At 40.8% G+C, this 144,179-nt stretch overlaps 1 long non-coding RNA gene and 1 other non-coding gene across 2 annotated transcripts; both read left to right on the top strand.

Annotated features, from left to right (window-relative positions):
- Positions 1-29,670: 29,670 nt before the first annotated feature.
- LOC113897152 lies at positions 29,671-111,845 on the top strand. The gene is made up of 3 exons (XR_003512278.1): positions 29,671-29,870; positions 30,052-30,137; positions 111,742-111,845. It is a non-coding gene; the product is annotated as an uncharacterized LOC113897152 (long non-coding RNA).
- On the top strand, positions 60,596-60,731 carry LOC113897958. The gene has a single exon (XR_003512471.1). It is a non-coding gene; the product is annotated as a small nucleolar RNA SNORA2/SNORA34 family (small nucleolar RNA).
- Positions 111,846-144,179: the final 32,334 nt, after the last annotated feature.

Genomic DNA, 144,179 nt, shown 5'->3' with positions numbered 1-144,179 from the left:
GAGGGTTCAGGATGGGGAACACATGTATGCCTGTGGCGGATTCATTTGATATTGGCAAAACTAATACAATTATGTAAAGTTTAAAAATAAAATAAAATTAAAAAAAAAAAAAAGAAAATAACACTGTTGAAATAAGGGTTTAAGATCAAAAGTTAACACGCATCTGCATATATAATTCCCGTAAGGTTTGTTAAAAGGGAAAACAAAAGCTACCTCGGTCCTTGTTTAAATATTGCTCTCTGCCAAGAACCAGGTGGGTCCGACCCCGAGGAAGCAAGGAGGAGGTGGGTGACGAGGATGAGGCGGCGGCTCTGGCTGCCCCTGGGACCTGGTGAGCCCCAGCAGGCCTGATAGGACTTCCAGGCATGCTTCAGGGGCGAGGGCAAGTTCAGAGTCTGAATTTGGGGAGAAAGTTATACTTGCTTGAATCTGGGCCCTGAAAAGGGCACTCTGTAGTTAGAGTGTAGTTACACAGCGTTTGGAGATTCTTCCCTGACTTGCTTTAGGAGACCCAGCTTCTCAGCGACTTGGTTATGTCACCTTCTACTCTAGGCCTCTAGGCTGCACCTGAGGGTCAGTCCTGTGGCCCCGCTGTTAGCCAGTTTGGCATTCTGTAGTAGTTTTTGTATTTGTTGTTTTCCTGCTGGTGTGTAGAGAACAAGACATTATCGTGCATTTATATGCTAGACACAGATATTCATCGATACCTATTTTACAAGTTCATTCATCTAATTTTCATAATTAGATGGGGTCATACACTTATTTTATTTCTGATCGATGAAGAATTTTAGACCTAAAAATGTTAAGGGACTTGTCCAGTTAATAAAAGAGCATTTGATCCTCAGATGTTGTAAACCAAAAAGCTCTCACTTTTAAACCAAAAATAAAATGATAAAATCGTGAAAAATAGACACTCTACTCCTGTGGCTCCTACAGAAATAACGTAACATCAAGTTACTTGAGGGACATATAGTCAGGTTTTATTGAGATTAATTTGTATCTGTCTCTGCCTGGAGTCATGGTAGGTCTTGAGCTATTTTCACTTCTTCCTCAGGAGCTACAAACATGTTAATACTAGAAAATGTTTTTCTGCTCTCTGGATTCCTGTTGATATTTTATGGATCTCTGGCTGCCGTTGTTAGGAAGATCTGAAAGGTATGATTTTGGTTGACAGTTCCTGTATTTGAGGCATAAGACTTAGCAAAAGAAATAGCTGCAGAAGGCAGCAGTGGCCTGGCTCACCATTCGCAGCTTAGACCTGAGGGCTGCTGCTGCTAAGTCGCTTCAGTCGTGTCCAACTCTGTGCAACCCCAGAGATGGCAGCCCACCAGGCTCCCCCGTCCCTGGGATTCTCCAGGCAAGAACACTGGAGTGGGTTGCCATTTCCTTCTCCAATGCATGAAAGGGAAAAGTGAAAGTGAAGTCGCTCAGTCGTGTCCAACTCTTAGCGACCCCATGGACTGTAGCCCACCAGGCTCCTCCATCCATGGGGTTTTCCAGGCAAGAGTACTGGAGTGGGGTGCCATTGCCTTCTCCGGACCTGAGGGCTGGGGGTCCTCAATTCCCCCTCTGCCCAGCTTCTCCCTCCAGTTTGGAAGGTTTGGAGTATACTGGGCGTGGAAGGTGACTCATTGCAGTATAAGATGGCTTGTGTAGACAATGTGTATGTGTGTGATACCCATCTTTTCTATTATTTACAAATGAGTGAAAATGCAGTGCTTTCACCAGGGAAGTAGAAAAATTTAAATTTTGCTATAAGTCATATACTTTGAATCATCTTTCATCTGTAACTTGGTTTGGGTCCAGCTGGCTGAAAAAGGTAACAATATTAGGAATAAGGAGAGGTGAGCCCACACCATATTTTATACATACACACACTGAATTACTTTTCAGAGTTGTCAAGTCTCAGTAGGAAATATTTGACACAACTTTCAAATGATCAAAATAACCTTCTTAAGGTCATTGTTAAACCAGGACTTAATATCATTGGTGACATTATTATTATCACAATGCTCTTCCAACTCTTCATAAGTTATTAAATTTAACGTCACCAGTGTCATTTGGTAGACTTGTGTCCTAAGCCCTATGACTATTTTCTGTGAGATTAACAAGCACAACATTTGCCTTACTGTACTTGTTCAAGTAAAGAAGAACTGAACTGAATTGCTTCATCTGATTGTTTACTTGGCAGCCATTAGCTGCTTGGGTAAATTGGGTTGCTTCTATTCCATGTTCTCATACAGCTGTTCACCTTCCCTTCCTCCCATTCAAATGTGATTAAAAAAAAGAAAAACTTTTGTCATTGACTGTTATTGCCATTATTTCAGCCAAATTATTCTGCACACATTAGAGTGCCGGTTTTGTGCCAGGCACTGTCTTACACACTGTCCTAGGTCCCTATGAGACAAAGAGGGAGAGGATATGTAGTTTTGTTACCAAAAAAGGGGTCTGGCTGCTTGCTGTTTAAAAGCCAATAAAGAGGCCAGGTTGGTGGAAAGTTTGCTTTATTTCAGATGCTGACAATGGGTGTGGGGGGTTGGACATCTGTCCAAAGGCCGAGTCCCGCTGCACCCCCCCACCCCCTTTCCAGAAGCAGAGGTAAGAGCTTTCATAGACAGAGGGAGGGGCACCATGCAAAAAAAGTCATCTCTCACAATTGTCTTCATATTGGTCATCAGTGGTCTGACCAGTGTCGTCTTGGTTGTTTTAGGTACAGTTAATCTTCAATACCAGGGTCAATTTCTTTCCATTTCTTTGAGGCCAAATTTCAGAATTGTGGCAGCTTATTTCATGGCTACAGTCTGTTTATCAGGTAGTTAATTTCTTCCACCTGGTGGGGGTTTCGGTCTCTACAAGACAGCTCACAGGATATGGCTCAGAGTATTATCTATAGTCCTTGAGAAGGAACTAAAGGCCATTGACTTTGCTTAATGAGTACATTATTATTTGGTCTCCTTGGACTGTTTTAATTTCTGCAAGTTTTCATTTCTCTGATTAAACTTATTCTTTGACTAAAGCTTTTCCAAAGATAAAAGAGGCATTCAGGGGCAAGGACCATAGCGTCCTGCTCCATTTTGATTTGTGCTCTCAAGAATTTCATAGTGTGAGTGAAAAATTTCTCACAAATTTCCTTGAAGAGCTTGTAAAGGCAGGAGAGTTATTTGCAGGAAGCTCCTTATATTGTGGGCATAGCCTGACCAACAGACTGAGAACAGGAACTTTCTTTGAAGCCTTCTTGAGTTCTTATCTTAAAAAAATCATGTACTGTATTTGTTCATTTTACTCTATATTGGGGCTTGTTTTAACTTAAAATGTTATATTTTCTTCCAAGGGGAAAATTGTCTCTCTGGGAAGGTGTGCCATTTCATCTGGTGGCTTAGTTTCCACCTGGCATTCCATCTCCCCCCAGGTCACCCTGTCTCATGCCTATCCTGGGAGGTGTTCATGTACACTTTGAGGAGAATATGAGAATGTTTGGTTCCTGTAGAGGCAAAATGTAGTGGTGATTTCCATTTCAAAGATAAATACAAGCTCTTAGATCAAAATATTAAGCAAATGTGGGTTAAATTCCTCAGTCATCAATAATGGTGATAATTAGAAAATAATATTGCATTGGAAAAGGATAAAAATGGTCTCTGGAATGTTGTTAATACATTCTTAAGTTCATTTCCTCTTAGAAAACTGAGGGACTCTTTTCCTTAAAGGCCAAGGAGGGGAGTGTCTTGAGCAGCCATGTAATCTATTGACCTGGGCTGGGCCAGTGTAAATGGTTAAGAGTGTCAGCCTAGGCTGTCACCATTTCCTAGTAAGCTGGAACAAGGTCAACCGACAGGTGAAACCAGAATGGGCAAGGCAATGTAGTTATGTAAGAGAACTCTGGAAGGAGGATTGTATTAGGCCAAAAAAGCATATGAAGTGGTTGGAGAATGTCTGGGGAGAAACAGAGAGCTGCTGCTGCTGCTAAGTCACTACAGTCGTGTCCGACTCTGTGCGACCCCATAGACGGAAGCCCACCAGGCTTCCCCGTCCCTGGGATTCTCCAGGCAAGAACACTGGAGTGGGTTGCCATTTCCCTCTCCAACGTGTGAAAGTGAAAAGTGAAAGCGAAGTCGCTCAGTCATGTCCGACTCTTAGCAACCCCATGGACTGCAGCCTACCAGGCTCCTCTGTCCATGGGATTTTCCAGGCAAGAATACTGGAGTGGGGTGCCATTGCCTTCTCCGAAACAGAGCAGACCTGTAATAACCTGGCCTAGCCAGTTTCTGGTGCCAGGGGCATTATCTTGGTGAAAGTGGGGTTTGTACCTAGTAGGTACTTAGTAAATGTACTCAGTATTTGCTGAATGAATCAAATAAACCTGTGTTCTTTGATTCCTTGCTTCATATACTGAGACTGCAGCTCATGCTGCCTGCTTTCTCTTCATTTCTTTTGTTGGTTCCATGTATTTTCTTTTTTTTCTAATTTTATTTTGTTGGTTCCCTCTCTATACTTTGGGAAAAGGAAATGGCAACCCACTCCAGCATTCTTGCCTGGGAAATCCCATGGTCAGAGGAGCCTGGAGGGCTACAGTCCAGAGGGTTGCAAAGAGTCAGACACAACTGAGCAATGAAGCATGCATCCCTGTACTTTCCAGTTCCTAGTGAGAGCTGGTATGTTCTGAGATTGGCAAGGAGAGGATATAGGGTGTGTGTGCGCGTGCATATGGGTGCATGTGTGTGCACTTACACACACGTGCATATTGAGCATTTGACTGAGGCAGGTGCATGGCAGGAATTCATCTCTCAGAGTCAGAGCCAACACTTTCCAGACTTTTCTCCTTTACATTTGTAGTGATAATGTCATTTGTGGACTGATTCACATCAATAAATTAAGTTAGAATCTCACATCCTCAGAAGCAGAAACACAGGGTTCCAGCAGCACTGGAACCTCAGTGCATTTGTGAATGGGCACTGATTTTTTCCCCCATAACCAGACCACACTCAGAGTGGGTGCTTCCAGTGTAATAGCAGTTAGTGTGATTTGGTCACCTGCCAGACAGGGCTAGGGTGGGATTTGTTCAGGCACTAAAATTGAACCTGTGTGGTCAGCTGTTTCACATGATTTGTATCCTTTCTGCATGTACAGTGTTGAAGAGTCTTCTGAATAATTTAGAATCAAGAAATTTAGTTGGGAAGAACCGAAACTACCCATGTGCGACCCGAATATGGGTTGTCAAATGTTTTATTTCAGCCTGACAAATAACTATAAAGATGATGACTAAAATAGAGAGGAAAAGAGCAACAGGTTCCACAGGGCCAGACCCACTTCACTAGGAGATTTTAAAAACACACACACAGCTACAAGTGGGCAGAGGCATAGTTTCAGCACTGGTCATGGTTTCCTTTACATTTCCCTTTCTTGGGTTCCACGTTAGGGCTTTCCCCACTTCGCCTACATGATATGGTGCTTTGCAAGATGGGAAAGGGAGAGAAGAGAGGTGGATGCCAAGAGAAACAAACACAGAGAGAGGGTTGGAGACATGGAGTGAGGCCTCAGTTTCCCCTCTTTTCCTGCTCAATGAGGTTATGGCCCTGAGGCAGCTTTTGATGTGAGAGTTAAATCGGCTCTTCTCTGGTTGATCTCAGCTCTTGAGTATCTTCCAAATGTGAGCATCTGGGTGCTTTGGAGTGTGTTTATAGTGTATGAAGATAAAAACCCATTTCTTTTACTCATATGGCCAGTAGTGTCTGATGCTCATCCAAGGAGATAAAAGATTTGTTCCAGCCTTGAGACATAATGGTGGGTTGACCCTCAGTCCTGGAAGAAGTTCAGGGGTGTTTTTGACTGTGTGTGATGCTTTCCTTTGGCACTGGCTTTGGACCCCATCAGTGTTCTAGCCATGAGTTTTCCAGTTAGTCTCTGCCTTTTATGCATTCAGAACTGGAGGTATATAGAGATAGATATATAGGTAAATGAATACCTTTATCTCTATATCTTTATCTGTATATCTCTCTATGTATCTTTATTTTCTAACGGTTGCTGGTATGTTGCTTTTTGTTTTCTCTCTTCAGTATATCCTCTATCACAATTACTATATTACCCTACTCCTGAGTGGGAGAAACCTGTCTGTTAAGACAACAGCTCTATCTTGAAGCTTTCAAACCTTGCTCCTGGATCCAGCAGGAGTCTGTGTGTGGCTTAGTTTTTATGAGCTCTGCTTGCTGATGGTGACCCTTTCAGGTTCTAATATTTGAGTTACATCTCAAGATAGTAATTTCTTTTTGGCCTCTTGGCCCCAGAAAGGTATGCTGGCTTTCCCATCCTTAGAGGACTGTCAATGTTGGCCGTTGGGACAATGGCTGGCTCTGATGCTCAGACCTCACTGATTTTTCCGAGTTTGCTGTCAGGTTTTGATGAGAGACTGTTTACTCTGCCTTACGGTGTGGGCAAAAAGAGAAATGCTTAAAATGGGGTGTCACTGGAAGACTGTGTTCCAAGAACCACAGACTCTTTTCTGACTTGTTTTTTAGCCTGAAGTTTTCATTTACTCCTATCTTGAATCACTGTTCAAATTTATAGTCATACTACTCCTGTCACTTTGAGCACATAAACATCTTTTCCTGTTTCTCCATTTCTTCCCAGATTACATGATCTTATTTCATTTGTAAAATGGAAGTAGCTGAATCAGGCTAATCTGCTTTGAATGGAAGCGTGGTGGCTGATGGCGGAGAGACCTTTTAGATGCTAGGAGAGGTTAAGTTGCTGTAGTGATTCAAATGTCTACTTTTTTCTCCTGAGAGAGTATATACAATATACTTTCTTGCTTCATGTGTAGCTTGTTAAAGCTTAGGTGGCATCTGACTGTGGTATGTCGTTGGAAGGAAGAAATGGGAAGAGATTATTTATCATGGTATTCAGGCTGCTTCCATCTGGCTGTATTAGTCTTATGCCACATTGTGAGATGGGAAGTAAGCACTGTTTTAGCTGAGGAAAGTTGTAATGGTGGAATAACACGTATGGTTTCTTTGAAATCAGTTCCTCAAAAGGACAGTTTCATTGCTTTAGCTGGTGAATATTTGGGGTCTTCCAAATTTGTAATTGCTTTTGTCAAATTACAAAAAGCAAAAAGTGAATTTTAAATCTTAAGACCTTAGTCTGTATTTCTTAATATAAAGATGTATAGATACAGTAGCTCAAGCATCTTTCTATAATTATTTCTCTAACTCCCTCAGTATTCATGTGCCTGCTGATGTCCCAGGCACTAGAATGACACTGACCTTTCAGAAACTTATTGTCTCATCTTTTTAAATAACTAGGAGTTTCGGACACTTGAAGGACCTAGGATGCTATATAATAAATGGAAAAATACCTCTGGGCACATCCTCGGACTATGTCAACAATGCTTCTAAGTCAGGGGTCCTTCGGGTCTTTACTTGTATGCATGGGAGTCTTAGAAGATTAAATATTTTTGTTTTCATTTTCAGTTCAGTTCAGTGGCTCAGTCATGTATGACTCTTTGCGACCCCATGAATCGCAGCATGCCAGGCCTCCCTGTCCATCACCAACTCCTGGAGTTCACTCAGACTCACATCCATCGAGTCAGTGATGTGCCATCCAGCCATCTCATCCTCTGTCATCCCCTTCTCCTCCGGCCCCCAATCCCTCCCAGCATCAGAGTCTTTTCCAATGAGTCAACTCTTCCCATGAGGTGGCCAAAGTACTGGAGTTTCAGCTTTAGCATCATTCCTTCCAAAGAAATCCCAGGGCTGATCTCCTTCAGAATGGACTGGTTGGATCTTCTTGCAGTCCAAGGGACTCTCAAGAGTCTTCTCCAACACCACAGTTCAAAAGCATCAATTCTTCAGCGCTCAGCTTTCTTCACAGTCCAACTCTCACATCCATACATGACCACTGGAAAAACCATAGCCTTGACTAGATGGACCTTTGTTGGCAAAGTAATGTCTCTGCTTTTCAATATGCTGTCTAGGTTGGTCATAACTTTCCTTCCAAAGAGTAAGCGTCTTTTAATTTCATGGCTGCAGTCACCATCTGGAGTGATTTTGGAGCCCAGAAATATAAAGTCTGACACTGTTTCCACTGTTTCCGCATCTATTTCCCATGAAATGATGGGACCAGATGCCATGATCTTCGTTTTCTGAATGTTGAGTTTTAAGCCAACTTTTTCACTCTCCTCTTTCACTTTCATCGAGGCTTTTTAGTTCCTCTTCACTCTCTGCCATAAGAGTGGTGTCATCTGCATATCTGAGGTTATTGATATTTCTCCCAGCAATCTTGATTCCAGCTTGTGCTTCTTCCAGCCCAGCTTTTCTCATGATGTACTCTGCATAGAAGTTAAATAAGCAGGGGGACAATATACAGCCTTGATGTACTCCTTTTCCTATTTGGAACCAGTCTGTTGTTCTATGTCCAGTTCTAACTGTTGCTTCCTGACCTGCATGTAGGTTTCTCAAGAGGCAGATCAGGTGGTCTGGTATTCTCATCTCTTTCAGAATTTTCTGAAAGGGGATCTTCCCAAACCAGGGATCGAACCCAGGTCTCCCTCATTGCAGGTGGATTCTTTACCAGCTGAGCCACAAGGGAAGCCCGTAAAGAGCTTACATCTGGCTTATGTTTGTTCATAGTTAAGTAGCATGATACAAACAATGTTTACATCATTTATAGAGTCCCTGGGAAATATTTTCTTTAATAAGGTCTGTATGTTACTGAAGTGTGAAAAATACTGTTCTAAAGGAACTTGAACTCCTTGAGAACTGTAAAAGATTGAAATCATTATTTTCTCCATTTTTCCTGCTTATTGATCTTGTCTGTCATTTAAATTGAGGGCATGATATTGTTAAAGAAGTTCATCTTAAAGTGGTCCTAGTCTTAAGGATCATCTTTGTCTTTTGCCCACAGAAGAAACTCCTCTTGCCTTTTCCCTCTGTCATTCATGTTCGATCCCTGGTTTGGGAAGATCCCCTAGAGCATGGAAAGGCTACCCCACTCCAGTATTCTGGCCTGGAGAATTCCATGGACTGTATAGTTATATATGTATATAATATGTAATAGTTTTTTTTTTTTTAAAGGGCTTCCTTCAATTCCTTCATCTAAAAAACGTTGTTTTGTTTTTTTTTTTAATCTACTTGTGCCTAGGGCTGCACTAAGAATTGTGTGCTTTAAATTGTATCCAGTCAAAAATCAAAGTTTCTTGGTCAGTTACTCTCTTTCCAGAGGTGATGGCACCATTGAGTGTAATGAATGGGAATCACAAGGTAGATAGTCTGGGTTGAGCTCTCACTAGAAGTCAGAAATCAAGCAGACCAACTAAATTCAGGGGGTTTCTTCCTCTCTTCAGTAGGGAAATTATCTTCATTTATCTTGTGTGGTGGTGTTATAGTTTAGTAAGAGAGACTCTAGGCCCTGGTCGGATTATCTCCTGGTACCGCCCCCCGCCCATCTTCACCATCTCGTGGGTTGTGTGATGTCACGAAGTGGGGGACTCAAAACCTCTGGGTCATTCAGGAAACATTGACTTGTTAGAGTGGAGTTGGGGCACAGTGCCAATCTCTGCTTTATCTGCTGGGGGCAGGGACAGATGCTGCCATGCAGGATGTATGCCCAGTGTTGCCAGCAATGTCAACTTATGAAGCATGGTGAAATATCCAACCTTTCCATATAAATTTCCAATTTTGCATATTTTGTGAGGTGGAAAAGATACTGTTTCCAGTTTGAAGTCCCTGTTTCCTACATGTGAACATGCCCTGGTAAATTCAAGTGTCAGTTGTGAACTTGCTTTGAAGACCTGTGGTTCAGTGGTGCCCTAACTTAGAAATAGATGGGGGAAACAGTGGAAACAGTGTCAGACTGTATTTTCCTGGGCTCCAAAATCACTGTAGATGGTGATTGCAGCCATGAAATTAAAAGACGCTTACTCCTTGGAAGGAAAGTTACCACCAACCTAGAGAGCATATTCAAAAGCAGAGACATTACTTTGCCAACAAAGGTCCATCTAGTCAAAGCTATGGTTTTTCCTGTGGTCATGTATGGATGTGAGAGTTGGACTGTGAAGAAAGCTGAGCACCGAAGAATTGATGCTTTTGAACTGTGGTGCTGGAGAAGACTCTTGCATGTCCCTTGGACTGCAAGGAGATCCAACCAGTCCATTCTAAAGGAGATCAGTCCTGGGTGTTCTTTGGAAGGAATGATGCTAAAGCTGAAGCTCCAGTATTTTGGCCACCTCATGGGAAGAGTTGACTCATTGGAAAAGACTGATGCTGGGAGGGATTGGGGACAGGAGGAAAAGGGCACAACAGAGGATGAGATGGCTGGATGGCATCACTGACTCGATGGACATGAGTCTGAGTGAACTCCGGGAGTTGGTGATGGACAGGGAGGCCTGGCGTGCTGCGATTCATGGGGTCGCAAAGAGTCGGACACGACAGAGAGACTGAACTAGAACTAGAACTTAGAACTTTAATCATGTTACTTGTTCCCCTTCCAATTTTGTGGGATAGTATTTTGACCCAAAGGTAGTCTGTCTTTACTCTCTTTTTCACTCTTGGATGTTCTTGTACTTTTTAGATTTACCTTGTTCAGGCTCAACATGTGTTGCTGTACAGTATTTTCTGCCTCCAGATTATGCTGCTCTATTAGGTGTATTCTTGTGGGAGGAAGGCCGAGCTCTGAAAGCTTTGAGATGACCAGAACACCTTATACCCCACTGTCTTTCCTTATCTTTATTTAAAGCTAAAAGTACTTATCTGTCACATTTTTAAACATGTTAAAAAATCAATTGGAATGGCATTATTTCTGATTAAAAATAAGGAAATTTAGTGATGAGAGTTATGTTTTGTGGTACCACAGTGGTATTTCCTTTCATTGTTGGGATATTTTGTCCTTCAGGTGAAAAAAAAAAAAACTTTTAGGGGATGAAAAGATGCTCAACATCACTAGTCATCAGAGAAGTACAGCTCAAATTGCAGTGAAATATAATTTCATATCTGCCATGATGGCTGTTGCCAAAACACAGAAAGTAGTAAGTGCTAGTGAGAATGTCAAGAAATTGGGACCTTTGTACACTGTTGCTGGGAATGAAAAGTGTGGGCACTATGGAAAACAATATGGAGATTCCTCAGAAAAATTAGAAATAGAACTACCATATGATTCAGCAATCTCACTTCTGCATGCATAGAGCTAAAGGATTGAAATCAGCATCTTGAAGAGACATCTGTATACCTGTGGTATTTGCAGCACTAGTTACAGTAGCCAAGAGGTGGAAACATTTCAAGCGTTCATTGACAGACGAATGAAGAAAGAAAATGGGATGTACACATACAATAGAATATCACTCAGTATGTGACAATATGGGTGAACCTTGAGAACATTATACTAAGTGAAATAAACCAGTCACAGGAAGGCCAATCATGTGTAATTCCACTTATATGACGTATCTAAAGTAGCCAGCTCTTAGAAAGTATAATGATGGTTGCCAGAGGCAAGGGGATTGGGAAATGAAGAGTTGCTGTTCAGCAGTTTATAGTTTCAGTTGTTTAACATGAACAAGCTCTAGAGGTTTGCCATGTGATATGGTGCACGTGACAATACCTTATACCTGCAAGTTTGTTAAGAAGGTAGGTATCACATTATATGTTTCTGTATATTTGCAAGTTTGTTAAGAAGGTAGGTATCACATTATATATTTCTTAAACACAAGAAAAGCAAACATTATGGAAATATGAAATTTCTTTTTTATAGAGATAAGAAATTTGGATAGCCACAAAAGATCTGTGTCTTGTATCTTTTTGGGTCAGTACCAAATACAGGCTCCACCAAGGGTTGCCCCTTTGTTTTCTCAGGTCTCACTGTGTAGCGTGTGGGGTCTTAGTTCCCTGACCAGGGATTGAACCTGGGCCCCCCAGATTGGAAGCACAGTCTTAACTACTGAACCACCAGAGAAGTCCCAAGGGTTGCCCTTCAAAGATACTCACACCTGTGTGTGTGTGTGTGTGTGTGTGTTTTCCTTTGAGGCATGGGCACCCCAGTTGGTGCAGTGGTAAAGAATCTACATGCCAAGGCAGGAGATGCAAGAGACACAGGTTTGATCCCTGGGTTGGGGACATCACCTGGAGAAGGAGATGACACTCCTTTCAGTATTCTTGCCTGGAAAATTTTGTGGGCAGAGGAGCCTGGTGGCCTACAGTCCATGGGGCTGCAAAGAGTTGGACGTGACTGAGTGGCTTAGCACATACATACATATGAGCCATGGTACCTGCTTGTCATCATTTATAACTACACAGTTATGGAGTCTACCTAAGTGGCCTTTTTATCATAATGGTATCTCTGACCTAGAGTATTATGTCTGACCAGAAAACAAAAAAGTGCAAGTGAGTTATTTATTCTGAAACCTGAATGCAGTGGTAGAAGTCTCCCCTGCCAGCAGCCTCCTTGATCCCCAGGTGGAGGGTCCCCAGGTGGAGGGTCAGGAGGTTGTGGCAGCATGGGCTGGCTTGTTGCCAGTCCCTTAGGTGTGGCGGCTGTACAGTTCATCCCTTCATGTGACAGTCACCTCATAATTCTCGTTCCTGTAAAATAGAGTTACAGTCTACTCTGGCTGAGGTATAAGAATTTGTGAGGAGTCAACTAACATTTGCTTAGAAAAATCCATGTTTTAGGATGTTCATAGGTCATGTTTTCAGACAAACATGCCATAAACTAGTGTTAGCCTTTGTGATGCAAACAGTTTTTCTTTTCCTTCCTGGGATCTGTTGGCATAGCATGTACTTCAGTTTGGCAGATATGGTTAGCTTGGGGATGTTAATGAATGTATTACAGTACATGAATTTCTGCTCTAACATAGTATATGCATTCCAGAAAAACCTAATATTCTGCAAACACACATAGGACAAATGGGGGAAAAAAGTAGGAATGGGGCCAGTCTCTCCATATCTGTATAGCTTTGCAACCAGAATACTCAAAAAATAGTAACCATCCTAATAAGATGTTAGCACAATAAAAAGTCCCATGTTACATTCTTAATAGAGACATAAAACAATCCAGAATACCAGTGCAGAATAAACTGTTGATTTTAAAAAAAATTTTTTTTAATTGAAGGATAATTGCTTTACAGAATTTTGTTGTTTTCTGTCAAACCTCAACATGAATCAGCCATAGGTATACATATATCTGCTCCCTTTTGAAACTCCCTCTCATCTCCCTCCCCATCCCACCCCTCTAGGTTGATACAGAGCCCCTGTTTGAGTTTGCTGAGCCATATAGCAAATTCCCATTGGCTATCTATTTTACATATGGTAATGTAAGTTTGCATGTTACTCTTTCTATACATCTCACCCTCTCCTCCCCTCTCCTCATGAGCATAAGTCTATTCTGTATGTCTGTTTCTCCACTGTTGCCCTGCAAATAAATTCTTCAGTACCATTTTTCTAGATCTGTATATATGCATTCAGATCAGATCAGATCAGATCAGTTCAGTCGCTCAGTCGTGTCCGACTCTTTGCGACCCCATGAATCGCAGCATGCCAGGCCTCCCTGTCCATTACCAACTCCTGGAGTTCACTGAGACTCACGTCCATTGAGTCAGCGATGCCATCCAGCCATCTCATCCTCTGTCGTCCCCTTCTCCTCCTACCCTCAATCCCTCCCAGCATCAGAGTCTTTTCCAATGAGTCAACTCTTCGCATGAGGTGGCCAAAGTACTGGAGTTTCAGCTTCAGCACCATTCCTTCCAAAGAAATCCCAGGGCTGATCTTCAGAATGGACTGGTTGGATCTCCTTGCAGTCCAAGGGACTCTCAAGAGTCTTCTCCAACACCACAGTTCAAAAGCATCAATTCTTCCGCGCTCAGCCTTCTTCACTGAGCTTCACTCAGTCCAACTCTCACATCCATACATGACCACAGGAAAAACCATAGCCTTGACTAGACGAACCTTTGTTGGCAATGTCTCTGCTTTTGAATATGCTATCTAGGTTGGTCATAACTTTCCTTCCAAGGACTAAGTGTCTTTAAATTTCATGGCTGCAGTCACCATCTGTAGTGATTTTGGAGCCCAGAAAAATAAAGTCTGACACTGTTTCCACTGTTTCCCCATCTATTTCCCATGAAGTGGTGGGACCGGATGCCATGATCTTCGTTTTCTGAAGGTTGAGCTTTAATCCAACTTTTTCACTCTCCTCTTTCACTTTCATCAAGAGGCGTTTTAGTTCCTCTTCACTTTCTGCCATAAGGGTGGTGTCATTTGCATATCTGAGGTTATTGATATTTCTCCCAGCAATCTTGATTCCAGTTTGTGTTTCTTCCAGTCCAGCGTTTCTCATGATGTACTCTGCATATAAGTTAAATAAACAGGGTGACAATATACAGCCTTGACGTACTCCTTTTTCTATTTGGAACCAGTCTGTTGTTCCATGTCCAGTTCTAACTGTTGCTTCCTGACCTGCATACAAATTTCTCAAGAGGCAGATCAGGTGGTCTGGTATTCCCATCTCTTTCAGAATTTTCCACAGTTTATTGTGATCCACACAGTCAAAGGCTTTGGCATAGTCAATAAAGCAGAAATAGATGTTTTTCTGGAACTCTCTTGCTTTTTCCATGATCCAGCAGATGTTGGCACTTTGATCTCTGGTTCTTCTGCCTTTTCTAAAACCAGCTTGAACATCAGGAAGTTCACGGTTCACATATTGCTGAAGCCTGGCTTGGAGAATTTTGAGCATTACTTTACTAGCATGTGAGATGAGTGCAATTGTGTGGTAGTTTGAGCATTCTTTGGCATTGCCTTTCTTTGGGATTGGAATGAAAACTGACCTTTTCCAGTCCTGTGGCCACTGCTGAGTTTTCCAAATTTGCTGGCATATTGAGTGCAACACTTTCACAGCATCATCTTTCAGGATTTGGAATAGTTCAACTGGAATTCCATCACCTCCACTAGCTTTGTTTGTAGTGATGCTTTCTAAGGCCCACTTGACTTCACATTCCAGGATGTCTGGCTTTAGGTGAGTGATCACACCATTGTGATTATCTGGGTCATGAAGATCTTTTTTGTACAGTTCTTCTGTGTATTCTTGCCACCTCTTCTTAATATCTTCTGCTTCTGTTAGGTCCATACCATTTCTGTCCTTTATCGAGCTCATCTTTGCATGAAATGTTTCTTTGGTATCTCTGATTTTCTTGAAGAGATCCCTAGTCTTTCCCATTCTGTTGTTTTCCTCTATTTGTTTGCATTGATCACTGAAGAAGGCTTTCTTATCTCTTCTTGTTATTCTTTGGAACTCTGCATTCAGATGTTTATATCTTTCCTTTTCTCCTTTGCTTTTCGCTTCTCTTCTTTTCACAGCTATTTGTAAGGCCTCCCCAGACAGCCATTTTGCTTTCTTGCATTTCTATTCCATGGGAATGGTCTTGATCCATTAGAATACGATATTTATCTCTTTCTGACTTACTTCACTCTATGTAATAGGTTCTAGGTTCATCCACCTCATTAGAACTCACCCAAATGCATTTCTTTTTATGGCTGAGTAATATTCCATTGTGTATATGTACCATAACTTCTTTATCCATTCATCTGTTGATGGACATCTAGGTTGCTTCCATGTTCTAGCTATTGTAAATAGTGCTGCAATGAACAATGGGATACATGTGTATTTTTCAATTTTGGTTTCCCTAGGGTATATGCCTAGGAGTGGGATTGCTGGGTCATATGATGATTTTATTCCTAGATTTTTAAGGAATCTCCATACTGTCTTCCATAGTGGCTGTATCCATTTATATTCCCACCAACAGTGCAATAGTGTTCCCTTTTCTGCACACCCTACCAGCATTTATTGTAGACTTTTTGATGAGGGCCATTCTGACTGGTGTGAGGTGACGTGCCATTGTAATTTTGATTTGCATTTTCTAATGATGAGTGATATTGAGCATCTTTTCATGTGTTTGTTAGATATTTGTATGTCTTCTTTGGAGAAATGTCTGTTTAGGTCTTTTTCCCAGTTCTTGATTGGTTATTATTATTATTATTTTTTTTTCTGGTATTGAGTTGTACGAGCTGCTTGTATATTTTGGAAATTAACCCTTTGTTAGTTGTTTGATTTGCTATTATTTTCTTCCATTCTGACAGTTGCCTTTTCACCTTGCTTGTAGTTCCCTTGCTGTGAAAAAGCCTTTTAAGTTCAATCAGGTCCCCCTTGTTTACTTTTGTTTTTATTCCCATTACTCTAGGAGGTGGGTCATAGAGGATCTTGCTTTGATTTATGTCATCGAGTGTTCTGCCTATGTTTTCCTCTAAGAGTTTTATAGTTTCTGGTCTTACATTTAGGTCTTTAATCCATTTTGAATTTATCTTTGTGTATGGTGTTAGGAAGTGTTCTAATTTCATTCTTTTACATGTAGCTGTCCAGTTTTCCCAGCACCATTTATTGAAGAGGCTGTCTTTGTCCCATTGTATATTCTTGCCTCCTTTGTCAAAAATAAGGGCCCTGTAGGTGCGTGGGTTTATTTCTGGGCTTTCTATCTTGTTCCATTGGTATATATTTCTGTTTTTGTGTCAGTACTGTACTGTCTTGATGACTGTAGCTTTGTAGTATAATATGAAGTCAGGAAGGTTAATTCCTCCAGCTCCATTCTTCTTTCTCAAGACTGCTTTGGCTATTCAGGGTATTTTGTGTTTCCATATGAACTGTGAAATTTTTTGTTCTAGTTCTGTGAAAAATGCCATTGGTAATTTGATAGGGATCGCATTGAATCAGTAGATTGGTAGTACAGTCATTTTCACAGTATTGATTCTTTCTACCCAGGAACATGGAATATCTCTCTATCTGTTTATGTCATCTTTGATTTCTTTCATTAGTATCTTATAATTTTCTGTGTGCAGTTCTTTTGCCTCCTTAGGTAAGTTTATTCTTAGATGTTTAATTCTTTTTGTTGCAGTGGTGAATGGGATTGCTTCCTTAATTTCTCATTCTGATTTTTCATTATTAGTATATAGAAATGAAATTGATTTCTGTGTATTGCTTTAGTATCCTGCAACTTTGCTAAATTTACTGATTAGCTCTAGTAATTTTCTGATACCATCTTTAGGGTTTTCTATGTACAGTATCATGTCATCTGCAAACAGTGAGAGCTTAACTTTTTCTTTTCCAATCCTTTTATTTCTTTTCCTTTTTCTTCTCTGATTGCTGTAGCTAGAACCAGAACTATGTTGAATAATAGTGGTGAAAGTGGACCCCCTTGTCTTGTTCCTGATCTTAGGGGGAATGCTTTCAGTTTTTCACCATTGAGAATAATGTTTGCTATAGACTTATCATATATGGCCTTTAGTATGTTGAGGTAGGTTTCTTCTATGCCCATTTTTGGAAAAGTTTTAACCGTAAATGGGTGCTGAATTTTGTCAAAGGCTTTTTCTGCATCTATTGAGATTTTCGTATGGTTTTTGTCTTTCAATTTGTTAATATGGTGTATCACATTGATTGATTTGTGTATATTGAAGAATCTTTGAAACCCTGGAATAAATCCAACTTGATCATGGTGTATGAGCTTTTTGATGTGTTGCTGAATTCTGTTAGCTAAAATTTTGTTGAGGACTTTTGCATCTATGTTCATCAGTGATATTGGTGTGTAGTTTTCTTTTTTTGTGTTGTCTTTGTCTGGTTTTGGTATCAGGGTAATGGTGAGCTTGTAGAATGAGTTTGGAAGTGTTCCTTCCTCTGCAATTTTTTGAAAGAGTTTTAGAAGGATAGGCATTAGCTCTACTCTAAATGTTTGATAGAATTCTCCTGTGAAGCCATGTGGTCCTGGGCTTTTGTTTTTTTGGGAGATTCTTGAGCACAGCTTCAATCTCAGTGCTTGTAATTGGGTGTTCCTAATTTCTATTTCTTCCTAGTTCAGTCTTGGAAGACTGAACTTTTCTAAGAATCTGTCCATTTCTTCCAGGTTATCTATTTTATTGCCATATAGTTTTTCATAATTGTCTCTTATAATACTTTGTATTTCTGCATTGTCTGTTGTAAACTCTCCTTTTTAATTTCTAATTTTGTTGATTTGATTTTTCTCTTTTGTTTACTTGATGAGTTTGGTAAAGTTTTATCAATTTTGTTTATCTTCTCAAAGAACCAGCTTTTATTTTATGAATGTTTACTATTGTTTCTTTCATTTCATTTTCCTTTATTTCTGCTCAGATCTTTATGATTTATTTCTATTAATTTTTATTTGTTGTTGTTGTTCTTTTTCCAGTTGTTTTAGGTGTAAAGTTAAGTTGTCTTTTCGATGTTTTTCTTGTTTCTTGAGGTAGGATTGTATTGCTATAAACTTCCCTCTTAGAAATGCTTTTGCTGTAGCTCATAGGTTTTGAGTTGTCATGTTTTCATTTTCATTTGTTTCTGGATACTTTTTGATTTCCCTTCTGATTTCTTCAGTAACCTGTTGGTTATTCAGAAATGTGTTGTTTAGTCTCCATGTGTTTAAGTTTCTTACAGTTTTTTTCTTGTAATTGATATCTAGCCTCATAGCATTGTGGTCAAAGAAGATGCTTGATATGATTTCAATTTTCTTAAATTTACTGAGGTTTGATTTGTGACCCAAGATGTGGTCTATCCTGGAGAATGTTCCATGTGCACCTGAGAAGGTGTGTTCTGCATTTGGATGGAATGTCCTAAAGATACAATGAGATCCATCTCATCTAATGTATCATTTATGACTTGTGTTTCCTAATTAATTTTCTGTCTTGATGATCTCTCCATTGGTGTGATTGAGGTGTTCAAGTCTCCTACTATTATTGTGTTACTGTCAATTTCTCCTTTTATGTCTATTAGTGTTTGTGTTATGTATTGAGGTGCTCCTATGTTGGGTGCATAGATCTTTACAATTGTGTTCTTCCTCTTGGATTGATCCCTTGATTGTTATGTAGTGTCCTTCCTTATCTCTTGGAATCTTCTTTATTTTAAGGTCTATTTTGTCTGATATGAGGATTGCTACTCCAGATTTCTTTTGCTTCCCATTTGCATGGAATATATTTTTCCATCCTCTCGCTTTCAGTCATATGTGTCTTTAGGTCTGAAGTGGGTTTCTTGTAGACAGCAAATATATGGGTCTTGTTTTTGTATCCATTCAATCAGTCTGTGTCTTTTGGTTGGAGCATTTAATCCATTTACATTTAAAGTAATTATTGATATATATTTTCCTATTGCCATTTTCTTAATTGTTTGGGGTTGATTTTGTAGATCTTTTTTCTTCTGTTTTATTTCTTGACCATATGAGTTCCTTTAACATTTGTTGTAAAGCTGGTTTGGTGGTACTGAATTCTCTTGAGTTTTGCTTGTTTGAAAAGCTTTTTATTCTTGCATCAGTTTTGAATGAGATCCTTGCTGGGTACAGTAATCTTAGCTGTAGATTTTTCCCTTTCAATACTTTAAATATATCCTGCCATTCCCTTCTGGCCTGCAGAGTTTCTGCTGAAAGATCAGCTGTTAAGCATATGTGGTTTCCCTTGTATGTTACTTGTTGCTTCTCCCTTGCTGCTTTTAATATTCTTTCTTTGTGTTTAGTCTTTGTTAGTTTGATTAGTGTGTGTCTTGGCATGTTTCTCCTTGGGTGTATCCTGTATTGGACTCTTTGTGCATCTTGTACTTGATTGACTATTTCCTTTTCCATGTTGAGGAAATTTTCAGCTCTAATCTCTTCAAAAATTTTCTCATATCCTTTCTTTTTCTCTACTTCTTCTGGGACCCCTATAATTCAAATGTTGGTGTGTTTGATATTGTGCCAGATTCTCTGAGACTTTCCTCAATTCTTTTCATTCTTCTTACTTTATTCTGCTCTGCAGAAGTTATTTCCGCCATTTTATCTTCCAGCTCACTGGTTTGTTCTTCTGTTTCAGATAGTCTGCTATTGATTCCTTCTAGAGCATTTTTAATTTCAGTAATTGTGTTGTCTCTGTATGTTTATTCTTTAATTCTTCTAGGTCTTTGTTAATTGATTCTTACATTTTCTCCATTTTGTTGTCAAGGTTTTTGATCATCTATACTATCATTATTCTTCATTCTTCTTCAGGGAGCTTGCCTATTTCCTCTTCATTTATTTGGACTTCTGTGTTTCTAGTTTGTTCCTTCATTTACGTAGTATTTCTCTGCCTTTCCTTATTTTTTTTTAAAGAAGTTATTGTGTTTGAGGTCTCCTTTTCCCAGGCTTCAGGGAAAGGTGAATTCTTTCCTTAAAGGAGGTTGAATTCTTTCTTCCTTTTGGTTTCTGCCCTCCTAAGGTTCGTCCTTGGTGGCTCAGAGGTTAAAGCGTCTGCCTCCAATGTGGGAGACCCAGGTTCAATCCCTGGGTCGGGAAGATCCCCTGGAGAAGGAAATGGTAACCCACTCCAGTATTCTTGCCTGGAGAATCCCATGGATGGAGAAGCCTGGTAGGCTACAGTCCATGGGGTTGCAAAGAGTTGGACACGACTGAGAGACTTTTTTGTTTTTGTTTTTTTGTAAGGTTGATCCAGTGGTTTGTGTAAGCTTCATATAGGTTTTTGTTTGTTTGTTTGTTTTTCCTCTGATGGGAAAGGCTAAGTGAGGTGGTAATCCTGTCTGTTGATGATTTGGTTTGTATTTTTGTTGTTTAGATGAGGCATCCTGCACAGGGTGCTACTGGTGGTTGGGTGATGCAGGGTCTTGCATTCCAGTGGTTTCTTTTGTGTGAGTTCTCACTATTTGATACTCCCTAGGGTTAGTTCTCTGGTAGTCTAGGATCTTGGAGTCAGTGCTCCCACTCCAAAGGCCTAGGGCTTGATCTCTGGTCAGGAATGAAGATTCCACAAGTGGTTTGTTATGGCATTAAGTGAGATTAAAACAGATATCCAAAATCAAGATACCAAAGATGAAACCCAGACAAATGGCAATTACAATATCAGATGAATAATTATTAAAATAATGGAATATACATATATACTTACACATCCATGAACGAAGTCAAAATAGTCCAACAAAAATAAAGTACAGTAGATTGACCCAGCAAACTAATGAAATAAAAAATTATATTTATGAGTTAAGAACAAAACTAAGTTAAGCACAAACTGGAAAATAAAACTAAAGCAAGGCGCCAGATGGGGAATAAAGAAATGGAATAAAAACTAACAAATATGTTGAGAGGGAAGGAAAGAAAGAAAAGAAAGAATAGATATGTGAAGTTAAATAAAAGATGAAAAAGATTTATATACATTAAAGATTAACTGCAAGGGGAAAAGAACAGTAGGAAAGGCAAACAAAGGAATAAATGTAGAAAAAATATAATAGGTTTTAAAAAATTTAAAAAGTTAAAATTATAAAAAAGAAAGAGAGGAAAAAAAAACAACAGAAGAAGAAAGAAAAAAGGAAAAGAAAAGGAAAACTCCACAGAATTGCAATAGCCCAACGTAGAGACAGAGGAAACAATAAAAAGTGTGACTGAATATACACATATACATATACACCCATAATCAAAATCAAAATAGTGCAACAAAAATAAAGTACAATCGATTGACCTGGCAAACAAAGGAAACCAAAAATTATATCTACCAGAGCAAAACTAATTAAAGCAGAAACAGGAAAGCAAAACTAAAGCAAAGTGCCAGTTGGGGAATAAAGCAATGAAAATAAAACTAACAAATATTTTGAGGTGAAGGAGAGAAAGAAAAGAAAGAATAGATATGCAAAGTTAAATAGAGGTAGATAAAGAAGATATATATGTTAAAGATTAATTGCAAGGGGATAAGAACAGTAGGAAAACTAACAGAAATACATGTAGATAAAATAATAATAGATAAATTAAAAATTAAAATTAAAAAAAGAGAAAAGAAAATAAAAAAGGAAAACTCCACAGAACTGCCAATGCCCAGCACAGGGGCAGAGGTTTATAACAATAATAAAAAATGTGACTGTGAAAAAAAAACCAAAACAACTCAAAGGCTTAATTGGATTTTATAGTCCTAAAAAATGGAGAACGACAACAGAGTGGGGAAAAAAGGGAAAATCCAAAAGAATCTATAGAACAGTCAAAAAATAAGAGTAATAAAAGTTTTTCTTGAGTCACTGCTGTCAGAGTCCTTTCCCTCACTGGGAGTCACAGTCCACCTTACTTCCCTAGGGTGCCCTCTAACACTGTGCTATCTCTGGACCTGCTGTGGGGGCAACTCAGATTCTAATCTCATCCTATTCCTATGCGTTCTTGCCTCCAATGTCCACAGCTATCTAAACTACTGTGTTTTCTTTCGTGGGAGCTCTCAATGACCTTTTATATCTTCCATAGACACAGAGTCTGCCTAGTTGATTGTGTGGATTTAATCTGCAGCTAATACAGCTGGTGGGAAGGTTTTGCATTTTCTTCCTTAGCTATACTTCCCCTGAGTTTCAACTGTGGTTTTATTTCCACCACTACATGTGGTTTTTCCACTGGGGTTTGCTCCTGAGGCTGCCCTGCAGGACTTGGATTTGCCCCTGTGAGGGCCAGGTGTGGAGGTGGTGCAGCTTCTTGGGTCACAGGGGTTCTGGAAGCACCAGGTACTCAGGGGAGTTGGTGGCTAGAGCAGCAGGATATATAGTGCTCTAGAAGAGTATAGCAACCAGTATTGGCCAATACGCTCCAGTGTTCTTGCCTGGAGAACTCCCTTCCCTGACAGAGAAACCTGGCAGGCCACAGTCTACTGGGTTGCAAAGAGTTGGACATGACTGAAGCAACCTTGTGCACATAGATGCAAGACTTTTTTTGCCTGTGCAGCTCTGCCCCAGTGAGAGTTGAGCATGAAGGTGGCACAGCTGCTTGGTTTGTGGGGACCCTGGCAGCACCAAGTGTGCAGGGACATGGACTGCTACTGCAGGAGTTATGGCCCTATCAGAGTATTTTTTCGAGCCTCTTGTAGCTGGCTATCAGAAGGCCTCTTTGGCTAGTCTTTTTCCGTAGCTCCTCCCATTCAGGCATTTAGCGGGCTCCCTCGCCTGGGGTCCTTCTGTTGTTTGGCGTGTCAGGTACCTAGATGGGGGCCCCTGGGGTGGCGCATCAATCTCCTAAAGGAGCACCTTGGGTGGGGTCCTACTCTGTAGTTCAGTGCATCCGGCATTTGATGGGCCAGCCTCTCTATTGTTCAGCTGCTGATGTTGGTGTGTGGGGGGAGTGAGAGGCTATGGTGATGGCTGTATCCCCTATGCATGACTCAGCGGTATCGCCTTGCTTCCATGGCTGCCTGATTTCCTCCACTGGCATTTCCCACCAGGATCTCCTCCCTCGCATCCCCTCAGTTTGTCTCTCCACAGTCAACAGCAGCGCTCGCCCTGGGATTGCTCCACAATCCCTAAACTCCAGCTCCCAGCTGTTGCGCCTTCCAGGAGACTAGCATTCCTGTCTGGCGAATATATGGCTGCAGCAAGGACTGTCTGATTCTCATTCCATTTAAGCTTCCACAGATCAGCTGTTTCACTCTCAGCCTTGAATGTTTCTCCTCTGACTCAGACAATTGCCCCAATGTGGGGATCAGACCCCTGCTTCAGTTTCCCCCAGCCTCCCAGGGAAGGTCCAGTCCTACTAACACTCCTGTTTTCCCCCCAGTTCCTTTGTCCTACCAAGTTTTGTGTGGTTCTGTATATTCTTTTCCGCTGCTCAGGTACTCTGGTCTGCTCTCAGCTGGTGTTCTGCCTGCATTTCTATATCTGAAGGTGTGTTCCTGATGTATCCTTGGAGAGAGATGTATTTGTCTACCTACCCCTCAGCCATCTTGTTCGAGCCTCAACTGTTGATGTTTTAAACAGCAAAAATATAGGATTTTGTGGGTTCTTTTTTAAAGTGAAGGTAATTTGATGGATGGAGGTATATGGACTGTGACCACCGAGTCATTGGGAAAAGGACAGCATGCCCAAAGACAAAGCTTGTGGACAGTCTGTGCCAGGAGGAAGTGCCCAGGGAGTGGGCATTGAGCTCAGCACTGTGTGTTCACTTTCAGCTGACTGCATTCAGCTGTAGTAATGGGCTTGTATTGGGTGGCTGTTACTTGGGCCCAGAGCATTGAAATGCTGCGAAATGCAACTTCCATTCCTGCATCATTCACCTGTTGACCTAGGGGACAAGCTAATTGATGCTGTAGGAACATGCACTGTGTCTGAGCAGTCCTAGTCTTCAGTCCAAATTCACGGGAGGCTAAAGCATGGCATCAAGCCAGAAATGAGAGTTAGATTAATTCTGTGTGTACAGATCTGGAGGATTTATATTGGTCTGAATAGATAGTGCATTGCCTCTCTCCTAAAAGATTACAGAGAATAAGCTGTCTTCAGGCTAATAAAACCTGTCCACAAAAGTCTTTATAGCTATTAGACAGGCTGTTACAATCCTAATGAACCCTGGCAAGAATTAAAATGTTATGTTATAGGTGAGCATTTGGGCCCTTAAAAAGTGACCTATTCTGTTGAATGATATTTAAAATTAAAATTCTTATTCAGCAGCCAAGTAAGAATTCAGTTCTTACTGAATTCAACTTATTCAACTGTAAGTAAGCTGAATAATCTTACTCAACTCTTTTAAGCAGTGCTAACATATATTCACTGTGAAGCTGGTACATTTGTTTATGTAATTAACTCCAGTGAAAGTACAATGATATATAACTAATTATATTAGTTAGGGTTATCCAGAGAAACAACTAAGAAGATGTGAGTGGGTGTGAGTATATAGAGGCGGGGGCTGGATTTATTTTAAGAAATTGACTCACATGATTGTGGAGGCTGGCAAGTTTGAAATCTGCAGGGTGGGTCGGCAGACTGGAGACCCTGGGAAGAGTTGATAATAGCAGTTTGAGTCCAAAGGCAGTGGACTGGCAGAATTCCTGCTGTTGTGGGTGGTCAGTCTTCATTTAAAGGTCTTCCACTCGTTGGAAGAGGCCTACCCACATTATGGAGGGTAATCTACTTTACTCAAAATCTATAAATTTCATGTACAATCTATTAGTCTCATGCACCATCTAGACATGGATGACCAAATATTTTAAGCATTGCAGCCTAGCTAAAGTGACACATAAAATTAACCCTTGCAGCTGCTAAAAAATGTTTTTCAGATACTCTGTTTTTAAGATTTCCTATGTTATAGGAATCAGTTTTGGAGAGATCAGAGAGCATTTTTTAAAAAATTGCTTCCATCTGATAAAATATGCACCAGAAAATTTTCAAATATTTATTTGAATCTGGGAAAAATCCCTGTATATATGTTATATTCCCCTGGCACCCCTTCCAAATGCCTAAACACTTCAGAACCACATACCAAGTTTCTGGGGTGGTTGTAAAGTTATTAACATTTTTCTATCTGTCAAGAAAAGTCTTGGCCTACCTGTGTTCATGACTTTGAGGTGCCACCCTGGGAAAAGAGGGCTTACTCATCTTGGTGTCTACCCCTCCATTCTCACTCTACAATCTCACTTATCACATATCCTTAACTTCAAACTGAGCCCCCTCACAGGAGAGACATCTTGGATTTAAGAAGCCTCAGCCATCTGGCAAGTCATGCCAGCACTTTTCTTTGCTGCACTTTCCCAGGCAGACTAACTGCTTGCTTGCTCATTTCTTTTCCCTCCTTCTCCATCCTTCCTTCTGCAAATACTGTGGAAAAGACACTATCTAACAAGTCCAAAGGTGACGTTTTAATGAGAAATAGTACAAAACTCCCTCCAGAAGGAACTAGTTCTTACTTTACTGTCCCCAACTGCTCGTTTTTGTCCTTGAGTTGGTGGATGCTGACAGGGATGCAGGGGTCAAGAAGCAACAGTTAGAACCAGACATGGAAAAATGGACTGGTTCTAAATTGGGAAAGGAGTACGACAAGGTTGTATATTGTCACCCTGCTTATTTAACTTATATGCAGAGTACATCATGTGAAATGCCAGGCTGGATGAAGCACAAGCTGGAATTCAGATTACTGGGAGTAATATCAATAACCTCAGATATGCAGATGACACCACCCTTATGGCAGAAAGTGAAGAGGAACTAAAGAGCCTCTTGATGAAAGTGAAAGAGGAGAGTGAAAAAGCTGGCTTAAAATCAACATTCAGAAAACTTAAGCTCGTGGCAGCTGGTCCCATAACTTCATGGCAAATAGATGGGGAAACAGTGAGAAACTTTATTTTCTTGGTCTCCAAAATCACTGCAGATGGTGACTGCAGCCATGGAATTAAAAGACGCTTGCTCCTTGGAAAAGTTATGACCAACCTGGATAGCATATTAAAAAGCAGAGACATTATCTTGCCAACAAAGGTTCTCGTCAAAGCTGTGGTTTTTCCAGCGGTCATGTATGGATGTGAGAGTTGGACCATAAAGAAAGTTGAGTGCTGAAGAATTGATGCTTTTGAAGTGTGGTGTTGGAGAAGATTCTTGAGAGTCCCTTGGACAGCAAGGAGATCAAACCAGTACATCCTAAAGGAAATCAGTCCTGAAGATTCATTGGAAGGACTAATGTTGAAGCTGAAACTCCCATACTTTGGCCATCTGATGTGAAGAACTGACTCATTGGAAAAGACCCTGATGCTGGGAAGGATTGAAGGCAGGAGTAGGGGATGACAGAAGATGAGATGGTTGGGTGGCATCACCCACTCTATTGACTGAGTTTGAGCTAGCTCCAGGAGATGGTTGAAGGACAGGGAAGCCTGGTGTGCTGCAGTCCATGGGGTCGCAAAGAGTTGGACATGACTGAGCAGCTGAAGTGAACTGACTGAACAGGGATGCAGTTAGAGAGGCATAGGGATGCCCAGAATGTTGTAACAGATATGAGTCCTAAAGTGTCTATGCTCAGATTCCTGGGATGGGGCATTCCTCAGGTCCCAGGAGCTTGGCAGACACTGGTTTTAAGTTGCATCTTTTGTCAGGCTCTGAAGACCAGTAGTATTAGCCACCCCTGGGAGCTTTTCTGGGAGAAGGCAATGGCAACCCACTCTAGAACTCTTGCCTGGAAAATCCCATGGACGGAGGAGCCTGGTAGGCTGCAGTTCATGGGGTCGCTAAGAGTCGGACACGACTGAGCAACTTCACTTTCACTTTTCACTTTCATGCATGGAGAAGGAAATGGCAACCCACTCCAGTGTTCTTGCCTGGAGCATCCCAGGGATGGGGGAGCCCAGTGGGCTGCTGTCTATGGGGTCGCACAGAGTCGGACACGACTGAAGCGACTTAGCAGCAGCAGCAGCAGCAGCAGCAACAGCAGGGAGCTTTTCTAGGCATGCAGGCTTTAGGTCCTGCCACAGACCTACTGAAGCATCTTTGGAGATTTGTGTGTTAAACTCTCCTGAGGAAATGAGAAATGAGGGTGTGGTGTGTGACCACACTTGGTTGGGAGTTGCTTTTCAAAAAGTAGAAGAGCCCTAGAAAGAGAATGTGGAACTGAGGTAGGAAAGATAAATCATGCACTTCAGATTTTGCAGAGGGTTGCCTCTGGTTACTTGAAATCTGTATTCATGATTGGATTTACCATGAAGATAAGAAATTTATATTTCCAAGTATATTGTGTAATATTTTGTGAATGTGTTCTTCAGAGACAAATGCACATAGAGAAAAGGACAGAGAGTTGGGGTACAGCTTGCCTAGTCTTTCCAGATGGAAAGATTTGCATACTTGCATACTCAGCACCCAGATCAGGAAACAGCATGTTACTAGAAGCCCCCATGCTCCCTTCCCATCACTATAGCCCTTCTCTGTCCCCGTGCACAAGCTCTTGCCTGTTCTTTTTCTTACTACATGGGTTTGGCTTCTAGCATTCAAAACTGTTGCTTGTGAACTTTTGTAGATCTTTCATTTCCATTGCTATAGATATTCATTGGGTGAAGATACCACAATTCATTTATCCATTTTACTGTTCATGGCCATTTGGGTACTTGGTACTTTGTGGTTGTTGCATATAGTGCTGCCATGGGCAGTCCATCATACATCTTTTGGTAAACATATGGAGTCACTCGATGCCTTGCTTTTAATAACTGTTAAAATAACTTCAGCTTTCCTTGTATACTTAGGGTCATCATTATGAAGCTGAGTTTCATCCTGGGCTGTGGTATAGTGATATCCCCAGGATTTGTGGGGATGGTAGTTCAGCTTGGCTTTTTGAGTTCTTGTGTGCATTTTCATTTGTGTTCTTGCTGTCAGGCTACTGTGTTACAATTTATGATGGTCAATCCTTCTTTCCTTCCTGGGTACCTGAAAACTCAGAAAGCAAAATGATCAGGTATACTAGAATTGTATTTTAATCCCTGTTATTCCTGTGCCAAGGAGGGATATCTCACAGGCTGCTGTTCATTCTTTCTTGATTTTCAGTCTGCTTTTGGATTCTTCATGGTACCAAATACATGAATTTCAGATGACTGGAGTACTGCTGTCATTTTGAAATCATTATTATTATTTTTAACCATTTTATTCCTTTTCCATTTTGATGTATATTTTAACTCCTTTCCCTCTTTTGTTCATTTTGAAAGTTCGCCAAAGTAGACACTGTAGTTCTAAATTACCTTTATAGAAATCATGCCATTTCAAAAGGTCAACACGAAACATGGATTTATAGTATCACTAATACATGTGAGAAGTAGTTGTCTGGCCAGAGTGGGCATAGTATTATGCTGATATGAAGCCACAAGAGTCTGGCAAGATTCGGGCTTGCTTCTGTGTCTTGGGCCCTCAGTGCAATGGTTGGTCACTGAAATTATTTTTAATGCTTTTTTTTTTTTTTTCTGAGTCTTGAGAAAATGCTACAGAAACTGTACGTGGAGGGAAACAGATACTACCACTTTGTGGGTTCTCCTTGTCCATTCAAGATTACTGTACTAACTTTATTACAGCTTCTTCTTTAGCACCACTTGCTTTTAAAGAAACCACTCTGCATTTATTTCTGTTTTGATTAGTAGCTTTTAAACCAGTTGTACTGCCCCAGAAGGATGTTATCCACACAGGTGAGAGAGGGCAACTCATACCTCAGGGACCCAGAACTGGAAACCACGGAAGAATAAAGGATTGGGATGAAAAATGTAAACTGAGATAAATGTAAATACACAGTTGATTGAAATTGCCTTTTCCTTATCTGATGAACCAGTGAATTAAGTGATGAATCAATTAAGACTGACTTAAAAAAATAATTTCATTAATCAATAGCTGGGTCTTCATTGCTGTGCAGGCTTTTCTCTAGTTGCGGAGAGGGGGGGCTACTCTTTGTTGCAACGCACAGGCTTCTCATTGTGGTGGCTTCTTTTGTTGAGGAGCTTGGGCTCTAGGGTGTGGCACGTGGGTTCAGTGGTTGTGGCTCCCAGGCTCTAGAGCACATGGGTGCGTGGGCTTAGTTGCTCCACAGCATGTGGGATCTTCCTGGACCAGGGAGCAAACCAATGTCTCCTGCATCAGCAGGTGGATTTTTCTTTTTACCACTGAGCCACCTGGGAAGCCCAAGACTGACTTTTCTTTTCTTAGCTTTCCTGAGGTTTGAGGTCAGATTACTTCAGGACATAGTGTTTGCAAATCTGAAGATTGTGTGCTGTTTTAGTGAGGTGTAGCTCTGGGAGCTTAAAAGTGGACTAGTTTTCAGGGCAACTGATCCTGGTATAATGTGAAAAAGTCAGGTCTTAATAGGATTTTTGGCTACTTTCTTTTTAAAATAACATTTCAGAAAATCACCCTTCGGTTCTTCAGAAAATCAAATGAAAAAGTAATTAAACTTTCCTGCAGGTTTATGGGGAAGCAGTGAAGTGCAAAGTTGATGAGCAGTGAAGTGTAACTCAGGAAACTTCTACCTTGTGGAAAATATTAATACACCCCAGGCATCACTGAATGAGACCAAGACACTCTCAAAGGGTTTTAACCATTGAAATGTCAAAATTGAAGATATCAACAGCATTTTGTTTTAAAGAAGAAATGTGTTCAAGAAAACTGTAAGAAAATTTCTTTTTTTTTAATTTTAGTTTGATATTTTTTTGGTCTCTCTTTGCATTAAACAGAAAGACTGGAAAACTATCTCTGTAGGAGACTTGGCATCAGCCTTAGTTTGACACAATATGTTTCTCACCTACATAGTTTTGAAGAATTTATTTAAAAAAAATCTTTTTCTTTCAGGAAAAATGCAAAGCTGAGGAAGCCCTCAGTGACCTGTATAAAACAGAACTGACATATCTACAGTGATGATAAAGAAACTCAAAAAGGTAGGTACAGGGCAGCTGGACTCTGAGGATATTTCAGTGTGTATGAATTATTAGCAACCTAAAACATATGTAATCATATTGAAGCAGTGGATGGATCAGATTTCAGAATCAAATTGGACTCCCTGGCAAGAAAAAAAATTTAAAGGCCTCTAATTTCTTTTTCTGTTTCTAAGGGAAGACTACCATTTAAAAAAAAGTATTTATTTTTAATTGAAGGATGATTGCTTTATAATATTGTGTTGGTTTCTGTCATACATCAACATGAATCAGCCATAGGCAAACATATATCCCCTCCCTCTTGAACCTCCCTCCCACCCTATCTCACCCTTCTAGGTTGTCACAGAGCCCCAGTTTGAGTTCCCCGACTCATACAGCAAATTCTCAATGGCTATCTATTTTATATATGGTAATGTATATATTTCCATGATACTCTCCATTTGTCCCACTCTCTCCTTCTGCACCATGTCTACGAGTCTGTTCTCTATGTCTGCATCTCCATTGCTGCCCTGCAAATAGGTTCATCAGTATCATCTTTCTAGATTTCATGCATATGTGTTAATATACAATATTTATTTTTCACTTTCTGACTTACTTCACTCTGTATAATAGGTTCTAGATTCATCCACCTCATTAGCACTGACTCAAATTCATTCCTTTTTATGGCTGAGTAATAATCCGTTTTATATACACACACACACACACACACACACACACACATGCCATGGCTTATATATGCATCTGTTGATGGACATCTAGGTTGCTTCCATGTCCTAGCTATTATAGATAGTGCTGCAATGAACATTGGGGTACCAGCCTACCTTTTGCATAGGTGTGATAGAAACCTATATGCAGGTCAGGAAGCAACAGTTAGAACTGGACATGGAACAACAGACTGGTTCCAAATAGGAAAAGGAGTACGTCAAGGCTGTATATTGTCACCCTGCTTATTTAACTTCTATGCAGAGTACATCACGACAAACGCTGGGCTGGAAGAAGCACAAGCTGGAATAAAGATTGCTGGGAGAAATATCAATAACCTCAGATATGCAGATGACACCACCCTTATGGCAGAAAGTGAAGAGGAACTAAAACGCCTCTTGATGAAAGTGAAAGAGGAGAGTGAAAAAGTAGGCTTAAAGCTCAACATTCAGAAAACTAAGATCATGGCATCTGGTCCCATCACTTCATGGGAAATAGATGGGGAAACAGTGGAAACAGTGTCAGACTTTATTTTTTGGGCTCCAAAATCACTGCAGATGGTGATTGCATCCATGAAATTAAAAGATTCTTACTCCTTGGAAGGAAAGTTATGACCAACCTAGAGAGCATATTGAAAAGCAGAGACATTACTTTGCCAACAAGGGTCCGTCTAGTCAAGGCTATGGTTTTTCCAGTAGTCATGTATGGATGTGAGAGTTGGACTGTGAAGAAAGCTGAGTGCCGAAGAACTGATACTTTTGAACTGTGGTGCTGGAGAAGACTCTTGAGAGTCCCTTGGACTGCAAGGAGATCCAACCAGTCCATTCTAAAGGAGATCAGTCCTGGGTATTCTTTGGAAGGAATGATGCTAAAGCTGAAACCCCAATACTCTGGCCACCTCATGCGAAAAATTGACTCATTGGAAAAGACTCTGATGCTGGGAGGGATTGGGGACAGGAGGAGAAGGGGATGCTAGAGGATGAGATGGCTGGATGGCATCTCTGACTCGATGGACGTGAGTTTGAATGAACTCCAGGAGATGGTGATGGACAGGGAGGCCTGGCTTGCTGCGATTCATGGGGTCGCAAAGAGTCGGACACGACTGAGCGACTGAACTGAACTGAACTGAATTGAATAGATATTTCTGAACCCTTGAACAGTTGTCCATCAGACCTCAGTTTTCTTTTATTGTCTTTACCAACCAACTACCCTTAGGCCCTAGGTGTCCAGTGGACTGTCTGCTCATGACAGCAGGGACACCGTCTTTCCTAGTCATGTAGCCCTACACCCAGCTTACTGCGAGGTACATGTATTCAGTGAATATTTATTAAATGAAAAGAATATTTCTTTTCCCTGTGAAAGTTCCAGATCTAGAGGATCCCTGATCAGCAAGAAGTGGGAGAGAACCTGTTGAAGTGAAAGCAAAAGCGTGATTGGTTTTGGCCTTTGCTCTGTTTGGTTTCTCATGAGTAGGTTGGTTTCATTCTGCTGTGCTGGTAGATGTTTACCAACAGGCTCTGCAGAGAGGGAGAAAGGAAGGAGGAATTTGTAGTATTTGACAATTTCCATGGAATAATTACTCCACCATTTCTGATTTCAAGCTACCAAGCTGACATCACTGAATGTAGAGTTGGGGAAGAGATGCTTAAAATAAATAGGCTGTCACTTGCTGGTACACATTGGCTCTGGCACAGAACTGGATTCACTTTCTGCATGTGGATTTTCTCTATAACTAATGGAAATATCTCAGCTAAAATGAAAATGGGTGCTTAAAAAATAATCATCCCTGAAAGTGGCATTGTAAAATTTGGGTACCTCACTTTGCTTTCCCAGTTGTTCATAATATAATCTTTAGTGCTCTTTCCAGTGTTCATACTGAATGAGTTTTGACAATTAAGTACATTTCGTGGGCTATTGCCATCTAAACCTCTGGAATTTTTAAAAATTCTTCCCAGTATCCTCCTTGGAAAATTATAAATGTCAACCTTATATCTGATTTCCAGAGGTCATTAGACTATACATACTATGCTTTTATTACAGAATTTGAACCAATTCTTTGCTTTATGCTAGAGTCACTGGTGCTCCTAGACACTTTTTACTTATTTCAACATCATCCCAAATCTTTAGACTAAGAGAATGTTTGCAAGAGAACACAGAATTTCTTGCCTTGATACAGCATATGATGAAGACCATATAGGCACTTAACAGTAAGAGTCAGGGGTGACAAGACCAGAGTCCTTATTAAGACTATGCTAATTTTTGCCTGTAACATGTGAGACAGTTGTTTTCATCATTCTGTTTGTTAATGTCTCATCTGTAAAAAGGGATTAATAATAAACTGTCCTATCTTACCATAATTGACATTTTATTGACTGTAGTTAATTATGCTGTTTTTCATAATTAAAAAAATAAAATTCTCAAACTTTCCCTGAGGAAGGTACAAATTTTCCTCTTTTATAGCTGAAGACAGAGTTACATGTTTAATAACTTGTTCAAAGTCCCTCAGCTAATGAGCAATGGGTTGTCTTTCTCTTTACACAATTAGTGCTTTCTTGCTTGTTCCTGACTTCCTGCCTGCCTGATAGGTTGTGCGAGAGTCAAAGATGATTCATGTGAGAGCCTCTTATTGGCTGTAAAGTACTATACAGATTCCTGTCTAACTAGGCAAATAGATCTGTTTAGCTCAAGGTGTCTCCTTGAAAGATCATCTTCCTCAGAGCTCTGTGCGTGAAGCTGTGACCTTGATTACTAGGCGCATGGGGCATAGATGTTCAAAGAGAAGCCTTAGCTTTCCTTTGGGGAATCATTCAGTTATTTTTTAAAAAGACAAACAATGTTTTGCTGCTTTTGAAATCAGTCAGTTCAGTCACTCAGTCATGTCTGACTCTTTGTGACCTCATGGACTGCAGCATGCCAGGCTTCCCTGTGTGCCACCAACTCCCAGTGCTTGCTCAAACTCATGCCCATTGAGTCGGTGATGCCATCCAACCATCTCATCCTCTGTTGGCCCCTTCTTCTCCTGCCTTCAGTCTTCTCAAACTCATGTCCATTGAGTCGGTGATGCCATCCAACCATCTCATTCTCTGTCGGCCCCTTCTTCTCCTGCCTTCAATCTTTCCCAGCATCAGGGTCTTTTCTAATGAGTCAGTTCTTCACATCAGGTGGCCAAAGTATTGGAGCTTCAGCTTCAGTACTTCCAATGAATATTCAGGACTGATTTCCTTTAGGATTGACTGGTTTGATCTCCTTGCAGTTCAAGGGACTCTCAAGAATCTTCTCCCAACACCACATTTTAAAAGCATCAATTCTTGTGGAATCAGCTCTGGCTTATCTGCTCTTCTATAGAGTAAGAGCAGGTATGGGCTGGAGAGGCAGTGTGCCTTACTATACAATTTGAGTCTCTATTTTCAACACTCCTTCTCACTTTCTGGGGTTCTACATGACCATTTGTTTCTTCTTTGCTCTACAGCAGAATCTTCCACACACATCTTTTGGATCTCCTTTTCCCCAACCCTCCTCCCTTTGTTAGCACATTGCCATCCAGTTTCCTTTTTCTAGCAATGTGTTAGGTCACTTGACTGCTGATGGACTCCTCTCCCATTCTTTTAAATTTTATTGGTTTATTTCCTTTGGAATTCCATATTAATGATCTCACAAGGGAAAGAAGACAAATTCATGTGTTCTATCCACCACACTGAACTGGAAGCCTCCAATGATTTCTTCTTCCTTTTTAAAGAAACAAACTTAAAAGCTTTTGAATAGCAAAGGAAACCACACACAAAACAAAAAGGCAACCTACTGAATGAGAGAAAATATTTGGAAATGGTATAACTTATAAGGGGTGGCTCTAGTGGTAAAGAACCCACCTGCCAATTCAGGAGATGTAAGAGATGTGGGTTCAGTCCCTGGGTTGAAAAGATTCCCTGTAGAAGGGCATGGCAACCCACTCCAGTATTCTTGCCTAGAGAATCCCATGGACAGAGGAGCCTAGCAGGCTATAGTCCATAGGGTTGCAGAGAGTTAGGCACCACTGGAGTGACTTAGCATGTGTAAGGGGTTAATATTCAATGTATATAAACAGCTCATTTAACTCAACATCAAAAAAACAAACAACCTGATAAAAAATGGGTAAAGAACTGAATAGACATTTTTACAAAGAATAAATGTAGATGGCCATTCGGCACATGAAAAGGTACTCAACATTACTAATCATCAGGGAAATGCAAGTCAAAACCACAGTGAGCTATCTCCTCACACCTGTCAGAATGGCTGTCATCAAAAATACCACAAATAAAAAATGTTAGGATCTAGAGAAAAGGGACCCCTGATATACTATTGGTGGGAATGTAAATATATATAGAATGGAAAATTACTCAGCCATAAAAAGAATGAAATTTTGCCATTTGCAGTAACATGGATGGACTTGGAGGACATTATGCTAAGTGAAATAAGTCAGACAGAGAAAGACAAAATCTATATGATATCACTTATATGTGAAATCCAAAAAATACAAGAAACTAGTGGACGTAACAAAAAAGAAGCAGACTCACTGATATAGAGAACAAACTAGTGGCTACCCATGGGGAGAGGGGAGGGAGGAGGGGCAATATAGGGGCAGGATTAAAAGGTGCAAACTGCTGGTTATAAAATAAGCTACAAGGATATATTGTACAACATGGAGAATATAGCCAATATTTACAATAACTGTAAATGGAAAGTGAACGTCACTCAGTTGTGTCCAACTCTTTGCAGCTGTATAGTCCACGGAATTCTCCAGGCCAGAATACTGGAGTGGGTAGCCTTTCCCTTCTCCAGGGGATCTTCCCAACCCAGGGATCGAACCCAGGTCTCCTGCATTGCAGGCAGATTCTTTACCAACTGAGCTATGAAGGAAGCCACTATAAATGAAGTATAACCTTTAAAAATTGTGAGTCATTATATTGTATACCTATCATTTATATAATATATATCAGTTCAGTTCAGTTCAGTCACTCAGTCATGTCCAACTCTTTGTGACCCCATGAATCACAGCACTCCAGGCCTCCCTGTCCATCACCAACTCCCAGAGTTCACTCAGACTCACGTCCATCGAGTCAGTGATGCCATCCAGCCATCTCATCCTCTGTCGTCCCCTTCTCCTCCTGCCCCCAATCCCTCCCAGCATCAGAGTCTTTTCCAATGAGTCAACTCTTCGCATGAGGTGGCCAAAGTACTGGAGTTTCAGCTTTAGCATCATTCCTTCCAAAGAAATCCCAGGGCTGATCTCCTTCAGAATGGACTGGTTGGATCTCCTTGCAGTCCAAGGGACTCTCAAGAGTCTTTTCCAACACCACAGTTCAAAGCATCAATTCTTCAGCGCTCAGCCTTCTTCACAGTCCAACTCTCACATCCATACATGACCACAGGAAAAACCATAGCCTTGACTAGACGGACCTTTGTTGGCAAAGTAATGTCTCTGCTTTTGAATATGCTATCTAGGTTGGTCATAACTTTCCTTCCAAGGAGTAAGCGTCTTTTAATTTCATGGCTGCAATCACCATCTGCGGTGATTTTGGAGCCCCCCCCAAAAATAAAGTCTGACACTGTTTCCACTGCTACAATAAAATTTTAAAAAACTTAAAAGCATCTTGTAAGTTTAATTTTATTTCTTTTGTGGACTTACTGGGTTTTAACTTGTATGTTTGTTTTAGTTTTGTGCTTTTTCTAAGAACGCTAGCAAAAATATAACTTATTTTATGTTTTTATGTATTTAATTATAATGAAAGTACTCTTTGGGCAGATAAGAATAGTTTACTTTTAAAAGGGTATTTATATAATTTGAGTTTGAGAAAATCTGATCTATAGCTATATTATTAATTTAGATTCTATATATTAATAGAGTTGATTTTTCAATTCAGGATTTTTTCTCCTTCATTCCCTATCAAAAATATGAATAGATTAAAAAAAATAAAATTCTGACTAGTAATGACATGGAGCTGAATTTGTACTATATTGTAGTAGAATGACTTCCTTAGGTTTCTTACAGATTGATCTAAAATCAGTTTCAGAAAGAGAGTTTCATAAATGATGAGACTAACAGAAAAAATGTACAGAAACTTGCACACATGGAGTTAGCTAGGTAGATTGAGAGATGATATGAAATTCCTGTTCCGGGATGAAGACTTTAAAATTGAGCAGTATATTTAGAGAGAGTTTGGTGGTTACATTACCCTTTTAGTTAATTTTAAACATTAGCTAATGGCACCAAAATACTTTTGACTTAGATTTATACGGCTTATATTTAAGATTACCCTCTTTTATTTTTTAGCTTATTTTTACTTTATTACTTTGTAAAAAATGTATTTTATGTTGGAATATAGTTGATTGACAATGTTGTGTTAGTTTCAGGTGTACAGCACAGGGATTCAGTTATACATATATGGGTACCTGTTCTTTTTCAAATTCTTTTCCCATTTAGGTTATTACAGAATATTAAGCAGAGTTCTCTGTGCTGTACAGTAGGTCCTTTTTGTATATCTGTTTTTTTCCTTTGACTCTGAATTTAATAAGTATAAAAATAATCCATGGGAAGAATAACTGAAATGAAACAAAATATCAAAACATTGTTTCCAGAGCTTCCTGAAGTAAAATATTTCCTTTTTTTAATATAAATTTATTTATTTTAATAGGAGGCTAATTACTTTACAATATTGCATTCGTTTTGTCATACATCAACATGAATCCGCCACGGGTGTACACATGTTCCCCATCCTAAACCCCCTCCCACCTCCCTCCCCATACCATCCCTCTGGGTCATCCCAGTGCACCAGCCCCAAGCATCCTGTATCATGCATCGAACCTGGACTGTATATCTGTTTTAAATGCAGCAGTATATACATACCAATCCGAAACTCCCAGTCTATCCCTCCCCTCCATCCTTACCCCTCCCTGGTAGCCATAAATTCATTCCCTAAGTCAATGAGTCTGGAGATTATCGTGTCAAGTGAAGGAAGTCACACAGAGAAAGACAAATATCATTTGATACCACTTATGTATGGATTCTAAAAGAAAAGATACCAATGAACTAATTTACCCTCTCTTCTCTAATAACACCCATGTCTTACTATTATATCTGGAGACCTGTGTACCCCGCCTCTTTCTGATGACGTCATGTATGCCAGCTGATTAGGATGGTGCCCAGTGTGTACTGGGGACTAAATAAGTTGTAGCCATTGTTTTTATTTCAATATAAACTTAATTATGGGAATCAAATGGAAAAGCAAAAGTAAATTTAAAAAATGCAGTTTCTTTGATTCTTTTATTCTCCTCTTTGATATTAACTTCTCTCTCACTTATAAAATGTTAGAATTTCCCAACTCTAGAAGTTAGGAGTTCCAGCCTCTGTGTGAGGCACCTCCCTGTTAAGTCTCTCCCTTAGGAGTCTTCCACACACGTCACCACTTAGTGGCAGAAAACTCATCTCAGATGTCAAACCATTCCAGAGCTGCATTTCTAATTGCCTGCTGTTCTTACCATGTTGATTAGAGATGTGACTCCAGAAAGGTTCAGTTGACCCTTATTTTGTCTTGTGCAGCCTGAGGCAGTGTATTCTTTCTGTGTCAGCTCTTCAGGTATTTGGAGAGAGAAACCATTACAATTTAAACTCAGTGCACTGACCTGAGGGCTTTAAGTGTCATGTCATCAGTTGAGTTTCTTATCCAGGTTCTCGGCATCCCTTTTCAGTAGAAATAATATCCAGAAATGGATAGCTGTTCAGAATATGGTCTGATCACATTAGAGGAGAAAGGTTCATATGTTCTGTGTGCCTTTTTCTTACACAATTTGAGATTGCATTTATGTCCTGGACATTCTAATTCTTTTTGTATCAGGAAATAAAGAAGGTAATTAAAAAAATAGTTTATTTTATTAATTGCTTGATTTAAATGTCTTTATCTTAATTGATTGTTGCATAGAATGAACTGATATTGCTCTGAGCATTTTATTTCCCCTGATGCTTAATCATGGAATACACTGTGGCTCTTGGCAAGAATGAAAACGTCAGTCTTCTTGATTCCCTTGCTGTCTGATTTCACTGCTGTGTTGTCTTCAACATTGCCAGCCTTCAGGTACAAAAGTCCTCTCCTTTGTCACCAGGTCATTCTGTCTCCCTGCATGGGTGAGGACTGTGGCTCTCTGGCCCTCTGGGATCCCATGCAGAGGATGAATTGTGACATTGACACCCTGCCCAAAAACTGCTTTGACAGTAGGCTGTCTACCCTGAGAGACTACAATGAGTAGGACTCAGAGGTGGAGTACCAGCACCAGAGGGGATTCCAGAGATCACAGGGTTTGCAGGAGAGTTTTGAAGGTGATTTTGAGACACAGACATAAGCCCTTAAATCACTGCTCACCTAGGTTCCATCTTCAGTAGAAAAGCATGTATCATCCTGTTTGACCTTTATCTGTCATGGGCATTGTTTTAAAGGTTATACATATGAAACACAGGAGTGTGTTTTTCTCTACCAAGTTAGGCAAAACTCACAGGTTTCCTTTTGGGGCCATTTTGTTCCATAACATCATTGACTGTAGATTCAGGTACATATATTTCTTCTTTTTACTTTGTGATATATATGTGTAATGAAAGACTGTTTTATAATAGCTGACTAAAAATTAAAAAAAAAAAAAGCTTCCTGAATATAAGGGATGAAGAGATGTATGGATCAGAAGGTGCAGCTTCCATCCTGGGTTGGAAGCCCTGGGATCTGCCAGTGAAGACAGCGCTGTTAGCTCTTCAAGAAAGCTCATCTTAGCTCTTTCATCACAGGTAGTTGGTTTTGCAGGCACTTGTATTCATGAACACTTAATTTTTGAGCCACATAACTTACTAGGAAGAAAGCTGACACTACCTTTGTCATCCATGGTGGCTTTCTTTCCCTAAACGGATGGTGGATGATAACCACAAATGCTGTGGTTCACAGAAGCCTCACAAGATTGTGCTGGCTGGGGCTGCTGCAGTGGGGAAGCCAAGTTTCCTCATGAGACTTTGCAAGGATGACTTTGAGGAAATACAGGTGCCACCCTGGGTATGGTTCCTTTTTCAGTGAATAATGGGAAGAAGACCTTCTTTAGCTTGATTCTATTTTCTATAGGGATTATATACACACATACACAGGTCTTGCTCTTTCTTTCTGTATGATACATGGGCTTCCCAGGTGGCTTAGGTGGTAAAGAATCCACCTGCAATGCAGGAGACCTGGGTTCGACCCCTGGGTTGGGAAGATCCCCTGGAGGAGGGCATGGCAACCCACTCCAGTACTCTTGCCTGGAGAATCCCACGGACAGAGGAGCCTGGCGGACTACAGTCCATGGGGTCACAAAGAGTTGTACATGACTGAGGGACTAAGCACAGCATGCATGCATACACAGGTCTTGCTTTTTCTCTTGGTATGATACATGTGTATATAAGTAGGGGCGTGTGTATAGAATAGTCCTCCTCTGTTCTGGCTAAGGCCTAAATTGGGGAAAGGAAGACTGACAAATAACTTAGATATATATTTACCCAGTGAGATCAACCAAACCAAATTTAGAGCCCGAGATGACAGATTCGCTTATGCAGCAGCACTTCCTGAGTCTTCCTGTGAGTCATGTGCTGTTGTAGGACTGTGGATGCACAATAAACAAAGTTGGCTAAATCCTAGGCTGAAAGGAACTTACATCCCAAAGGAGGGAATTGGATGAAAAGCAAATTAAAAAAATAAAGTTTGGGAGAGGTATAGTTCTACACAGGGTGCGTAAGGAAAGACTTTGTGATCAGGTGTCATCTTTTCTTGGTAACGTGATCTTACTGATGCCCAGTTTGCCATTATGGTCAAAACTGTAGCTGCATGTATGTTCCTTCCACTTCTTCACAATGGGGTATATGAGTAATACCTCTCAGAACCAGGAAAAAGTACTGTCTTGACTTCCAAAATTTGCATAATCTGAAAAAGGCATTGAAAATATGCAAATTATCATTTATTTTTTCTCATCTAAAGAGTTCTTATTTTGATAACCAGAAATGTTAGAACAGATTGATTACCCTCTTCACAATGGGTATTTTTGTAAATTTGTGGTTCCCTGTTATATCCTTCAAGATACCAAAGTTGAAAGTTCATTTCAATTTAATTCATGAAAAGATACTGGTTCAGTTGCTAGAGAGCATGGCATATATACGTATCATATACATGTACATATATACATAGAATATTCTTGCATATATACATTTATATGTATACACATAGACATGTTTATGTGCATGTACACACACAGATATAACTGAGTCCATCTAATAACATGGACAAATAGAACATGGATTTTCCTTTTATCTGTAGATTAACTCCTTCCCTAGGTCAGCCAGCCTGCAGATGTGTGTCTGTGTGCACATGTGTGATCTGACATATAGTTTGTGAAGGTCACTCTTCTTGAAAGCCAGGTTCATTCCTCTCTACTTCACTGAACTTTGACTTATTGGCCCTTGTCTAATCCAAAGAGAGCTTGAAAGTGAAAACCAATGGAATAGTTTTTTAGAAACTGATTTCCAAATGAAAACTCTTATTATAGAAGAACCATATTGCAATGCTGGGATACCACTGTGCAGGATAGGCAAGATGCTTTGAGTTCTGTTGAGACAGATGAACCATTTAAAAAATGTATGTGGTTGACCATGAACCTATGGGCATCTTATCTTTGACAAAGGCAGCAAGAACACATTATGGAGAAAAAACAGTCTCTTCAATGAGTGGTGCTGGAAAAACTGGACAGCTACGTGTTAAAGATTGAAATTAGGATGCTTCCTAACACCATACACACAAAAAACTCAAAATGGATTAAATACCCAATGTAAGGCCAGAAACTATAAAACTCTTAGAGGAAAGCATAGGCAGAACACTCTTTGACATGAATTTCAGCAAGATCCTTTTTCACCTACCTCCTAGAATAATGAAAATAAAAATAAAGACATGGGACCTAACTGAACTTAAAAGCTTTTGCACAGCAAAGGAAACTAAACAAGATAAAAAAGAACTCTCAGAATGGAAGAAAAGAATTTCAAATGAAGCAAGTGATAAAGGATTAATCTCCAAAATATATAAGCAGCTCATGCAGCTCAATATCAGAAAAACTAACAACCCAATTAAAAATTGGGCAGAAGACCTAACAGACAATTCTTTAAAGAAATAATACAGATGGCCAATAAACACATGAAAAGATGCTCAACATCGCTCATTATTAGAGACATGCAAATCAGAATTGTAATGAGGTATCACCTCACCACCGGTCAGAATGGCTATCATCAAAAAATCCACAAACAATAAATGCTGGAGTGGATGCTGGAGAGGGTGTGGAAAAAAGGGACCTCTTGTACTATTGGCGGGAATAGGTAATTGATGCAGCCATGATGGAGAACAATATGGAGATTCCTTAAAAACTCTAGGAACAAAACCACCATGTGACCCAGCTGTCCCATTACTGGCATATACCCTGAGAAAACCGCAATTCTAAAAGACACATGTACCCCAATGTTCACTGTAGCACTATTTACAATAGCTAGGACATGGAAGCCACCTAGATATTCATCAACAGATGAATGGATAAAGAAATCATGGTACACATATACACAATGGACTATTACTTAGCCATGGACAGGAACGAATTGGAGTCAGTTTTAGTGAGGTGGATGAACCTAGTGCCTATCATACAGAGTAAAATAAGTCAGAGAAAAACTAATATTGTGTATTAACACATATATATGGGATCTAGAAAAGTGGCACTGATGAATCAATGTGCAGGGCAGTAATAGAGATGCAGACATAGAGCAAAGACTTGTGGACACAGTGGGGGAAGGAAAGGGTAGGACAAACTGAGAAAGTAGCATTGAAACATAAACATTACCATATGTAAAACAGATAGCCAGTGGAAATTTGCTATATGATGCAGGAAGCTTAATGTCATGCTCTGTGACAACCTAGAGGGGTGGGATGATGGGGTGGGAGGGAGGTTCGAAAGGGAGGGGACACACACACACACACACACACACACGCTTGTGGCTGGTTCACATTGTTGTATGACAGAAACCAACACAACATTCTAAAGCAATTATCCTCCAATTAAAAAAAATACATGTGGTTGACATGGCCCTGTTTAAGATCCTGTGACGTGCTGCACTAGGTTTAGAGTTAGGAAATTTGGGTGGAGGTATGTCCTTCCTCTGGTGACGCCCCCCGCCCCGTCCCATACTCTGTGCATGTGCCCTGTGATTTTCCACATGGTTAGTTCTTTCTCTGTGTCCCACATATGGGATCTGGTAGCCTGCTGCTGCTGCTAAGTCGCTTCAGTCGTCTCTGACTCTGTGCGACCCTATAGACGGAAGCCCACCAGGCTCCTCTGTCCATGGAATTCTCCAGGCAAGAACACTGGAGTGGGTTGCCATTTCCTTCTCCAATGCATGAAAGTGAAAAGTGAAAGTGAAGTCGCTCAGTCATGTCCGACTCTTAGCGACCCCATGGACTGTAGCCTACCAGGCTTCTCCGTCCATGGGATTTTTCCAGGCAAGAGTACTGGAGTGGGGTGCCATTGCCTTCTCCAGCTTGTTGCTGAGGCTGAAAGTTTTTTAAAAATTGTGCTTTCAGCCTTGTTCTAGTTATGCTTTGGGGTTTGTATATATTCTTGGAATTATTTGGTGGAGAGAATGATGGCTCTTCTAAATCAGTAGCCCAGATTCTTATCCTGTTCCCTTTCACCAGGTTACTCTAGGCCTTGGGGATGGCTGTTTCACAATAATAGGCTGCCATTAGATTCTTCTCAATCAGGGCTTATTTTAGAAGATGAGGAAAAAAAAGTGAGCATAAAAGAGATGAAGAATGAGGCAGCACCAAACTGATTGATTAGAACTGTTACATAATGAGATTTTCTGTTTTCCAGATTCATAAGTATTGCCAAGTCTTACTTCAGAAGTGCAGATGGTGTTTTGCTGGTGTATGATGTTATGTGTGAGAAAATCTCTCTTAATGTACAAGAATGGGTAGATATGATTGAGGTGAGAAATCAAACAGAGAAGCAAAAAAGTTACACTGGAGAGTTACAGGCTGTCCTGGAGAATGCTATTTTTTTCCTTTGTCAAAATGAACTTGATTCCAAGCCACTGATCCAGACTATCAAAAAGAATTGGGTGTGAGAAGCAGGGTTCCCAGGGGCATCTGGCCATATTGACCTCTGCCTTAGTAGCTGGGGAAGTTCCCACAGAGCCAAGGACGCTACTAAAGTGAGCTTCTGGGGGAAAAAAAATAACTTCTTCATTTTCTTACAGATAAAATCAGAATCCCATTGGCAGTAAGCAAAAATTCAGGCAGCCCAAGAAGGAGCAGCACCTCTCACAAACAAGGGAGCAGTGAGGCTGAGTGTGGAGTGTGATTGGAGGTGTAATAGGGGCTTCCACATGTGCTGGAAGCATAGATGAAACGCTCCCTGGGTGTGAGCTTGTGCCAGGTCCAGATTCCATAACAGCCATGTTTTCAATTTTATTCTTTGAGGTAGTGATTTGGGTGATTTACACATCCCAAGGTACCACTGAAATACCTTTGGTATTTTAAGGATATGTGGGTGACTATCTGTGCTTTCTTTTGCTCTGGTAAGATGGTGTCTTTCATCTGAGAGGCTTTCATATCCTTTGGTTTCATGGTAAATATTTTTTTTAAAGTAGGAAATGATTTTGACCACAGTTAGTGTGCTACCAACAGTCATTAATCACTATAAAACTAGAGTTCAAGCCATGGTTCATCATACTCTCTTGGGAAAAAAACCAAAACCCGTGGCTAATACAATTTTTCAAGTAAGTCTTTTGTCTGTAATTTTTTAACAGGCATTAAGTGAAGAGGTGGCTGAACGGAGAACTGATTGCTATCTGATCTCAAGTTAGCCTCTAGATTCTTCAGTTGGTCCTGTTTCATACCCTGTGAAACACTGGAATGAGTATTCTTTTTAACTAAAGAAGTAAGAAATGACTGGTTCAGGGACTTACCTGGCAGTCTAGTGGTTAAGACTGTGCTTCCACTGCAGGGGGCGCTGGTTCAATCCCTGGTCAGGGAACTAAGATCCCAAATGCTGAGATATGGCCAATTAAAAAAAAAAAAAAAAGGAAAGCAAAGACTGGTTGAAATGAATGATAAGATTCAGGCAGTAATAATGCATGTTGTTCAACTGAAATATGACTTAAAATGATTGTAAATACAATGAAAGTGTGTTGACTTTTATATTGTATTTTATTTCACATAATTTTCCCCATGTTGTGTTCATCTCTGTAACTTGTATGAGAAAGAAAGTAAGAAATATAATGCTATTCTCACTTTTTATGAGAAACCTGAGGCATAGAAAGTGTATGACACTTGTTTTTGGTTATTGAAAGGTTAGGGGTGGAAGGGGGAATTTGACCTCCTGATTCAATACTGGTTGCTCCTTTGATTAAACATGAATATGCAGAAGATTAAGAAAAAAACAGATTTTGCTATCAAGAAAGGATCTCCAAGGTCGTTAGTGTGTAGCTGAGAGGGATCTGCCCGAGGGGATAGAAGACCTTCCTGGGATAGACGAGTGAGTTCAGAGAACCCAGTGAGAATGGATAACTCTTGCTCACTCATACCCACAGATATATAAGCTTTATAGCAAAACCTTTTATTGCTGAAACTGTTGGTTCATTTTAAGACTTTAGATTATATTCAAGGCAAGGAGGCACAGAAGACAGAGTCAGCCCCTGGGTTGAAATAGCCCTGAGTGACCAGCTGTCATGGCCTGTACCAGGAGCCCCACTGCCATAATTTGCTAAATAAGCATCTACATGTGATGTGACCTTTTTAGCTATTTGTATTACCTTTCATATGGTCTGAAAAGGAAGAAAACTGTATTCAAAATGAATTCTTGAATTTGTTATGGAGAAAAAATTAGATGCCACTTGGCATTTGACTTTCACTAATCACGATGAAACTTTGCCATGGCTTAAATTTTTCTGATTTGAGGCAGTTGTACTGGGATGATTTGTACGGTCACTATAAGTGGGTAGAAACTCATGGTGAGATCATTGGGATAGGCCAGAGGATTGAGAAGCTGTCGAATGTTAGTGGTGAATGGACCCTCTGAATTAATAATTAATACACTTTGATCGAAAACAACCAAGTTATAAAATCTTACAATAAAATTAAGGCCATTTACTTACCTGTCATGAATAATTTATTGTTTGAATATTTATGTGAGATATCTTTCTGACTTTTACATCTTTAAAAATATTTTTGGGATACCTGTTTTGTGCATGTACTGGGCTAGTGCTCACAGTATATCCACTAACAAAGCAAGGAGCCCTACCCTTATGGAGCTTATGCTCCAGTGTGGGAGACATAACACAGGGCAAACATAAGTAAAATACATAGAATGATAGAAAGTGATCAATGTTATAGAAACAAAAAGAGGGAAAGGTGACAGGCCTCATAGTGAGGCAGTGGGCTAAAGACAGTGTGGTCAGGGTAGCCGCATCAGAAGGTGACATTTGAGTCAGGACCTGGAGGAGGTGCCAGGATTTATTTTACCTGTATGCCTGTGGGAAGTCATTTAGACGCACAGACTTTTGGCTCACTTAAGTGAATGTTCGACTCATGGCTTCCATGTGATGCCCCCTTGGATCTTGAGTGGTTCCCCACCAAATGCAATTACTTAAAACATTAATGGGTAGGGGATCTAGTTTTGGGGGAGGCCATTCATTTCCTTCTCCCCTTTGCTTTTACTTCACTCTGGTGCCTTCCATTGGAGGAAAATGGTCTGAAGAGAAAGGAAGTCGAATATAGTTTCATTGCTTTTGAGGCTTATTTTTTGATGCTGTCTCAGGTGTGGCACCAGAGTAGATGAGCACTTGGATGCCTTTTGGCACCACAAAGAGTCATTCCCCACATCTCAGTCAGGGCTGCTGCCTCTCTTGTTCAGACACCAGAAACCTATTTTTCTAGTCAGGTTGTCCTCTGTTCTCATCCCGCTTGCTGAGCGGAGAATGTGCCCTTACTGACGCCTTAATTTTACACATAGGGAAATGGAGGCAGAAACAGGAAGACCCCTGCCTGATTTCACACAGCCAGTGAGCCGCGAGGTGGTGGGAGGGGCGGGGTCTCCAGCTTAACTCCGCCTCTCACATCTTCCCGCTGTGCTGCCCGCTCCTCTGTGCATGCCAGGGCTGAGGGACGGAGTGCAGTGCTGATTTGGGAGCATTATCCTGAGAATCTGTAGCTTTGAATGATTGCTCATTGACTCCTCACAAGGGGAAAGTTGACCTTTAGGGCCTTTGTATTTTGCTTTTGTTATAAACCAGATAACAGCAAATGTGGAACTTTCAAACTCCAATTTTGCCCCATCATAGGGAATTCTTGTGTGTTTTGTATCTGGAATAATGAAGTTGACTCATAATCACCACTATTTGGAGTGAAAATTGTTCAAAATTATGTGGGTGCTGCAGCCAAATAAAATTTTGTGGGCACGCCTCTTGAGTTTGTATTGTTTGTGCAGTGGCAGGGGTGATAGAGTCAGTTTAGACCCTGGTCCTGGCCTTACAAGGTCTTATTTAACTCACCTGGCAGTGGGAAAAAGTTTGGCTCCCTTTACAGATAGTTTGAGGTTTGAAGATATTGTCTATAAATCAAGTGGCACATAAAGGGCTTTTGGAAATGGTAGCTGTTGTCATCATCATCCTGGTAACTTATGAAATGTTCGACATGTGCACAGTTTTTTTCTTCTCTTTGAGGTAAGATGTAGCCCATGAGAGCATTCCTCTGTGTTGGCATGAAACAAGGCTGATCTTCATGATGCTGCTGAAGCAGAGGGACAAAAATGTGTCCCAGTATACCTTGGAGAAAAACTGGCTGTGATAAGAGAGAGAGTGGGTCCAAACTGGAAGGGGTCTTTCACTGTTGTCTAACTTTACTGAAGAGGTTGTTTGACAAACCTCCACTCTGTTTGTTGGGTCTTTTGTCCTTATACAGGCAGTACTCCCAGTGGCCCCCTTCTGCCCCATGAAGGTAAGTAATTGCACCAAGAATTAAATCCCTTGTAGAGATAAAACCATCACACGATCTTTTCCCCCTGCTGAGTATCAATGACAAAGAAGAGGCAAAATTAACCCATCTTCCTCCTCGCTCTTCCCGTTTCTGAAATTCTTTTCTTGCTCTGGAATCCAGGTAAAGGAAAAATAATGGGTATCCTATCTGGAAAAGATGGGTTTGATTCTGGAAGATCTCTGTGCCAGGGGGCAGTAGATGGTGCAGTGTATCATCTTGGTGAAGAGGTGAAGAGAGTTGGAAAACTTGTTCTTTTCTCCAGGATTCGTACTCAGTTGGAACAGTATACAATTATTTTTGGTTATGTGTTTGTATTGAAGTTGAATACCATTTCTGTCCCCATTATTACTGTGAGCAGTGTTTATTCTCTTGTTATTATTATGTCACTGTGTCAGAATGCTACGTGGGTCTCTTATGACTTGTCCTACCTGAACAAGGTACGTATAGTCAAAGCTATAAACCATAGTAGTCATGTACAGATGTGAGAGCTGGACCATAAAGAAGACTGAGTGCTAAAGAATTGAGGCTTTCAAATTATGGTGCTGGAGAAGACTCTTGAGAGTCTCTTGGATAGCAAGGAGATCAAACCAGTCAATCCTAAAAGAAATCAACCCTCAATATTGATTGGAAAGACTGATGCTGAAGCTCCAATACTTTGGCCACCTGATTGAAGAGCTGACTCATTGGAAAAGACTCTGTTGCTGGGAAAGATTGAAGGCAGGAGGAGAAGGGGACAACAGAGGATGAGATGGTTGGATGGTATTGCTGACTCAGTGGACATGAGTTTGAGCAAACTCTGGGAGATGGTGAAGGACAGGGAAGCCTGGTGTGCTGCAGCCCATGGGGTCACAAAAAGTTGGACACGACTGAGCAACTGAACAACAACCCAAACAAGGAACCAGATGGGTCAAATAAGAAGTTCATAATATAGCATCTGACCTGATGTGATCACTGATGTCTGTCCTCACCACCATGAAAAGACCACTTTGTAGTATATACACATGAACTTTAAAAGGAAGTTCTGAGTTCACTATTTTAAGTTGGACTTATTCCTTGTTTTAAGCTTTAGAACTGTGAACCTGATATAATAAGAATCAAAAACTAGGCAATGAAATACAGAACAGATTCATTCAGCACATATTTAATTGTATCCACCACATGAAAAGCACTTCAGTGTGAGCTGAGCAGAGGGTAAAGAATAAAGCAGACTGTCCTTGCCCTCACATGGTTTGCTCTCAGGGGCAGACAGATATTAAACTCATATAATGCACATGTCCCCCTAGAGATCTTGTAATTCCTGGCTACATGCCAGTTTTATTCCCTAACCACAATTTTTCAGATTTGGTTATTATGCATCTCTCGACCTCCACCCTCTTGCATCTTCAAAGGGGTCTCTATTTTACCCCATAGCATATTGATTGTGAAACTTAGCAGCACTACCCATTCTACTAGAAATACATTCGTTTCAGTTTTTTAAGGTTCTCTATGGATTTGGGGGCTCATGGGTAGAGGTTTCATAGTAGTCTGTCCCTGTTACCTGGTTCTTCCCTCTTTCCCTGCTCCAGAGCACCTACCACACCCTCCCCGTCTCCCACACTGGACTGTGTAGCCACACCCGGCCCTACAACACACCCAGTTCTCCTTTCCTAAGGGAAATTGTCTCCAGCTGATTCAACAAAAACACACATAAATAACTTTGTCAGTTTCAGTTGTGCTGGGAAAATACATAAGTCAAGAGGTTTAATAATAGGAAAACCTAATATCAGCTTTTCAGAGTTAGAAAACACTGAACTTCAAGAGAGGATTACCTAAAAATCTAGAAGGTAGGTAAAAGCCTGGTAAAGGGGGTTATGGGGGCAGGGAATAACCTAGATAGTGGGGACAGCAGGTACAAAGGTCCTGAGGTGGCAGGGAATTTGGAGCACTGGGGAGATAGGGGGACAGCCAGGGTAACTTGAGCCTTGTGAGTGAGGGGGAGAGGTGGCAGATAAAACTGGAAGGTTGGCTGGGGCCACATACAAGTGAGGCCTTATCAGCTGGGTAAGCATTTCAACATTACTTGAGCGGGATGGGGGAAGCATTAAAGGGTTTGAAGCAGGAGAACAGTATGATGGATGATCATGTGCATAACCCCTGGGGGAGGTTGAAATATGGTGGACCGGACAGCAGTGACATAGGCTGCTGAATCTTGATAGAAAACGATGATAGGGATGATAGGGTGAAGGGGGAAGTGTGTTAGCTTCTGGCCACGAGAAGATGTACTTTTGAAGGACATTTAATTCCTGAGTGCTTACCTTAAGCTATCATTTTTCTCTCTCTCAAATTATTGGTAGAGAACACTTGGTAGCCTGGGTGACTCTTAGAAGTAAGAAGCTTAAATCACGAAATTTTGTACTGTAGGGTCTTTTTTTTTTTTGGATACAAATAAAAATCTAGTTAGGAGTTGTTCCTGGAATAACTAGGCTCAAACCTTTTTTTTTTTTTTTTATTAAGTAAAAAATTGAATCCGATTTCTTAAGTATTTGTTTTACCAAACTCAACAGGAGAATATTTTTATTTTCTTTTATTAGTTTTAAAAGCTAACATTCCAGGAAACCTAATCAAAGCCTTCACTTAATGGTGTGTGTGTGTATGTGTATTTATAGATCTGTGGGGCATTATTTTGTAAAACAGCCTAAAAGATGGTTTGAATATAGTGGGAGTTTGGTAAAGTTTTGCCTTGTATTTAGAAAACTGGACGCAAGATAGAATTTTCACTTAGCTGTTGCATGTGCCAAGATTCTTGACCCTAACATGAGTCTGCACCAGAAAACACTATCTAGTCTTTCAGTAGTAGTTGGAGAAACAATTAAATGTAGTTTTTATAAAAACTGGTAGTGCTGATTGTTCACTGTGGACTCTGGCAAAATATAATACCTTTGCTGCCAAACAAAGCAGGTGCATCTGAGAAATCGTTGACATTTCTGCAAATGTCATCACAAAGCTAATAGTTGACATGTATGAATCAATTCCAGGAGCTAGATTTTAAACACAAGAGACTATTATGAATATAACTGTCTATTATGACATTTTCCAAGATAAAGGGAGAAAAAAACTCAATAAAGCAAATTGTATATCATGCCAGTTGGAAGCACTTTGTTTAAATTATTACTCAGGTAATTATTAAGCTAAGGCAATGGTGTTAATAATAAATAACATTTTAGGATGTGGATTAGAATGAAAATTGCATCATTGAGGAATTTGGATTTAACTATACTTTAATCCTTGCAGTATTCTTAAGAAAGAACAGTGTTGTTGTTTTTTTAATAGCAGTGTTTTATGTTGGATTTATTTCTTCTGTACAGTTTTCTGTCACAAATGAAAAGATGAGTCTTTGCTGGTCTAAAAGAATTAAATATAAAAAAAATGTGCATTAACAAAATCTAGGCTAACGATCTTTTTGTTTTTGTTCGGTTGCTAAGTTGTGTCCGACTCTTTGTGACCTCATGGACTGCAGCACTCCGGGCTCCTCTGTCCTTCACTATCTCCCAGAGTTTGCTCAAATTCATGTCCATTGAGTCAGTGGTACTATCTAACCATCTCATCCTCTTCCAGCCCCTTCTCCTCCTGCCCTCAATCTTTCCCAGCATCAGGGTCTTTTCCAGTGAGTCAGCTCTTCCTATCAGGAGGCCAAAGTATTGGAACTTGAGAATCAGTCCTTCCATCAAATATTCAGGGTTGATTTCCTTTAGGATTGACTGGTTTGATCTCCTTGCAGTCCAAGGGACTCTCAAGAGTCTTATCCAGCACTACAATTTGACAGCATTGATTCTTTGTCACTCAGCCTTATTTACGGTCCAACTCTCACATCCGTGCATAATGATCTTTAGTTGCTGACAAAGCAAAAATGTAACTTTCGGCATGTAGTTCTTCCCCTGATTATTTCTGAGATTCTGGTTTCATCAGAATCTTAACTTTAGTAGAATAAGGGGCTCAGTGCTACCTTGGCCTCAAGCTGGGGTTGCTGAATTGCTGCCCCTACTGAGCAGGAACGGATGCTGCAGGTCAGGCCCTATGGGTGGCTCTTGGCTTCTGCCCAGCATGTTGGAGGAGTGTGGTGTCAGGAGGTTCAAAGTCCAGTCTAAAGTCTACCCTGAACACCTGTGCAATTTTGACTAAGTCTCATAGTCTTTTTTCAGTTCAGTTCAGTTCAGTCGCTCAGTCGTGTCCGACTCTGTGACCCCATGAATCGCAGCACGCCAGGCCTCCCTGTCCATCACCAACTCCCGGAGTTCACCCAGACTCACGTCCATTGAGTCAGTGATGCCATCCAGCCATCTCATCCTCTGTTGTCCCCTTCTCCTCTTGCCCCCAATCCCTCCCAGCATCAGAGTCTTTTCCAATGAGTCAACTCTTCACATGAGGTGGCCAAAGTACTGGAGTTTCAGCTTTAGCATCATTCCTTCGGTATCTCTGAACTTTGGCCACCTCATGCGAAGAGTTGACTCACTGGAAAAGGCTCTGATGCTTGGAGGGATTGGGGGCAGGAGGAAAAGGGGATGACAGAGGATGAGATGGCTGGATGGCATCACTGACTCAATGGACATGAGTTTGAGTGAACTCCAGGAGTTGGCGATGGACAGGGAGGCCTGGCGTGCTGCAATTCATGGGGTTGCAAAGAGTCGGACACGACTGAACGACTGAACTGAACTGAACTGAATCTGTACAGTGAGGGAAGGGGCTGAAGAAGATGGTGCCTAAGGCCCTTTCTAGTTCTGATGGTGTATGCTTCTGTATGTTTAACAGCCTGGACTCCACTGAATAACATAATCGCTATTTAACGCTGAGTTGTCTTGTGGAATCATATTACAGTTAAATGACTCCAGATTGCCATTGTCATACCCAGAGTGCAGGATCAATCCTCTTTATTATATCATAAAGATAGGAGAGCTGGAGGCTGTCTATGCCCTTCCCTCACCTGCTCCTGTGGGTGAATTGGGTTAGCTCGGCAGCCATGCTGTTTACAGTGTAGCTTCCACCCAGGCTTACGTTTCTTTACCTAAAACACCTTATGCAGAAGTGTTTTGGTAACATAAGCACTTCCTGTGAACCATTTATCCAGGAGTTTTAAAAATTGTTGTTGTGGTATTATGGCCTGACTTGAGGCCTCTAAGTTATGTTAACAATGTGTTAAATATGAAAATTAAAAATAAATAGTCATGTAAAGATTTTAATTTGCTTTATTATTGTGGCATCAGATTTACTTGCAAAGTACCCAAATTTTCTTAAATGAAAACAATATAGTTTCCACAGGTAACTTTACCATTTAAAAGTTTTACAGCCTTTAGAACTTTATGTATAATGGAAAACATGTTAATTTCTTGATTTAGATCTCATAAGATACTTCCTACCATGTCATGTCATAAAGAACTTGAACTAAAAGAGTTGAAGATTTTCACTGTCTGAAACAGAATTCATTTTGGAAGGAAAGTCATACATGTTTGCTTAACAACCTGAACACTGCTTTTTCCTGGAAAACCTCTCAATCCCAGGGAAAGTTTCTCCTTGAAATGCAGTTTCCTGTATGGCTAATAGGACATTTATCCTAACCACTGTAAGTACATATGCTGTCACTGGAGCCACAAATGTTCAATATTTTGCAGTAAATTCAAGTTCAACAGGCATTAAATTGATCAATGACCTGAAATTTGAAAAAAAGAAAAAAAATCTGGAGGAGGTATCAGTGGAGCTCCATTGTTGACCCCACTGGGTGTAAATCTGTCTGTAAGAGTGAGTCTTTTAAAATGCAATTGTTAAGCATATGGTATTTTTTGGTGAGGTAATTTAATTTTCCCAGCCTTAACCTGCTTTAGATGTTTAGAACTGTGTCTTCCTGATTTTCTTAAAATGGAATGTGCTCGCATTTTTGGTGGATTAAAGAAACTGAAGGCCAGGTGAACAATATGGGTACTTTTCTCTCTTATGTTTGCATTCAGGTTCAGTAATGTCTCCATTGTTATGAGTATGTGGCATGAAAGCCCTGTATATCGGGGTATATAAGATAGACCATGTAATTTAACATTAGAGAAAAAAGAAACTATATGACCAGGCAATCATACGATATGTAGCTGATAGAGGCCTAAGGGAGAGATGTGAGTTGTCTTGTGAGGATGCTGTGATTATTATACCCACTGTACATAAGAAAATGGGAAATTAGACTGCTTAATCAGCTTGCTCAAACTGACATGGCTGTTAGGTTTGTACAAAAGTAACTGTGGTTACTTTTGGACCATGAATTTTAAATCATTATAACTAGGTTCAAACACATCTTTATTAATCAAAATAAGAACCATTACAATCAACACAGTTTTTGCCGACGAGAAATGTTTGTTTATTCCTGTAGTTTGGGTTTCCCAGGTGGTGCAATGGTAAAGAATCCACCTGACAAAGAAGGGGCACAAGAGATGCAGGTTCGATCCCTGGGTCAGGAAGATCCCCTGGAGGAGGAAGACTACTCCACTATTCTTGCCTGGAAAACCCCATGGACAGAGAAGTCTGGTGGGCTACAGTCCATGGGGTCACTAAGGGTCAGGACACAACTGAGTGACTGAACACACACGCATTCCTGTAGTGTAAAAATCCTGCTTCAGGATTCACTGAACTCTTGGAAGGCATTTTCTGCTTCCTGCTGGTTGTGGAAGTGTTTTTCCTGCAAAAAGTTGTTGAGATGCTTGAAGAAGTGGTGGTTGGTTAGTGAGAGGTCAGGTGAATATGGTGAATGAGGTAAAACTTCATAGCCCAATTCGTTCAATTTTTGAAGTGTTGGTTGTGTGACATGTGGTTGAATGTTGTCATGGGAAAGAATTGGGCCCATTCTGTTGACCAATGCTGGGTGCAGGCATTGCAGTTTTTCAGTGCATTTTATCAATTTACTGAGCATATTTCTCAGATGTAGTGGTTTCGCCAGGATTCAGAAAGCTGTTGTCGATCAGACAGGCAGCAGAATACCAATAGTGACCTTGACCTTTTTTGGGTGCAAATTTGGCTTTGGGAAGTGCTTTGGAGTTTCTTCTTGGTCCAACCACTGAGCTGGTTGTCACCGGTTGTCATTATAAAATCCACTTTTTGTTGCATGTCATAATCCGATTGAGAAATGGTTTTGTTATTGTTGCATAGGATAAGAGAAGATGACACTTCAAAATGATTTTTTTTAAATTTTCGGTCAGTTTATGAGGCACCCAATTATCGAGCTTTTTCACATTTCCAATTTGCTTCAGGTGCCAGACAACTGTAGAATGGTTGACATTGAGTTCTTTGGCAACTTCTCGTGCAATTGTAAGAGGATCAGCTTAGATGATCTCAATTTGTTGTCAGCTTCCGACGGCTAGCCACTGGGCTCCTCATCTTCGAGGCTCTCCACTCCTTTGCAAAACTTCTTGAACCACCACTGCACTGTATGCTAGTTAGCAGTTAATGCACTGTTAATGTTGCAAGTTGTCTCCACTGCTTTATGACACATTTTGAACTCGAATAAGAAAATCACTTGAATTTGCTTTTTGTCTAACATAATTTCTATAGTCTAAAATAAATATAAAATAAACAGCAAGTAATAAGTGGTTAGTAAAAAACATAAAGCGAGAAATGCACATTAAAATGATGTATAACAGAGCTGCATTTATTTAAGAATGTATCCAATATCAAAACAGCAAAGTTCAACATTGAAAAACCACAATTACTTTTGCAGCAACCTAATACTAAGTGGCAAAATTGGGACTTTTTGCTACTCTGAACCTCTGGCTTGTCTTTAATGTTGGTAATCTGAAGATTCTGTTCTCTCTTCCTCTTTACTCTCTCTCTCTCTGACTGTTTTGTACCCTCATGGTTTCTAGAATTTTGTCTAGCTGATGACTTCCAGTTTCTGTATTTTAATCTCCATCTTTTAAAAAATTCCATGATCACATTCCCACCCACCAACAGATGGAAATTCCATAGGCATGACTGCCCCCAACATATCTAAAATCTAATGTGTTCATTTTTCTCTACAATTATTCCTCAGTCTACATTCCCTTTCTCAGGAACTACCAGCATTATCACTAAAACATAGTCACCCAGAGTCAGTCTTGACTCCTTCCTGGCTTCCTCCATCACCTACCTTTAGTGGGCTCTGGGTCCCTATTGACTTAGTGACCTCTCTGTAATCTTTCTTGAATTTGTCCATGTTTTTTCTCTCTCTCTGTTCTTCTTTAGGCCTGAGAATTTCCTACCCCAGTTAGTTCAGGAGGCACCTAAGTTTCTGCCTCAGAGTTTCTCCAACATTAGTTCATTCTTTACCCTGTAATCAGGGTAATCTTTATAAGTGAAAATCCAGTTCATACTTTTTTTTCTCGCACCCCGACATTGGTGTTCTACCTACAACAGAGAGTGCAAGTTCCCTAGCAAGTGGCAAATAGTCCCTCAGAGCCCAGCATCACCTACCTTTGTTTGAATCTCTTATCTTGCTTCCCAAATGACTGATAATCTATAGACACAGCAAACTTTGCTTCCTGTCATGGCCACGTTCTTTTATACCTCTTTGCCTCATGCGTGCTGTTTCCTACACCTAGGATCTCCCTCATTAAATGGAGGTGAATTCCTATGCCATCAAGAGGTTGCTCCACTGGCAAAGTCTCCATGAAACTGCATCTCCACAAAGCCTGCCTTCCCGTCACCCCAGCATGGCTGTAGTGCACCCTTTGTGTCCCTACAAAAGCTGTGCTTTTGTGTTAGCAACTTTCTTTCAGGCACATGCTAATGATTTATTTAGAAGACAGCTGTCTCTCTCTCTTTCAAAGCTCACTGGTTGAGGGTCCCAGAGCTTGGCATAAATCAGACATTTGTTTAATGACCAAATGGTTGCTATTTTGCATTGGAAAGTTGGGTGAATTTTCTGTTGTCACTGTAACAAATCCCCATTGGCCTAGTGGTTTAAACAATAAAAATGTATTATCATACACTTCTGGAGGTTAAAATTCTGAACTGAGTCTGATATGGTTTATGGGTTGAACTGTGAAGAAGGTTCAACTCTCTCTTTTCCTGAGTCTTTGTTTCCTCATCTGTGAAGTAAGTAGACTGATGCTCATCTGTTACCCATCAGGATTTTGTGGGTGTGCTTTGCATGTATTAAATAAGGAATATGTGAAAATAGTAGCATAGTGTTTATGAACACTAAAGAGTAAGAACAAGCTTTTCCTTTTTCCCCTACTCACAGGGCAGTGGTTTTCAAAGATTAGCACATATCAGCTCCTTCTTGGGCTATGCTGACCAGTTTAGTAGCCATTGGCTGCCTGACGTGTGGCTGATCCAAGCTGAGATGTGCTGAATGTATTAAATAAATACTGGCTTTTGAAGATGGTATAAACATTGTAAAATACCTCATTGATATTTTTATTGGTAACATGATGAAATGATAATATCTTTGCAATACTGAGTTAAAATATATTAATAAAATTAATTTCACCTATTTCTCTTTACATTTTGGATGTGGCTGCTAAAACATTGTAATGACATTTGTGGATTACAGTCTATTCCTCTTCAATAGTGTCACTGTCCTAGGAATCAGCATCTACTGCTCTGTAACAAACCGCCCAAACTGTAGTTGCCTAGAGCACCACTTTTTAGTTTTTATAATTATTGGAGTTGACTGGATCTCACTAGAGTGCCCACAGTTCCTCTCCCTCGTGTGTTTGCAGTCAGATGAACAGGGACTTAGATGTGGTTTGCCTGTCTGCTGCCAGGATACGCCCCCCTGTGCATCTCAGCCCTCGGGACCTCTCTGCTGGCTTCTCTCCAGTGAAGATCCCTGGGCTGCTTTTATCGCAGCTCAGAGTAGCCAGACCTCTTTTTAAAAAACATGTATTTATTTATTTGGCTACGCCAAGTCTTAGTTGTGGTAAGCAGGATCTAGTTCCCTGACCAGGGATCAAACCTAGGCCCCCTGCACTGGGAGCACAGAGTCTTGGCCACTGGTCACCAGGGAGGTCTCTAGACCTTACTAATGCCTGGGTTGAAAGTGTCAGCACAGCCTTTCCTCGCTTTTCTACTGGTCTGAGCAGTCACAGAGCAGGTAGGTACTGGCCATGGGGGAGCGGCACAAGCTTCACCACTTCGTGGGAAGTGCCAGACACTGCAGGGAGGTGAAAACTCTTGGGGACGAGCTGTCACATTCTCCTCACCCAGAGACTGTGGTTCAGCTTGTCTGAGGGTGTATTTCCCATGCATCCCCAGAGGTAGGAGACTTCTTTTTCTTAAGATTGTGGATATTTTTGGTCCAATATTGCCTCTAGAAGTTAATTCTGCAAGAAATTTAGGAAGAGGCAAGAGGAAGACCTTTCCCCCTGAATTTTAACCATCTGTTATCTCCATGATCATAAATGGTAATAAAGCAATGACTTTTATCATAAGCATTAGCTGGGAATGGGAGCCATGTTCCAGGGTCCTAAGGAGTGAGCTGTGTGTGGCAGACTATATATAAATCATGTGAAACCACAAGAGAGGGCAGGAGTAGCCTGTGTGTGCATGTGAGTGTGTACACATGTATGTATGCATTTGGGTGTGTGTGTGTGCATGCATGCATGAGTGTGTGGTCTGGTGCTCAGAATGCAGGCACTGGAATCCACCTGCATGGTTGGAATCCCAGCCCTGCCACTTCTCCAGCTTTATGACCCAAGGGAAATTTCTTCACTTTTTTTTCTTTCATTTCCTCACATATAATGTGGGTCACAACAAAATTGCATAGTTGTTGCAAGGAATAAGTCAGGACCTACAAAGGATTTAGAATGCTGTCTGGGTAGCACATAGTAAGTGCTCAGCAGTGCTATTTTATTTCTCTGTTTATGGTTCAGTTTTATACCTCAGTAATCTTTCTCTCTCTTTTTCTCTCTCCAGAGAAGTAAAAAAAAAAAAAAAAAAAGATGAAAATGAGGATGACAATTACCAATCTGAGTGGGACCGGTTCCAAAAAGTCAACCCAGATAAGAATCGTTGCAGTGGTTAAATCCCAAACATCCTTAGCCCGTGAAGACTTTGTTCTCAGAGAACTGAATGTATGTGGCTTGTTTGCTTCTTATGTAGAGTGGTGCAATCCTGTGGACACTGTCGTGTGGAGAGTTACCATGCGTGGAATCTGAGCAGTGCTCTGGGGTCCCTCCAGAACCTTGGCTCTTTTTGTGTGTTTTTTTTTTTTTTTTTTGCTGTGTTTCAATGAATGATTTGGACCCTCTGGTTAAATATACCTGTCTTGTCATTACAAAATCTTACCAGATGGCATGTAAATGTTTTTAAAGTGGTTAAAAAAAAATCATATGCTCAGATCAAAGCTATAGAAGATTGCTGACTTTGTAGATAACCTATAACATTTACTTCCAACATTCAATACTGGAAAACTAGGAAATGGGGTTTACCAGCCTAGCTGCACTGTTAACTAGTCTTGTGGTCACCAGCCCACATAGATCCGTTTTCCTCCTCTGTAAGCAGGCAGCATGGCCTTTCAGACCTGGACCCTCTCAGCTCATAGCAGCAGGAAGGACAGCATGATGGCCACAGTTAATAAGGACTCTTGTCCTTCATGCTTTTTAAATATTGGAGCATTTATTCTTCTCACTTTTTATACAAGAACAGAATTTAATTGAGAGGAAAAATAGTAATGTTTTAAACTTCAGTGGAGACAGAAAAATCTATTTTTTATGTATAAAGAATGAAAATATTTTTGCAAGAGAAAAAGTTTGTGTATAGAAGAGGGTATTTTTAAATCTCAGAATACTTATAAAGTTCATGGTTTGAATTCTGTGTTAAAAGTTCTGATGAGAACATATAAAGCAACACACTACTGAAAGCATGATGTGCAGGAAAGTTGTCACATTTCACTTAAAAAGCACACACCAGCAAGTGACTGCCAGGGGCTGGTGAAGGAGAAACAGAGTGACTACTAATGGGTATAGTTTCTTTGGGGGATGATGAAAATGTTCTAGAATTGTACAACTTTGTGAATATACTAAAACCCACTAAATTGTGTATTTGAAATGGTGAATATTATGGTATGTGAATTATATCTCATTAATGCCAAAGCCTTTGACTGTGTAGATCACAATAAACTGTGGAAAATTCTGAAAGAGATGGGAATACCAGACCACTTGACCTACCTCTTGAGAAATCTGTATGCAGGTCAGGAAGCAACAGTTAGAACTGGACATGGAACAACAGACTGGTTCCAAATAGGAAAAGGCTGTATATTGTCACCCTGCTTATTTAACTGATATGCAGAGTACATCATGAGAAATGCTGGGCTGGAAGAAGCACAAGCTGAAATCAAGATTTCTGGGAGAAATATCAATAACCTCAGATATGCAGATGACACCACCCTTATGGCAGAAAGTGAAGAAGAACTAAAGAGCCTCTTGATGAAAGTGAAAGAGGAGAGTGAAAAAGTTGGCTTAAAGCTCAGCATTCAGAAAACAAAGATCATGGCATCTGGTCCGATCACTTCATGGCAAATAGATGGAGAAACAGTGGAAAGAGTGGCAGACTTTATTTTTTTGGGCTCCAAAATCACTGCAGATGGTGACTGCAGCCATGAAATTAAAAGACACTTACTCCTTGGGAGAAAAGTTATGACCAACCTAGACAGCATATTAAAAAGCAGAGACATTGGCCCTGAATCAAGGCCAGCAGTTTGCTGAAGCTGTTGGTTTCGAACAGGAGCCTAAAGAAGTCTCTTTCTATGGTCTGTTGGCCATTTCAGATCTTGGAAATGTAATGGTCAATTCATTAGAAAGAAACATCTCAGTCATTAGTGATAGGGGCTAATACTTATTTGTAGTTGATTAATACTAGGATTCCAAAATTTAGAGATCCCTGGTTTAACTTTTTATTAAAATTAAAATAATGTTAAAAAAAAAAAAAAGCAGAGACTTACTTTGCCAACAAAGCTCCATCTAGTCAAGACTGTGGTTTTTCCAGGGATCATATATGGATATGAGAGTTGGACTATAAAGAAAGCTGAGCACAGAAGAATTGATGCTTTTGAACTGTGGTGTTGGAGAAGACTCTTGAGAGTCCCTTGGATCCCTTGTAGATCCAACTAGTCCATCCTAAGGGAAATCAGTCCTGAACATTCATTGGAAGGACTGATGCTGAAGCTGAAACTCCAATACTTTGGCCACCTGATGTGAAGAGCTGACTCATTGGAAAAGACCCTGATGCTGGGAAAGATTGAAGGCAAGAGGAGAAGGGGATGACAGAGGATGAGGTAGTTGGATGGCATCACTGACTCAATGGATATGAGTTTGAGTAAACTCTTGGAGTTGGTGATGGACAGGGAGGCCTGGCATGCTGGAGTCCATGGGGTCGCAAAGAGTTGGACACGATTGAGCAACTGAACTGAACTGACTGAAAAAAAAATACACTAGTACTTAGAATGATTTAACATCTTGCCAAATGAAAGTATGCATGCTTGAATCTCTCCATGGTTTAGAAGCATAATCTCCAATATAATGCAAATTTCCTAACTCTCCCTGCATTCTATTTCTTAAATAATGAACAGTGAATAAAATGTTCTGTGTGGTTTTAGAAAGTCATCTCTTTTGAAGGGGTATTGTGGTTAAGGGACAGGCAAGTTGGAGTCTTTTGTCTGAGGTGACTGATGACTTACTCTTGCACACAGCCTGGTGGGTCCTGCTTGCTGGAAGCTATGTTGCCTCCCAGACTTCCCCACCAAAATGTCTTTAAGAGCTGAAAGAGTCAACGCCTGACCCCAGGCTGGCTCACTGAGGCCTGGTATTCAGGTTTTGGTTTTCAGTGACCTGAACCAATCAAGTTATTCCCAGACAGAGACTTGAATTTACCTTGGTTCATAGGGCCAGGCCAAGTAGCTTGCTGAGAAAAACAGAAATAATAGTTCTTACTTATTGTACTAAGTAATCTAAGAACATCCCTTTTTGTTGAATTAAAACAGTTCCATGTAGCAAAGTGTCAATATTTGTCTTACAATTTATATATAAGACTGTACCTTTGATATAGAAGAATCATCTTGTTCTTTGCTTCTGGGTTTTACCACCAGCTTACCCAAACTGATTAGATTACAACGGTACCTCTGATAGACAAAGCCATCTTCTTTAGCTATTTGAACCTGGATAAATATTTTTGCAACAAAATCCAAATTAGAGACTTAAAGTTCCAGTTAGCAATCTTGTTTAAACAAAAGCTCTTTCTGTTGCCTTGCAATGGAATCAAGATTATTACCAACATTTGATTTCATGAAGGTGTTCACAAGTTTCAATAATGTTTTTGGTAAGAACAAAAGTATCTAATGTTTTTAACTTAGACTAAATTCAATACATTTGCATAGTTCTGTGCAAGTAACTCATCTTGGCTCAATTTTTCCTTTGAGAGCTTTTAAAATCACAATTATGCTACACTCTTTTATGTATTCTGATACACTGGATAATATTTTAGTTTCATCATGGAAAAGAACATTGAATATGGAGACATTTTTCACTGTTAACTTTTAGCCTCATACATTTTCATAATTTATTTTTTTCCACTTGCTGCTTTATATGACATATGTGACATTTGATTATTTAATACTAAATGTGATTTGCATAAAGCCAAACCACACAACCCTCTTGCTGAAGATAAAACTGAGGTTAAAGATAAAGATTTATCTTCATATTTGTATAGTGAATGACTTTAGAGTGATGGTTTTTGTGGGCTTTTATTGCATATGTGTGTAAGAATTTCATATGTATATATTAAGTAGGCCTCTGAGTATTGAATAATTGTTTTATGATTTTGATTTACATGGTTTACATTTTCATAGTATCAGCTATATTTCGTTTGTACTGTTTATGTCTCTTCAAACCATTAATAATTATCCCATAAAGTATAATTTTTATAGCAATGCAAATGTCCAAGGAACTACAAATGTTTTCTGCATTATAAATTCAGTACAGCATGCTTACTTGGGCCTTCTGGGTGTTCCCTTTCAGCATGGCTGCAGGCATCCCTGAAGCAGTTTTAGTTCTAGGATGTGCCTTCAGGAAACCGTGCCTTAAAGCACTGTTGTTTTCTGGCCTGGGTGAGAAGAGGATGAACGTATGGTCTGCAGTGCTGTGGCATAGCCTTGTCATCTCAGCCAGCTGACCAGCTTGGAGTGTGATGGCTAGGAATAGTGAGGCTGTCATAGAAAATTTTCAGGATGTGCTCTGGTCATCCTCACGATCTCAGGGGTTAGTCCCTTTCTCTGACCCACCTCCCCCGCCTCCACTGCCTGCCCCGTGTCCCCCAGATAGCTTTTATTCATCCTTTTGTATTAGTATTTTTTTTTAATGTTTATTTTTTTATTTGGCTGAGCCAGGTCTTGGCTGCAGCCTGTGAGCTCTTAGTTGCAGCATGTGAGATCTAGTTCCCTGACCAGGGATCGAACCTGAGCCCTCTGCACTGGGAGCACAGATTCTTAGCCACTGGAGCACTGGGGAAGTCCCCTTTTGCTTTAGCGTAAACATCACTTCCTTCAGGAAGTTTACCCTCTTGACCCCAAACCAGGATGATGCCGCCTGCTATCTTTGTGTAGCACCCTTTCCAACTGGTCAACGTCCTCACTGTTCTTATATTTGTTCAGCTAGACATATGCCCTGAGCTTTATCCCTGCTTGCTGCTGCTTCCACTCTGCTTTACACAGTCCTTCAAAAATGAACTGTTTAAGGCAGGATTTGCAGAGTTTTTGCAGGCACATACACAGAGACACTCATACACAGTGGACAAGAACAGTATAAATAAGAGACAGCATATGTAGTGGCCATGGGTATGAACTCTGCAGCCAGCCTGCATGGTTTGAACTTGACCCCATGTACTTACCGGTAGGTAACTATGAGCAAGGGGCATAACCTCTGTGTATCCCAGCTTCTTCATTGGTAAAATAGGGGTGATGACAATAGCTTTCTCAAAGAGTTGTTATGAAGACTAAATGAGTTAATGTGTGAAAAGGGCTTGGAACAGTACCTGGCACTGTGATCAGTCAATTAAAAAAGAAAAATTTGAAGCACAATTGATTGCATTTGTCTTGTTCAGGACCCTGGGTACTACCATAAGTACATGACAACTCCTGAAATTTACTGTGTTACCTGGGGGATGGGGCATTGGAGAGGATTCATTGTGACATAAGTTCATTCACCTCTCACATATATTCTTGGTGTTTCGATGGACACAAAGTTGGTGTATCATACAGGATAGGATATTGTGTAGAGTGGATTAAAAGAGAAGGAAATCACAAAGAAAAATGAGGCCCATGGAGTTAGAATGTAAAGTTGTGAATGGAGTACTTATAAGTATGGAATTTCTAGTTATTAAGGGCTGATTAGATGAAGTAGTTGAAGGGATTAAGAATATATGATTTCTGACCAAGATTTTGAATCTAAATGACAGTAAATGGTGGTGGTGATTTCTAACTACATGGAAGTTAACCTTTATGTTAATAATAGGATGTAGCCTGTCAACAGGGATCTCCAGTGGATATACCCAAAACACCACAAAATGAGAATACATCCCTAGCAAAGCATATTGTTTTGCAAGCCTTAAAGTAAAAATAACATCTCTTCTATCCAGATCTAGATGTTAAGATATGTCTTCATAGCTGAAAATGGAAAAGAGGCACAAATGCTTCAACTCAAAATTGCAGGGCAAGATAAATTTTCATGTGCAAAATTCTAGGATTAATTACTTATTAAAATTTTTTTTTCTGCGTCTGTGTATCAGGTTTATTTGTGAATTTATGTTTCTTAAATATTTTCAGAGAGTGGAAATTTAGTTGTAAGACCCTTTAACTTTTGACCTTGCAGGGTGGCAGTGCATAAACCATGTTCCATGGCATTTGAAATATATTTTCATAGAGTCCTATGCTGTTGTTAGGATTTTGGCTTTCTAAAAACCTTTCAACCCCAGTTTTATGGCACATCATCCCATTGCTGTGCAGCAGGATACAACTCAGGAGCCGGATAAAGATCTCTGCATGGGGAGTCTTATGAGTAGTTCCAGTGTGGTTTTAGGAGTAAAATTAATGTTCTTTCAGTTCAGTTCAGTTCAGTTCAGTTCAGTCACTCAGTTGTGTCCGACTCTTTGTGACCCCATGAATCATAGCATGCCAGGCCTCCCTGTCCATTACCAACTCCCGGAGTTCACCCAAACTCATGTGCATCGAGTCAATGATGCCATCCAGCCATCTCATCCTCTGTCGTCCCCTTCTCCTCTTGCCCCCAATCCCTCCCAGCATCAGAGTCTTTTCCAATGAGTCAACTCTTCGCATGAGGTGGCCAAAGTACTACAGTTTCAGCTTTAGCATCATTCCTTCCAAAGAAATCCCAGGGCTGATCTCCTTCAGAATGGACTGGTTGGATCTTCTTGCAGTCCAAGGGACTCTCAAGAGTCTTCTCCAACACCACAGTTCAAAGACATGAATTCTTCGGCGCTCAGCCTTCTTCACAGTCCAACTCTCACATCCATACATGACCACAGGAAAAACCATAGCCTTGACTAGACAAACCTTTGTTGGCAAAGTAATATCTCTGCTTTTTAATATGCTGTCTAGGTTGGTCATAATTTTCCTTCCAAGGAGTAAGCGTCTTTTAATTTCATGGCTGCAATCACCATCTACAGTGATTTTGGAGCCCCCCAAAATAAAGTCTGACACTGTTTCCACTGTTTCCCCATCTATTTGCCACGAAGTGATGGGACCGGATGCCATGATCTTCGTTTTCTGAATGTTGAGCTTTAAGCCAACTTTTTCACTCTCCTCTTTCACTTTCATCAAGAGGCTTTTTAGTTCCTCTTTCACTTTCTGCCATAAGGGTGGTGTCATCTGCATATCTGAGGTTATTGATATTTCTCCCGGCAATCTTGATTCCAGCTTGTGTTTCTTTCAGCCCAGCGTTTCTCATGATGTACTCTGCGTATAAGTTAAATAGGCAAGGTGACAATATACAGCCTTGACGTACTCCTTTTCCTATTTGGAACCAGTCTGTTCCATGTCCATTAATTTCCCAAAAATATCATCTCTTCTTGATTGGTTATTCCAGAAATAGATATTTTGTCTCAGATAAAACCCCAAAACTTTTTAGCATGATCTCTCAGGCCCTTGGTGATCTCCCTCCTAACTGTTCCCTCACTAATTCACTTGTGTTTATTGAGCTCGACTATATCCTGGATATGATTCTAGACACTGGGGAAGTGTAGCGGTAAGATAGATTCTCAAGCAGACTACATTCTTGTGGGCATTGATCAAAAACATGTAATTTTTTCCCATCTGAGACAGAAATAGGGATTTTCATCCATAGACCCAATGAGACCATGACCGCAAGTATTATAAGAACCCCTACCCTGAGTGAGAAGCTGCAAATTTAGTATATTCAGATGATAATTCCCATGTAGTAATCAAAACTCCAAATTTGATTTAGAGATGTTAGTTTTTTATAAGCTCTCATTCAGGGCTGCTTCAGCCTGGAAGCCTGCTGTGGGAAGGAGGGCTTGATTCCCTGCTCTGTCCTGCACCTCTGATTTACTGCTTACTGCTAATACATAGATATTCCTTGAGGCTCCAAGCAAGGGGAGCCTGGTGCTCACACCATATATGCTGTTTTATATGTTAGCAAGCTAAATCTCAAAGAAGAAAAAGATGCATGTGGCCAGTAGTTCTTGACCATCAAGTGTGCTGAAGTTTAAGGATAAAATGTGTTGGCCCTTGCAGGAATGTGTTGCATAGTCTACTCCTGCCTTAAGACTGGAGCTCTGAAACTAACCTGATTTAATCATCCCTCTTACAGTCATGAACATGGGCTGAGGAAGTAAGGAAGGTTTAAAGATTGAAGATAACTGGGTTAAGAGTCAGAAATATTGAATGTTTTCTGGGGTGAGATGGTATATAATTTTTCTTCTCTGTAAACCTCCATTGAAACTAGAGTCAAATGGATATTTCTTTTAAAGGTACAAACCTGCAAAGACAGAAGACAATAGCAACAAAGTTATGAAACTGGAGAGCAGATTAAAGTTTGGAAATGAGCTAACAGCCCAAGAAAGCTGAATCTGAGGCCAGTAGTGGGGGAAAGCTGAGAGTACTCTAGATTTACACTGCAGATTTCTCCCAAAGCTCAGGAGTTGGTGGAAGCATGGGGTTTAAAAGGGAAGGTGGGCAGGGGAAAGCAGTTTGAGAAGCAGTTCTATTCTTAAATATTCTCCCATGCTGTGCCACTACTACTGTGACCAAAGTCTGGAGATGTATTTTCTGGAGTGAAAGGGAGGGATGCTAGATTAGGGGCTAGGCCGGGCACTGTTGACTGTGTTGGTACTATTCAAAAAGCAGAAGAGTTAAGTGACACTATCTGAGTGCTCAGTGCTAAAAGCTGAAAATATGCACTCAGTTTTCAGGACACCGATGCCTTTATCTTTCAGAGACTGAAAGACTTTTCCCTGTAATACTGGTCAGCTAAGAGGAAAGACCTCTTTCTAAGAAATAGGCCCTGTCCTCTTCACCCTACAGTAAAGTTCAAAGTTGGCAAGTTGCTCCCATTACTTGGAGCTTTCAATCAGGATTTTAGATCTTCTGAACAATTGAAGGGTCACTGGATTTTTATGGAAAGGCTCTAACATGTAAAATTGAGAGCAAATAAACAGAAAAATATAAACCTGGGGTGGGTGGGGGGAATAGAGCTTATGCAGAGAAAAAAGCTATCATTAATATATTTAGAGAGAGACAAGACTATTGCAGCCATGAAATAAGAACAAGGTACTATCAATGAAGAACATTCATAGAGCAAAAATAAGCTCTTAGAAATATGACAGTAAATGTTTTAAAAAGTAAACAATCTACACCAGAGTTTGGGATACAGATTCAAGGAGTCTTTCAGAAAGAAAAGCACAAAGAGAAACCAGGAGAGAAAGGAAGGACAACATTCAAAAATAGCTATTGCAGAAGGCAACAGCAGAAAAATCAGAATGACGTAAATACTCAAGACAAACTTTCAGAACCAAAAAACATGTTGCTAGACTGAAACAGCCTATCTAGAAATCAGAAGGAATGAAGATAGAGTACAAGGTTCTTAGGACCCTATGCCTAGGGTCTCTGCAAGTTTCCAGAGAAAAGAAGAAATAAAATTAGGAAACAAGAATTAGAATGGCTGTTCACATTTCAATGGAGACACCAGAAGCACAAGGCAGGGAAACAATGCTTTCAGATTTCTGAAAGAAAATAATTTCTAAATTTTAATTCCGTACCTAGCCAAACTGTCAGTAAAATGTCATTAATGATGACATTTTCAAGACATTCACAATCTCAGAAAACTCCTTCATACACTATACATGCTTTTAAAAGAAGTGCTTGGAGAACTTGTTCCAACAAAGGAAGAGTAAGTGACACAGAATACAGGACATAAGAGATTCAGCACAGGAATATTCTGAGAAAGATACTGAAGGGAGATCCCAGGAAGGGAGACTTTGCCAGGTGCAAAAGGATACTGGTCCAAATTGGAGCCGTGTGACTTAAGAAGGCTGTAATCTAAATATAGCTAACACTGCTGAATGCTATACATGAAAGTTAAGAGAGAAGATGTAGGAGTTCTCATCACAAGAAAAACTTTTTTCTGTTTTTTAAATTTTTTTATCTAAATGAAATGATGGACGTTCACTAAATTTGTGATACGACGTTCATGATGTATGTAAGTCAAGTCATTATGCGGTACACTGCAAGCCTAAACAATGCGTGTCAATTATATCTCAATAATACTGAAGGGAAAAAAACCCCACAAAAGTCCACTTAAAATAAAAAAAGAGAAAATGTCATCATCAAGCGCCATTACACCATCTTTTTGTCTGAGGACAGAACGTGGGGAGAGCTTGACCCCAGTTCTATCTCAGCTGTGCTCTCCTGTCCTTGCCTCCACATGCTGATGGAGTCCTGCTTCCTTCCCTTCATACCCTGCTGTTTAGATTAGCTGTTCATTCTGCCTCATAGGATTATTCTGTTTCTGCCTCTTGATGGGAGACTGCATGGACTATAAAACAAAAGCGAGAAGGAGGGAGGGAGGAAGGGAAGCAAGGAAGGAGAGAGGGAGGGAAAGAGAGCTCTGTACACTCTCCCTTCCTATACTGCCACAGACATTCTGTGCCCACTCTCACTAGATCCTCCCAGATTGCGCATCTCTAGTGAGCCTTATTTCCAGAGAGTAGCTCATTGGACTTTCAACTGATGTATCCAGAAGGAGGGAGGAAGAAAGAAAGGAAGAAAGGGAGGAAATAAAGAGGAAGGGAGGGATGGAAGAGGTGGATTAGTATTACATGGAACACAATTTTCAAATATTCTCTAATTTAGATACTTGAATTTCATTCAAAAGTTTTTTACTCATCTGCCTCTGTTTTTCCTTACTACAGACAAATGGGTCTTCACAATAGAATTTTAAATTTCTTAATTAAGTACTGTGCTAGATAATTCAGGTTATCAGACTCTCTGACAGCCATTTGTCACTTTCTATACTACCAGCATCTGAGTACCCTTCCTCTTTAGCTGGAATCCCACACCATGGATGTTAGTGGGAAGCAGAACTCCACAGATCCTGAGAGAAATTTAAAGGAACAAACATTCCTCTCTGCATCTCCTAAAACCCAGGCTTATGTGTACAACCTCGACTTAGTACCTATCTCTAAAGGAGTGATACAGACTTAAAGGTAGTTATTAAATCACTCACCCCACAGTGATGGTAGAGGGGGTGCTACCCTGGACCCTCTGGGGCATGGCCGTGGCTGTACTCCCCAGGACTGAGCTCCCCTTGCTTGATATCTGCTTGTAATCTGCACTTAAGCCTTCTCACTTCCTATGAGTTACCCAAGGCCTATAGATAAGATTATTTTCTGCTAATACTAAAAAGATGTAAATACAATTAATCCATTAACCTTTCTAGTTTGTTTACAAGTAACACCTCCTAATTTTGGTATCAACTCCCCCTAATAATTAATATATGTATTTCATCTTATTTTTCTTCTTGATCTGACAAATAATCACAAACCCTATGACTGAAAACAGCATAAAGTGATCTTACAGTTTTGGAGGCCACAAGTACAAAGTAGGTCTCATGGACTAAAATCACAATGTCAACAGGATGGAATTTCTTGTGGAGATTGCAGAGAGGATCTGTTCCTTGTTTCTAGCTCCTTAGAGGCTGCCCACGTTCTGTGCCTCCTGGCATGACATCACTCCCCCTGCCCTCCAGCAGTGACATCATTCAACTTCCTTTTCTGCCTTCACATCTCTTTCTTGTTCTGACTTTCCTCCCTTGCTCCTTCTCTTCTGAGGATCCTTGTGATTTTCTTGAGATGACCTGAATAATCCAGAATGCCCTCTGCATCTCAAGATCATTAATCACACCCACAAAGATCCTTTTGCCAGTAAGGTAAAAACATATTACAGTTTCTGTGGATTGGTAGTTTGGTGGGCTATTAGTCTCACTACTGCCACAACACAATAATTTTGTACCTTTATTTTTTTTTCTTTGTAAGTTATTAAGTGATTTAAATGTTATAAAGGAAGAATGCTTTTACACTCTTCCATAGTTTGCCTTTTCATCTTCTAATTTTGAGAACGTAAATAGAAGCACAGAACCAAACATTTTGAGACCTATTTTAATACTTACATGTGAAGTGATTTTTAAAAATTCATGGATGCTTTTTGAAAATAGGAAATGAGCATTTATCATTTCAAACATAAAGTTCATCTAAATGAACACAACCTGACTTAGAGTTGGCCAACTAAACACTTACATAAGCATCGATTAGAGGAAATGCTCTCTGAAAGCCTGGGCAGAAAGAAAACAAAAGTATGCTCCCTATTCCTGAGGAACATGTCATTTAGTTGACAAGATCACAGAAGAGGCCATCTCCTCTGCGCTGGAGAAAATGGAGCCATTGATAAATCCCAGCTGTGCAGTGCCTGAGAGAATGTGCGTTCCCATGGGCTTCTCCGCTAGCCACTGGGTTAATGTGTACTCTGCGCCTCTTGTCATTTTAGAGGCTGTTCAAATGGCTGTAAATGGATATGGCCCTTTGAGGAGTTTATAACTCTGGAGATTGTAGACTCGATGGGATTTCAGTGGGAGCACTGGGCAAGTACACAGATGAACAACTGAAAATACACATCACAGCGTGTTCGGCTGACCTTGTGCAGATGCACTATCATAAAGGGAGTGATACCAGAGGATACTGCAGAGCATCAGCCAGACTGCGGCTCGCTTAGATTGGGCAAGGTATGGAGAGGACATATATTTCTTATTTTAGTGTGAAAAACGAGTATTTCCTAAATACTGTGTCCCACAAACTTTCCACAAATCTTCTCATGGTATCCTTTCAAGAACCCCTGTTTTAACAGAAGAGGAAACACACTTAACCAAGGTGAGTGATTTAGCTCAGTTGACTGAGGGCCTGAGGGTAGTGATAGGGTTTAACCTAGGCCTGTTTGAGTCTTTCCACTATAGCACCCTGCCTCAGACAATGTGTGTTAAAGAATACTGGATTTACTGAGTCCAGATGATTTTGGAGAAGAAAATATTTCACTACTTAATTATTATTAAGTATGTATATATATATGTATATATATATACATATGTCTTAAAAATGATAGGAAACAGCTTTCTGTTGTTTTGACTCCTTGGAAGGAGGGAAAAGACTATAATGTGACCCTTGCTCAGATTCACATTCTGAGTCATCTCAATGGCATTTACCCTATGGCAGGCCAGGTCTCTTGCTGTTTTGTTTTAGAATGACTGGTTTCCATAGGGTTTTTCTCCCTCCCTCTTGAGTATTGGAAGCTCTCAAGTTCTTCGAAGAACCAGTTCATGACTTCTCAACTGGATGCTGAGCAGAAGAAACACTCACCTCTCCATGGACCTAATCCAGTGAGTGGACACCCAGGATAGAACGAATGCCCTGCTGAGAGGGATTTTAGAGATTATCCATCCTAAGCACTTTGTATTTAATTGGTGAAGTAACTGGACAGCTTGTGATGGTTTGGTGTGGTTTCAGAGCCAGATGGAGAGCCCAGGGTTCCTGTCTTCAAGCCAACACACTTATTCCTCCTTTGCAGGACTGGGAGCTGAGAGTGGGGCTGGCTTTTCCCTCCTTCCCTCCCTCCCTTCCTTCTCTTGAGTGTGGAGGTAAAGGCACAAGACATGTGGGGGCTTTGTTTCAGGCCCAGAAGGAAAGAAGGACAACTAGAATCATATGGCCCTATCATTAGTGACTCCCCTGTTGAGCGTGTGCATGCGCGCACGTGTGTGTGAAAGTCGCTCAGTCATGTCCAACTCTTTGTGACCCCATGGATTATATAGTCCATGGAATTCTCCAGGCCAGAATACTGGAGTGGGTAGCCTTTCCCTTCTCCAGGGGATCTTCCCAACCCAGGGATTGAACCCAGGTCTCCCGCATTGCAGGTGGATTCTTTACCAGCTGAGCCACCAGGGAAGCCCAAGAATACTGGAGTGAGTAGCTTATCCCCTTTCCAGTGGTTCTTCCTGACTCAGGAATTGAACTGGGGTCTCCTGCACTGCAGGTGGATTCTTTACTAACTGAGCTTCCAGGGAAGCCCCTGTTAAACTTAGAAGTAATTTTTTCCCCCTTAAGACCTTAACCTAAAATACTCAGAGTATTTAATGCAAAGCTCTCACTGTCAGGTAATTTTTTTTTTTTAATAAGCAAGCTAGTAGGCAAAAGAAGAAATTAACTAAGAGGAAAAGATCTGTTCATGTGTCCTCAGTTATATAAAGGACTACAAATCACATAATGACTCTGCAGAACATAAATTCAGAAAACCAAGTTAAAATGGCCTTTTTTTCCTCCTGATGTGGTACTTAGATACATAAATTATGATACTTTCTTATCATGTGTATCTTATGAAAAATTCAGTTTTTTCCTTTCTTCTTTTCCTTCCTCCTTCCTTTCTTCTTTCTGCAAAGTACGAACTTGCTCATGTACTTGCACTTTCCATTAAACCACAGTTGTGGGTTGAATTGTATCCCCTCCAGAAGATATGTGGAAATTCTAACTTTTAGTATTGATGAATGTGACTTTACTTGGAAATAAGGTCCCTGCAGATATACTCAAACTAAGATGAGGTCATACCTGACTAGGGTGACTCCTAGTCCCATGTGACTGGCATGCGCATCAGAAGAGAAGGCAGACTGGCAGGCAGGGAGGACAGCATGCGATGATGGACTCTGAGATGAGAGCAATGCAGCTGCAACATCAAGGAACCATAAGGATAGCCAGCAACATCGGAAACTAAGAGGCAGGCATAGACCAGATTTACCCCGAGAGCCTTTATAGAGGGCCTGGACTTGTCAACTCTTTGGTTTTGGACTTCTGACCTCCAGAATTGAGAGAGCATACATATGTGTTGTTTTAAATCACATAGTTTGTGGTCATTTGTTCCAGTTACCCTTGGAAACAAACACAGTCCTCAGACATTTCCAGAATCCCTGCTAGAGCTAGAAGCTTTGAGAAGCCTGCATGGTGGGGAAGAGAGGACCAAAGAGATGCAGAGAACAGTTTTTTTTTTTTTTTACTTTCAGGCACTCAGAGTCTGGCAGTATTGTTAGGAACCTTAGTGATGCCCCCATCCCATTCACAGTTTTTTTTTTTTTTTTTTTTTTTACTTTCAGGCACTCAGAGTCTGGCAGTATTGTTAGGAACCTTAGTGATGCCCCCATCCCATTCACAGGTTTATCCACTTTTCAGAACAGCAGTTAAGGACAGGTGACATCCATGGTGACATCTGTGTGTTACACTTTCCATGCAGGAAGTGATTGCAGGCAACACTGTTGGGAGAGGAGATGTTAGTGAGTCTTGGGAGTCAGGCCATCACTGAGGTCAGCCTCAATGAGAACTGAGGCCAGAATTTTCAACCACTGAAAGAACAACAGTAGTATTTAGAGTTGTTTGGAGTTGTTTGGAGGTTCTTCGCCAAGATGAAGAAATCGGAGAGTAGAGGGTAAGAAAATTCTGTCTGAAAATACTTCGAGCTGGGATTCAAGGGGGAAACATGGTGCAGAGGCCACCAGCTTCTGAGGACCCACATAGCTCTAGCATCACCCCTTCCCAGCTCCTCTTGTACATGGTAAATTCCTACTGGGTTGGCTTGAGTTAAGTTGTGACCATTTCCCTAGCTCTTGTTTCATATGAAGAGTTGAGCTGGTCATAAGAGAGGAGGGGATCCATAGTGACTCTGGTTTTGTGCCGGTTATGTTAATGCATGTTCATGAGCCAGGACCTTAGCTTTTCTTTTCCCTATGCTGCTAAGTCATTTCAGTCATGTCCGACTCTGTGCGACCCCATAGATGACAGCCCACCAGTCTCCCCCGTCCCTGGGCCTGAACACTGGAATGGGTTGCCACTTCCTTCTCCAATGCATGAAAGTGAAGAGTGAAAGTGAAGTTGCTCAGTCGTGTCCAACTCTTTGCGACCCCATGGACTGCAGCCCACCAGGCTCCTCCACCTATGGGATTTTCCAGGCAAGAGTACTGGAGTGGGTTGCCATTGCCTTCTTCTTTTCCCTATGGGACATCTGAATTTTTGCCATATTACAAGGTACTGCAGACTGGGAACTGGAAGACTAGAAGATAATGACTCCAGCTTTTTGACAAATTCTTTGGGAAACCTGAGACCTCTCTTGGGTAAGTTATCATTTACCCAAGGTTGCACAGCTTTGTCATGTAGCTTTAGAAAAACCATTTAACCAACTTTTCTCTGATAAACAATACACTGTGGAAGAGCAAGTTCCTGCTTGTTGTGAGGGACAAGTGTGTCTGCAGGTAGTAGGTGTTCCATCAAACCCTGTCCATCAACATCAGACTCCAAACCCAGATGTCTTGGATACCAGAGTATGGTTTGGAATATTAATTGGTATCACTTCTTTGGAGAATAATTTGGCAATACATATCAAAATTTAAAATGAAATTTATTAACCTGTTTTCACTTTTACACATATATTCACATGTGCCCGACATGTCCATCACTGCAGCATTATCTGTTATAGCAAAGTTCACAGAGGAGCTAAATAGACATTTTAACAGGATTAATTTTGGTGGGTCTGTGCAAAGGAATATTACTCAGCCATCAAGATGAACCAGCTCTCCATATACTTATGGAACCATTTCTAAGATGTACTGGTAAATGTAAAAGAAAGATAAAGAACTGATAAGTATAATATGATATGATTTGTGATACATAGGATGTAAATACATTTATGCTTATATATGTACAGGCTACCTATGGAAGGACCCAGAAGAAATTCAGGGGAGGAGAACTGGGGAGCTGGGAGCCAAGGGTGAGAGTGAGATTACCATTTAGTATACCCTTTGGAATCTTTTTGGAGATTTGCTTAATGTACATGTATTTCCTATTTAGAAAAAATAAACACAAAGCAAATAGAAAGGCCAGCCAAACAAATATAATTCTTGTGGTTTCAGTGCTGGCACTAACAGCGATCCCACTCATCTAGTCTAATGTGCTTGGACCAATCTCCTTTGACTCACTGGCCTCTTGGATCTTCACCTTGGCTCTCTCCTGACTCCCAATACCCACCACCAGTCTCCTTTGTCCTGAAAACCCATTTCAGACAGGGTCCTCTGGCTTCCATCTCTGGTGCTCTCTCTCTTGCATGTTCTCTGGCTCTGTGGGACTCAGCCTTCTGGAGCCAGCTGACTCCTGGCCAGGCCAGCCAGGTCACTAGACAACATGCGTCTCCTGGCCACAGACCCTGCCGAGGCACAGGGAAGGAATGGTCTGTGTGGTTGTCCATTGTGTAGATGTATTACTGGGACTCTCTGTGGTGACATTTTACCTTTGATTAGCCTGGGCCATCTTGGTTTCTTCATTCACTTGTTTCTTCAAAGGTTGATTTGTTGGTTCATTTGTTCATTCATTCGTTCAATACTTCTGAACCTGAGAAACAAGCTATGGTTCAGTGGAATTAATATTAGAGACGTGCCTGGGAATTTCATTTCCCTCTACTTTTCCTTTTCCCCAATTGCATGGATAATTTAGGTTTTATCACATTCTGATAGCAAAAGACTGAATAATTAAACCAATTGAACATATTACATTAACAGAGGCAGTTTCTGGGGGTTACAATTAAATGACCTTCCTTTCATGCTCACTGGAAAGGATCTATAACAAAGAAGTGTTCATTTTAATGACATTTGCAGGCGAGTTTTATTTCTCTTGGCTGATTTTTTTTTTTTTCCTGAACCAATAAAAATCCTTATTATTGAGGCTTTTCAGTGTTCCAGTTTTTTCAGAGGGCATCTTAGGGAAAGCAAAGAATGTCTGTAGACCATCGACCACTTTCTACCTTTAGCCATCAGGGATCTTGGGTGAGGTTAGAAGAGCTGCCAGGAACCCCATCAATATTGAAAAACGCCTCCAGCTTGATTAAGCTTCGGAAATACCTCCATCGATCCTATTCAACTGTTTATTGAACACCTACCTCAGATTGACTTCAGAAAAGTCACCTTCACCCAAGGCCTGGGAGGGGAGGGCACATGTGGACTCTGGGTGGGAAAAGGAAATTCCTCATGGGGTGACTGAAGAATGGGCTGGCTCAGCTCCAACCAGAGAAGGGTCCAAGAGGGAAAGCCACTAGGTCCTGAACACTAACAGGGTTATGGCCTCTTCTATTAGTGAGGTGATCTGACCTGAATGGGCATTGAGCAGGAAAGGAAACCTACAGAGTGGCAGCGGGAATGGTCCAGGAAGGCAATGACTTTCATCAAGTCATCAAGAGGCACCGTCTTGAAAAATCCCACAGGAAAAAGCAGTAGTTTCTTGCATTGTCCTATAGAAAATGTTCTTTAATGAGATAGCTTAATAGCATGGTTTTTAAGAATGGATACTCTGGAGTCAGAATAACTGCCTGGGTTTTGATCTTTATTTTACTTCTCTGGATTTCACTGTCCTCATTTGTAAATGGGGTGATAGTATCCACCCCACATGGCGGTTTGAGGACTAAATGAGTAAAGCCCTAAGATAGCACCAGGACCATTCTAAGTACTCAAAAATGTAAACAGTTATTTTAACTGAGCTGTTTTGACTTTCCCAAAATAACCCTCTTCCAGTGAGTGGAACTGATAATTTGCCTAATTTTGAATTTTGTACTAGTAAGGGTAATAGGCTTTTTGCATTGCAAAATAACTTTTTTCTCCCCTTTTCTGTTTCTTTGCTTTCTTGTTTTTTCAACTTCAAAACCCCAGTTTTTTGATTGCAGAGAAGTGATGCAAACGAAGGGAACCACACAGTCTGTGGTCCTGGGATGTGTTCCTGAATGTGCGTGTGCTCATTAAATTCAAAGAACAGCCCATCATTCCTGGCTTAAAATGTCACAGAGAGATTGCAGCTGAAAATCTCCAAGCCCTTGAATGATTCATCTCAGGTTTTTGCCCCTCTTTCATTGCAAGTGCCATTAGTAATGTGGACTAAATCATTACCTCTCCCGAAGCCTGCCCAAATTATCTTTTCCCTGAACTTGTGTGTTCATTGTACTAATCGTTTGGAAATAACATCCTCCTGAAATACAAGTTCTTCAGGTTTATTTAAAATAGCTTGCGTTTGTGTACACGCTGATGTTGCCTAAGGAGAACGTCAAAGACCTTGTCAACAACAAACTTTTGACTTTGCCCTTGAAATAATGACAATTAGGAATGCACCTGTCAAGTTCTGTCACTTGCAGAACTTCAGTAATCAAGACATCATTAGCCTTGTCCTTTTTTCTATCTCCATGATACTCCTTGGCTTCTGATTTGAGCCTGAATAACTTTTGAATAAATTTCAGTTTTGCAATCGAAGTGTAGTTCTGACCAGATAGACCTATTCAGACTTTGGCAACAATCCGTTTCCAAATGATTTTTCCATCTATGCAGTTCAAGCTGCAAATCAAATCTAACTGTTGTAATACTGAAAACTGTTCTTTTCTAAGAGCTCCTCAGAACCATTTCTTAAAGGATCTCCCTCTTTAGGACCACCTTGGGTGTGTTTAGTGAAAAATTATTATATATTTTATGATTGTTTTATTATATTTTGTTTAAGCGAAACTGAGGGGCTCATTTCAGTTATTTTACCCAACCCTATGCAGAGGGAGGAAGGTCCCGCTTTGTTTCAACAGCGGCCACTGCTCTTAGAAGAGCAATGCGGCAGTTCTTCCGCAGTACCTCTAGGTGACAGTGCAGCCCAAGATAACGTTCTCGGTCCTGGCTTCCTCCCCTCCCCCCTCTTTCTGGGCTGGAAGCACAGGTTGGATTGGCACGCAGGGAAAATAATCATTAAAAATAAATGCAATCAAAAGAAGTAGGTTATTATAGCGGCACATTGGAACTGCTTTAGTTAGAAGTCTGTCAGCCTCCCATTAGAAATGTTGTTTGGGAGGAGTTTGCCACTGGGCTGTGAAAATCTGCTAGAGGTTAAAAGAGACACTTGCTGGGCTTTAGCCTTGTAGCCTATTTAATCCAGAGAAGTTTGACTTTAGATGGTCGGGCGGCTTTGAAGTAGCGTGGAAAGACGGACAGATGGATTTGCTTTGTTTAAAGCGATTCATAGCTGTTTTTGTAACACTGACATGCACGATGACCCGGTGACGTATGGTGGTTTCACTAGTCATGAGAGAGGGTGCATCCTGAGGAGGATTTCAAGATGAAATTCTGAAAAATACTGTTGTTTGAGCAGGGAAATATGATTAGCAGGTATTACTTAGTAACACATTTTGATAGGTTTAGTAAGAAACTTCCTCTGGCCCCCCCTCTCACCCCCCAAAACACACTTGATTTGAAGCCAGTTCCCTCCCTTTACCCCTTCTGAAGTCATAGTTTCCTTGGAGTCACCTTCATGAATATTATCATCCCACGTGAGTCAGGTGTTCTGGGTTATGCTATGATAATAAGCAACCCCCAAGTCAGAGCGATTTACTCCACCAAAGTGTATTTCTAGCCCACACAGCATGACTAACTCGGGCAGCAGGAAACTCTATTGTGAAGCCATCACAAAGTTCTTGTTGTTGTTCAGTCACTAAGTCGTGTCCGATTCTTTGTGACCCCATGGACTGCAGCACGCCAGACTTCCCTGTCCTTCACTATCTCCCGGAGTTTGCTCAAACTCAAGTCCGTTGAGTCAGTGATGCTATCCAACCATCTCATCCTCTGCTGCCTTCTTTTCCTTTTGTCTTCAGTCTTTTCCAGCATCAGGGTTTTCTTTTCCAGTGAGTTGGCTCTTAGCAACAGGTGGCCAAAGTATTGGTGCTTCAGCTTCAGCATCAGTCCTTCCAATGAACAAAGCTCTACCATCTTGTAACTGCACCAGATGGAATGTGTGTTCTCGGGCCCTCTCTCCCATGCTCTGCTCTGGATCAGATACACATTATGTCTACCCCTTCTTTGTTACAACTAATTTCATGGCCCCATATAATGGCAAGGGTGTGGGGAGATAATTGGCTGAGCCTCACAGCCTCCAACAGCAGTCACATATAGCTCTGCACTTGATGATCTTATGATGCTGTTGGGGATCTTATTAATTTTTTAATGCCCTCAACCCTCAACACCACATATATGTTAATTCCTCAAAAACTCACTGCAATTGAATACCTTGATGCACTTTCAGGCCCCCTTCAGGTGCAAGCTATATGATTTTTTTCTGAGGAGCCTGTTCTCCTTTGCTGCTGCTGCTGCTTCTAAGTCGCTTCAGTCGTGTCCGACTCTGTGCCACCCCATAGACGGTGGCCCACCAGGCCCACCACCCCGTCCCTGGGATTCTCCAAGCAAGAACACTGGAGTGGGTTGCCATTTCCTTCTCCAATGCATGAAAGTGAAAAGTGAAAGTGAAGTCGCTCAGTCGTGTCCGACTCTTCGAGACCCCATGGTCTGCAGCCTACCAGGCTCCTCCGTTCATGGGATTTTCCAGGGAAGAATACTGGAGTGGGGTGCCATTGCCTTCTCCTTTGCTAGGCAAAATTAATTGCTTCTTTTCTGTGGTTTGGTGGCACTTTGTGCGTGCTGATGGTTTAGCATTTGTCACAACCTAGTTTGTTGCTACTCTACCTCCTCTGATAGAATGTAGTCTTCTTGATGGCAGGCACTCATTTTTATCCATGTTTGTATTGCTGATACCTGTGAAGACAGAGATGAATAGAATAAATGGATGGAAAATGTTATTCTATGAAAAATGTTAAAGATAATATTTTTAAGCTTCACATGCTTAACATGCTGATTAAGTTTTTAACATATATATGTATGTGTGTATATATGTGTATATATATATATATGCCTTTTTTAATTCCTACAATAATTCTGTAAGATAGGTAGTTGAGATGCCACATTTTACAGCAGTCAAATAACTTTCCCAAATTTCTGAGGTAATAAATGCTGGAGCTGAGATTTGAATCCAGACCTCTTTGATTTCAGAGTTGTACTTCTGAACCATTATGCTATGCTGACTTCTTTCCTGATTTGTATGTTTTAATAACAAATACATCATTGAAAATATAATTGTGATTGGTTGAAAAATTGACAGTGCAAAGTAGCGTCAATTTGGAGTAAAGCCTCCCACATATGACAAGAGACCTGGATTCTAATATCCCACTTACTGGATGTATGACTTTGGGCAAGGATCTTCATCTGCCTCATCCCAGGTTCCATATCTGTAAACTGAGAGTTAAATTTGGACTATTCATTTTCAACATTACTGTATATACTGCAGATCTTGTTAAACTGCAGATTCCGATTCAGCAGGGCCAGGGGGTCTGAGATGCTGCAACTCTAAAACTGGTGATGCTATTGTTGCTGGTCCAGGAAGCACATTTTAAATAACCAGGAGCTACGTGATTGCTAAGTCGTCCTAGTATTTGAGCCTGTGAGCTCAAATTGAACTGTTTCTTAATTTATATAATTGGCACAAAAATATGAAGCAATTGGTTTGGTTATCTTAACGTCCAGGTACTTGATCATTCACCCCAACATTCATTCTCTCTTCTTTCAGCAGTAAATCTTCAGAATCTCTGGAGGTTCTCTCCAGTCCTTAACCTGTGCTTCAGGTGCGTTTGGAAGGCACCTGTTTACGATTTTCTGGCCAGAAAACATTTGGTTCAGGGAATGTCACGAGACAGACTGAAAGCCAGTAAAATACAATCAAATGTATGCCTGAGAATTCAAGGATGAGGCAGAGATGTTTTTTTCCTGGGCTTGATCTTGAAGGACTAGAGCTGCCATGGTCATCTCACCTTATTACCATGTGTGCACAGTAAGGTTACCCACAAAGAGAAAATGGACTTAAAGACATGTAGGGAGAGAACTCAAGTCCTGGGAAGCCTTTTGAGCTTTACTTAAAGTAACTGGGCAGGTTTACCCATACGTGGTTAGATACATTTATTAACATGTGTATGTGTGTGTGTGTGCGTGTGTGTGTGCACGCCCTTGCACATGTGTGCCATGTGTAATTACCAGTTAAAGGCCTATCAACTGTGTAGGTTCAATCTCCTCCCATTTAAGGGCCTTAGGCCCTGGGATCTGGGCTCAGCATTAGAGAATGGGCCCAAGGCTGAAGACACCACTAAAAGTCAAGCAGAAATTACAATAGAGGCATGGATGCAGCAAGGGGGCAGAAAATGGGGGGGGAGGCCACAGAACCACTAGAGAGCCAAGGCCATAGCCCAAGGGATGAGAATGGGGCCTGCAGAGAGGCGCTGTACTGCCGGCCTCTGGCTGTGGTACCTGCCACAGGGAATCTCGGAACTCTGCAGTAGGTGAGGAGGAAGTCATGAAGGGTGCTGGGCCAGGAAGATAGAGAATGAGGTTAGTCTGCTTACTCAGCCCTTAAAAACAAAGACATAGACTATGGATTGAAATTCATTTTGGCCAGGAAACTGCTGCTTGCATTGTGTGTGTGTGTGACTATTTTCCGACAGAAGCAGTAACCTCAAATGGTCCCTTGAGACTGGGCAGCTATTATGGATGTCACAGATGAACTCCTTGTAGGATGGCCGACTTCACTTTGACCTGAGGCAAAGCTATTTAAATTTTATTAGGGAAGCAGGCCAACCACCCTATTAGACCTCTGGGTGATTAAAAGAAAATCATCTTATAAAACATTCCATTATGTAGGTCTGTTAACTGACCATGGCTTCTTGATGAACTTAAAATATCTGATAGGCAGATAGCATAACAGTAACAATCTGTCTGAATCAGACTAAACACACTCAATTTTATGGAATATCATGACATCTGTATTTTCTTATTTATGAGCAACTCTCCTTTTTTCCCCCATCCCCCCAAACATGGTTGCTTCAGCATATTCCAAATCCATGTTCCCGTGATTGTTTTTGTCTTGCTTCAGTAACTCCAGAGCATTTATCCATGTAATAGCATGGTCTTCTGCTCCACTGCTTATATAGCCCTCACGCCTCAGTGAATTTGCTTGATGGGATGCAGACAAAATGCTGCTTAGTATATTTTATGTATCTAAATGAATATTTATAGCAAACAAAGGAGGCAGACATTTTAAAAGAGATATAATCATTTTGAAGCAAATGGCTAATTAAGTTTTATCATATATAATAACTTACATTCTGGTTACCTCTTATTTGCCTTCCAGGATAGTGTATTGTGCCATATTTGACTAAATGATGGATGCTGACATGTTGGTTTATTAATAAACCAAAACACAACCTAAAAGGAGTTGGTAAGCTCCAGTCTCGGTTTAATTATTCTATAATAGTCATTTACATGTATAAAGATACTGTGTGTTTGGGAAATTTGTGATTAGGAAATTGAACAAAAAATTTTATTAAAAGGATGACCATATTATGGTACAGACCCACAGAGGAATCTAATGCAGTTGATAAGAAAGAAAGAGAGAGATTTATACTTGCTGACAAAAAAGGATTTCTAAACACAAAGACAATTTTGTAATAAGTCTATTTAGTGTAAATCTGTTTTTATTAAAATATTAATAGTAAGAATAATGCACGTTTATCTTATAAAACTGTGAAAGAAACGGTAACCAACTTATTTTCCAAGAGAAGTAAGATAATGGGTTACTATCTCTTTCTAAGTTACATTTCCATATTATTTTATTGTGGAATTTTTTATAATGAGGAAAAAAAGTAAGTGTTTTCTTTGCTTCCCAACTTAGTGTATATAGAAATAATTCTGGGCTACCATTGGAAATCTGACTACAAAAAGTGAGCTGGTAAGGTAAAATGAAGCAGTTGCTTTCACTGTTTATGGAAGAAAAGAGTATGATAGAAATCCTTAAGTGTCTGGGTCGGCAGGGAACTGAGGGACAGCAAATCTGACTCATCATTTTGGTGATGGGGAAGATGAAAGATTAGCGAGAGAGAGTCTTTTCTGAGCTCAGGCAGGCAGGGCATAAGGAGATACCATGGACGTAGGGTCCCCAGATTCCCATTCCCATCCTTGCTGAACCCACTGGGACTCTCCATTCACCAGGTATTGTGAGAATTCATAGATTTTTTTTTCCATTTTAGGTCTTTGGGGGGAATTAATTTATATATTCACGTAACTTGAGTCATCTGCTTCCTTATGAAACACACACATGATTCATTTGTGGAAGCACTGAAGCTCCTTTCCCCATGACAGAAGCAGAAATTTGGTGATAGGAGAGCTGGAGTGAACTGTGTACCAGTCCACATCTGTGTTGTCTCCAGGAGTTAATACGAATTTCTGTAGGTGAAAGTGACCCTGGAAAGCAGCAAAAGCGCTTTCAGGATAATGTAGCAGGGGAATACTCTGGACATTGGGTTAAAGTTGGCTTTGTAAAAGCAGTCTTAGGAACTGCTTCCTAGGTTGGGTGTAGGTAGAGAGGTTAGGCTTCAGATCCACAGGGCCCACATCCTCCAGAACGTGATGACTTATAATGGAGAACAGCTGTATTTGCAGTTAGAGGACTCACTGCCCCCAACCCAGCAACGCTGCTGTAGAGAGATGAGCTGAGCTCATTGCACCCTTCCACCCACAAAGAATACACTCTTTCTTTGAGACTAACTCTGCAGAAAAGTGAAAGTGAAGTTGCTCAGTCGTGGCTGACTCTTTGCAACCCCATGGAATGTCTGCAGAGGCCTCCATCAATACCAGTGGACTCCAAAGACAGTTCTGTAGGGAGGACATGGGATGAACTCTGTCATTCTGGGGGTGAGCACCAAAGGGGATAGTTTGGTGTGTGCTGAGGGAGTGGGGGTGACATCCCGAGGAAGGCTGATTCTGCAGGAGAAACTGGGAAAGACACTGGGGAGAGGGGAAAGTTGGACGTAAGAGGCACATTCTAGGATTATGTGGAGGTGGGGAATGAGGTCTCCCCTCCAAAGATATTTTGTAAAGGGCTGTTATGGAGAGGGCAGAGAAACTAGCATGAGCCATACTGGCTGGTTCACACTCGAGGTGTGACAGCGGCTTGTTGTAACTAGGAAGATGGTGGAAAGTGTGGGACTCTAGAAAGAGAAATTGAGATGGATCGAAAAACTTGTTTGATTTTTCCCTCCTGAAAAATTGATTCTAATACAGGTTTATTAGGAACATTTAGAGTAACTCATTTGCCTCTTGGCCAATTTAACTTATGACCTTATTATTAAAAATATATGATCAAATCATAAATGCAAATAGAGAGGTGGACACAGTTTTCTCTTGGTGAGCATCACTTAGCTCGAATAATATTCTTTGCATAGCATTCTCTATAAATCATTTGTGCTACTATGTACATTTTCTGGAGAGCAATAGTTGAGAGATGATCCATTTTGCAGATGATAAAATGGAGAACTAGAGGCACTGGGGCATTTCCAAAGCCACGGACAAAATCAGTAGTGAAGCTGGGATAGGTATCAAGACTCCTCAGATTCAGGCTGATATCATTTTCTGTTTAACTGTACTACCTAACACTATGTTAGCTAGAATCCTTTCCCTGGCAAATATTTCTCGCCTTCCTCACTCCCTTCACAAACCTGGAAAGGAAATATAGGTCAGCTGAGTGACCAGGTCACCTGGTACTAACATGGAGAGATTGGATAATTTCTTCTCTCCCATCATTGTCAGTAGGATGTACTTCCCTTCTCTTTCTCATTCACTTCTCCCTGGAGAAGGAAACGGCAACCCACTCCGGTATTCTTTGCCTGGGAAATTCCATGAATAGAGGAGCCTGGTGGGCTACGTCCATGGGGTCGCAAAGAGTCAGCCACGACAGAGCGACTGAGCACTTCCACCTCTTCACTACTTTCTAACCCCATGAGTCAACCTTCTCCATTTTATAGGGCAGTATTGAGTCCAGCTTAATAATGTATCTTGTAAAAGATCTAGATTTAGATTTAGTTTATCCTTCAGAGGAGAAATAATCACAGAAAACAAGAATATTTCTTTCATTTAGGTCATAGCTTGTCACATCTAGCCCAAGAAGCACTAACTGAAATGATTTGTTACATCTTATCTGGGTACTGCAAAAAATTTAGACATTGTTTTGAAACATCATCAAATTAGATCTTGATGGAGAGTTGTCATTAATTTATGCAATTGTCAGGACTATCAATCAAGCTGCTTCATGTTTGAGTATACACTCTGTGGAGTGCATTCTTTTTTGGGTGTCAAAAGAGTGCAGAATTTAGAAATAATGTAACAACAGAGATGATTTACCCTTCTATTTATTTTCTCCCTTTTGGGAGAATGTGTTGTTCTAAAAAGGAAGACTGCAGTGCAATCTATTTCATTCCGCTTTGATGGTAACCTTCCCTTGTACAACATGTCAATTTTGAATGATACAAATTCCTTTCCCCCATAAACACAGAGATGCCTGACAAAGCTTTAACTTTACTGAATGTGATGCTATAATTAAGGAAATGTGGACTTTGGAGGTAATCATTAGTTCTTCCGTATGAACATCTAGCCTGGGATTTTGCCTTCTACTATGTTTCCTTGTTAATGACAATGTTGGGAGGCTTCCATGTAATTGAAATTGCCCCCTTTGAAGAACTGATGTGTTAAGTGATCATGTAATCTCATGATGAGCTATCAATGGAGAGATGAAGAATTTATATACTGGCACAAAGTGGAAATAGTCATACAGTAAATTTCTGTACCACTCTGCAAGTTCATGTGGTAGAATTAAAGTAGTTAGGCATTACCCTTTGCTGTATACATTAAAAAAAAAAAAAACAACTTCTAGATTGTTTTAGGTAGATTATAAATGAATTCCAATCATATTCCATGGATTCAGCCACTTGGGGTGAAGGACACTATAGGTCTTGTGCAGAGGTCGAGGCATGGAGTGTATTGTTCAGTTATTTCTGTCACAGTGTTGCATTCCAAGCATATAAGTGTACACACCCAATAACTTCTTTATTCATTCATCCATTGATAGACACTTCAGTTGTTTCCATGTCTTGGCTATTGTTAAATAATGCTGCAATGAATATGGAGGTGAAAATATATTTTTGAGTTAGTGTTTTATTTAGACAAATACCCAGAAGTGAAATTAAGGCAATGGCACCCCACTCCAGTACTCTTGCCTGGAAAATCCCATGGATGGAGGAGCCTGGTGCGCTGCAGTCCATGGGGTCCCTAAGAGCCGGATACGACTGAGCGACTTCACTTTGACTTTTCACCTTCATGCATTGGAGAAGGAAATGGCAACCCACTCCAGTGTTCTTGCCTGGAGAATCCCAGGGACAGGGGAGCCCAGTGGGCTGCCGTCTATGGGGTCACACAGAATCGGACACGACTGAAGTGACGTAGCATAGCATAGCATAGCATAGCATATGGTAGTTATATTTTTAAATTTCTAAGGAACCTCTCAACTGTTTTTCATTGTGATTGCACCAATTTATTTTCCCACCAACAATTCCCTTTCCTCCACATCTTCACCAGTGTTTGCTATTTCTTGTCTTGTTGATAGTAGCCACTCTAATAGGTTTGCAGTGATATCTTGTTGTAGCTTTGATTTGCATTTCCCTGATGATTAATGAAGGTGTTTGCTATGACCAGTGCATTTTCTTGGCAAAACTCTATTAGTCTTTGCCGTGCTTCATTCCATATTCCAAGGCCAAATTTGCCTGTTACTCCAGGTGTTTCTTGACTTCTTACTTTTGCATTCCAGTCCCCTATAATGAAAAGGACATCTTTTTGGGTGTTAGTTTTAAAAGGTCTTGTAGGTCTTCATAGAACCATTCAACTTCAGCTTCTTCAGTGTTACTGGTTGGGGCATAGACTTGGATTACTGTGATATTGAATGGTTTGCCTCGGAAACGAACAGAGACCATTCTGTCGTTTTTGAGATTGCATCCAAGTACTGCATTTCGAACTCTTTTGTTGACCACGATGGCTACTCCATTTCTTCTGAGGGATTCCTGCCCGCAGTAGTAGATATAATGGTCATCTAAGTTAAATTCACCCATTCCAGTCCATTTTAGTTCACTGATTCCTAGAATGTCGACGTTCACTCTTGCCATCTCCTGTTTGACCACTTCCAATTTGCCTTGATTCATGGACCTGACATTCCAGGTTCCTATGCAATATTGCTCTTTATAGCATCAGACCTTGCTTCTATCACCAGTCACATCCACAACTGGGTATTGTTTTTGCTTTGGCTCCATCCCTTCATTCTTTCTGGAGTTATTTCTCCACTGATCTTCAGTAGCATATTGGGCACCTACTGACCTGGGGAGTTCCTCTTTCAGTATCCTATCATTTTGCCTTTTAATACTGTTCATGGGGTTCTCAAGGCAAGAATACTGAAGTGGTTTTCCATTCCCTTCTCCAGTGGACCACATTCTGTTATGGTTTTTCCAGTGGTCATGTATGGATGTGAGAGTTGGACTGTGAAGAAAGCTGAGCGCCAAAGAATTGATGTTTTTGAACTGTGGTGTTGGAGAAGACTCTTGAGAGTCCCTTGGACTGCAAGGAGATCCAACCAGTCCATTCGGAAGGAGATCGGCCCTGGGATTTCTTTGGAAGGAATGATGCTAAAGCTGAAACTCCAGTACTTTGGCCACCTCATGTGAAGAGCTGACTCATTGGAAAAGACTCTGAAGCTGGGAGAGATTGGGGGCAGGAGGAGAAGGGGACAATAGAGGATGAGATGGCTGGATGGCATCACTGACTCGATGGACGTGAGTCTGAGTGAACTCTGGGAGTTGGTGATGGACAGGGAGGCCTGGCGTGCTGCGATTCATGGGGTTGCAAAGAGTTGGACACAACTGAGTGACTGAACTGAACTGAACCCATGATTAATGATGTTGACGTCCTTCTAGACTATTGATTCAATCTTCTTACTAGTAGCTGGTCTGTTCACATTTTCTATTTAATCATGATTATGTCTTGGTAGGTTGTATATTTCTGTGAATTTATCCATTTCTTCTAGGTTGTTCAGTTTGTTGATGTTTCATAGCAGCCTCTTATGATCCTTCATATTTATGCTGTATCATTTGTAATATTTCCTTTTTATTTTTGATATTATTTGAGTCCTTTTTTTCTTGGTTAAGTCTAGCTAAAGACTTGTCAATTTCATTTATCTTTTCAAAGAATCAGCTCTAAGTTTGAACTTCTGTACTGTCATTTTGGTCTCTATTTCTACTGTAACCTTTGTTATTTCCTTCCTTCTACTAACTTTGAGTTTCTTTGTTCTTCTTTTTCTGCTCCCTTGAGGAGTAAAGTTTGGTTGTTTATTTGAGACTTGTTTCTTGAAGTAGATATTTATTGCTATGAAATTCCCTCTTAGAACTGCATTTGCAACATCCCCCAGATTTTGGTATATTTCCATTTTTGTTTGTCTGAAGGTATTTTCAAGTTTTTCTCTTTATTTCTTCTTGACCCTTTGGTTTTTTAGTGCTATGTGGTTTAATCTCCACATATTTTTCCAGCTTTCTTCAGGTAATTCTTAGTTTCATACCATTGTGCTGGAAAAGATCCTTGATATGAATTTAGCCCTCTTAAATTTATTAAGACTTGTTTTTTGACCTAACATATTACCTATCCTAGAAAATGCTTTGTGTATACTTGAGAAGGATGTGTATTCTGTTGCTTTTGGATGGAATGTTCTGTATGTTAATCTCATTTGATCTCATGTGTCATTTGAGGCTGATGTTTCCTTATTGATTTTCCATGTGGATCATCTATCTATTGATGTAAGTGGGATTTTAAAATACCCTACCATTATATTGCTGTTTGTTTCTCCATTTAGATCTGTTAATGCTTGCTTTATATATTTAAGTGCTTCTATGTTGGCTGCATATATATTTACACATGTTATGTCCTTTTGTTGGATTGACTCTTATCATTATAAAATTCCCGTCCACTCCCTCTACAATACACTTGGCTCTCCTTTGTGAAAACCAGAGAGCTCCCAGGAAAGCAGGCCAGATGATGCCTCAAGCTAATCTCAAAGAAGTAGAAGTCTGATCAGGGCTTTTCATTGTCCCAGGATCAGTTCTATCCCAGGATACATCCCCATCCAGATGGGGATGATGAGGAAATTGTCAAGAAAGATGGTTCTTGTCAGCTGGCCCTGCCATCTTCACTCCTTATTTGGAGATGCTTATCCTGTTGCTCTTCCTATTACCTCCATTTCATTAAGGTTTTTTTTTTCCCCTGAGATTTTACCTTGTTCTTGCATTTGTTTCTTCATTTTGCTCGACACTCCGTGTTGGCTTCTATACAGTCGATGAAACAACCACTTCTCCCAGCCCTGAAGGAGTGGCCTCGTGTAGGAGATGAACCTTGTTGTTCAACCCTGCCCCAATGCTTTGTTGTCTCTCAAACCTTTGTGCTTATCCAAGCAGCCTATTATAATTTTAGTAACTCTCAGTAATTGAGGATGCGGCAAGACCTGTCAGTGTTTCTAGGGGGAAGATCTCAGCATCTAGATTCAGACTGTTTAGAAGCCAGACCCCTCAGGTAGTGGCTTTTTAAAGTATGAAAATACATACTTTTTTTTTTGTGGGATCATAAGTGTGTACTCTGCTAGCCAGGTGATCTGGCAGTCACAACAATTGGAGCTCCAAACAACTGTATAAGCTCTTTCTGGGAGATACTGGGGAGCTGGAACAAGACAGAAGGAGATTGCCAAGATGGTACCCACAGCCTGCATTGCTTGAGAGTCGCTCCAGAGTCTGCTAGATGTGTGGGGGATCTCACACCTGCCCCTCAGGCCAGAGCTCCAGGACAAGCCAAGAAACCTGAGACTGGCGGGTGTGGGCGGGGTGGCGTCAGTCTGTCCGCACAGTCCCCGGGTTGGCTGCCTTCCAAGAACCGGCTCTTTGATTTGTCACAATTAGGATCCATGAATGCAAGCACCCCATCCCCTGTCCATCAGAGCCAGGTGATCAAAGGGCATCCCCTAGGCAGCAACTGCAAACCTGGGGGCACTGGATGCAAAAGCCAAGGCTGGGGCCAAGTGGAAAGCTCCCCTCCAGGAGACACTGGCTCCCTGGAGCACAGCAGCAGGAAAGCCTGGAGGTAGTGCCTGTCCTCCAAGGTTACAGTCAGCCCCTGGATGTGTGTTTAATTAGAAGCCTGCCCCTCAGGCCACATCCATGATGATAAGCTAATAGGCCTTCTTCCCAGGGGACTTCCCTGGTAGCTCAGCTGGTAAAGAATCCACCTGCAATGCAGGAGACTCCAGTTTGATTCCTGGGTTGGGAAAATCCCCTGAAGAAGGGATAAGTTACCCATTCCCGTATTCTTGGGCTTCCTTGGTGGCTCAGATGGTAAAGAATCCACCTGCAATGCAGGAAATCTGGGTACCATGGTTGGGAAAGATCTCCTGGAGGATGGCATGGCAACCCATTCCAGTATTCTTGCCTGGAGAATCCCTATGGACAGAGGAGCCTGGAGGGCTACAGTCCATGGGGTTGCAAAGAGTCAGACATGACTGAATGACTAAGCACTTCTTCCCAGAGACAGGCTTCTGGGTCTGCTACCTCTTGCTGTGCCCTGAGGAGTGGTAGCTACTTAAGAACTCTTTCTCCTTTGGTTACAGTCTTGTGAGACCTACAGGTGAAAGCCCCACTGGCTGCCAGAGGCTGGTGTTACAGACGCGTCCTCTGGTAGCAGCTGCAAAAATTAGGGTATGAGCTCTTTTCTGGGTAATACTGATTATTACAGTCCCACAGGACCAGGAGTGCAAGCTCGGTTTGCCTCCAGAGCCAGGTAGTCAAGAGGTACCCACTGCCCCTGGTGGCAGTCACAGAGATCTGGGCACCAGACACAGGTAAAAGCTCCCTTCTGGATGATGCTGGTGCTCCAGAGCAAAGGGAGAGTGTGAAAATGGCCCCTTCCCCCACCTCCCTCACCGTAGAGTTCCAGCAGGCTCCTAGAGGTGGATGTTAATTAGATGCCCGCCCCTCAGGACAACACTCTTATCAACTGGTGAGTCTCCTTCAGTTAATTCAGGGCTTGATTGGCTGCCTCCAAGCTGGGTCCTGGAGTGGGTAGAGCTGAGCACGTGCACCCTTTAAAAGCATGCTCTCAGGATGCTATAGTCCTGTGGGTCTCAGGATGTGAGCCCTGTTTGCTTTCAAAGTTAGAGCTTTTGGGGGCTCATCTCTCAGGTGCAGGTACTGAAAGGTAAGGTGTCCAATGTGGGGCTCAAAGTTTTTCCTCTTGGGGAGAAATCCTGGGTTTTGAGTTTCTTCTGGTTGTGGCAAGCTGTGTGGGGAGCGGGTGGTTTCTTGTTTGCCACTCAGCCTAACTTTAGGTTTTCTTAAGAGAAAAACTTGTCCATATGTGGCTCTAAACTCAGTGTGTCTATGGGAGGAGGTCAGTTTGGGATCTTCCTGTGTTGCCATCTTGAACAGTAACTTTTCTAGATGGAATTTTAAAGTGAAAAAGTGAAGTCACTCAGTCGTGTCCAACTCTTTGCGACCCCATGGACTATAGCCTACCAGGCTCCTCTGTCCATGGGATTTTCCAGGCAATAGTACTGGAATGGATTGCCATTTCCTTCTCCAGGGGATCTTCCTGACCCAGGGATCGAACCCAGGTCTCTCTCATTGTAGACAGACGCTTTACAGTCTGAGCCAGATGGAATTTTAAACACTCTTCAAATCATGCAACAGCTTGCAGCCTACAGGTTTTTAGAGAAAATCATAGGAAATAAACTTTTTAAGTAGCATCAGTGTGAAAAGAATGACCCTGGAGGCATAAAACATTGTCGAGGTTTTTCTAAGTACTCCTTGAGACATTGGGGCCTCAGTGATTGAGATTTGAACTCCTGTGATCTACTTAATACTGACAAGGTTATTCTAAGGGCTTTGTGCTCTCAAACATGAGCAGCATTTCATTACCCTAGATTTCTGCAGAACCTCTGAAATGCCAAGAATTTGCCTGCTGTTCCTAAGTTAGGAGAAATACTGCCTGGTCCAGCAGGTCGGAGGACCTTACCTTTGCATGGGGCCCACCGTGAATGTGAAATGGTAAGTCTTTATAGCCAGAGCATTTGAAATGGCCTTTCAGTTCTTAATTAGTAGATGCTTTCTGTACCACTGACTACCTGGGAGTGACATGAAGGAGAATTTGCCTAGTTTGCAGGGGGGCCTGGGAGAGCCATTATCACTCACAGTGTGTTAGAAATGAAAGATTGAAGAAAAGATGATTAAAGCCCCAGCAGCTGCCTTCACAAATGAACTTCAGGAGTAAAAAGAAGTTTAGTGTAAATGTGGCAAGTCTTCATGCTGGAGCTTGATGAAATTAAAGGCAATGCCAGGTAATATAAACCATTGTTGAATCTTTCTTTTATTAAAACTGGGCTAAAACAAGGAGTAGGAATTTGTCAGGTGCAGTAATTACTTTGGTACTTTACTGATGAAAGCTCTCTTGGGCAAAGCCCTCCTCTCATCTATTTTCCATTTCCTCATAAGTTAGACTTCCAGCTGCTAGAGGAGAATAAATATGAGCTAAGAAGAAGGCAGCTTTGCAGCCTATCTATTTATGAATTAAAATTTTAAGGGTAGTGCTGGTGATGTTTTTCTCATTCTTTCAGTTGCCCTGAATGAGAAAATCTCTAGATTATTTGGTCGATTATATTCTTGGGAGAACTGAGAAACATACATGTTTAGTGACCATAGAAACAGGAGGAAAAAAACTCTGACACTTGTTATGTGTAACCCAGGTGCTGCAGCTCAGGCAGGAGATGGAAGGAAGATATGCTATGCTAAGTTACTTCAGTCGTGTCCAACTCTGTGCGACCCCATAGACGGCAGCCCACCAGGCTCCCCAGTCCCTGGAATTCTCCAGGCAAGAACACTGGAGTGGGCTGCCATTTCCTTCTCCAATGCATGAAAGTGAAAAGTGAAAGTGAAGTCGCTCAGTCGTGTCCAACTCTTAGCGACCCCATGGACTGCAGTCTACCAGGCTCCTCCATCCATGGGATTTTCCAGGCAAGAGTACTGGAGTGGTGTGCCATTGCCTTCTCCATGGAAGGAAGATACTGGGGCATTAATAGTGGCATTCTGTTGATGGGCGGGGCCCTGTTCCCTCCCTATTGTTTGACCTGAGACCAAACTATGGTGGAGTTAATGAAGATAATAGTGACCTCCTTCAAAAGGTCCCATGCACTCACTGCTGCATTCAGTGCCCCGGCCCTGCAATAGGCCACCGCTGACCCACACCTCCGCTGGAGACTCCTGGACACTCACAGGCAAGTCTGGGTCAGTCTCTTGTGGGGTCACTACTCCTTTCTCCTGGGTCCTGGTGTGCACAAGGTTTTGTTTGTGTCCTCCAAGAGACTGTTTCTCTGGTTCTGTGTAAATTCTGTAATCAAGTCCCATCAGCCTCCAAAGTCAAGTTCTCTGAGAATTCTCAGTCCCTTTGCCAGATCCCCAGGTTGGGAAATTTGTTGTGGGTCCTAGAACTTTCTTAACAGTGTGAGAACTTCTTTGGTATAATTGTTCTGCAGTTTGTGAGTCGTCTGCTTGGCAGCTCTACAGTGGGGTTAATGGTCCAAGAGGGCTTATGCCAAAGGTTGTGTGACTAGGTAGTTGCAAAGGTCTGTCTAGTCAAAGCTATGGTTTTCCAGTAGTCATGTATGGATGTGAGAGTTGGACTATAAAGAAAGCTGAGCAAGGAAGGATTGATGCCTTTGAACTGTGGTGTCGGAGAAGACTCTTGAGAGTCCCTTGGACTGCAAGGAGGTCCAACAAGTCCATCCTGAAGGAAATCAGTCCTGAATATTCATTGGAAGGACTGATGCTGTAGCTGAAACTCCAATACTTTGGCCACCTGATGTGAAGAACTGACTCATTTGAAAAGCCCCTGATGCTGGGAAAGATTGAAGGTGGGAGGAGAAGGGGACAACAGAGGATGAGATAGTTGGATGGCATTATCGACTCAATGGACATGAGTTTGAGCAAGCTCCAGGAGATGGTGAAGGACAGGGAAGCCTGGCATGCTGCAGACCATGGGATCGCAAAGAGTCGGACACGACTTAGTGACTGAACTGAACTGAATGGTGGGATAAAAGAAACTGGTAAGGAAGAGGTGACGAGTCTGTGAGGTTCTTGCTGATTGTATTGTGGTCTTTGAAACAGGATAAGTATCACCTAGAAGCTTGTTAGAAATGTAGCATCTGAGGCTTTACCCCAGAGATACTAAGATGGAATCTGTATTTTAATAACAGCAGCTGATTCATACGAACATTTGGGTTTAAGAAGCTCTAGTCTATGGGCAGTCCTTGAACTGGGTGCTGTCAAAGCCAGGGAGACCTATACAACCCAGGGGATATTAACAGGTTCTAAGAAGGCATTTAAAGAGGGCATGCCAGTGGAAGGAATTATGCATTCAGTGCTGGTGAAGAGAGCAACAAATAGCTGGAGCAGTAGACAGTCACAGGAAACTTTTATTTTTAAAAATTTTATTGAAGTATATTTGATAATGTGTTAACTTTTGCTGTACAGCAAAATGAATCAGTTATACACGTACATACATTCATTAAAAAAAACTTCCATTATTGTTTGTCCCAGGAGATTGGGTAGAGTTCCCCATGCTATACAATAGGACCTTATTGTTTAATAAATAATAGTTTGCATCTGCTAACTCCAAACTCCCAATCCTTTCCTCCCTCACTCACCTCCTCTGTCTATCTCTCTGTTTCTGTCTCATAGATATGTTCGTTTGTGTTGTAGACATGAAATTTTTATAGTTAAGGCAAGAAAGCTCTCTGCTTTAAGGACGAAATGGCATAACAGTAGGAAAGGAGTTAAGGCTCTTTGCAGTATGTTTGCTTGTTATGAAAAAAAGGCACTGGGTGATCCAAGCAAGGGCAGTATGGAAGAGTGCGAGGTGTGGAGCTACCGGAAACAGAAGAGACACTCAGCATCAGGTAATATAACTGGCGAGACACTCAGCGAGATGTGTGTAGTCTAGGATAAAGATCTGATTCTTATCACTTGTCACTAATAGCTTAAATAGTGAGATGGAGTTAACAATAAACCTAGACCATGGTCATTGATGTTAATTCTTAATAATTTACTATATATCCTTATCTATTCCCACATATACTTAAATTAACTCTCAAACTCGACATAATTTGTTCATGAATGGGTTTTGCTTCTTTTCAAGCATGGGCTGATTTCCCAGCTTTTATACACTGTGACTTGGATCACAGTATCTTAGCCTCAATTGCCTCAGTTTCTTCAGCTGTAAAGTGAGGATAACAGTAATGCTCATCTCATAGGTTTGTTTGAGATTTAAATGAATTAGTACATGTTATTTGCTAAAAAGAGCACCTGACACATAGTTAGGGCTTAATAATTATTTGTAAAGTCTTGAAATAAAAGTATCCATTCAGGTAGTTTAAGCAGAGATAGATAAACCAGGACCATTAACCAGCATTGGCAATCACTCTGCTAGGACAGATCACATCATCAGATATATTAGGTGCTCTAGACCTTAAATATGGGTCTGTCCTAAGTTGCTTCAGTCACGTCTGACTTTTTGCAACCCGATGGACTGTAGCCCACCAGACTGCTCTGTCCATGGGATTCTCCAGGCAAGAATACTGGAGTAGTTTACCATTTCCTGCTCCAGAGGATCTTTCTGACCCAGGGATTGAGTCTCTTACATCTCCTGCATTGGCAGGCAAGTTCTTTACCACATGCTGCTGCTGCTGCTGCTAAGTCGCTTCAGTCGTCTCTGACTCTGTGTGACCCCATAGACGGCAGCCCCCCAGGCTCCGCCGTCCCTGGGATTCTCCAGGCAAGAACACTGGAGTGGGTTGCCATTTCCTTCTCCAGTGCATGAAAGTGAAAAGTGAAAGTGAAGTCGCTCAGTCATGTCCGACTCTTAGTGACCTCATGGACTGGAGCCTACCAGGCTCCTAAGAACATAAAAGTTAGATAGGATTTTGAGTAGGCATAACTTAAGTGTATTTTTATATACCTGAGAAATGAACTCCCTGGAAATGGAAAATCCATTACTTATCTTTGCTTCCAGAAATCTCATCCATTTTCTTGGGTCCCTTTTATTCTTGCTCTCTTTGAAGGCCAAGTCCACACTAGTAAATCTTGGATAGTGATAGTTGAAGTATTGGGGTTGAATTTCACAGTCCTTAAAAATTGAGGAATTGAACTTAATTTGAAGCTGTATCATGCATCTTGATTGGAATGACAGGAAGACTAGAATACGATTATGATGAGGTAAAATTGTACAATATTTAGGATCAACTGAATCTCATTAAGAATGAACTATTTGTGCTTAAAACCAGCTTTAATGAAAAAGTTATTCTCATTACTTTGCAACAGTTTCTTTCTGAAGATTTTCCTCCTCTGTTGCCCCTTTTCCTTTCTTGAGGGGCATATCTGCGAGGAATGTCAATATGAACACCATTTTTAGTAGGCGATAACAGTAATATCCAAAAGCAATGCATATGAATAGCTCTCCTTGAAGAGGCAGAACAATTATGTAAAGTAAGTTTAACGTGTGTTCTAGACTTGGTATCTGAAAACTTTCCTTCTGGTCATGGCTCTGCTCTGACACTGCTGTCCTCTTGCTCCTCCATGGCTCGGGGTCCCATCTGTGGAATCTGAACTAAAATTTGAATCACATATTCAACCAACTTAAAATTGTAGGTCTCCATGATTAGGACCCTACACAAAAGAATTATGAAAAGCATTTCTAGCCAGTTAGTTAAATTTAACCTGGTTTAGGAAAGTTGGGGCTTCCTGGACCACAATGTGGGAGACCTGGGTTTGATCCTTGGGTTGGGAAGATCCCCTGGAGGAGGGCATGGCAACCCACTCTAGTATTCTTGCCTGGAGAATCCCCATGGACAGAGAAACCTGGAGGGCTATAGTCTCAACGAGTTGGACATGACTGAGCGACTAAGCACACACAGGAGAATTGGGGTCAGGAACCAACATGAGACTACCCTGGGGAGAAATGCAGGTCTTTCCCTGAATATAATACTTTCTTTGGCTAAAAGTAATTTCTAAGAATAATTTTTTTTCCTGATTTTCCTTCAGTCCAGGGCCATGTTGTTCGGCCTCTTTGTAGTAATGGATTTTTATATTCCAAACTGACTTTCTTGCATCTATTCTCTCTCTACCATTGAAGATGCTGTTGACAGTCTATACAAACCAGGAGAAAGAGGTCTTTGAGATGCTAAAGCATTACACTTGGAGTCCTTTGGCCCAGGTGGGCTAGGTTTGGCAAGAAGGATGTGGCAAAGTTGCAGGGAAGTCCTGAGCCAGCAGGGATTACTGTAATTGAATTCCTGGGCAGCCCCTTGCTGCTTTCTGACCCAGGCACACATCTTTGCCTTTTTTCCTATTTTCTTTCTGGCTTTTGTAAATAATCTGCAGAGTGTCCACAGTTGGCAAGCAGAAAATCAATTGGCGCTTATATCTTCTCAATTAATTTCTCATTGTCAAGCACTCACAGGGCCTTGGTAGGAAATAAACTAAGTCTTCTACCTGTTTTGACAAAACAAAGAGATTCAGGGTGGAAGAAACAGGTAAAATTCTATAGCTGAACTTCCTTTTGTGTATCTGTAGAGTACAGTGTCTTCCAAAATTACAAATTATTAATGTAAACAAGAGTTTAATATGTTATCTTTTTTGAGCTCTACTGCTTTTTAAAAGCTACATTTTAGTGTTATATGACACAGACTATGGGTATTATAAGTAAATAGATAGTGATGACAAAATAAAATCATACGGTACGTGAGAATTCCTAAGCCTTTGAAACATGTGTATGAAAAGCCTAGTGGACATATATGTTAGGTGCTCAAGAAATATTTAATGGATGAAAGGAATGTCCCCAAACAGTTCTTATTTGTGTTTCTACCTACCAACAGCTTAGGAGATAATCTGTTTTATACTTATGCCATTCAATTCTGTTCCATTTTTTTAAAAGTTTAAGTAATATATTCTTACTGCACACCTCTCAGAATGACTAAAATTAAAATATTGAAAGTACCAAATGCTGATGAGAATGTAGAGCAATAGGGACTGTCATCCATTATTGATGAAAATGGGGAATTGTCTAGCAACTCTAGAAAACAGCCTGGCATTTGTCTATGAAGGACACATACTTACGAGACTCGGCAAGTGTACTCCTAGGTGTTGGCCCAAGAGGAATGAAAGTTTGTGTTCATACAAAACTCTACACAAATGCTTACAGTAGCTGTATTCATAATCGCCCCAAACTAGAAACAGCCTAAATGTGCTTTAACTGCTGCATTCATGGAATAGAATACTACTCAGTAATATAAAGGAGCATATTTTTGATGCATGTAATTAATTGTGCAATTGCAAAGGCACTCTGTAGAATGAAAGAAGCCAACATCAGAAGGCTACATACAGCATGATGGTCTCAAGGAGACAGAACTACAGTTAACCCTTGAACAATAAGGGATTAGGGGTGCCAACCACCCCCTCCCAGTTGGAATCAGAATATAACTATAGTCAGCCCTTCTCACCTGTGGTTTTGCATCTGCAGATTCAAGCAAACTTGTGTAGTGCTCCAGTATTTACTATAAAAAAATTCATCTGTAAGTGGACCGCATGTATAATCTGAACCTGTGTAGTTCAAACTGTAACTGCTGTAGGGTCAGCTGTATAGTCATGGAGAGTAGGTCAGTGGTTGCCAGGGGTTTGAGGCGGGGAGAGCAATGGGGAGGTTTTGGGTGTAATGAAACTGTTCTGTATCCTGATTGTGCTGGTGGTTACATGAACCCATGCATGTGCTACAATTCATAAAACTGTACCTCAAAAAAGAGCCAATTTTAAAGTGAAAAACACATTCTTATTGAAGACTATTAAACGATAGGGAAATGTGAAAGTAAAATGGGGAGTCTTCACTCCTTACCTCCCTAACTCAATCCAGAGCTCTTTTTAGAGCCCTCTCTGCAATTCTGCAGGCTGAGAGCTGCGGGGAAGTACGTCACCTCAGGAGCCACATGACCTTGATTTGTGTCCCAGCCCCTTCTTTTACTCAACTGTTGCTTTGTGACCTTGGGCAAATTACTTAACCTCTCTGTTTCTCATTTACCTTATGTACAAAATGGTGCTTATCACAATCTGGTAGGCATTTACATGACAAGCACTTAGGCATTTTCTATTTTTACTGTAGGAACATATGACATGCACTCATGCTATGCTAAGTCACTTCAGTCGTGTCCGACTCTGTGCGACCCCATAGACAGCAGCCCACCAGGCTCCCTTGTCCCTGAGATTCTCCAGGCAAGAACACTGGAGTGGGTTGCCATTTCCTTCTCCAATGCATGAAAGTGAAAAGCATGCACTCATAGGTTTGTGTTATTTGTATCGTTTTGATGCCTCTTTTGTTCATGTGAAATTACATTATTACCTTTCCATGTCAGTATGTGAAGGTCTTCCCTACTTCTATGAATGCCAAATGCTGCACAGTAGTAGTCTATCATATGTATGAATTAACATATATTTAATATTGCATATTTATTAATATATTTAATGCATTAATATTAGGTTTAAAGTTATATATTCTTTTTAAGGGCTTCCGTGGTGGCTCGGACAGTAAAGAATCTGCCTACGATGTGGGAGACCCAGTTAGGATACCTGAGTTGGGAAGATACCCTGGAGAGGGGAATAATGTTTTCACTGATGAAGGCACTCTTTTTTTAACTGAAACTGTTTTATTACTTTAAAAAAATTTTCTCCCCCAATCCGATCCCAGTGTGGTTGCAATCTCCTAGGATTTATTCAGAGTTCATTGCTGGTGCCCTTTCCTCCTTTCTCATCCGTTTATTCCTCTTTCTCCTTTAAAAAAATATTTTCCATAAGTTCTGTGGGCTTTTGGGGAGGCATTGGAAGTGAGATGTGGTTTCAGTTCACCATCACGAACCAGAAGCTCTTACCCTCCTAACCTCCTTTCTTAAACCATCCTGCAAGTCAGGGGAAGTACTGAGGCGGAAGATTCCAATGGTTAGGGAAGAAAGGTAACTCAAGTTGGAAAATTTAAGTGTGAATTCTGCTTACCCATCCATAAGCTGGCTGAAGGTGGGCATTCACTTTATATTCTCTGGTTCTTAATTTCTTCAGCTGTGAAATGATAACCGTTAGACTGAATGAACTCTAAAATTCTATGTTATGTCCGTTTACAAAATGATGACACTATGGCTCACAGAAGTGAAATGATTTGCCAGCGGTCATCCAGGAAGTAAGATATAGGCTTGAGTCTTGAACATGTATCTTTGGATTTCAAGTCACGTCACCCTGAGCAGTGCCACTACAGAAGCTGGGAATGACGGGGACACCTCTCTCTGAGTGCCATTTCCTACCACGTGTGGATGTGGGCGTGTGTCCACACACAGAAGCTGTCCCAGGAGGTGGCCTTGTGGCCCAGCTTGGGTTGGCCCAGCACCGAGGAGCTACCCTGTACAGATGGTGGGGCGGCTGCTTGCACAGTGGTCGGGCCTCCCAGTGCTGGAGAGCGTGGCTGAGCTCATTCTGAAGTCGCTCTGACAACATTCCTCTCCTGGCAGCCATGTACTCTCTCCTCTAGTCCTGTGCAAGCAAATGGCTTTGCAGCAGCTTTGCCCAGTCCTGGTGTAAGTGAGGCACACGCATCAGGCCTATGCATTTGTGTACATTTCTCTTACTTGAATCTTTCCACAAAGTCTTTTTCAGACTTCATTTCCTCCTTCCTCCCATGGATGTCCCTTTGGGTTATTTGAGTAGTTTTTCTTTTTAGTCAACATCAGGATTATTTATTTTTTTTTAAATTCCCAACAAAATCCCACAACTCCTCTGAACACACAAAGAAACAAACAGGAATTCAAACCAACAAAGACTTGCATCCTACCAATGCTTTAAAAGTGCTTCTTCAGCACTATCACATCAACTTCTAATTAGGGGATACTTTGCTTGTTTCTTATGTGGTTTAAGAATCAAGCATGAGTCTATTTCCACATGCCTTGAATTTCTTTTGCATATGAGATTCTGGAATTTTTTTTTTTTAACTTAAAAATTTTTTATTTGGCTGCACAGGGTCTTAGTTTTGGCCTGTGGGATCTAGTTCCCTGACCAGGGATCAAACGTGGGCCTTCTGCATTGGGAGCTCAGAGTCTTAGCCACTGGACCACTAGGGAAGTCCCTGAGCTCTTGGAATTCTGATTTGTAGCTTCATTCTTTCTGGTCTACTTCTCCATTTTCTAGTTTTGTCACTTTCCTAAGTCTTAGACAGTTACACCCTCTGGGCAAACTTTTGGTTACTCCAGACCAGCTGGTCTCAACTCTGGCCAGATATAGAATCACTTGGGGGTTTAATTCATGTTTGTTGGATTCTAGGTGTATATATATTTAAACATACCTCAAGTGACTTGTACATAAAGAGAAGAAATGGATAGCATTTGTACGTGGAATCAACTCCTTCCTTTCTCTACCTAGCTAATCTAGCCCTTTCCTCTTTCAGGCATTCTCCCATTGAAAATAGGAGTTTCCACTGTGTGGTGGTTGGCTTTCAAGACTTTGATATGACAATGCATTTATCACCCTGGTATTGTGGTATCCACTCTACAGGCTTATAGACACTCTTAGAAGTCACAAGATTAACACAAGATACAGCACAATTTTTTGCTTGCTTTTTATTTTCTCTATATCACTCTTTCATTTATAGTTTTGAAGAAGTAGATGAATTATGTAGGATTTTTAGACTCCTCAGTAAAATGAGAAGGGGAAATGGAGCTCTAGTTTGCATAAATTTGTGTAGCAAGAAAGTATGCACATTTCAGAATATGTGATATCAGTATTTGAAATGTTTTTGAGTCTAGTTCTTTTTCAAATACTTCAGGGTATCCTGGCTCTAAAGACACAAGGTATTTTGCACAGGTTGTGTGTTTAAGCTCACAGGAAGAGAGTCGTAGAGCACACCTTCCTTGTCCACCTTCTGTTGGGTATTGAGAAAACTCTTTCCCTTCATCTAAGCACCTGTGTTGAATTTGGTAGCTGTGGTGTTTGGACTGATTCAGCAGTAATTAATCTCCAGGCTAATTAGGAGCTCTGTTGTCATTTTGCTAGATGTAATTAAACTGCATAGCTGGAGAAAGTTGGGGAGCTATGGTTTCCAAGAAAACTCTTCCCTGTAACTTGGCAAGGAGCTCAAGAGTGACAACATAATCAGCCAATTAAATATAAGCTGGAAGCCTGATGTCCTTCAGGATGAGTTTACAGGAAGATGACAAATGTGTGTTCACAAGAGGCACCTGCTGTTTTACTGCTGCCTTTTTGGAAAGTGCTTGGAGTATTCTAGAGGTTTTCCCTCATTAATCCTTCTTATGGCTTTATTAAACAGGAAGCAGAACAAACATTTTAGTCCCTTTCAGACAGAAGAGATGATTAATATCACGAAGGTCAACGATTGTTGTCAAGGAGCATAGTGACCTGGGTTAGAAGAAATTTCAATAGTGTATTTCCTTTAAAAATGTGATTATCTACATAGATTCCTATAGCAATCACCAGGTATATAAGATAATACTCACACAAAGATAAGAATTGGTGAATAAATTGTTTAAGTGTTTTGGGGGCCAAGGTTCTATTCCATTTTTTCATCTAGAGTAAGGAGATACCATATGTCAACTGTAACAAAAATAGGTGTTGCTGAATCACACTGGCCTTCGTCTTGCTTAGAAAGGACCATTTTGAAGAGATGAGGAAGAAGGTCCATCTTGTCTGTATTTCCATAAAAATCAGCCTTGGTAACCTGTTTGGCAGAGAAGGCAATGGCACCCCACTCCAAATTTTCCAGCCTGGAAAATCCCATGGACGGAGAAGCCTGATGGGCTGCAGTCCATGGGGTCGCTAAGAGTTGGACATGACTGAGCAACTTCACTTTCACTTTTCACTTTCATGCATTGGAGAAGGAAATGGCAACCTACTCCAGTGTGCTTGCCTGGAGAATCCCAGGGACAGGGGGAGCCTGGTGGGCTGCCATCTATGGGGTCGCACAGAATCGGACATGACTGAAGCGACTTAGCAGCAGCAACCTGTTTGGCAAATAAGCAGTAGGCATGCAAGGCCTGATGTAGATAGAATGACGTTGCAATTTTAATAGTTTTTAAATTTTTAAATAGATTTTAATTTTGTAATTTTAAATAGGTTTTAATGCTTTATTTGAGCTCTAATCTGACTCTTAGAGGATACACAGAATACACAGCCAAGGAGAAAGCATTTAGAGCATGGGATAGCTACCATCACTGGTGTTTCCAAAAGCATGCGTAGGTGTGTATACTGGCCCCACCAGGGACACTCAAGAACTCAGGATCTGGGGAGGTACCTCTACTCATATAGAGTTTTATTTGTTGGATATTGTTCATAGTTTTATTTATTTATGGCAAGGGATTCTCATTTAAAATAGTGAATAAATTTCCATTTGAAAATAAATTTCTCAATAAAACTGCAAGCCATATAATTGTTAAATAAATAATGATATGGGTGATGTGCAGGTAGAGGTGCAATTATTAAAGGTGGCACTTGAATAGCTAAAAGTTGCCAAACAGGGGCTTCTATTTATTTACCATGGTTTTTGAGGGGTAGAAGCTGACTTCCAAGGGGCAGGGAAAAATTTTCAGGATGTTAGAACTATTCTCTATCTTTGCTGTGGTGGTGGTTGCATGACTATATACATTTGTCAAAACTCAGAACTGTGTGCTAGAAAGGGTGCATTTTACTGACTGTAAATTATACCTCAGTAAACCTGACCGAAGAACAAATAAATGTTCTTAGTGTTCCATAAGAAGAATTACCAGTAAAACATGAAATAACAGTCAAACCAAAAAGAAAGGCCACAAATACCTGCAAATCACTTCTTGAGGGTGGAGAGAGTCAGGCTCAACTTTCAAATTGATTTACCTTGATAGACAGCCTCTTAATCTGTGTGTCTGGAGTGGAAATGTCAAGTGTATACTTTTAAACAAACTGTTTTCATTCAATCATTTTGTTTTCATTCATGACTAGATTCATTTCAGCCCTACTGCTCCTCATAGTTTGAAAAACTTATCATGGCAAAGAGTAGTTTCTCTGGTTGGGTATTATATTAGTAAACGCTGTTAATAATGATTGCCTGTAGCAGTTTTTCCATATAAAACACACTCTAGTTTTGGGACAGTTAGGGAATTCCTTAGTGTGGAAATGATGGAGAAATTAGGAACATATAAATCTTTGGAGATAATGTACGCAGAATTATTTCAGAGTGGCCAACTTTTTCCTCCAACTTTTTAAATAGTGTGACCAGGTACAGAGAGGGCTTGTAGCCCCTCTTACCTTGCATGTGTCTCCCTGTCTCCGTGCTCATCATGGTGCTGCTGCTGCTAAGTCTCTTACGTCGTATCCGACTTTGTGCGACTCATAGACGGCAGCCCACCAGGCTCCTCTGTCCCTGGGATTCTCCAGGCAAGAATACTGGAGTGGGTTGTCATTTCCTTCTCCAACGCATGCATGCATGCTAAGCTGCTTCAGTCATGTCCGACTCTCTGCGACCCCATGGACAGCAGCCCACCAGGCTCCTCTGTCCCTGGGATTCTCCAGGCAAGAACAGTGGAGCGGGCTGCCATTTCCTTCTGCACCGTGCTCATCAGACTGTATGGTGATCTTTGGCTCACCTTGGTGTCTTTAGCCTGTGAGTTCCTTAGGAGCAAGAGAGGTATTTCATTCATTTTTCCATGTTATTTTCTAGCACAGTGTTTATAGGAACTAGAAATCGTTTCTGAATGAATAAGTGAAAACTTATGGCTTTCTAATTATACTAAATGAATTATTTCCATGTAAAAATGGGCTTTTGCAAAGACCTGGGCGAGTGGCATGAATTATGAGATGCCAGCATGGACATGTGAGGCCATTGTCTATGATACTGTATGTGTAGCTTTTCTTGGAGGCAGGTGGCTGGACTTGAAGACCTCTTGAAACATGTTCTAGTTCCTGGTTGGATAAAGTAAGAACTGCACAAAGCTTTTAATGCATTAAGTAAGATTTGTTCAAGGTAGTATAACAATGAAAAGTCATTTAAGTCACTGATGCATTTTTAAAGGTTCCTCTACCTTGCAAATATAATGCATTATCAAAGTTATGTGCATTTTTATAGACACTGTTTTTATAGGACTAATTGATTTTCTTTTGAAGCAATGGTTTGTTGCCATTTCAGATCATTCCATGACTCAAATAAGAGATATCTTTTCCTTGTGGCTTTTTAGGGAAGTCTTTTAAAGTAATAAAATGAAAGTCTGGTAAACGTATAGTCTAGTTTTCATAATTGTATCTGTTGTGATTCAAGGACTCATTAAGATTTCTGTTTATTTTTCTTGTTTTGTGGCAATCATAGTTAGCCATGTTCACCTTCTGAAACCTATGACATGTTTTTCATATCACGGAAGGCAGCACTCACCTTAGCAAGCCCTCAGGATTGTTTTTTTTTTAATTTTATTTTATTTTTAAACTTTACATAATTGTATTAGTTTTGCCAAATATCAAAATGAATCCATCACAGGTATACATGTGCTCCCCATCCTGAACCCTCCTCCCTCCTCCCTCCCCATACCATCCCTCTGGGTCGTCCCAGTGCACTAGCCCCAAGCATCCAGTATCGTGCATTGAACCTGGACTGGCATCTCGTTTCATACATGATATTTTACATGTTTCAATGCCATTCTCCCAAATCTTCCCACCCTCTCCCACAGAGTCCATAAGACTGTTCCATACATCAGTGTCTCTTTTGCTGTCTCGAACACAGGGTTATTGTTATCATCTTTCTAAATTCCATATATATGCGTTAGTATACTGTATTGGTGTTTTTCCTTCTGGCTTACTTCACTCTGTATAATAGGCTCCAGTTTCATCCACCTCATTAGAACTGATTCAAATGAATTCTTTTTAATGGCTGAGTAATACTCCATTGTGTATATGTACCACACCTTTCTTATCCATTCATCTGCTGATGGACATCTAGGTTGCTTCCATGTCCTGGCTATTATAAACAGTGCTGCGATGAACATTGGGGTACACGTGTCTCTTTCCCTTCTGGTTTCCTCAGTGTGTATGCCCAGCAGTGGGATTGCTGGATCATAAGGCAGTTCTATTTCCAGTTTTTTAAGGAATCTCCACACTGTTCTCCATAGTGGCTGTACTAGTTTGCATTCCCACCAACAGTGTAAGAGGGTTCCCTTTTCTCCATACCCTCTCCAACATTTATTATTTGTAGACTTTTGGATCGCAGCCATTCTGACTGGTGTGAAATGGTACCTCATAGTGGTTTTGATTTGCATTTCTCTGATAATGAGTGATGTTGAGCATCTTTTCATGTGTTTGGTAGCCATCTGTATGTCTTCTTTGGAGAAATGTCTATTTAGTTCTTTGGCCCATTTTTTGATTGGGTCATTTATTTTTCTGGAGTTGAGCTGTAGGAGTTGCTTGTATATTTTGAGATTAGTTGTTTGTCAGTTGCTTCATTTGCTATTATTTTCTCCCATTCTGAAGGCTGTCTTTTCACCTTGCTGATAGTTTCCTTTGATGTGCAGAAGCTTTTAAGGTCAATTAGGTCCCATTTGTTTATTTTTGCTTTTATTTCCGATATTCTGGGAGGTGGGTCATAGAGGATCCTGCTGTGATGTACGTCAGAGAGTGTTTTGCCTATGTTCTCCTCTAGGAGTTTTATAGTTTCTGGTCTTATGTTTAGATCTTTAATCCATTTTGAGTTTATTTTTGTGTATGGTGTTAGAAAGTGTTCTAGTTTCATTCTTTTACAAGTGGTTGACCAGTTTTCCCAGCACCACTTGTTAAAGAGATTGTCTTTAATCCGTTGTATATTCTTGCCTCCTTTGTCAAAGATAAGGTGTCCATATGTGCATGGATTTATCTCTGGGCTTTCTATTTTGTTCCATTGATCTATATTTCTGTCTTTGTGCCAGTACCATACTGTCTTGATAACTGTGGCTTTGTAGTAGAGCCTGAAGTCAGGTAGGTTGATTCCTCCAGTTCCATTCTTCTTTCTCAAGATCGCTTTGGCTATTCGAGGTTGTTTGTATTTCCATACAAATTGTGAAATTATTCGTTCTAGCTCTGTGAAGAATACTGTTGGTAGCTTGATAGGGATTGCATTGAATCTATAAATTGCTTTGGGTAGTATACTCATTTTCACTATATTGATTCTTCCAATCCATGAACATGGTATATTTCTCCATCTATTAGTGTCCTCCTTGATTTCTTTCACCAGTGTTTTATAGTTTTCTATATATAGGTCTTTAGTTTCTTTAGGTAGATATATTCCTAAGTATTTTATTCTTTCCGTTGCAATGGTGAATGGAATTGTTTCCTTAATTTCTCTTTCTGTTTTCTCATTATTAGTGTATAGGAATGCAAGGGATTTCTGTGTGTTGATTTTATATCCTGCAACTTTACTATAGTCATTGATTAGTTCTAGTAATTTTCTGGTGGAGTCTTTAGGGTTTTCTATGTAGAGGATCATGTCGTCTGCAAATAGTGAGAGTTTTACTTCTTCTTTTCCAATTTGGATTCCTTTTATTTCTTTTTCTGCTCTGATTGCTGTGGCCAAAACTTCCAAAACTATGTTGAATAGTAATGGTGAAAGTGGGCACCCTTGTCTTGTTCCTGACTTTAGAGGAAATGCTTTCAATTTTTCACCATTGAGGATAATGTTTGCTGTGGGTTTGTCATATATAGCTTTTATTATGTTGAGGTATGTTCCTTCTATTCCTGCTTTCTGGAGAGTTTTTATCATAAATGGGTGTTGAATTTTGTCAAAGGCTTTCTCTGCATCTATTGAGATTATCATATGGTTTTTATTTTTCAATTTGTTAATGTGGTGTATTACATTGATTGATTTGTGAAGCAAAAGCTGAGAGAATTCTGCGCCACCAAACCAGCTCTCCAACAAATACTAAAAGATATTCTCTAGACAGGAAACACAAAAACGGTGTATAAGTTCGAACCCAAAACAATAAAGTAAATGGCAACGGAATCATACTTATCAGTAATTACCTTAAACGTAAATGGGTTGAATGCCCCAACCAAAAGACAAAGACTGGCTGAATGGATACAAAAACAAGACCGCTATATATGTTGTCTACAAGAGACCCACCTCAAAACACATACAGGGGTGTGTGTACAGGGGACACATACAGACTGAAAGTGAAGGGCTGGAAAAAGATTTTCCATGCAAATAGGGACCAAAAGAAAGCAGGAGTAGCAATACTCATATCAGATAAAATAGACTTTAAAACAAAGGCTGTGAAAAGAGACAAAGAAGGTCACTACATAATGATCAAAGGATCAATCCAAGAAGAAGATATAACAATTATAAATATATATGCACCCAACACGGGAGCACCGCAGTATGTAAGACAAATGCTAACAAGTATGAAAGGAGAAATTAACAATAACACGATAATAGTGGGAGACTTTAATACCCCACTCACACCTATGGATAGATCAACTAAACAGAAAATTAACAAGGAAACACAAACTTTAAATGATACAATAGACCAGTTAGACCTAATTGATATCTATAGGACATTTCATCCCAAAACAACGAATTTCACCTTTTTCTCAAGCGCACATGGAACCTTCTCCAGGATAGATCACATCCTGGGCCATAAAGCTAGCCTTGGTAAATTCAAAAAAATAGAAGTCATCCCAAGCATCTTTTCTGACCATAATGCAGTAAGATTAGATCTCAATTACAGGAGAAAAACGATTAAAAATTCCAACATATGGAGGCTGAACAACACACTGCTGAATAACCAACAAATCACAGAAGAAATCAAAAAAGAAATCAAAATTTGCATAGAAACGAATGAAAATGAAAACACAACAACCCAAAACCTGTGGGACACGGTAAAAGCAGTCCTAAGGGGAAAGTTCATAGCAATACAGGCACACCTCAAGAAACAAGAAAAAAGTCAAATAAATAACCTAACTCTACACCTAAAGGAACTAGAAAAGGAAGAAATGAAGAACCCCAGGGTTAGTAGAAGGAAAGAAATCTTAAAAATTAGAGCAGAAATAAATGCAAAAGAAACAAAAGAGACCATAGCAAAAATCAACAAAACCAAAAGCTGGTTCTTTGAAAGGATAAATAAAATTGACAAACCATTAGCCAGACTCATCAAGAAACAAAGGGAGAAAAATCAAATCAATAAAATTAGAAATGAAAATGGAGAGATCACAACAGACAACACAGAAATACAAAGGATCATAAGAGACTACTATCAACAATTATATAGCAATAAAATGGACAACGTGGAAGAAATGGACAAATTCTTAGAAAAGTACAACTTTCCAAAACTCGACCAGGAAGAAATAGAAAATCTTAACAGACCCATCACAAGCATGGAAATTGAAACTGTAATCAAAAGCCCAGCAAACAAAAGCCCAGGTCCAGATGGCTTCACAGCTGAATTCTACCAAAAATTTAGAGAAGAGCTAACACCTATCCTGCTCAAACTCTTCCAGAAAATTGCAGAGGAAGGTAAACTTCCAAACTCATTCTATGAGGCCACCATCACCCTAATACCAAAACCTGACAAAGATCCCACAAAAAAAGAAAACTACAGGCCAATATCACTGATGAACATAGATGCAAAAATCCTTAACAAAATTCTAGCAATCAGAATCCAACAACACATTAAAAAGATCATACACCATGACCAAGTGGGCTTTATCCCAGGGATGCAAGGATTCTTCAATATCCGCAAATCAAGGATTGTTTTTTGATTACAGACTCAGCTAATTCTCAAATGGTGCAAAACAGTCAAGATCGGCTCCTTTTTGTTGATTTATTTCCAAAAGGCCTTGCAGGATACTGCCCACCTCTGTAGCTTCATTTCACAATTTATCTAGGCTCTGTTTCCTTTCACACATAGTATTTACCATCATCTCACTTATCCCAGGCTTACTAATCAATTCATCAATTAACAAATATTTGCTGAGTACCTTTTGTGGTGGGTGCATGGTGTTTGCCTTGCTCAGGAAAGGTTTCCCCTTAGTATGATAACTACACTTAGGTTTCCCTTAGGTGAACCTCCCCTTACAGCTCTCAGTCATGTGCTTTGGGTTTTCCAGGAGCTCCGGCAGGAGGCACATGACTCAGATTGGCCAGTTAGTGTATCCCATCCCTCTGGCCCCAGTGGCTTGTATGGTGATGGACATACAACATAAAACAGTCTATTAGGAATGAATTCCATTACTTTTGACTTAAACTATGGGGAAGAGAAGCTCTTTCTCCCAAGATTACTAACCAGGTGCAGTATTTCTGGGGCTATCTTTAATCCCACTATTAGAGGATCTTTGAAGAATGAAGCCAATATAAAGAAAACCAGAGCCAAGGAGTAGATAAAGAAATTCTTATGTCCTCTTTAAAAAGCCTGATCTACCTGTGTCTGAAGCCGATATCAGGTTACACATGTACTTTAGAATATATCGCATTTTCTGTCCTTACACTCATGAATGCAAAGATCCTGGAAAATACAAGTTTATGGCTTGCAAGGATTTATAATAAATCAGAAAAAATATCATATCAAGTTAGCATTATTCTTCAAAAGTATGCTATATTTCTGTCTATCCCTGAAATTATCACTTGATGTCAGGATTGTTTGCATATATCCCTTTCTTCAGTGATAAATCTTCTATTTGCCTCCTTGCTCTTAATATCTAGCACAGTGCTTGCACATGGAAAATTATTCAATAAGCTTTCATTGAGTTTATCTGAAAAGACAACTAACTAATGGTGCTCGGGGATTTATGGTACATGCCAGATGAGTAGTTTAGACCACGACGTGCTATTGTTTTATGTCAAATGGCATTTTTTTGTCTTCTGAGCCAGGTCTTCATTCTAATGGCTATCATTAGATGATTTGTGTTTTGTTTTGCTTTATTGAGCAAAGCTATGGCTAGATGCTAGACAGAGGAAGCTTTGTTGGGATAGAGCAAGGGGAATTGAGAGACTAAGACTCCAGAGAATTTATGTTTTACAAAGAATATGCTTCATTATCAACATAATATTAAACTATCTTGTTTACTTATCAACTTTACACTGATAAACCATAAAATCTTAATTTTAATAAGGAGAAGAGAAAGGAAGACTCATTCCCAAGAATCAAAAGTATATGCAATAATAATCATATCTGGATCGTAATCATTGTTTTTGACCTTCTGTAGCTCAAATGACTCAACTATTTTTATGTAGTTGTGTTGTAGAAATATTTTGTCCCTAGTAATTAGAACCAAGTGTCCTGACAAGGTCTGATTCTTTCTTTATTCCCAGAACTGTGAATCTTTGTTTTTCCTGGACCAAACTAAAGTGAACTTCATTCCTGTCTGATCTTTCCCCATCTTCAAAAGTGGAAGCACTGGAAGCTCCTTTGTTCAAGGTAAGTGAACCAGATATCTGCACTGAATATTTGTTTCTTTTATATTTTAATTGATACAGACATAGATGGTCTTCTTATGAGATTGCATACAAAACAATGTTCAAAATAAGCATAGATTCATAGCTAAGATTCAGAGAAGGAACTGAAAATACATGACTGATGTTTAAACTCTGTATTTTCATCTTGGGTTATGTCATTCTATAGGATGTGAAATAGTGATGGTTAAAGTTTGATAATTCCTTTCTGTGGTTTTATTAGATAAATAACAAAATAAGTTTTTCATAAGAGGGGGACCCTTGAAATCAGACAGGCCCAAGTTTGGATCCCAGCACCACCCTTTACCAGAGTTCTTAATTGTAGACAAGTCACTTATCTTTTTCTGGCCTGTTTCCTCATCTGTTCCTCAAGGAGTTGCTAAGTACTGAAGTTGCATAAGTGTTCTAATGTTTGTGAGGTCAAAGCACAGTGGTAGTAGTAGTAGTCGTTACACATTAGCTGGAGTAGTAATTACAGTACAGCCTTTCCTTGTATCCTTCCTGGGAAACTTGGTGTAAGGACAATCCCATTTTTCCCAAGGTTGAATGGGCCGGTAGCTGGCTAGGCACCCTCTTTCTTCACATTCCATCCACCTGTGTTCCTTCAGAGAGGCATATAGGATTGAACTGGGTGTCCTTCCAGAATGAGGGAAAACAGCTCTTCAGTTCAGGGTACACCTCTAGGAAACACGAGGATGACAAATAATAGAAAAGAACCAGCCCCAAATGTGGTCAAATTGTGAGTATAAACCTAATGTTGGTTTTCATGTAGCTGAGTTTTTTTTGTTAAAGGAATTCTAACAAAACTAGTTTTGATCAAAGTAGTTGACCCAATGTCATACAAGAAATATGGCTGTTACTGGAACTGAATAGTTTATTGCTAGAATAATAAAGACCACAAAAGGAAGAATTTGGTTTCTTTTTTAATCCCAGCTCCTAAAGTTGTACCTGGAATGTAAGAGGTGCTCAATATATAATTATTGAATAAATGAGTGAATGCTGCTTAAAAAAAAAAGAACAGGTGGATTTGGGCTGCATTTTAAGTGTGGTAAATGTGGCCATATAAAATAGATAGAAGCAACATGCTTAAGTCAGGAAGCTGAAATTCCTGTTCTCTGAAGAGCTCTAAGAGTTGGTTCAACTCCCATTTCTCCAAGATCACACCAGTTTAACTTTTGAAAAGAGGACAGGCCAGATATATTCTAAGGTTGAAAGGTTCTAGAACTCTCCTGGAAAACTCCATATCTGTGTGAAAGAACTTTCCTCATCTGGGAACTTGGGGAACTTTGCCAGGCAACACAAATATTTATCCTTAGTTAATATTTTCCCCCATCATGCCTTAAGACAGATTTTCTTGCTCCACATCCATTTTTTTTCTGACACTACTTTATTGCAAGCTACCTGTTACCTTGTGTGCAGTTGATAATGACCCCAGTGATATTTATTCATAGTTTTCCTTCACAGAGAGCAGGAAACAGTTCCTTTTTAATATCTGGGCCATATGTAAATAGCTGAATGACATCGTTGCTTTCTGTCTGCAGACAAAAAAGTTTTGCTAAAGTGTTCACAGATAATACTGAATTTTTGTATGTCCCAGATCATCTTCAGGATATTAACATGAACTGTGATTCCAGTTTCTTTTAGAAAATAGTGTAGTAGGTCAAAGTACATCTTCCCTTTATGTGAATAATGCTTTATTCATTTAAACTCCTAATGTGAAACAAGAATATTTATTAAAAGATTTTATGGAAATTTTGGGTAAAAAACAGTGCTCATTTTATAATCAGTTAGAAATAAAATGGTACTTATTTGGGGAAAGAATTTTCTTATTACCATGGTGGGCTACTGACACTTTAGGATAAGGTAACTAATATAATAATTGACTATATTTCTGTTGCCAAAAATCTTTGAAAATGGACAGGTTTCATGCTAAACGGTCCAATGTATATGAAATCAAAGTATGATTTTTCTTGTTCAGTTACATGCTAGATGTAGTATCAGAAGTAAACCACAGCCTATAAGTCCACATCATAGCTAGAATACATCACAGGATGGCATAATTAGAGGACAAGTATGAACCAATGAAACCCACAGAGTAGAAAGATACCATTACAGATTTAAAGATCATACATCATCAAAAGTACCTTATGATATTGATGAAGCCGAAAGACCTAGCTCACTGAAACCAGTTTAATTACATTGTATATGTAAATAAAAGACAGTAGGTCTTGTGAAATTAAGATGACTAACGTAGCAAAAGATTGTGGTGCTCTCTAGTTTGCTTTGAAGGTATAATTTATGAAGATGCTTTAAGGTCATATGTAATACAAATGACAGTTTTTCTAGAGATATATTTGTGCTCTGTAGGATTCATGAGTAATAATGCCTGGAGTGCTCCAACAAAGGTAGTTGCATGAATTAATGGAGCTATCTGGGCATCAGTCCAATAAAAATGTTGGCTGAATGCTTCCTTGAGGGGAAAGGATATTGAGAACAGGATAGCTATAAGCAATTGATGCTGGTTAAATAGAACATCTTCCTTTTTCTTTTCCGCTTCTGCTTGCTTTTGAACTGTCAGCTGTGTGCCTTTGAGAGAGGAAGAAAAAGACTTCAAGGGGCAAGTTTACTTTAATGCAAAGAGTCAGTTTTCAAGTAATGTAATCCTTTTTTGGATAAACTGATGTTGAGTATGATTAGCAAACCCTTGATAATAAAGTCTCTGCATTTAATGCTGATATCTCAGACCTATGCTGTACACTTTCCATAAGATCTAAGTACAATATGTAATTCTTAATTTCTATTCAACTGTATATTTGAATACTTTTATTTTGTGTTGGGAACAATGGGAATAAATGGAGTCAGTTAACTAGGTCTAATAGGAAGAGTTCCTTTCTCTCTTGTCTTGGTCTTCCATGGGGACATCAAGAAATAAAAACTGTGGGCCCATAAGAACTCCTGTGTTTCACTTGCCAATCATAAATAGAAGGCAACGGGATGTCTTTAAGTGATTGGTAATGGGCATGGAAGAAGACCATGGTATGCAATAGCTGAACTGGGTGGAGTGTCACTTGCTTTTCAGAACTGGTCTGGGGGTCTCTTTCCATTTATAGCCATAGAATAGATGGAGACCAAATTCAGCATCAGAATGTTTTAAATCCATCCTTATTCTATCACTTTCTAGCCACGTTACTCAGGGCAGGTGGCCTAACTTCTCTGAGTACTTTTTAAATCTATGCAATTGGAAAAATAAAACTCTCCGTGATGTCTCACAATCCTTTCCTGAGACTGTGATGAAATAATGTATGCAGACGTGTTTTGCTGGTTATGGAAAACTATGCCATTGTGAAGTGTGGGTATTATTATCCTCACTAATGGAAAGCTCCCTGAGGGTTTATACCTTTCATAAACCTCTTCCAGCTGCCCACTTTATCTCCCAAACACTCCTCCTTTGGCTCTTCCTTCTTTTTGTTCTAATTACATCCAGGAGGAAGCCTCCATTAGGAATTAATGAGCTTTAGTACCTTCATTTGCCATCTGCTCCCCCATCCCCTTTTAACGAATGAAGGTGTGTCTCAGCCTCAAGACCTTACATTGACTGTAGCCAGGCAGATGGGAGTGATTCAGATGAGAAAGATTCTTTATTCCATGGTATGAAGGTCACATTTGGATTTGCTGCTGCTTTTGGAAGCCAGATGGCAACTAGAAGGTGAGAAGAGCCCCTGTTTAGAGCCCTGCTATGGAACACACTGGCCCCAATGGCGTTCATTTATTCAAGCAGACATTTATTCATTCAATTAACATTTACTGTGTGTCTGTTATGTGCCAGACACTATGCTAGATGGTGAGGATATAAAGTTGAATGAATAGACTCTTTTCCTTGAATTGCTTACAGCCTACTGGAGGAGAAAAATACGTGTACTCAGGTAATTATAGTGTAATATTTGTGCTTTAATAATGTTATAGCACTGAGTCTAGGTTTGAATATGGGGAAAGTTAGAAGAGCTGAGTTACTCTCACAATTTGGGCTTTTCAGAGAAAGGACTGTTCCCTAGTTCCTTTCATGTCTGTTAGCAAAGGGAACTAGTTTGTGGACCAGTAAATATCTAGTCGATACCCCCAATTCTACAATTTTTAAAATTTACTCCTACCTATGCTGTGTTCAGCCTGGGAATCACCTAGAATATAACTGCAGTATTGGAAATACTTGCACATGTAGAGAATAAAATCTCCCCGTCTCTATTCATCATAACTGTGTGCCATCTATTGTTTAATGAAGAGTATGGTAATTAGGGTCCTTAAAGAAAACAGATGGCACACAAAACTATTATGAAGGTGTGAGGATAACCCCATACAAGGGATTGTACAGGAATCTGGGAATAGTGGAAGCTGAGCTGAAGCAAATTCTATGTCCAGAGGAGAAAAGAGGGATCAGTTTCAGGAACCCAGCAGAAAGTGATCTTGTAGAACTGGTCTTCTTGAGAGGTATGGTAACCTTCAGTGGAAGGTTATAGCCCATGTGGAGGCTGTCTGGTGGGGAGAGAGTCAGGGTAACAAATCTTGTGACTTTACCTTCCACCTCCCTCCCATATGTCTCTCTGAAAGTGAAAGTTGCTCAGTCATGTCTGACTTTCTGTGATCCCATGGACTATACAGTCCATTGAATTCTCCAGGCTGGAATACTGGAGTGGGTAGCCTTTCTCTTCTCCAGGGGATCTTTCTAACCCAGGGATTGAACACAGGTATCCTGCATTGTGGGCAGATTCTTTAGCAGCTGAGCCATCAGGGAAGCCCTATGTCTCTCTAATGCTCTTCGTAGCCCAGACCCACTTAGAGGGGCTGGGATCCTGTAAGCCTCACCCTTGCAGGACACCAGAGAAGGGTGGAGAGGGGATCTGGAGGGCAAACAGAAGATAACCACCCAGGAGGGTTTAGGATCCTTACCTATAACAGAAAGGCATAAGAATGCAGACTTGCCTACTCCCCAAAGTTATGTTACTTATGTATATATGTATGTGTATATATAGCATAACTTCTATGCACATATATTTTAGTATGCCTATATATCCATATTATATATATGCACACATATACATGTGTATTTTCTTAAAATCATAGCACACAAGTTCTGTATAGCTTACTTTCTTGAGATGCTTTATCAAATACTCTTTCTTTCCTTAAAAAAAAAAAGTTGTGGAGAAGTTTAAAAATACATGCGTAATAAAGCCCTAGATGCCCATTATTTTGCTTCAATACTTAACAATTTATGACCAATCTTGTTGCATTCATAATCCTATCAAATCTTCATAATCCTGCGATTTTGAAATGTATCCTATGTTTGGCTTTTGTTAGGCCAAAGGCATGTTAAAACTGTTTTTTAAGAAAACAAATCCCCTTTCTCAATCACAAATTTAGCATGTGTGTTAAGAGCTGAATCATAGGCAGTAATTAATATATTTTTTAAAAGGTCAGTCAGCCCCACTGAATCTTAGATTATTTTAAGATAATAATGAAATGGTTGCAAAATACAGTGAAGTAACATGATTTATGTAACTATTTTCTGTGTTATAGTTTAAAAATATTGGCTTGTACCTTTTTTACTTCTCTCTTCATTGTTTGGTGGTTAAATGAAATGGAAGAAAATGGAAGAAATCTCCATTTAGGAATTTAGTCATCCCCACCTCTGTATTGGAAACCTATCATCAGGTACCATTTACTATGCAGGATATTTTTTTCCCTCTGGTTTGTAATGTCCTATCTTCTATATATCAAATTTCAGTACATGCATGGGCCTGTGTTAGGCACTTCTTTCTATTCTGTTGGTTTATTATTTCTTTAAATCACTGTGCAAGTATCACACTTTATAATATACTATAAATTATCACTGTATCCGATATTTAGAGTCTTCAAAAGTATCTTCATCTTTCTTGGTCTGCTTTTCTATATAAATAGGTTTAGCTTGTCAAGCTTCATGGGGAAAAAGTCCTGTTGGTATATGGCAGTTGATTTCTAAAATGATCTGAACTGCAATACTTGCTGTTTGAGAACTTTGAAAGTTGTCCAGAAGTTTATGAACCGAAGACTAAGTGAGGCTTAAGACAAACAGGAATAAAATATGATTTTCTCGTTATTTGTACATGTGAAAGCTTGAAAGAAAAAGAATATATCTTTGCAATGTATGTGTGTCAAGCATAGAATCCATATCTTTTTGTTTAATGTAGTTTTCCACCTGCTTTAAGGTCTTTCTTTGCAACATGGGCTGTCTCAGGGACTAAAAAGGCAAGGTTGAGAAGAAATGAGAAATGACTGATAGAATATCTCACACAGTGGTCTCAAAATATGCAGCATGCCCCCAGACGGCAGTGCATAGAAGGAACATATTAATTGCCTGGTGATTTGAAGATATTAATGAAGACCATGGCTGCAATATAGCTGAATCAGTAGTCATTTAAAAATGTTGGATCTGAATGTATCCAACTTGTATTAGTTATCTATTTTCTGGGTAACAAATTAGTGGCTTAAAACTACACATTTTATGGGTCAAGAGTCCAGATACTGTGTCCTTTGCTTGGGGTCTCACCAGGCTCTGATAAATCTGTTGGGAGGACCACATTGTCTTGTGGACATTGGCCTGGGGAGAAATGCACTTTCATGCTCATTCAGGTTCTTGGCAGAATTCATTTCTTGGTTGCTCTAAGACTGGGGTCCCCAGCTTTTTTGCTGGTTGTTGTTGGAGGCCCCCCAGGTCCTAGAGGCCCTGAAATTCCTCCCCATAGGCTTCTTCAGTGTGGCTGCTTAGTTCAGCCAGCCAGAAAGGAGGGTCTCTGGCTTGTGGAGGCCTGGTTCCTCTTTGATGAGTTTTCATGTGACGAGGCCCCACAGGATAATCTCCTTTGTTGATATACCTTTTTAATTTGAGACCTTCATAACATCTGCCAAACTCCTTCACCTTCGCCATACTCAATTGTTTAGAAAAAAGTCACAGATTCTGTCTATGCTGAGGGAGGTGATGACCATACAGGGTGTCAACACCAGGGGAACAGAGTCTTAGGGCTGCCCTGGAGGCTTTTTGCATAGGGCTAAAGTAAAATGACAGAAAATTGTCATCTGTGCTCACAGCTCTGGTTCTTTAAAAGTCAAAGGCATCTCTGGGATGAGACCTGCAGAGGCAGAGGTGTTTAGGGTGATGTGGGTCCAGCCCATTTTGCCTGTATTTGTGGGAGGGAGAAGGAACACACACTGGCCTCCTAAACTTTCTAGGTGGCTGTGCTGGGGGACTCTGGGAGCTGGCTGTGTGCTGTCTCCCCTTCAGAGGATAGATGTGGGGATGCAGGGACACAGCTCTGACAGGCAGGCAACAAGGATCTCCTTGCAGTCAGAAGCTCAGGAAAGAGTTAAGCCTTGACTTTTGTTCCTGAGCCAGGAGTTTTTGATTAGATGCTTAATTGCTCTTGGAAGCTTTAAGTGTAGGGTACACGCTTAGTGACCTGAAACATTCAGAGACTGGATTTCGTACCTACTCTTAAGCCTGCTCCCAAGGACAAGAAGAAAAGAAATTTGGGGGCATGTTGTTGGCACAAACGCTGGGCGAACAATCACCTTCCTGGCCGAGCAGCAATTTCCCAGTGCAGGTGATTCTCTGTGTGGTGTTTGTGCTGTACATCTCCCTCCACCTTTCTGGCCCCAGCCTGCAAAAAATTTCTGGCACAGCAGGGGATTAGTGCCTAATGGCAAGAGAAAAGGCAATTAGCATTTCCTAACAGCTAACCAAACACAAAAGCTGTCCCCCAGCCTTGCATGGAACACCTCTTGACCATCCATCCCTCCGCAATGGCAAAGCCCCACACCTTACAATTTGCGCTTAATTATATAGGAAAAGAGAAATCTGTTTCTCCAGGAGAGCCTCTAAGAACCTGTTGGGGAAAGCTTTCAATTTTAATTACGGAAGAAATACTGGCTGAGGCAACGTTGAAAGGGAATTACCTTTCCTTTTCTTCCGATTTTGCAAAACAGCTGGCCAAATAGAAACCCGAGGCTCTGTTTAGGCAACCAGTGCAGGGTGGCTGCGGGCCGTGCTGGGGTTCATTTTGCAAATCAGCTGGAAAGATTTCTTTGGGGCTTAAGGAAGCTAATTTAAACATTGCCTGTGTACAGAAACTTTAATCCCTCTTAATATGTCAGCTGTGCGTCAGAAAAGCAGACCTCCTGTGCCAGCAAGCTCAGGAAGAAAACTAATACCATCTTCATTATTCAAACCATCAGCCCATAGACAAAAGGGAGAAACAAGAAACAAATCATGCCAGTGACACCCAGATCTTTCCTATTTCATTTTGACAGGATTTGTTTCCATGGGGCGCTGGCTCCCCCCACCCATCCTGCAGCCATGACTGCCTGTTACTCTTTATGGTAATTGAAGCTGGGCCCCAAAGCCCTCAGAGGCTTGTATTTTCTTCTCACATGAATGATGCTTCAGTGATAAACTTGAACTTAAAGTTACTGAGGCGGAACTGAGGGTTCATTTGATAGCTAGTGGTTTTCAGCAACTCTGAGGGGCTCCGGGACCCAGCGTGAGGTAGATTGTTAATGTCCTGTGAGGGAAAACAATAACACATTTCATTAATGCGTTCATGTGTGAAGCATCCATTAGTGCACTGGAGGTATTAATGACGTTATGCTTCAAACTGACATGCGGGGCATGACAGGAATTGCAAGGTCGGGTGGGAATAGATGACATGATGAGCAAATATTTGAATGGCTTCATTTGCCTGCAGGTCAAATGGTGGATGTGAGGAGTGGAGGGGTAGGGGCTGGAAAGGAAGCTTTTTGTTTTAACATAGACCAGTGGCAGCAGAAACAAGAAGAAGAAACACACACATGTGTGCACAGCATGTGCCCTCCTTCCCAAAGAAAACCAGAGTCTGACTGTAGTTAAAGCATAAAAACAGATTTTACTCAGGAATTATTGCAATCAGGGAAAAGAGACCTCAGTTTAGAGCTGGGCTCAATTCCAAGTACAGCACGGACAAGTGGGGATTTATAGCTGAGGAGCAGGGCAGGGGGTGATGGATGGAAAATTGCTAAGAGGAAACATCAGGAGTATGGGGCATTGCGGCTAAATGGACTGGACAGGATGCTTGCTGAAGGCTGGCCAGGGTGGTCAGGTACCAAGGGTGGTGGATGAGGAGTTTGATCAGACACTGAGAATTGTTAGGTATTGAAGGTGGGTGTTCTTTTTAGATTGACCTAACAAGATTCTTGCTAAAACTGGGCAGTGTGGGTCCTACAAAGATGGACACTGCAGGTTGAGGCCTGGAGGGCTGAGAGGAGCCTGACAATCAAGGACAGGATCTTTTTCTCCCCTCTCTCCCGCCTCCTCCCTCCCCTGCCAGACACACATACAGGTGGGAGGGTGGTGGTGGGTATGCACAAAAAATGGGCAGGCTGAGAGCACAGGTCATATGATGGTTTGATTGAAGGAAGGGGCCAGACAGACTCTTGGCTGACAGGAAACTTTGCTCAGGCATAATCTTCCTCCAGAAGACCCCATCATCAGGCCAGGATGGAGATAAAATGGTATATTCTCTGCCCAACCTACTAATGAGGGATAGGAATTTGGAAACCCAAGTGCTATTGGACCCTTCATCAGGTGGCATGAGACAGTCACTGAATGATACTGGGAGAAAAAAAGAGAAGACTCAGACTTGACCTTGACCTCCAGAAGCAGGGAGTTTGTTGCAAAACTTGGCAACTATGCAGAATGTGACACGTGTTAGAACAGGGGTCAGTGTAAAGTGCCTTGGGAAACAGACCAGATGTGACTGATGTTTATACAACATACATCTGGGTTGGTCACAGACAGCCTGGTTTATGCTGTTGTCCCAGCATGATTCAGTTCAGTTCAATTGCTCAGTCGTGTCCGATTCTTTGTGACCCCATGGACTGCAGCACGCCAGCCTTCCCTGTCCATCACCAACTCCTGGAGCTTGCTCAAACTCATATCCATTGAGTCAGTGATGCCATCCAACCATCTCATCCTCTGTCGTCCCCTTCTTTCTTCTCCTGCCTTCAATCTTTCCCAACATCAGGGTCTTTTCTAATGAGTCAGTTCTTCACATCTGGTGGCCAAAGTATCAGAGCTTCAGCTTCAGCATGGATCTCTTAAAAGTATCCTAATTTGAGGTCAAATAAATCAATGGTGTTAGCAGTCAACAGAGTGGATACCCTGGCTGTGGGGAGAAGCAGGATGGGATCCCAGGGAGGGGCTTCTGGCATAATGTTCTGATTTTAATCTGGGTGCAGGTTCCACAAGGGTAGTCACTGAGCACATATGATTTGTGCCCTTCTTCGCATGTGTGTTATGCCTCAGTCAGAAGATTTTTTGTAACTGTCCCAGCAGGGGAATGACCTAACACTCTGCCCGTTATTCCCTCAACTTCCACACTCCTCACCCAAAGAAGATCTTTAGCTTAGAAGGAGGAGTGCATGTACATCTTAGCTTGTAATTTTAGCTCCGTTTAGCTGACAAAGTAGATCTGCCTGCTCCTTGATCAAGGTCCCAAAGGCTGAAAAAGTTGCAAAAGGAACCATGCGAGAAAAAAAGGAGGGGCAGATAAGATCCTTGCCAGGATCACTCAGATACCAGGCTGGGCTCCCTGTGCAGAGGTCTATGATTCTGCCCAAGGTACCTTTCTTGTTGCTGTCTCAGTCCCAGAGATGCTAACATTTGGATTTGTTTTTTTAGTTCATGGCAATGTAATTCACTGAGTTTCTTACATAAGCTGAATTGGGCAGCTACTGTTCCATTTTTGCTTTAATAATGAGATGTAGAAAAAGTATTGGATTTTCTCCCTGGGTTGCAGCAGTTGAATGCTCGCTGTGGATTCTGAATGGGGAGGGTTTGACGACTGCAGATGGGAGGGGAAAGAGGCCAGCAACACAGATCCCAGGGTGACAAGTGTAATTCAACATGAAAGGTCTGAGCGTTTGGCAGCTTCTCTGAGGAGGGCGCCCTTTGTTTTTCCTTCTCTGGATTCGAGCGGTCTTTCCCAGCCAGAGAAGACAATTCCCTTAATGCAGTTCTAAAGCAGAGCAAGGTCTGACCTGCAGCTAAATTAGCAAGAGAGGGGACTCCACACACTGCAGGAATCAAATGCCAGCCGAGCAATCTCAAATGGCAATCCTGTAATGAGAAGGTTATTGCAGAGGTGGACCTCGCTCCTTGCACATTTTCCCCCCCTGAAAATGAATTTTAGATCTGTTTTATGTTATTCGTAGTCACCAGATATTAGGCGCAATTTAAATGGGACTGGGAGGGATTAAAATGTTAGTAGCAAGATTGAGTACCCCAGGTATTTATCTAGTTAGTTAATATGACATGGGTCCCCAGATTAAACAGAAACACCTATGAAGCTTTAAGACATTTTCTCTTCCCAGTCAGAAGCTGAAAATGATGAATCTTTCCTGGTGGTATTTTAATGTTGCTCTTTATTCATTGCAACCACTGGCCTGAGTTAATGCTGGAAAAGACAGTTATAATGAATCAGAATAGCAGAAACAAGCCAGAGATGCTGTGAATGGAAACATTCTTTGCCAAACTTTTTTGGAAGCGGGACTGCCTAGAAGTTGATTCTGTCCTCACCACCCCCTTCTCTCAGTCCACCGACTCTTGGACTTCAGTTTGGCTCTCCTGACACATCCTTGAAAACCCAGCCAAGATGCTGTCTCCTCCAAGAGCCTGCCTGGACCCCTCCAGAGGAGTCTGGGTGGATCTCTGATGTATTCCCTATGAACCCTGGCTTCCCTCTCACAGATCCTTCCTCATGTATCTGTCTCTTCCACTAGCACAGGGGTATCACTGGATACCCATTGCAGAGCCTGACATAGGTATTCTGTTCATAGAAGCATATTTCCTTTCATTAGGTAATTGTAACAGCCTGAAATGCTTCTGAAATAAGATATTTGGTTATCATGTTACATGTCTCAGGTAACAAACTCAGTTCAGGTCCGAGTTAAGTACGTGCCAAACTGGTGCAGACAGTCGTCTGTACTCTTGTTAGTCTGAACCATCTGGAATTGCTAGTAATTGACTGTCACTGGCTTAGAAAAACGGCAGTTCCATGTGGCTCAATCTATGACTGTGCTGTCTGCATTAACAGATAGCATTCTAATTGGAAAAGATGTGCTTTCCTTCCTACACATTTTAGTTGTTTTGCCAAGTGGGTACAAGCATCTGCATGCTTTTCTTAGGGCAAGCTCAGAAGCTGCTGAGCTTTTGCCACCGCTAATTGATGATATGTGACTGTCCGACACTGGCAGTGATAATTGACGCTGGCTGGTGTTGGTGCGGGAGAGGTGAATGACAGGGCGAGGGAAGCCTGGATCCCGCGTGTCTCTGGTGCCCGTGTCACGCTCAGCACTGTGACCTTTCTGCCTGGGAGATGACTCCTGGCAGATGGCAGTGAGCGAAAGGGCAGCGCTGGCATTAATTAAGTCAAAAAATTAGGCCTGAATAATTTGGGAAGAGAACATTATATTGGTGGTAAATGGGATTTTGTTGGTGGGGGAGGGTACAGAAGGTTTTTGCTTTTGCAGAATTTCCATCATCCCCTGGTTTATACACAGCAAAGAAATTTTCATGTGTTGGAGAAGAACTTTGTGTTTTGGAGGTGAAAGAGGTGAAAGTGAAAGTGAAAGTGAAGTCGCTCAGTTGTGTCCGACTCTCTGCGATCCCATGGACTGTAGTCTACCAGGCTTCTCTGTCCATGGGATTTTCCAGGCAAGAGTACTGGAGTGGGCTGCCATTTCCTTCTCCAGGGGATCTTCCTGACCCAGGGATCGAACCCAGGTCTCCTGCACTGCAGGCAGACGCTTTACCCTCTGAGCCATGCAGGATCACCATAAAGAGGTTAACGTGCCCTTAAAAGAGGGATAATGGGCAAGTATAAGTGCCTTTTGTAAAAATGAGGCTCAGAAGAGTAGAAAGGTGAGCTCAGGAATTAATATTTCCTACACCCTGCTTTTCTGGGTAGAGTGGTCTGATTCTATAATCATTAGCTTGTGAAATCATCTCATCTAAATAAACTGACACTGATCAGAATTGCAGGTAGGAAAGGTGTTTCTACAGCTGTACTTTCCTTTGGAGGGAAAGCAAAGATATGGCCCAAGGATAGCCACTTCCCCTCTAGTCACACATCACTAATCAATGGCAGTACTCCTTCCTGCTGAGCCTGAGCACAGACATGACCTCAGAGTCCCTCTCATCACAGAGCTTGGGTAGCCTTCATGATGAAATTTGTTGACCATTCCTGCCAATATCCCAAAAAGACAAACTGAAAAAAAATTGTGGCAAGCTGACAAGCTGGCTGGCTCAAAAAAAACAAAACAAAAAAAAAAACCCACAAAAAACAAAAAACTGAATTCAAATGAATTTCCCATAGCCTTTCTCTTTATTAGTGGTCTCCTTACAAGTTGTACAGCATTGACATCTTGTGTACTCCAGTATTTGCAGTTTGTTTTTAATCTACTTTTCATGTAAAGCTAAGAATTTAAGGTAGAAGAGCACTAAAGATACTTCACTTGGAATTTCTTTAAAAGATATTTATAAAATTTCAGTGTTTTGAGGATGGGATATTTAACGGTCATTTTTTGTTTCAATTCTAAATACTTGTAGGTATGATTTCTTTTCAAATTGTATTGTCTGTTTATAAGCCAGAAGGATATTGCCTTGATAAATTTTTAAGAATTGACTACTGATACTGAACATTTAAAATACATTTCTCTGAATTTATATTTGTAATTGCTCTGTGTACTATTTTTTTTCTGCTCAGAATAGGTCTATGTGGGACAGTTATTTACTTCTCATTTAATTGTTGAATTCTTCCCTTCCAATAATTGGAAATCAATAGTCATTACTAATTCTAGGTCCTCTTTTTATGGAAACCAATGGAACATTAAATATACTTTAAATTGATTCATACTGTATTGAATCTTCATCTCTTGTTCTCTTTGACGCATCATGCACTTGGCCTCAAATGCATCCACCGCAAGCAGCCAAGCCCTCTACAGTCTAGTTATCGCCTGTGCCTTGAACTCAGACGGCCGGCACCAAACGTAAACTGTACCCGAAATGGAGATGTGGCTGGTTCTTTGGCGCCAGGATCTTTGTTGGCTAAAGTCAAACTATTTTTATGTTCTGTTTGCCCACGGTCCAGAAACTCCACAGTTGTTGGTGTATATATACAGAACTGAATAGATAAGAAAGGCCCTTTCCTGCTGCTCTTGGTCTTGTCCTTCCAAAATGTTCTTTTAGAACTCAGCATGTGGCATGCATCTCCTCATTCTGTTCTATGAAGTTGACATCTCTCAGACCACACCATCTATAAAAGGCATCACGGGGGCTTGTGATTTCTGTAGCCCCTGAATGTCTGGCTCAGATGCACTCCCATGTCTGTTCAGGCATGCTTTGTAGTAACTGAGGCATACACTGGACGCACCTGGGGGCTTTGTGGTCTTCGGCGCACGGCAGGTACTTCTATGGAACCACAAGTGCATGCTCATGGTTGTGGTTGTGATTCTTTCATAGCAACTCTGTCTAAGAAAGGTCATGTAATTTAATGTTTCTTTTCAGCCTACTAGAATTTATATTTACCTTTCTAGTATGAGTTAATGTTCAGGCAACTAGTAACAAAGGGAAGACGTGGTACAAAACCGTAAGTGCCAGAATCCTGCTCTTTCCCATCTCACGTGCTTCCAGGTACTTCATTTACTGAGACCGTGTTTCCAAGTCCTTCTTACAAATGGACCTGTTATTGGCCAAGGCTGCACTTCCCAATAGAAACATTATGTGGGCCACACATGTAATTAAAAATTTTCTAGTGGCCATATACAAAAAGTAAAAAGTTACTCTCCATTTAAAGTTATTACAAAATAATGGCCATGATAATGGCTGTATAATATATCCTATTGCTTATCTATTTTATACACATATATTCTCATAATGTATAAATGAATCATACTGAATCACTATACTGCATATCTTAAACTAATATTGTAAATCAACTATATTCAATAAAAAATAAAAATAAATAAATAGCAACAATAACCCCAGAAAGCCTGGAATGATAAAATTTAGACATAATTTAGATTTTAGTCTTTGTGAGGGTTCTTCTCAAGAACTAGGAAGGCCCAAGTTTAGTCTTATCTTCATATTTTAATTATTGGTCTATTTAAAATTTTTTGTATTATATAGCGCTTTTTACTTTTTCAAATAATTTCCACATACATTCTCTCGCTTGCTGCTCTTTGACAGTCTTGTGAAAGTGGTGGGGCAAATGGCAACAGTCATTTCACTCTTGAGATGAGGAGACCAAGGCACAGTTAAAAGGTGACTTTACTACTTGTATGACAATGACAGTGATATTTGTGTGACATCAGAACCTGGGATTTCTTGTTTTTCTGGGTGAAGTTGCTGAAGTCATGGAGCTTCCCAAAGACAGACGAAAGAGAAGTTGAAAATTTCACTGTTCGGTTGATACACTCCTAAATGAATGAAAGCTGTCATTTCTTAATAGGAGTCTGTGGTTCAGTTACCCCCATGAGGCTCACTGGACCACTCACTGAGCATCAGGCATTCTTCTAAGATCTTTTCATGTGTTGACTTATTTAACCCTCAGAACCCTTTTAAATAAGGAAACTGAGACACAAAGGGGTTAAGTCATTTGCCCAAAGTCACACAGCCAAGAAGTAGCAGAACTTGAATCAACCCAGGCTGACCTTGCTCCAGAGCAGTGTCCACAGCACTGTGCTGTTCTGCCTCGGTGTCTTGTCTAGGATTGTATTCAAGGTCCCTGGTTTTTCTCTAAAACACAAAGGATAATTGGTTTTGGGACACAGTGGTTTGAAACATATTACCCAGTGGGGGTCTTCTATCTAATTCTTCCCTCCCTCTTAGGACTGTCCACAGTAACAAAATGTTATTCATGTAAATACAGTATAAGGTTAAGGAATTTTCCTTTAATGTTCTTTCCCCCACTAATTTATTGTTTTTAACCTTTTATTTAATACATATTGAGTAATAGAATCATGGTCCCTGTGAGAATTTTATTACTTAGGTGAGCAGGGGACAAGAGCATTGTTCAGGGCTGTTGGCAGCCTGTGGTCAGTCATTAGTCCTGGGCAGGTACCAGTTTGCAAGTAGAGTGAGGTGCAGGAGCTGAAGTTTATATTTTAAAAAGAAGACTGTATCTTGGTACTTATTTTCTTATTTATCCTTCTAACGTTTTCTTCTAGTTTCACAAGTTATAATTTCAGAAGTTCTTGCCTTAAGAAATTTATAGACAATAGAGTATTATAAAGAAAATAAAGTCACCTGTAATTTTAACTTTCAAAAATAACTTTGCTTAAAATTGTGAGTGTGTCTCCTTCTTTACCAATCCATCTATTTCCTTCTCTCCTTCCTTCCCATCACCTCTAATGGCATATTATATACTTTTTCACTTAATATTTTGTATTTTACGATATGTTGTTCAATTGCTAAGTCACGTCTGACTCTTTGCCACTCCATGGACTGCAGCATGCTAGGCCTACCTGTCCTTCACTATCTATACATATCTCTCTATTTTTCTATATACATAAGTATTTTGTGACATCATTGAGAATTTTTCATAAAAGTAATGGGTTTATTGAAGAGTCGGTGTTCTGGGTGTACATGTGACATGGTTTTACTTCCCGTCACTGTTTTTAGCTTAAACTCCTCTCCTCCTGGGGTCTCAGCTCTTAATGACATCCTGGTCAGATTCTCCAACTTTCCCATTGCTTTCTCTTACTGTAACAGTCCTGTTTTCAGTTCTTTAAAGCTGAATGAATTGTGTTCATTTCAACACTTCAAGTTTCAAAGCTTTGCTCATTTCCTCTCCAGAACAGGATAGCTCTTTGACCCTAGTGCTGGGAAGCCGGGGTGGCAGTGGGGAGAATGACCGGGCTCTAGTCCTTGTTTCCTGCCCAATCCCAGGCTGTCACTTCAGGTCCTGGGGCAGGAGTACTGTCCTAAGGTGCCTGCTGAGGAGATGGTCTCCACCACTTTCTGGTTCCATCTGATTTGATGGATGTGTCTATTCTGAGTGAGGGGCTATGGATAGTTTCCTTGGGGTGGTATTTGGCTTCATTCTGCCCTCCATCCCTGGGAGCCTCCTGAGAGGGACAGCTGTGTACAGTTTCTCCATGGGCCTGATCTCTAAGCTATCCAGGCCTCAGATGCCTTCTCTTAGGTAAGCCTCTTTTTCCTCAAGAGCCCAGGCCTTCCCCAAATCTTGGTCCCCTTTATGAGGAGCCATAGGAATTGCTGAGGGTGACTTTTGCCTTCTCCAAGGCCACAGAACACTCTTATAAATGGACCCGCCCTGCTGGCTTCCCTAAGAGGTTGCACTTTGGGCTCTTTGAGCCTTACTATCTTGGCTACTCCAGTAGGCACCTCCTCCTTTAGAAGTCTCCCCATCAGACTCAGCACCATTTCCAGCGCCCACTGTGTCTGGATCTTCAGAGAGCACGTGCTGACCCTCCCACAGTTCTCCCTGGCTTCAGATGCAGCTGTTGGCTGCTGCATCTCAGCAACCTTCCTGCAGGGAAGCAAGATTCTCAATTCTCCTCCTTCAGGACATCCTGCAACCCTTACAGGTTTTCCTTTGGAGCTTCATCTTTTGGCTTTGGGCAGGAAGGAGCATCCTGCAGAAGGGGAGGAGACAGCATCTCAGCATGAACTCAGCACCTCACCCAGAGGCTAAGGATGGTCCCACCTTGCCAGCTGTCTTCATAGGGACATTGGGAGGGAAAAGCTGGGAGGAGAAGGGCTGATTCTGCTGCCTCTGTGTAAACCAGATGAGACAACGTCTGGCTTCTGACTTTGTGTGGCTGCTCTGTGGTCCCTTTAGAAAATCAGGGTGCATGGTACCTTGGTTTTCAGCTGTGGGCACAGTCACCAACTCGAGCTCTGGAAATAGTATGAATCTGGCACGTAGGCATTAGTTTTTATTACTACATATTCACTTATGCATATAGCCTAATTGACTGACTTTGGGCTCTCCAGACCTGAGACAAGGACTTGGGTGTGGCAGTATTCAGAGCTGATCCCAACAACCACAGTTGATAAATGGGGAAAGTGAGGCAGGGAAGGGAGTACACTGATGAGAGTATCACGGGGTCACCAGCGGGGGTTGGGGCAGGGCAGTCCTGCTGGAGATCCACAGAGACACCATGTGGAATGTCCGTGGTCTCTCACCACACACTCCTTGAAGTGACCCTCTGGGAGTGTTGACTCCCTGGCCCTTCTTGGGTGCCAGAGAGAGCTGTCTGACAAAAAAGCAAGAGAGACAGAGGCACCGGAGATAGGAAACTGCCAGGGGCTGGGAATTCTGTATCAACAGCTGGTGAACTTAGTGGGAAGGGCAGGCCTGGGACTTGGAGCAGGACACTGGGGTAGATAATCAGCCACACTAATTAAATGGATGGATAATATTGGACATTTAAGTTGTATCCTTTTAATTTTGCTATGATGAATCAGCTGTAATGAATAGACCTATTTTTATGTACATATTTAGAATTCGTTCTGAGATGTTGAATTTCCTTTGTGGAAAGGCATGGCATTTTGAATTTATGTCTTGGGGAAGCTTAGCTTATGGACTCAAACTTAATGTGAGTAACAGTGAAATTTTTTGATAAAGATTCCTCAGGCAATCCTACTCTCAAGTATTGGGGAGATGGCTTCATCTTGCACCCATTACCTTCTGTCAGTGTAAGTAGTGGAGCTTTGACAAACGCCCCCGCCCAAGTGCAGAAGTTAAAGCTACGTGTGTGGCATGTATTTCTCACCATTGGATTCTCTTTAGCTGTTATCCAGTCTCCAAACAGAACTGGTAGAAAATAATGCACATGGGTGACACAGAAGTATAGGAATGAGAGAAATTTAAAGAGGCAGCCCTTAGTAGAAACAGAACAAAAGAAAATCCATTTAGCAAAAATTAATTGAGCACTTATTGTATGTAAGGCTGTAGGCTGTCGTAGCTGTTGGGGGGATGCCAAGGTTGGGCAGTGTGATCTTGACACTTGAAGAGCCTCAAACCTCGCTGAGGGAGTTTCTGGATTGTTCTGATATAGAAGGTCATCTGAGTCAGAGATCAGTTGACTAGAATGTCTTAAGGCTGCTTTGCAAAATGTGGCACACAGTGTCTGCCGGTCTCTGGCGGGTTTCTTGTAACAGACTCAGAGGAAGGGAGATCTTTCAGGAGAAAACACCATAGTAATGCTTAGGAAGAGTCCTCAAAACCCGCCGAGCTTATCTTGGCAAGCCTCTTAGAAAGAGGGGGGCTTTTTTTGCTGAGTCCCTTAATTGCAGTTCTACTTCATTATGGATATTAATGATCCAGCATTTCTAACTGTTAGGAAATGAACTGAGCTGGAATTATGGTCCATAAGCATGATACATTTTTAAATAGATTCAAATGATAATTAGGATATGCATGCACATTGGGGTCTAAGACGAAAGGCAAGCCTTTCAGTTTTACTGAATTAGCTGAAATTAAACCTGGAGTTTGCCAAGCAGCTTCTCTCATTCACTCTCCTAGGCTGTCATAGCCTCGCCAGCTGCACTAGGTGTCACTGTGTGAACTTCTACTGAATGAAAGGTAAAATGGAAAAGGAAAAGAGAAAAAGGTGACACTTTTACATTCAGCATTCCTCTCCCCAGTTATTTCTTCTTAGTGTTGGCTATTTTTAAGACTGTGGAACACATGCATATACACACTTTCAAATGACAAGGTTGTCAACTAAGAATTTTCTCTGACTTTGGGGATTATTGTCTCTTAAGGATAGCTGAAAAGAGCGCTGTTTGCACATATGTTCAGGGGCCTCGTGGAAAAAGACATGAGATTTTAGTTTTTTAAAAATTAAGCCTTGAATGGCTTGTCCTGAGGTTTACTGTTATTTACACAAAATTTTATCTTAAGGGCATTTTCTTCTTTTAAAGGAAAGAGAAAGGATAGGGATGAAAAGCACAGTTAAAGAATAGAGTAGTAATGATACAATGAGTAGAAATATTTTGACTTTGAAATTCCCCAAGTGAAAACTCATTTTCAAATATTTTATTTTGTTTCAGCTGCGATCTTGTTTCCTTCCAACATATCCCACGCAAACATAATTGAAAATTTTGTGGTCCTGTGGCTGTGATCCGATATTTGTAACACATAATGTTGTCTTGTACCCCTGTGTCTGACTTCAAATAGGAGAGATCTTTAGTCTATGTGATAATCCTATAACTGGAAGCTGCGCTTGGGTCAGTGTAAGGACCAGCACCGCACTTGCTTTGTACAAAGCCTGTGGACAGTTCAGATGTGCTGCTGCTGAAGAAGAAACACAGATACACCCTCTAGACACACCATAAATCGTCACTGTCCTTCAAGACTATATGATTTTTCCTTTGCCTAAAAGCCTGGGGTCTTTCATTCTCTGTTAAGTAACTCAGTAGCATCTTCCCTTAAAAATATATGGCCTATAATCAATTAGGGCCTGGAGAGATTGTTACTTTATATTTTGTGCAGTGCCTGCAGCATTTTGTAGTGCCAATGAATATTTTATAATAATAGCTGCATGCCAGCTATATAGTATGTGTCATAGATAACCTTTATTTTTCAGGCAAATGGTGGAGCTGCACCTCATTTTTTTGATACCTGTGGCTTGCATGTTCTTCATTTCTGTAAAATTGTGACAGCTGGGAGTCTGCAACCTTTTTCTCAATCAAATGATGTCCTTTAGACTGAGCAGTACAAGTGTGATGCAAAACTATAGAGTTAGCAGACATGTATTGGAAATGGAAGTCAAACTTTAATTTAAGAGATACTCCTGGTGGCTTTATGGTTATAATAGTGATTGCTGACACTTAACTACCATTACCTATATACTGTTCTATGGGGCTTCCCTGGTAGCTCAGCTGGTAAAGAATCCGTCTGCAATTCAGGAGACCTGGGTTCAATCCCTGGGTTGGGAAGATCCCCGGAGGAGGGCATGGGAACCCACTTCAATATTCTTGCCTGAAGAATCCCCATGGACAGAGGAACCTGGAGGGCTATACAGTCCATGGGGTCACAAAGAGTTGGACACAACTGAGCAACTAAGCCCGTATATTGTTCTATGCATTTTCTATATGTTGACCCACTAATCCTCACAGCAAACTAGTAGGAATTACTATTATCTCCATTTTGCAATGGTGGCACAGAGAAGTTAGGTTACTTTTCTGTGTCATATATCATGTACCTGGTAGGTGGCTGAGCTGGGGATTTAAGTCCAAGCAGTCTGGCTTCAGAGAGCATGCTCATTCAGAAAATCTGGGCTGTGGGATCTCTTTTATGAACCTCTGACCCCAGGGGTATTTTCAGATGCTTTGCAGCTTCTAATATAACCTCTCTGGGCTTCAAGGTCCTGACAGCTGGAAGAACTGGGATGGCTAGATTACTTCTCAGAGCTTCCTCTCTCAAGAATTCTATGATTCTGTAGTCTGTGAGAGGTGTCCAGGGTGTTCATTGTAATATTCTAGATGTGGATTGGAATCTGGGTACAGTGGGGCCAAGGAGAGAGTCAAAGATGTCCTCTTGAATGTCTGGAAGTATGGTAATGTCACTAAGGGAAACAAAACAGGAAGGTCAGTCTGGTGAGGTCATATTTGCTTTTTATGTAAGTTTAGTTTTTGGTGGTGAACAAATACCTCAGTGGTTTAATGAGGCAATAGTAATATGGTTCCAGAACAGCGTTTCTTAAACCCTGGCTTCCAGACCACATGCATCAGAATCACTTGAGTGCATGTAAGATGGAATTTCTGAGTTCCTTTTCAGAACTATTGAGCTAGAAACTTGGATGGGATCCAGGAATATGCATTTTATCAGGCTTTCTAGGAGGTACTTGTGGGTCACCAGTTGAGAACGTGAGGGGCAGCAGTTGGTGATATCAATTCAAGAGCCACAAAAGACTAAGAGTTCTGAGAGCGGCAAGAGTGTATGAGAGTGTGAGGTCCAAGCTCATACTCAAAAGGGAGGCCAGTGAGAGGAGAGTGGGGAAATGGAAGAGGGGGAGGGTCAGGACTGGGTGAGGAAGACAGGGACCAGGACTGCCACTTGTCTTAGAGGACATGGAAGAACTATTTCAGTTGAGGGAGGAAGACAAATGGAAAACAATTTAGAGAATTAGGAGTGAGTGGGCGGTGATAAAATGTAGACATGAAAATGAGGATTTAAATAAGATGGCGATGCGAAGGGGCATCATCACAAGAGATGGTTTGTCAAGGTAAGGAAAACCTGTGCTTGTCAGAAAGCCCTTTAGAGTCACATTCTTACGGAAGGAGATGCTGTTTTGGGCCACGTAAGGTGGCTGTGGGTACAGGGATCTGTGTTTGTACCCTTGCCCATGTTGTCCTTTCATTAGAATTGCTGGGGGGCAGAGATAAGGGAATTATTCCTTGTCATCTTTAGTATTTTGATGCTGGGTGTTGGAGACCACCCTCAAGGACTTGAGATACTACCATTCACCTCAGTGGTGTCTGTGTAGGCTATAAAAGGACTCCCTAAAGATATCCACATTCTAATTTCTGGATCCTGTAAATGTGACCTTACATGACCAAAAAATCAACCAAGCAAAGGAAACCCCACAAAACAAACAAAAAAAGAAAAGAAAAAGAAAAAAGCTTTCTTGGTGACTCAGATGGTAAAGAATCTGTCTGCAAAGCAGGAGACCTGGGTTTGATCGCATGGTCAGAAATATCCTCTGGAGAATGGCATGGGAACCCACTCTGGTATTCTTTCCTGGAGAATCCCACGGACAGAGGAGCCTGGCAGGCTACAATAAATGGGGTCGCAAAGAGTCAGACATGACTGAGCAACTTTTACTTTCTTTTAGATGCAATTCATTGAGTATCTTGAGCTGGAAGAGTATTTTATATTTTCTAGGTGAGCCCTACATGCAAATACACATGTGTTTAAATAAGAGAGAGGCCAAGGGTGATCTAACATACACACACATGCACACACACATGCACATGCAGAATAGAGGAGTTTCCAATGTGACCATGGTGGCAGAATCTGGAGCGATGTGACCCTAGCCAGGGAATACCATTAGTGTCCAGAAGCTGCAAGAGACAAGAAACAGCGTCTCCCTTAAAGTCTCTAGAGGGAGCATGGCCCCACTGACACCTTGATTTTAAGTCTGTAGAAGTGACTTAGGACCCTGAGAATTGTGAGAGAATAAACGTATGTTGTTTCAAGCCACCAAGTTTGTGGTAATAGAGTGTCCCATTTGAGAAAAGATAACATGATGTACAAAGAAAGGATTATTTTTTATGTTCCCCCAGCCCAGCACCACCTTTATTTCTAGATGGGTTAACAATAACATCCTTAACAAAGGCACTTTTAAGTGCTCCATCTCTCACTGTCTTCTTGACAGTTTGGAAGGAATTAAAGCACTTTGCTTTCCCCACAGTGACTAATGGGGCTTGCTGTGCTATTTTAGAGCAGTGTTTTACTGTACTTTTTTTGGGGGGGGGAGGTAAATTGTGGAACTCATTACTGTAATACTTGAACAAATTTAAACACCTAACTCACACTCCTCTTTTATTCCTTTCTCCCGTGTGACTAACTGTAGATACTGCATAATGAAACCAAATAAACTCCATGAAGTGTGTAATACCTACTTAATTCTGTCCCTGTTCTCTAAATTGAGAATTTCCCTTTTCTTTCTGACTAGAGTCAGTCATTTCACACATACAATAACGCCCATGTATCTACTGTTAGTACCTGAACTTAATAAAGATGGAACTCAAGTCTGGTTAGATTGTCTGGAGACTTAGTGATGAATGGAAACTATGTTAGTGTAAGGTGGCTCAGCTGGTAAAGAATCTGCTTGCTGATGCAGCTTTGATCCCTGGGTGGAGAATATCTCTGGAGAACTCACTTCAGTATTCTTGCCTGGAGAATCCCATGGACAGAGGGGCCTGGCCAGCTACAATCCATGGGGTCACAAAGAGTCAGCCATGACTTAGCAACCGAGCACATATTGACATGTTAGTGTAAAGGTATGAAGTAGAACTTAAAATGATTAAGTGGTGATCTGATTATGGTGATGGGTCTTTACCTTCATGCAGAGTTACTCTGAGGGAAACAAAGACACACAAAAGTGATTACAGAGATAAGTACACACAAACATACACTGTCAGAACATTTAAAAAGACAGGTAACAAATGATATTCAAGTTTTTTCCTTAGGCTGCCAATAAGCGATGAACTCATTGTCAGTGGTAGGTAAACAATTTGGATTGAATGTCAGTCGGTTTAAAAATCTCATGTTTGTGTGTAAAAAGACTGGTGTCTTACTTACCTTGTACCTCTAATATATAATAGTACACTCACACTACTATACTGCAGTATATGGAGTATACTACAATACTTCATATGCAGTATTTTCTCTCTTACATATGAAACTTGAAGGAGAAAAGTGAAAATCAGAATAATATTTAGTTGTTACAAACTAAATATCATGCAGATCAAATTACTATTTCTTAGAGATTAACAGTCCTACTTTAAAATTTTTTAACCAATCATCTTAACTTTTAAACGAGATATTTTTGAGGTTCACTTTTGTCTTAATTCTTTCTTTTATAATTTTATGATGTACCTGGTCCAAGCCAAATTGGACTGAAGTCCTGACTGTATTTTAAGCAAGCCTATTCTTACAAGCTTACCCATTTGATTTTAATGGTTGGGAAGGCTGAAATTATGAGTTAAGAAGAAGGAGCTGACTGAGTATTCATGCATTCAGCCCTGAACCCTTTTAAATTTACTCATCACTATTCAGAAAGCATAATTCATGTCTCCATCAAGAAAGCAATTGCTAGGATAAATTTTCCAAAAATGTGGGAGGAGGAAAAAAACCCTAAAATGAATGTATGTCTGAGAACTCCATATGCTTAAATCACCAAGACTCCATCTTTTTTTTGATTACCTTTGTATCCCTAAAGCCAAAGTAATTCACCAAATAAAAATGGTCTTTCAGCTTTCTCTGTCTGATTCAGATAGCTCTCTTTTTGCATCTCTTAAGTGGTTCCTACAGATTTGCCGCATAAATGCCTAACTTTTCTTCCCCTCTAGCTCCATTCTGAGTGGAGCTGTGCAGTCTATGGACTACTGTGATTGGACTCATGCAGACTTCGGGTAGCTCTTTGATTGTGATTTCAGGCTCTCAAACCAGGAATGCTCCCTGGCTTGGTTCACCCTTTCTGCATAAACTACACACTGACAATGAAAGGAGAAATACAGACACTGGTGCCCACGCTTCACCCGTGTATCGAAGTTAGAACTAGCAGATCCAGGTGGGCAGCCTGTAATTGTAAGATGCCATAAGTGAAAGAAAGACCCTTCCATGAAAAAAAATATTACAGGAAGGTCTAATCCAGCATATTTTTTCTCCCAATGAGAAATGTGGAAATACTGCATGACTGGATTGACTGACTTAAGTGAAAAAGGTCACCAGGCCCTAACATTGTGGGTCCAGAACATGAATATCCTGAGCTGTTTTGCGTGCTCGCTGAGGGATGCCCCCACCTTGTCAAGCCCCCTTTCATTCCTCCACCCAGACAGCTGCTCTGGCCACTCCTGAGCAGCCTCAGGGATCATCATCATCATGCAGACAGAAGAAAAGGCCCTCACGAACCCTCCAGGCACCTGAGGGTCTTATCGGCAAGGATTTCTAGGCTCCTGAATACACACAGCATTATCTGGAAGGAGGAAGGTGGGTGGGTCTCAGGTGGGCTCTCCTTATGGGCTCACAGATATTTCCTTTGAGGGATGTTACAGCCAAAAGCCTACAGATCAGGGGCCTCTAAGTACTGGGGCTTAGGGCAGGTCCCCTGAATCGCTGGGTGGCAGTACTGCAAAGATAACTGTTTTCTGGATTAGAGATGTATTTTTTGCGTTATTTGTCATTTCTCTATATCCTTTCTTGTTATTTTCCCTCCTTTCTTTCTTTCTCACTCTTTCTCACTATTCTTCAATGCCCCTTCCTCTTCATTCCTTGATATTTAACAGTTTCTTGTTTGAGAATCCTGCAGTTGCGATGAATACAGAAGGTTTAGCCTGAGCTCTTTCTCACCAACGTGCAGCTCTCGAGTTTCGCATTCAGTCAGCAGCTCAGGTGAACCAGGGAACAGAAGGAAGTCAGCTGGTGTAGTTTGGAGACATTTTTCCAACATGCCCCATAAGACATTTCTTTTGGTCTTTAGTTTCCAAGTTGGATGAACCTAGATTCTCCCATCTGCCACGTTGCCCTTTGTTATTAATAAACTTCCTTTTTATTGGCTCAGGCTCTAATGGCACAGAGTCTGCTTGACAACATGCACACGCTGGGCCTATACATTTTTAGGGGATAGAAGATTTAAGATGTGTGGTAGCAGGAATGGAAAGCCTTCTACTTTATTGCAATAATGAAAGGGAAGCAAAACTTCTGTAGCACAAAAATAATAAAAGATTTAATTTCTAAATACTCTGAGTATGGTATTAAACCATGAGGTGGCATAAGGCCAGGACATATTGGGATAAGCAGGAAAAAAAGAAAAGCACAGACATTGCATATTTTGGCTTTTTTATGACTAGCTAAAAAATGTATCAGAACAAAGCATTATAACTTTTGGACACTGTTATTCAAAGTCTACAGACTTGTGCTAACACAGTAGCCACTACCCAAATATGGCTACTGAGTCCTTGAAATATTGCTAGTCTTAACTGGGGTAAACCATATTAATAGAAATTGTTATTCTCCTTGAACATAAATAAATAGACTATCACCATGTCTCCAGTTCCTGACCTTAACAGTGACCTTGGATGCAAGCAGATAGTGACGTCACTCAAGAAGGGTCTGCCGGTTGATTTTTCCAGCTAAAGGTGCATAAAGGTGGTAGCTAGATGTACTGATGCACCAAACCCAGAGATCAATTGAAATTTTTAATGCTTTACTCATTCCAGCACTTGTGAGATTTTGCATATTTAAGACCAGGGCTGGTGATATGTTTAATAACTAGACTTAAGTTCTAGGGCAGTCTTGGCTCTTTATATGGTGTTGGGCAAATCAATAAACATTTTGGGTTTTATTTCCCCTCTGAGATGAGGGATATGAATGAGATGATTGTTTGAATAGTCTCCAGCTCTGAAATTCCACATGATGAATTTCCATAGAAGGCTGCGTTTCACTTCGGCTACAACCTGCCTGAATCTTTCTCATCCATTGTCATATGAGAAGGCAGAGCCCTAAGAGTGAGTGTTTTGTGTTACAGGAGGTAAGAGTTTTGGCTCATGGGTTAATTGTGGAGATAACGGAAGGCCAGATCAGGGCATCATACAAATAAAGGGCTTAAAGCTTCAGGATGCTGTGTATCAGCAGAGTTCTAAAGAGGAACTCTGCTATCTTCCAGTTTATATCTATGAAGTAACTGTGTGTGTATATAGTTTCTCCCCTCTTGCTTCTATTATATATTGTGACGTTTTTCCTTTGAATGCAGAGGCAGGATAAGACAAATTAGGAATTACCCTTCACTTTGGACAGTGAACTAAATGGATCATGGCAGGAAATGCATGAAAGACATTTAGGGAGAGAAAAATAGAAAAGAGGTTCAAGGGTAAAGTGACAGGTCCTTGAGACTCACCAAGAAGTGCTGTTCAGTTTCAAAGATGACGGCATTACTGCAAAGGATGCGTACAAGAGTCTTTCGAAGAGGACAATTTCTCTCAAAATGTGTGGAGATAAATTTCTCAATAGCCCTGAATTTTTGGCACCAGGTGGCCTTCTCAGTATTTCAATTTACTTTTATAGACACTTCCTGATGAAGACCTATTCCCTTTTCTTTATTGTTTATAATGGGTTGTTCAAATATCTGAATGCACAGTGACCAGGCATCTGAATCAGCAATACTCTTAATAATTCTTAAACAAACTCTGCTGATAGGAGATGTAAGCCATTAAAAAAAAAAAAAAAAAAGGCTTCCTTGGTTTGGAGGAGATGGGATGAGGTGGGGAGAGTTGCTTCTATTTGGTAATTGACAAAGAAGGACCGGTGGTTGGCTGAGCATCTATATAGCTAGGGAGGGAAGAGATAAAACTTTTCAAGACTTTCATTTATCTTGTTTTTCGGTGTTAGAGTTCTTGAAGAGTTCAGGTATAATCACAGCCTTCTGTTGCAACAGGAAGCACCATCTGCTGAAGCATTCTGTAAGCAATATAACATCTCTCCAGAGATAGTTTAGCATTCAATTCACAAAGAAGGATGGCAGAGACTTGTAAACAAAAGGAAACAACTGAAGCAGTGAAGAATGGGCTGTGCTCTAAACATTCAATATGTTTCTTTATAGCTGAGAAAACTTGTAATGCTACAAAACCCTGACTGAATTCTCTGATGTATTAATTGTTTTGTTTTGTGTGTGCGTTTTTTCTTTTTAAAACTCCAGGCTTTGAAACTGCCTTTTCTAAACCACCCTGGTTTTTGTTGTGATTTTTGTTTTTGTTTCTTCCAGGATAAGCCATTTTTCTCATGGATCAGCTGGGTCATGAGTTACTGGTAAATGAAAAAAATTTTTTGAACATTTTATAAAGGCTGTACTTTGTATATAGCTTTGTGTTTGGGAAAGAAATACTAATGGCGCATCATCAAAGACTGGCAACATTCGGCACTGTAGTGTGAAATGGGGTCTTAGCAGAAGAGCTTTCCATTTTAAAGCTTTGTTATTTTGTCATAGGAAAAGCAACAAACAGTCCCCAAATTTCTATAGATACCAAATTAATTGAAAACACTGCATTGTACCCTAAAGGACAATCCTTTGGAAACTAATTTGCATTGTTAAAAGATCAAATGTCTAAGATGAGTGGCCTCAGTTTTTCTGTACTCCAAATAGTCTCTAATACCAGGGGTGGGTGGAATTGCTAATACTGTAAAGAGAGACAATATCAACCTTTTGATTTAGTTGACTGATTCATGTTGATGTTTGGTACAAACCAACATGATTCTGTAAAGCAATTACCTTCAATTAAAAATAAAAAAAATTACAAAAAATTCTATAATCAGAAAAGTGAAAGAGAAGTTGCTCAGTCGTATCCGACTCTTTGCAACCCCATGGATGGTAAGGGTCCATGGGATTTTCCAGGCAAGAATACTGGAGTGGGCTGCCATTTCCTTCTCCAGGGTATCTTTCCAACCCAGGGATGGAACCCGGGTCTCCTACATTGCAGACAGACACTTTACCATCTATAATCAGAGTCGGAGTTAAAAACTTGACTGTGAGTGAATAAATGGTTTGGAGGTAAGTTTTGATTAGTAAAAACCCTTCTCATTTAGCTTCTTTCATTAGGTACAGAGACTTGGAAGATTTTGATCTTTAGTTGCAAATTTCCCCCAAATATTCAATATCTTAACTTATGGCATAAGTGACTGAGAAAAATTTATAGTAGCATTGACCATTATTTAAAATCTTCACCTCAGAACCTAGATTGCTAATGTCCTAAATTGTAAAATTACAGGGAGAAAAAAACAACTTAAATGTCTCCTCCCTCAAAAACAAAATTCTCATTGCTGTATCATTATATAAATTAATGATATTGGGTGTGTTCATGCACATGCATGCATGCACTACACTTCAATAATTGTTTTGTCTATAGTCTTTATTGCCTTGTAAAAATTAAATTGTCATAATTAAAACAAGTTACGTTACTTTCCACTTCTACTCCCTTGATAGATAATAGATCGCTACCATTTTTTTGGTGGATCATTAGGTACTACAGATTGTTTTCCCCTAGATCTGTTGGTTTACTGCTTTAAAAAGAATTAATCACCTGTCTTACCACTTCCCTTGTTACTCTGCTGGCTTTCACTTGGGGAGAACTCTTTTCTTTTTAGAATCACAGGATGTCTGGGGAGGACCCCAGACAATACCCCTCTCCTGGTCTGAGTAAAGGAACTATGCAATATTGTTTACAGAGTCCAGGGAGGTGTTCTGTTGTCTATTTTAGCTGGTTAGCAAAGCATTTTCTATGGTTCTGTATCCTTTTGACAACCTTGTGCAGTGATTGCTATTGGAGACCAGCTTGGTCTGGTTGAGAAGTAAACACTTGGCAGCTTTGCTTTCTGTCCTGCCTGATTCCTGCCTTTGTTGCTTGTCTGCCCTCTATAGGTGTGTGAACTTAAAACTCCTGGCCTATTTGCAGGCGTGTTAGTCATTTATTATACAGCAGAGCAGGATTTAACTGTTCCTTAATGACATTATGAATACTCACACACACACACACAGACACACATCTAGACATGTATACATTATCCCATGATGTGAACGTACAGCTTTATTAATGTATAGCATATGTTTCATCACAGTGGTTGCTGATCTTCATTAAAAATTGTGCGATTATAGAAATTAAAAAAATCTCATATAAAATATTATCATTTGTGTAGCTATGAGAGAATAGGCCCCCAAATAGCATTCATTCATTCAGTATTTTTTGTAGGCTTGTTGAGCATCCATTCTATGTTGGATATTAAGTTCTGGAACTATAATAATACTACACTGATTTCATATCGGTGATCACTTTATAGTTTTTGTTGAAAAAGGCAGTGGGTGATAAAACTGACAGTGTTGTCAGGGGGTTAGCATTAATCTAGGACATGGTGGGGTGGTTTATATTCCCAGATTCTTTTGTCTAATGTCACTTGCTAGGAGATAGTCTTTAGTTAGAACTTATGGATGCTTAGCTCAATATGTGTTCCTAAGTCTAGTTGCTTGACTAACTGTCTGTGAGTCATTGATTTCTCTGAATTCTTCTATTTTGGCTTGTTATTCCTGGCTTTGAGTTCTGAGTGTCCTGATGATGGGAGTGGGAGAGACCCTTGGTATCTCCTTGTGGAGGAGAGGTGTTTAGTACCGGTAGCCTGATTTGCAGAAAGACCTCCCTGAATGGTAGTCTGACACTTTTTGTGAAAGGTTGTTAAACATCCCTCTCACCCTAACGTAATACTGGTGTGGAAGAATCATAGCCCCCCAAAGATGTCCAAATCCTAATGCCCCATACCTGTTAATGTGTCAGCCTGTGTTTTGTCTCGTCTTTGTGCTTCGATGGCACCCCACTCCAGTACTCTTGCCTGGAAAATCCCATGGACGGAGGAGCCTAGTAGGCTGCAGTCCATGGGGTTGCACAGAGTCGGACACGACTGAGTGACTTCACTTTCACTTTTCACTCTCATGCATTGGAGAAGGAAATGGCAACCCACTCCAGTGTTCTTGCCTGGAGAATCGCAGGGACGGGGGAGCATGGTGGGCTGCCATCTATGGGGTCGCACAGAGTCGGACACGACTGAAGTGACTTAGCAGCAGCAGCATCTTTGATTAAGAAATGAGAATAATGATATCATGAAAAGTGAAAGTGAAAGTCTCTCAGTTCAGTCACTCAGTCATGTCCGACCTCTTTACAACCCCATGAACTGCAGCACGACAGGCTTCCTTTTCCATCACCAACTCCTGGGGCTTGCTCAAACTCATCATCGAGTCAGTGATACCATCCAGCCATCTCATCTTCTGTCGTCCCCTTCTCTACCTGCCCCCAGTCCCTCCCAGCATCAGAGTCTTTTCCAATGAGTCAACTCTTCGCATGAGGTGACCAAGGTATTGGAGTTTCAGCTTTAGCATCATTCCTTCCAAAGAATACCCAGGACCGATCTCCTTTAGAATGGACTGGTTGGATCTCCTTGCAGTCCAAAGGACTCTAAAGAGTCTTCTCCAACACCACAGTTCAAAAGCATCAATTTGAACAGAAAGTTGCTCAGTTGTGTCCAACTCTTTGTGACCCCATGGACTATACAGTCCATAGAATTCTTCAGGCCAGAATACTGGAGTGGGTAGCCTCTCTCTTTTCCAGAGGATCTTCCCAACCTAGGGATCAAACCCAGGTCTCCTGCATTGCAGGTGGGTTCTCTACCAGTGAAGCCCAATGATACCATAGATAGCTCTGAATAAAGCTGAGTCAGCAGGGATCACAGACCCTCAGATGCATAGCTTTTATGTCCAAGTCTGTCCATCCATTTTTTTCTAGACTCCAAAGTTCTGAAAAATACTTTTCTGTTGTGTGAACTTGTGAGACTGGCCTCACATCCAGGTCTTTTGAGTCTCTGTCCAGTGTCCTTTATATTCTATCACAGTTGCTTCTAGGTGGACTGGAGCTGCCCAGGAGCAGGAGCCTGTGGTGAGACTGCCTT

Source organism: Bos indicus x Bos taurus, chromosome 8, assembly GCF_003369695.1.
Source record: "Bos indicus x Bos taurus breed Angus x Brahman F1 hybrid chromosome 8, Bos_hybrid_MaternalHap_v2.0, whole genome shotgun sequence".
Classification (NCBI taxonomy): domain Eukaryota; kingdom Metazoa; phylum Chordata; class Mammalia; order Artiodactyla; family Bovidae; genus Bos; species Bos indicus x Bos taurus.
The sequence above is the reverse complement of the archived record's forward strand: the minus strand, read 5'-3'. Positions and strand labels throughout refer to the sequence as shown.